At 40.9% G+C, this 114,460-nt stretch overlaps 4 protein-coding genes across 9 annotated transcripts; 3 read left to right on the top strand and 1 right to left on the bottom strand.

Annotated features, from left to right (window-relative positions):
- The first annotated feature begins 1,389 nt into the window (after positions 1-1,389).
- klhl13 (kelch-like family member 13) lies at positions 1,390-45,484 on the top strand. 3 transcript variants are annotated; one of them, XM_085173908.1, is made up of 9 exons: positions 1,390-1,518; positions 2,929-3,001; positions 23,405-23,476; positions 30,096-30,237; positions 31,743-31,875; positions 33,581-33,777; positions 34,946-35,741; positions 39,300-39,413; positions 44,350-45,484. In XM_085173908.1, exons 2-9 carry the CDS (start codon positions 2,949-2,951, stop codon positions 44,835-44,837), a joined length of 1,995 nt encoding a protein of 664 aa, XP_085030034.1. In that variant the 5' UTR covers positions 1,390-1,518; positions 2,929-2,948; the 3' UTR covers positions 44,838-45,484. The 3 variants fall into 3 exon arrangements, with proteins under 3 accessions (XP_085030034.1, XP_085030033.1, XP_085030036.1); XM_085173907.1 differs by lacking the exons at positions 1,390-1,518; positions 2,929-3,001 and adding an exon at positions 5,822-11,436; XM_085173910.1 differs by lacking the exons at positions 1,390-1,518; positions 2,929-3,001; positions 23,405-23,476 and adding an exon at positions 5,825-11,436.
- Positions 45,485-52,702: 7,218 nt separating this feature from the next.
- Positions 52,703-59,303, bottom strand: LOC146509751 (leucine-rich repeat neuronal protein 4). The gene is made up of 2 exons (XM_085173912.1): positions 59,160-59,303; positions 52,703-58,425 (listed from the first exon to the last, which is right to left on the bottom strand). The coding sequence occupies exon 2, from the start codon at positions 58,410-58,412 to the stop codon at positions 57,696-57,698; it is 717 nt and encodes a 238-aa protein (XP_085030038.1). The 5' UTR covers positions 58,413-58,425; positions 59,160-59,303; the 3' UTR covers positions 52,703-57,695.
- Positions 59,304-59,493: 190 nt separating this feature from the next.
- LOC146509750 (uncharacterized) lies at positions 59,494-72,780 on the top strand. The gene is made up of 2 exons (XM_085173911.1): positions 59,494-64,517; positions 64,604-72,780. The coding sequence occupies exons 1-2, from the start codon at positions 63,809-63,811 to the stop codon at positions 65,554-65,556; spliced, it is 1,662 nt and encodes a 553-aa protein (XP_085030037.1). The 5' UTR covers positions 59,494-63,808; the 3' UTR covers positions 65,557-72,780.
- Positions 72,781-73,314: 534 nt separating this feature from the next.
- On the top strand, positions 73,315-114,194 carry ltbp3 (latent transforming growth factor beta binding protein 3). 4 transcript variants are annotated; one of them, XM_085173895.1, is made up of 29 exons: positions 73,316-73,906; positions 89,361-89,633; positions 89,716-89,879; positions 89,970-90,075; positions 92,326-92,412; positions 93,928-94,044; positions 94,185-94,337; positions 95,997-96,095; positions 96,195-96,208; positions 96,294-96,360; positions 96,537-96,614; positions 97,514-97,642; positions 99,540-99,671; positions 99,753-99,881; positions 100,045-100,164; positions 101,494-101,616; positions 101,762-101,884; positions 102,067-102,186; positions 102,448-102,576; positions 102,811-102,981; positions 103,097-103,177; positions 103,428-103,556; positions 103,671-103,808; positions 103,897-104,037; positions 108,839-108,967; positions 112,392-112,550; positions 112,628-112,717; positions 112,847-112,975; positions 113,159-114,194. In XM_085173895.1, exons 1-29 carry the CDS (start codon positions 73,669-73,671, stop codon positions 113,308-113,310), a joined length of 3,720 nt encoding a protein of 1,239 aa, XP_085030021.1. In that variant the 5' UTR covers positions 73,316-73,668; the 3' UTR covers positions 113,311-114,194. The 4 variants fall into 4 exon arrangements, with proteins under 4 accessions (XP_085030022.1, XP_085030024.1, XP_085030021.1 ...); XM_085173896.1 differs by lacking the exon at positions 96,537-96,614 and having other exon boundaries at positions 73,315-73,906; XM_085173898.1 differs by lacking the exon at positions 97,514-97,642 and having other exon boundaries at positions 73,315-73,906.
- Positions 114,195-114,460: the final 266 nt, after the last annotated feature.

Genomic DNA, 114,460 nt, shown 5'->3' with positions numbered 1-114,460 from the left:
TCTTTAGTGTTCTGGGTGAGCAAACAAGGTTATTGTCCAAGATTTTATTGTACATGGCCCTGCTCATTGGTCCCTCAATGTGGTGAAGTCGTCCTGTACTTTTAGCAGAAAAATAACCAAAAGCACAATGTTTTCACCTCTGTGCTTGAATGTAGGAATGGCGCTCTTTTGATCATACTCAGCATTTCTCAAACAATCATTTCCCCCACTCTATACACAGTTACTGATCAGTAATTAGTGCAGGGGTATTGTTAAGTATACTAGAAAGTGTAATTAAATTGTAGTGCTTAGTAAATCCATTGAAAAACTCATTTAAGTTACACGCTCATATGTTAGCCGCTCTATGCCCCGCTCATTCTTTCTCACATGCTGCGACAGGCACAGTGAATGAGGTACAGAAAAATCACCACAGACTGAAGTGTTTTCATTTGCAATCAAAGCACTCTTTGTTCCAGATCAATGCATCAGCTGATTGATAATAAGACTACAATCTAATGGATTACTCAAGAGCATGAAAAGGTGGAGGTTGCAGAAAGGTGATTATTGGAGAATCTGAGTGCATTTTAATGAATGCATACATTATTTTTTTTACACATTTTGTCATTGTAGACTGTAGCTGTTAACTCAAATAACCACCCATTAAAACCACCCATTTAAAAGACATTTATGTCTTTTAAAATTATTTACATACTGTGAGCAAATGTGGCTATTGTTTGTCTATTTGGTCATTTTCATTGCAGAATTGATCCATCTTTTACTTTTTTCATTAGTAAAAACGAATTAAAATATTTTTTATGTATTGTTGTTATATTTTATTTAATTTTATTTAACATATTTATTTGGTTTTTTTCTAGTTAATTTTACATGGTGTAAAAAAAAGAAATTCCTGACCTTTGGGATAAATGAGGTATGTGTTGTCTTATTTATTTGTGAGAGTCCTTTTAATTTTTGCTGTTTGAGCTGGAATGTCATTGGGCAGCAGGAACACCGATCTCAAATCACTCAAAAATCAAATCACTTCCATATTTCAACAACATTAGCCTCTCACATTAGCTCATCTTGAAATTTCCACTTGATTTACCACAATATTCAAACTCCAAATTCAGACTTCTGCTTTTGTAAAAATAAATAAATAAATAAATAACCAACCTAATTATCATACTTTATGTGCGTCCCTGTCTCACTAATTTCCAACATGTGATACTTTTCATTATGAATATAGCTCACGAATGTTTTTAAATGGAAGCCTATGGTTCACCTCACAAAGTATTATCCAGTGTCCAGGTGCTTCAAGTAAAAAAAAGCTGTCTTAAAACCATTATTTAGTAACGGAAGTTTTAAGCCAATGAGAGAAGATTGCCATACTCTTCCGCCAATGGAAAGTGTGGATACTCCGGCTTTCCTAGTAAGCTACAACTGCATTGGATAAAACTAGGAAGGAGGCTTCAGGGGTATAAGTGGATTTGAGGGCTTGGAAGGAAAACAAGGACGCAAGGTAACGCTATATCGTTGTGGAAGGTATGGAATATGCTTTTTAAAACTTTGCAGAGTATAGTTAAGCTGCCTACATTAATGAATATGTTATACGTAGTATATTAAGCTCAACACATACCGGGTTGTCAGTTAGCCATAGGCATCTGTTGGTGGTGGTAGATCAACCAACCAACCAGACCAACTAATAACTAAACCAACTAACTTATATTAGGACCACAGTCCTTTGCGCCGTCACTGGTTAAGCTAATGCCGCTAAGGGAAGATTGCTTAAGAGAAACTTACGCGACAACCACAAAGTCGACTGTCGTGATTTGATGTTATTTTAAGCTAGCAAATGTTAACGATAGGGTTAGGCTAGCTAGTTAGCATTAGCCTGTTCCCACCGGAGGTGTACCGACAGTATGGAGTCAAACATGGCCAGAAAATGAGCAAAGCTCCCATTTGGTTGCCTTGTCTGTTAAGTCTGAACAGCTGTCGCAGTCCGGCTAATGGAGACAGACGTGTTTAAAGATAGGAGCCTGAAGCCTTTGCTAGGAACAAAGTCAGTCTTAGTTTCTCTCCCATACATCACGATATCAAACCTTGAGCTTTAAAAGGACTAACCTCTCCTTCTCCACACGTCTCTCCGACAGCTCGGCACTTTGTGGTGACAAACGTTCGTCCCAAATTAAACCCTGTCACTAAATTAATTCTTAAACAGAGGGAATCAAAGTGTTAGGAAAACTTCTCAAATATCAAAAACTTTTGAGCTAAGCTTTTGAAACAGTCGCGATGACAGTTTGCTCATCTTTTCTTATTTTAAAGGTGATGCTGCTGTATTTTAAACGAGCACGAAGATTGTTCTCTCAAGTAACATAGACTGGAGCTATATTTAGCATTAATTAGCCTAGTTCAGTGTAAAGCAACAAGTTGTGATGTAACTGTAACATTTTAGCAGCGGATGGGGTCAAAGAAACACCCATTCACCCCTCTGTCAATCTATTTCAGCTTTCAGCTACAAAGTAACATGCATGCACACGCACTTTGTTACTACCAATTATTTAAGATGTTAATGTAAGTTTAATATCGTCTAAGGTGAAACTATATGAAGGATTTCTGTGTGTGTGGTACACCTCAGTTGAGGAGAATAAGCATTCAGATGGTGTATTGCCATGTAACTGAATGTTTGTGTCAGCTGACATGGGGTAAAGTGGATTAAGAAAAGATCAATGCCTTGCTGGATAAGCTTTCTTATACTGGCTCGTTAAAGTGTGGAAACTTTAAAACATGATAACGTAAGTTCAGTTTAAACATGCTGTTAATACTGTCAAAACTGTCCTAAAAGTGCCGAATTAAAAATATCCTAATTAAAAAAAGTATTAGGGCATTTTCTGGAGTTCAATTGAATGTGTGCTTCTTGGAGAAGGGTTTTAACACAAATATTTTGCTTTTGAGGTGTGGTTTTTGGCGAGGGTATGGAGCACCCTATACACAGAGGGGAAACGATGCCCGTCGGACTGCACGATAGGTATGGTAATGCAGATGGCCTCATCTTGCTTTTTTTTTTTTTTATTAATATGCCTATGAATTTCATATTTTGCTCACAAAACTTACCAAAAATTAAGGAATGTTTAACATATGGTGTAAGCAATGTTTAAGATTTCCTTTTCCTTCTCTTAGAATAATATTAAATGTAACCAGCCAAAATTAGTTGTTTTTAAAAAAGTGTCTTCCAATAGAGAATTGATGGCGGGCCATTTTTAAACTGTAGGTAATGCTTGGTGTAAATTCTGGATAGGAATGGCTTCTACCTGGTGTTAATTAAGTAGTATGTATTACATGTTAAGGAATTAAAGTATTAATGCATTAGTATACATAGGCCAGGACTGAAAAATACTGCTAAAACCTTTGAGCCTCTCCAGTGACTCTAATATATTATTTTGTTCTCCAGTACTTCACCTTTTACATCTTTCCATGCCTCAGTAGCCTGTGTGTAATAGTGGCTTATTTCTCACTAAACAAACAGTATTTTCACATACTCATAGTTATTTCATACTTTCTTATATATACTCAAATTGGATTTTAATGGCATTTATAACTGGACTTGGTAATAATTGAGAACAAGCAGTTTCTTTGTTTGTTTGTTTTGTTTTGTCTTTGTATTTTGTTTTTGTTTTTTACCCCCATCAAGTTGAGTCAAATGACTCATCAAGCTGAGTCATTTGACTCAACTTGATGTGACCTAATATGAACCAACACTGGGTATAACTGTGGTGGATGGTGCCCTCTGTTTTCGGTTCCTGGCGGAACTTAAAGTTAGAGATGGGCATAACTATTTCAAAATCAATAGTGACACTCATGCATGCAGAGACCACAGAATTAGTCTTTTGTCCTCATTTTAGTTTCTTCCACTGTTGTTGGATTAAGATGGCACAATACCTACTGACTTGACTGGATTGGTGTTAAAGAGATTTATATAAGAAGTCTGAGCTTTTTGTAGATCTACAACTCTTCGTCTTTTGCCTTTGTAGCTTATAACTTTCACTGTAAGCAAAAGCGATAGATGAAGAGATAAGGAAGTCAAACTGTGCACCAAAACTGTTGGTATTTGTATTGCGGTTTCACTCACGGTTTCATAACTGTTACAGCTCTTTGATGTGGTACTAATAGAATTAAGATGTGCAAGTTTCTGTTGAGATCACTGATAGAAGACAACAATTTCATAGCAGGTATAGAAGAAGAAGGTACTTTCAGCTGGACCCTTATTTCCCGAGGGTTCACAGGGCTCGCAAAATCGCTAGCCCGACGTCCCGGGGCTAGCGATTTTTCCAGTCGGGCTACCTAAATCTATATCTGCCCTGCCCGTCGGGCTGTCATAGGAAGGAAAAATATATGTCAATGCTTTTGCATTCTTTCGGAAATGTAGCTGAGTAATTATGTCATTGGCATCGGTGAGCCACTGTCAATATGTGACATATTGAAATCGCGTTTGAATTTGCGCTTGTTTTTTGCTTTCACTTTGCAATCGCGCAAACTGTGTATAGAGAGTGACAGCACTGATTGGTGAGTGACGATAATTTGCGCACCAATTCCTCTGACATTGTCTTATCAATCGTTGGCTTACTATGCAAACATGACAAGTGAAATCTCCCGCAGCAAGCTTAAACATGTGAGAGGTTGATTGCGCAGAGAATCGCTGAGCGTTATGTGAGTGCCTGTGTAAAAGCAGCAGGATATATATTTTAGTTCTGCTGAGCCAAATAAGACAGGTCAGGGTGAAGAAGTGACAGCCAAAGAAAAGCTTACCACAAAACGGAAAAGTTATGACAAATCAGACTATAAGGCAAAAAGAAAGTGCAGCTTTATGGTTTCATGGACAAAAGAATTTCTGTGGCTGCAATATGACGAGCTATATAACCAGGGCTGCACATAAGTGGTCCGCAGGTGCGCATTCGCTGTCAAAATAAAAAACGCGCACAAGATAAGAAGTTGTAACGCGTGTTTGCGTACATAAGATTTTCTGGAGGAGGACAGACATTTGTTTAGAACTCTTAAAGATGTCGAAGAAGCTCCTTTAAGCAATTGCTTTGGTGTTCCTCCACCTCCAAAGAAATGTCTGAACCACAAAAGAAGCGCGTATTCTCGGAAAAGTGGTTGCAGGAGGTGAGCTGGCTTCAAACAAATGATGAACGCACAGAGATGTGGTGCAGAATGTGCAGTGAAAATCCCACTCTAGCGGACAAAAACAGTGCCTTTTATATGGATGCAAACGCATGTTGCAACTTCTTATCTGGTTTATTTTGACAGCGAATGCGCACATGCAGACCACTTATGTGCACCCGTGTAAATAACATACTGTTCTGCCGGGTGTGTTGTTGGTTTTCCCTCGATTTCTGAGTTGACAAGTGCCTTTGTTACTGGGACCAGTAATTTTAAGAAAGGCCCCCATTAGAACCCATGAGAAATGCAAGAAATGCATTATTGCTCAGTCTGCAATATCTTTCCCAGAACAAACACCAATTGCAAATAACATACTAAAAATAAACCTGAAAAATCTGTTTAGAACAGCGTACTATGTTGCAAAGAGTGAACTACCACTGGCAAAATTTAGCAGTCTTTGCAAACTTCAAAAAGCAAATGGCCTAGATCTTGGTTCCACTTGCCTCTTACCCGTGACTTCAGTGGAAATTTGAAATTCAGTATCTGACACAGACTGATTCATGTTCTACACAGTTCTTACAAGTTCATAGAAATGTCTGTTAAATTAGAACCAAGTATTTGAGTTCATGATTGTAATTTTTATACAATGTTGTAATTTGTGTTTCAACAATTTTTTTGATTAATGTTTTGTTTCCATTACAATATTATACTTTAATGTATAATATTGTAACGGAAACAAAACAGGAAACAAAACATCAATCAAAAAATTGCTCTCTTTTTTATTCGGGCTACTTAAATTTATTTTGGGCTACCAAAAACTGAAGAGTCTCTGGCCGAAGGGCTACCTGGGATTTTGAAATTTTGCAAGCCCTGGTTCACCACACCACATGTTTGATTTGGCACACATTTTAGGCTGGATTCTCTGCCTGATACAACCCCCACATTTTTATCTGATTCAATTCAACTCAATTTAAGTTAAATTCAATGAAATTTTATTTATATAATGCCAAATCATAACATCAGGCGCTTTATGTTGCAAGTTAAAGACCCTACAGTAATACAACCCAAGTATTATTAAGGTGGTGACCACTTTTATTGAAATTGAAAATTGATCATCTTTGGTGTCTTAGCACCAACATTACACTATCGATAAAAGTAACTTATCCAGGTAAAATAGGGAGTAATTTTAATTTCCTGAATAATGCATGCTACAAAAACAAAGTTTAAGTGAGCCAACTGAGTCATGGTAATTTCAGTTGTATCTCTAAAAAGCTTCAGAACTGGTTATTTTCCAGGTAACACAAGGCCTGGTTCACTGGTCAACCACTTTTAACAAAAAATAGTTTGATGTGTAGATAGCATCTAGAGAGAGCATCTAGTCTTTTTAATAGAGCATCTAAACCCTTTGTCTTTCCAAAACATCAATAACAATATTGATTCTCTGGAGAGGGAACATTTTCCTTTGCCTCGTTGTTTTTTATTCTAGCCTGTGGCAAACAATTTCAGATGTATTTTATTGTTCCTAAAGCCTTCGTTTAGCACTGAAGAAGCTTTGAATACTTGTTGAGCTTGTGTAAGATTTGTAAGCATGCTTATATTTGATCTTTAATTGCTTTCAAGACTGTTTAACATTGGCAGGGTCACACCTGAAAGAAAAGGGTGAAGTAGTCGTACATGCCATAAGATTGCATCTAAGCAACACAAAATTTAAATGGAACGCATAATTATAGTTCTAATCAGATATGCTTTGCTTTAATAATGGGGCGGTGATGCTGATAAGCCTATTAATTTACACAGCAGACATTTTTTCCCAGCCTTCCTCCTTGGCTTTGGCTGCAGCCTTGGTGTTACTTTTAGCTGGAATTAGATTAATTTAATTCCTCATATTTATTTGAGGTTGTTTATTTTTTGTAATCCTGCCAGTTCAGACAGCCAGTTTCTTAACCGTGACTTCTTTGATTAAAATTGAGTTAAATTTGAGTAGGTTAAACTCCCTTTGGACAGCTATGGTCTGTAAAAGGCGCTCAAAAACAGAACTGAGACTGTGTGGAGGTGGATGAGACACACCACCAAATGGATGGGCAGTTGGAGAACACAGTTGTGAGTGTAAAGTTAAGGCGGAGTGCTGACTGTCTCTCCACAGCATAAGCTATCAGTAACACATTTAGAAAAGCCTGTTTAATAAATGAAAGAAGCTTAAAAACACCATCACTTCACTTCTCCTATGGTTAATTGCTTTTGGATAATAATCAAATTGTATTTAGCATAGAAGCCTTGCTGTTCACAGTTCATTCATGTAAAATAAAATCTTTACACTGGTGTGGAATTATTGTATTGCTGCCATTTGACATGGACAGCTCTATTATGTGGGGGTTTGCAGTTGTTGGAGGAGAGTGATAGAATAGGACTGTGAATAATGGGTGTAGCACTGAGCCTTCAGGCTTTGACAGAAGCGGCACGATGACTGCTGCCCTTGGTTAAGACGCAAGGTCATTCTGCCAGTTACAGCGTAAGGTGTGATGACGGGGGTTGTAATACAGATGGCACCGCCAGTTGAAGAGAAAAAGAGAGGAGGAAAAGGGTCATGACCGTTATATGTATTTCAGAATGCAAGAGGAGAGAAGACTATTTAAAGATGTTATTGTTTGGCTAGTGCTGGGTTTGTATGTCATATGCAGGAATATCCACTACAGATGGGGGTGCTTGCACACACATGCAGAGTAGCTGAAATTTGACACAAGAACAGATTAAGTGGACAAATATTCATCTTTTCTGAGAGGGACTTTGTCACAAAATCAGCCACCAGAAAGAGTTTATGCTTGAACACTTCACATGAAGCCTTTCCTGTAATAGCTGGACAGTGCACTCTTGGCCACTTGAAACTGCAGCAGTCTGATGGTGAGTTGAGGTTAGACAAAAATAACACAGAGAAGAAAGATTTATTTTGAAATGCTGCTACTGTTGTATTTTTAAAGAAGTAGATATTACATACATGGACATATTATGTTTTTATTTTTTATTGCAATGATCCAAGAAGTCTATCTGATATAACCGATTTGCAGTTTAATTAACACACAAAAACACTGTTTTGGAATTGGCCTCTGGTTGGCTCTCGGTGCTTTTCGCAGCCTCTGGCAAATAAAAAGTTAGAAGAATCACAAAATGTAATGCTAAGTGTTTTGAATTCTCCATATTCATATATGGCAAAGGTAGCATCTTAGGTGGACGTCTCACTCAGACCTCAGATACACAGAGAGTGACTAATTATGACTTGTGTGAGTCGAATCTGTGTAGAGCCTATTTTGTAGTCCACGCACAGGGCTGGTGATGTTGCCAAAATTTATGCTTGTGCGTGTTGTGTCTCCGTTGTACTGCAGCTTCGCCTCCAAAACACTGGTTTGCAATCAAGTTTCTGTTTAAGTTGATCTAGTCCATTCAAAAAAAATCATGGCAGAAACAGGAGTTGGAAGAAATAAGAAGAAAGGATTATACTGATGAGGTCAATCACAGTCATGTAGTTACATTTCTAGGGGGAGACAAGGGTGTGCGGTTACCCAGTAACTATAGTGTAGATGGAAATACAGGTGTACATTTTCACTGTTAGTTTGCCACAAGCAGGGAACATAAGTGGCCAAGTAAATGTGGCTTTATTTATTTTATTATGTGTACCATTTAAAAAAACAAAAAACTAAAACAGGCAATAACAGTACGATAAAAAAATACATGAAACTGTTTTTTTGTTTTGTCTGAACAACAGCTGCTAAATACAAAATTTTCAGATTGCTCAGGCTCCGTAGGGGGTAAGCTTACGCCTGGAATAATTTCTAAAACAGTCGTATGATAATAATGGTAGAAAGATGAAACCCCATCTTGGCTCCAGATAATGATTTACATTCTGACTCCTGTTTGGTAAAATAGATTTTTGTCAGCAGACATCAAATCGTGGAGCCTTAACTGGCTAGATACTGAATAGAGAACAGGATGATGATCAAAGCTTCGTGGACCTAAGCCCCCTGCTGGTTTGATTATTTCCCATTTACATGTTGAGCAAACGATTTATCTTCCATGTTTTGCCACAGCAGACCTCGCAAAGGGTGTCGAATGTCCATTCTTTGTAATAAAAGCAAATTATTATTTATTTATATATATATTTTTGTAATATGTGGTAATGTAGGGCTTGTAAATGGCATGTTTATGTTGAAATACATGTACCTGTTCAGGTTAGTTCTATTGTTTTGTTTTGTGGACATAATGTGCCCATATAATGTGTGCAGATATTTAAAATATTTGTGTGTGTGTTTTCCAAATAAGAGTGACTTTTGGTCAGTTTTCCTAGTTTTCACAGCCCTTGTTGTCTGGTAGATAAATAATTGATTTGAGTTGGGGAATGTTAATCAAATTAGATATGTTCATTAAATGCTTCATTAAATGAAGTGTTAACTTTCAAGGGCAGCCCTGTTGCATATGTATAACTGTGCATAGCCTTTAGATGGATCTGCCCTTTCTGACTGTGGAAGCGGGCATAGCATAAACTGTGGTTGCATTTATCAGCCAATCTGTGGCGCTGAGGATATGTCTAGGTGTGCTGTAACTACTCTGCACTGTTTCTATGACCTTCCAGCCAAGAAAGCGTAGGTAAGACAAATGACTTACCCACGCAGCACAAGAGTTCAGAACCTGCAGTATGCACAGCCATTTCAGTTCGCAGCAGAAACCAATGTGTCAAAGCCTTTTAATCATGCCCGTGTCCAAAGCACAGTCATGGCCACAGCCACAATCACAGTGACAACTCTGTCTTCCCGTGACCACAGTCTGACTCGTACAGCCTGAGCAGCAGTTTTTAGGCTTGGTGTATCAGCTCCTCTAGTTAATTGCAGAGGTAGAAAATTATGCTATAGCTAAAAAGCTGGCTGTAGTCCGTAACGTAATATTCTATAACATCAGTGTAAATCTCAGCTGTCAATGTGTTCGATCATCTGATCTATTATTCAGATGGATTGTAAAAGGTGTTGCATGGTATCTCAAAGGTATTGTGACCTAAAGCAAAGCCTACTGGGACTCCTTACAGTCTGGCTCATAAATACTAGGACAGTAATATAATATCCTTAATTATAAATATATAAATATTTATGCATCTATATATATCTAATTGTAAATTTGGGCTGACTTTAACTTTTGGATGCAAATCCTTTGCAGTTAATGACTGTCTGAAGTCTTGAGTCAGAGCATCTTACCAAATGATGTTTCTTCCTGTGGAATGCATTGCTCTGCCTTCACTGCATCTAGCACCAGTACCTGCTTGTTTGTGGGTCTTGTTTGTGCCTTCTGTTTTATTTCTTTCAGTAAGGAAAAGGTGGGCTTAGTTGGTTTGAAGTTAAGTGATTGGCTTGTCCATTTAAGAGCATTCCACTCCTTTGCCTTAATAAGCTCTTGGGTTGCTTCCATGGTTTTAGGTCATTATCCAACTGCACCGCCAATCGCCTTCCAATCAGTTTTGTCTGGGGGATAATTTAAGAGGAAGAGAACATCAAATTACAGTTGACTCCAAATCCCTACATGCTTAGGTTTGGTAAAGTGGAACAGTTCAGGTAGTGTAGTTAAAATTTTGATCAATTTGCACTCTTTCTGTACTGTTAATTTAAAAGGCGATGGGAATATGAATATAGTGGCCCATGTCCAGTACCTAGTATATAGAACTATATAGTTTAATCAGTGACATGCCCATCTCTTGAGACTGGATCCTTTGGTTGTTGTTTTTTTGTTTATTTTTTTAAATTGACTTGTATATATATTTTTCTTAATCTACCATCCTTGTATTTGCACCGAAAGCCAAGAGCTGTAATCACAGCTCATCTAACAAGGTGGCACTGTTGCTTAGCTACTGGGCTATTCACTACCCTGAAAGAGTGATGAGAAGGCAGTGCTTCTTCCCCCTCCTACCACGAGACAACTGTGAATGCAGCAGGGCAAGTAGTCGTGGTGGATGCAATCTATTGGCTTCTCAGTGCTGCCGCTAAAGTCACAACCCCGACTGTAGCCCGCACTGCCTTTACCAGTGTATTTCTGTAGCTGCTGGTGCCGCTGCTGCTCTCCCTCCCCCTTAAATGGTGTGGGCAGAGTGGGATGGAAGACTGCATTGGAAACCTTTTCATGGAAATGGTCTTTGCTGTTGGTATTGCTGTAGCACCATTCTGGTGACAACAACATGCCGTTGAAATGGAAAAGCGGTTCTCCTGTCAGCTGGAAATTCCCAGTGCCAGTTCTTAAGACATCCAGGTCCTCACCCCTTTCGCCTGCTTACATGTGAGTAAGAGCTGAATAGCATTCAAGATATACAATTGCAGCAGCGCGTATGGAGATGCAGTTATTTGCTTCTTAGTTTCTAATATTTTATTTTATGTTATCTTTTTTTAAATGAGTGTGACACCGTTGTTTTTGTTGCAGCCCTAATTATGCGATTAAGCCTTTTAGTGTGTCAAGAGATTTCCCTTGTCCAAGATGAATTTTATGGTTCGCTGGGAGAGTGCCTTGCTCTCGGGCAAAAGGACTCATTTTGCTGCTTGTCTGGACACAGCATGCTCCACATCCCCGACTCTTGCCCTCTCCCTGTGGCTGTGTTTATTTGGGAACCGGGGACTCAGCAGCTTGGGAGGAGCCTGCCTTTGTCAGGATGTCTGGCGTGCCCTGGTTTAGAAGCTATTGTCATCTGCTACTGTTCAGGAAGGAGGAAGGGGGAAGGGTAGATCTGGAGTGGTTCACACAGTCCCTGCCATCATTTCTCTTTACATTTTTTTTTTCTACCTGTAAGTGTGTTGTTTGACTTTCTGAACGTTAACGGGGTTGGTTCACAGATGGTAAGAACAATTTTGGAAGTGACAGTTTTCAAGACAACCTTGGCTAACTGAAAAGCCTAAAGGGAATTTCAGAGGCTAACTGGGCTTACTTAGAGGGATTTCTGCAAAATTGGATTCATGCAGTTCCCAGTAATCTTGTATCTTTATAAGCTTAGGAGATTATTTTTGATGGTTTTACTCAAATATTTATTTTTGTATTAGTGCAGCACAGTAAGAGAAAGCCATGCTTTTACTTCTCTTATGTCAGGCTCCCCTTTAAATATCCTCAGTAGAACTGTTCATACTCAAAACACAGCTATGAACACTGCAAATGTACGAAATACATTTTTATTGTGTAGCATAAACCTAAACTGGATAGTATGTCCTGAATCCTGGAGAGGACTAAATTGTGAGATCTTGTATGTATAAAAGTTCACTAATGACACTATTGACTTGTTAGTTATAGATTTAATCTAGATTTCATCAGGCTAGTTAAGGTTAAACATCCTGCCCGGCAGTCACAGTTATTGGCAATTGAGCATCTCCAGCAGAGCAGTTGGGTGTTAAAGGCCTTGTCCAAGGGCATCTCAGTGATTGTAGCAACCGAGAGGAAAAGGCGCTTCCTCATTTCCTGACAGCCTGTAGATCAAACTACTGACCTTCTTGTTAATTTAATTTCTTTAAAACTGCGACACAGACCCCATAAAAGCAGTTATCGTAAATTGGCTGCAAATGGTTAATTGTAAATAAGAAGTTAAAGTTAATTAAGTGGAAAAAGTTATTAACAGAGAAGAGTGAATGAGCATTTAAACAAAAAAAAGATTTCAGTCTGCAGATATGCTGAATTTGTGCGTCACTGTTGGAAAAAGGAAAACCTGCTGTGTCAGTGCGTTAAAAGTGACTTTTCTGCATTCTGGTCGAATGCCGGTAACGCCTTTTAGCATTAATCAAGACCTTGTCAGAGATTGTAAGCATTGAAGCTTAACTATTCACATTATTTCCAAGGCTTGACATTGTGCAAATTCGAGAGGAGGATCTTCTCACCAGCACGTCAGCATGCCGTTTGGAGGAAAAGCACATCAAGTGTACTTAAGTGGCTGCAGACATCGTTTGGGTTCTGTTCATAGGAGATAATGTGGACACGCTGACAAGTGAAGCATATTCAGGCCTTGAGAATCCACCTCATCCTGCCAAGTGTGGCCCTGCCCCACCACAACACGTCTATTTTAAAAAAAGTGTAAATAGTAAGCTGTGTTTTTAGGTGCACTGATATTGGGCCCCCAATTATAGGTTACGCTATGGGCAGGGAGGAGTCACTCTTTATAGGCCCTCCCTCTGTTTGACTCCAGAGACATTTCTAATTCCATCTGCTGCAAGAGTCATCTCTGTATATGTATCCCGAGCAGAGTGGATACAGGAGAGTGAGCTTTTAGAGTATACAGTGCTCATCATGTATAAAGAAATAAGATATTTGCACAATGTGCTCACCTCTTTTGAAACCTCCCTAATCTATATATGGACCAGTGAACTGCCTGTGGTGCAGATTTCAGGCCAGAAAAGAATAGTTAAGGTTCACTGGCAGCATGGCGTGTGGACTAATCTCGAGCTCAGTGAAGAAAAAGCACTGGGTTTATCTTTCCTTCCACAAAAAGTCCTTGAAATGAATGTCATCCCTCATCTTACGGTGATTCACTAGTAAGCACTTAATATATGTGACTGCTGTCTTTTGTAATCTCCTCTCAGAGGCATCACGGTGAGCCAGCAGCCTTAACTGCACCAACACCTGTTTGATTCCTGTCAGGGACCTTTAACACGTCATTACCCTTTCTCCCTGTCCCCACATTCCCGTCACTCTTTGTCAGTATAATGCAATTAAGGAAAATGCTGGAAAGTCTGGAAAACAAATTGCTTCTTAATATTTACCCTCAAAGAGTCTGTAAGTGATCGCTGTTGCTTTTTTCCATGACAGAAATGGACCATTTTTAAAAATCCAGCACTCACAGAACACAATGTCTGTTCATTAAAAGGTTTTTTTTTATAGACAAGACGATTATTTCTATGTATATTTTTTAAAATTGTATTGCAGCTGTAGCAGTGTAAGTGGTGTGACCGCATTAGATTCCATACAGATTGAACAGCTTTACATAAAATGAAATCCCTGAGAATCTGTTTAACAGATTTTTGCAAATCAAGATGCTCCACATGTCTCGTGTGGCTCTAAAAGCCTTCTGCTGCTGCTGAAATCCCCAGTGCTACTGCTATGAAATGAATTTTGCTGTCTCTGAGGTAAATAGCCCTTTAATTATCACCATTTCTGTGAATTTTGTCCAACCTTGAGGGTTTTTTTTTCCTGTCAGTCTTTGTTTTGTTTAGTTCTGTTTTTTTAATCAAAATTTTATATTCAAATATTCTGAAAATAATCACATATTTGATTTGACAGCTGACAAACTAAATAAGAGATGTAGATTTTCATTTGCTTTGACTTTGAATTTCAGCTCCCTCTGGTCGCAGGCATTTTTTATGGTTAAAAATACATAAATCAAGAGTGGCGGTATTCTCAAGAGTTTCACCAGATATATCACACTGTGATTTATGTGTTAATTGGACTCAGTCAGGTCTGACTGAGTTTAACTTCTGTGACAGCAGAAAAGTTGAAAGTGCTGTTTTTAGCTAATGCTGAAAACCTCTTTAAAAGTGCAGCTAAATTTGGAGATCAGTGAGAAATCATTAATATACTGGCTTGGCTCATGTTCTGTCTACCCCCTCTAAACCGCGTCTTCTGCGATAATTTTTCCAGCAGGCAATTCCCTTGCTCTTATTTTGAAAGTTTAGTCATTGCTAACCAGAGATTTTGTATTTTTTGCCTTTTTTTTCCCCCACCAGCAGGCTGGCAGGTCACAGTTTGGCAGTTCTTGATATCATTCAGCTGCTGCTTGAGAGTTTCTTGTCCTGCAGTTTAAACAATTTTGGTCTGCTGCTGGTGACGGCATTAAAAAAACCCCGCAACTTAAAGCTCAGCAAGGCTGCAGAAAAGAACAAAGACTTCCTTAGCTAACTGCTGTCCAAGACTTGGCAATGGGAATCTGAACAACAAGACAAGAGACTCGCTCAAGAGGCGGTTAATTATTGCTCTGTTTATTTGTCACAAAGTGGGCCAAGTTATTTTTGCCGAGGAGCACATTTAATATTTTAGAAGTTGATAATTCTTTTAAAAAAGCACTGGTGTGCCTCCCTTCATGTCAAGCAATGCTACGGCGCACTCCCAGCTTCCTGCACAAATCGAATAGCTTGATAATAGTTTGCTTGAAAAACCTTGTAGTATTGAACCCCGTCATCACGGCATCAACATCTGCCGCTACTTTTAAACAAGGCCAGCCTTGGATCATGGCTTTGATATTCATCTGTATGCATCTACCTGCACACACAAAGAAGCTTAACGTCTGCTGTGCTGGTGGATAAATTAAGAACTTTAGAAAATTGTCTCTGAGCTTTTAATTTCCCTTCCCTTTGGAGCGGACATTAAGTTCCTGCTGACTTGTGGCCATTTTGTAGAAAAAGAAACAGCCACCCAGAGATCATTTATTTTCATTGAAAGGCCAGAGGAGAGGCACAGGCAGTTTGGCTGGCAGAGCATCAACTGAGTTCAGTCAGGTGAAACTGTCATATCTGTGCTCATCTAACACACACACATGCACACACGCATACATGCAAACACCTACTCAAAGATAAGATGAAGTTGGGTGTACTTTCACCAAACAGTTCACCTCTAAGTAGGTATCTAATCTGGCAAGAATTTAAAAAAAATGCATTGCAGTAACCAAATTGAACTCCCTTATTAGGTGGATAACATCAGATTCACAGTGCTACTGTCTGTCAGAACACAGTGCAGCGAGAGGGGGAAATCTTTTTATAATCCCAAAAATAAAACAGGGACTTGTAAAATGAAGAATAGTACAGCTTGCCTTAAAGACTGGGAAGGACGACTAGAAAAATCAGAACAGCTGTCGAGCCCAGAGAGAACATTTGGGCAAAAAAGAAAGTGTTATTTCAGGTTTAGGGACTGGATTGGAAAGCAAATCCAGCAGAGCCAACAATAGATTCCCAAAAGAAAAATCAGATTCTTGACTCTTGTCAGAGGGTCAGTCAGAGCTACCTTACTCTTTGTCACTATATTTGCACCTTTGTTTCTTTTCTTTTTCCATAAGAGCTGCAAGTTTTCTCCATTCACTCCCAGAAAAAACTCCCTCCCAAGTACATTCTGTTCTACTTGGATAGTTTTCACATTGAAAGGATGTAATTGGTTTAATGGAAGAGAGGCGATACCACATTGGGACAGTCAGGGGAATTAAAAATAGAAATAAACATTGCTGACCTATACAATTGTGGCAGGATCTACAATTAATCATGCGTCCCTTTCTAGATATTGAAAGATTAAACCCCTTTGTATGCAAAGTTATGCCTCTGCTTAATTACTGCTCTACCCAGGGCAAGTTAGTGCCCCGGGTAGAGCACTGTAGTTGTTCTTTTGACTTACATACAGCAGGCCTTGCTGGGTCATGTTACCTCTAACAACGTCCTTCGGGTTGATTTAACATTTGTTACATGCTCACAGATTGTTCCACCTATGAGCAAACACCGTGGGAAGCTTTCTTGACTTAGCGATTTGCAGTGTAGGCTGAAACTTTTTTCTTCTTTTCCTTTTTTTCCTGAAATTCAGTTAAAGTTCAGTTTCAGTTGTATTCATGGAACCTTGACCTCAAAGTGCTCTTTGATTATAAGGTGTAATTGCAGGCTCATTAAAGCATATGGAGACTGATTATTAGCTGCTATTGGGGCAATTATCTGGAGATCATGGATAGTTTGTCCTAGACAGAGAGAGCCCCAACCATCCACTTAAAATATCAGCGGGCCCAAAGCTTAATATTTTCCTTTGCATTCATTAGTTTTTCTGTTTTTAATTAAAACCAACAGGTTAATTACATACTATTTTAAATAAGGATTCCATTTGTGATTGCCAGCAATTAAAAGGATAACTGTTGAGTGTGTGACCAGTGCATTGAGTATTGATTCAGAAGGCTTCGTTTTAATTAGGGAAGTGCCAATTTTCATCTGAATCAACAGAGCAAATGCAATTTGTCTGACACATCTAGACACAGATATCTGAAAAGAACTGAGTGAGCTCTTCCTTTTCTAGGGTAACTCTTGACCAAAAACAGGGGGAAAATTGTCTGCACAATAACTTCATTAAAATCTCTGTTTTTACTGTGAACACATTTTCTTATTGCAGTCTATCCAACAGACCCGCTGTCACAGTTTGGATGCACCGAGGTCTGTTTGATGGAAAGAGATGGTATGAGAGGAGAATTTTAAAGACTGTAACACTTCCTCCTTTTCTCTTCCCCACTGTTTCTTGTTTTGCGGGTCTGTGTGTGTGTGTGGTGCAGGAAGCGAAACAAAAGCTGCACCTAGAGTTTTCAGATTAGTTGAAGAAGAAAGCGTGTTGTTGCTGAGGGAAACATAGAGATGCTGAGAAATGTGCAGCAGCTAAATTGAAGCACGCGTGTGTGCGGGGATTAAGACATTCATATGTCTAGGCTGATGCTGTAGGTTGGGTTGCATTTTCCCAGCTACAGGGCTTTTTTTTTTTTAGCTGCGACAGCACGGTGGCTTGGTGGTTAGCACTGTTGCCTCACACCAAGAAGGTTCTGAGTTGGAATTCAGTTGTCTGTCTCTCTGTGTTAGCCCTGCATCAGATTGCCGACCTGTCCGGAGTGTAATTCATGTCTCGCCCTAAGGTAGCTAGGATAGCCCCCCCCCCCCCCCCCCCCACCCCCCCATATGACCTTGATAAGGATGAGTGGGAGAGAATGGATGGATAGAGGCCAAATCTGTTGAGTCTGTAAACTTGTGGTGTTTTCCCTTGATGATGATTGATGTGATGTAGTGTTTTATGGTGGTACTGTACTCTTTATTTTTTTTCATGAATAGGAGCTGCTCAGGACATAGCATTATTGCATTGCTATTCTCAGTGATTGAGAGTGACGCTTCACTATAGGTGTCTGTTTACTAAAGACAAATGGATTTTCCTCCTGACTCCACTCACTTAGCTTCAGAGGTGCTCACCCAGTCGTCCCTGTTTTGTTTCTCTCCGTGCACTTTGTCACCTTGTCTTGTGCCTTTCTATTTTCACAAGCGCTTTGGATTCAGCTGCTAGAGAGTGTATTGTGAGGGCACCAGCCAGACTGTAGGAGTCTTGTGATCTTTTTGTTGAGTACACACACACACACAAACACTCAAAGCACAGTGGATTCAGAAGGTATGTGGGCTCCTTCACTTTGACACATTTTTATCTTGTAGATTTAATCTTGAATGGATGAAATTGCAATTTTCTGCCCATCGGTCACACAAGAATATGTAAATCTGTTAAAAATGGAAAAACCGAAGTCTTTCATTTTCATAATTATTTAGGCCTTTTTAATTTGGTACTTTTGGAAGCCCTTTTGGCAGCATTTAAAGCTTTGGGCTCTTGGGTAAGTCTCTACAAGCTTTGCAAACATGAACAATTTATCCCCTTCTTCCTTATAGATCCTCTCAAGCTCTGTCAGATTGGAAGGGCAGCATCTCTCAACTGCCATCGTCAAGTCTTTCCACAGATGATGCATGAGCCGTGTTTGCCATGGATGTGTCCTTGGAGGGAAGGAGGGGGGATATCTTTTCGGTTTCTCTTTCTCTCTCGCGCTTAATAGTAATTATTTTCTCTTGTTTTAAAATAAGAGAGCTTCATTGTTAATTACAACATTACAGATGGATCAAAGCCCCTCCTTGTACTTGTCAGGACATTACAAGTAGAGCTTCTTGCAATCTCATCCATAGGTGCCAGGATCAGCATTTCTGTACACTCTGGAGCAGGTTTTGTGTATCTATTTGACAGTTTTCACGCAGTTCCTCGGTCACTACACTCCTGCAGTATGATGCAGCCACCCCAAGCTTTAGTAGCTTGTGATGACTTCAGTTTTTCCATGAAACCCAAAGCTTTTCTCTCATGTTCTTGGAGTCCTTGAAAATGCCGTTTGACAAATTCCAATTGGGCTGTCAGATGTCTTTTTCTTTCAGTGGCTTCTGTCTAGCCACTTTACCTTAAAAGCCTGATTGATGAAGTGCCATCGACATGGCCATCCTTCCAGCAGGTATCTCTTCAGAGGACCTATGAATCTCACTCTGAGTGACCACTGAGTTAGACTGCCAACTTTATGACAAGCCGAGGTGCTCCCAAACTTCTTCAATTTCATAATTATTGAGGCTGGTGTGCTCCAAGTTTTAGAAATGGCTTTTCTAAAACTCTCTGACTGAGAGTTACTTGGACTTCATGGTGTCTTCTTTTTCACTGACAGTAAGTTTGGATTTTCAATTCAATTCAATTCAATTTTATTTATATAGCGCCAAATCACAACAAATGTCGCCTCAAGGCGCTTCATTTTGAGACCTGTGTTTCAGAAGAGATTGAAAGTATAACATTTAAGGGGAATAAGGAAGAAAAAGCTGCGTGAAATTAAATTGTTGCAATTTGTAGTAAACTGGCACGTTTCAGTAGGTCTACATTATTTACAAATCATTACATTATCCTTTATTTAACATAGTTGTTCTAAACTATTTACAGCCACTTTAGTTTGTCAGAGGTGGACTCCTGTTGGATGCACATTTTCAAGGATAATAATTAAAGCCTCAGTCACACAAGCCTGGAGACTGAACACTAACCCCCAGGTAATCTCCAGGGAAAAATGTGTTTATTCCTTGACAGGTTGGTGAGTGGTTGCTGGAGGTTGCTGGCTGTTGCTAGGTGAAATTTTTTTGCAAAAAGGGTGCTACACTCAAAACCTCTTTGTGGTTGCTTTGATCTTTTGGACAATGTTCTTGTCGTTTGTGATTTGCATAGAATGTACTATTTACTTTCTGAGTTGTAACGAAACTTGAAAATGTGTGATGCAAACCAGAAATCGAGAGTGCTCACATTCAGGGTAAAAGTTTTTTTGATCTGTGTTGTACTTGTACAATTTCAGTACTGCTGGGTGAGTAGCTTGCAAGTGTTTGCAGAAAGGTTGTTGCCTTCCACACAAACTACATCTACATGTAACTGTGGCAACCAGCTAGCTAACAAAGCAATCACAAAGAGGTTTTCGGTGGAGTATCCTCTTTGCAACCACTTTCACGCTAACATTTTCCTTCGACCACTCACAAACAGGTCTGAGAATGAACTTTTTTCATCTTTCTTTTCTTTCCCTTGTAACCTCTGTTGCCAGATGATCACTGACCAGTCATCAGGTATGTGTGACTGAGACCTAATGCAAATTGAATGCAGTTAAGTATAGTTTAAGGTGGCACAGAAAAACCTCCACTTACTTTTAAGAGGTTTCAGCTTTTACCACTGTTGTCAGTAATTAATGCATTTTAGGCGTCAGACTGATGGACAGGTTGGCATTATTTACATATCAGTATCAGATATTACCTTTTTTGTATCTCTTTGTACAAAAGAGATACAAAGTGGCTCACCCCAAAGCATGATCATTTAGATTATGATGCTGTTTATTTTCTCTCACCAATTTTATCTATGATTCTTTCTTTTTGCTTCTCCAACCTAAGAATAGAGATCTCTCCTTTTTTTCTCTTCTTTTTTTGTGAGTCTGCAAAGTGTGGGCAGGTATCACAGACACATCCCAATAAATCAAGTGCCTGCGGAATCGAAAAATCCCAAGTTCAGACTTTTCAAAAGACTTTTGATCCCTTCCCTGCTAGACGATATAGATGTTTCACAACTTCAAAACTGGACCTGCACTGGTAATTCCAGTCTCCAGTGTGAAAGCAGGGAATGAGTTCAGCATTCAATAAAAAATGAAATCAGACATGAAAAGCCGTCTGTCGGAGGCAGAGACGTGAAACAGAATGCCTTTGATTATGCTTGAACGCACCAGCCTATTTAGCTCTTTTATTTTTTCCTGTTTAGACACAATGGCTGCGCTATTTTAGTGCCCTCCACTGCCATTATGATTGGTGTCTCCGTTTTTCTCTCCATGTCCTCATAAAGACACACTCTATTCTGTGTATTAGTTATTGATGTAATCAAGTTGTGTGGCCTCCATGATTACATTTATACTGACATCAAAAATAATGTCAACAGCCAAACAAATGGGGAAATAAATGCATCTGACAATAAATCTGACACGAGCACCGAGGACTGCAATGCTAACTTAGTCTTTACCCTGGTTACTTTGCACCAGGGTCCAGGAACTGACACAAGAAAGCCTTTTCTAATGGCACGTGTAGACGCCAAGTTTTTTTTGTTAACATTTATATATATATAACATGCAATGCTGAATAAAAAGAAAAGGTGATCTGTTTTTGTTTTTATTACGTGTGAAAAGAATTTCTGGTGCATTACAAATTTAAAAGCATCTGTCTCCAGAAAATGTGATGTTGGTCCCACAAATGTCAAAGAACCTAAAACAGATGAGATTAATAAAGTTCCTATCGATGCAAGGCTAAACATGACGAGGCAGTAAAGCCATACTCATTAATCTTTTAAGACCCTTCTGCTGTCATTCCAGGAGAAAGCCAAGTTGACTTTAGCTTCCTGAACTGTCAGTGGTGTAAGGATGTGTTTAAGCTTTCCACTGACATGAAGGGACTGGATAGGCTGCCACCCTTTCCCTTATTACTTCTTTTCAACCCTTCAGCGTCCTCCTCCGGCTCACTGAAAATTAAGGCAACATTCCTGTTCATGCAAATCTCACTGATATTAAAATGGATTGTATAGCATCACATATTTTGCACTTGTCGTTGTAGTTAGAAGTACATTTTCTAGTGGTTGAGGAAAGACCTGAACAAAGGCTTTCATCTCTACCACCATTATACAGATTCTTTAACTGAATTGTTATCAATGTGCCAATGTAGTTGCTAAGGTAACTGCATTTCAAGGTACTACCTGATAGTAATTTTATTTTAGTAATTTTATTTAAACTTTGTCTATGCATAAAATCTAGGATAGATCTCTTTATTGACTTTAAAAGAGGGATTTATATCATCTGTTATCTATTACTTCACACTCAGCTTGTGAAGTGGTCAGTATTATGCATGTATTAAAATGTTTTAAAGTTAAATGAAATAAAATGGTTTTCTTAGAATATGTTAAGGCTTCTGATATAATACCAACTTCTAGGAAATAGGGGAGTTATTCTATATATGATCAAGTAACTTGTGATTTTGTTTAAGCGTATTTATTGGAGAAAATGTAAAAATTTTACCTTCATGCTATATTATGAATATTATATTTTTCATTACAGGCCCTCAAAGTACACATGTTAGTTATGCCTTATTGTGTGCTCAAATTTCAGCATTTTAAAGAACTAAGGAACATCAGTTTTGTTTCTCCATTTCATGGCTGTTAGCTACATTTGCAACCGTTTACAATATGACTAAATTATCAAATTATTTTGACACGGTATGAATCACAGCCAGAAGATAAGCAAGGCATCAAAATGCAGGTTTAAAAAAGAGAGAGACGGTAGATATGCTATAATTTGTTTTGACAGCCACCTATCCCACATGGTAATGTTACCCCTTGAAGTTTAGCCAAAGTGCACTTTTTAAATTTCTTTCACATCCATGACACCAATGTTTGGTTTTCTTACTCTTTATGCAAAACCTTAAACTGATGACGTTTTGTTTTTCAAATTGATGTATCCTGTGATATTTGTTCATAAAGTTGGTTATATGAAAAAACTTTCTGCAGTGGCTTAAAATGTGAAAAGTTTGCCCTCAATCCTGTGTACTTCAAGATTTTCATAGCAAAGGCAAGATTTTGCACGGCTTTATTTAGTACATACAAGTTATTGTACCAAAAAAAAATTAAATAAATAAAAAATCAGGCGAGAGGCACTGATTTTTAATGAAATTGGCAGTATGTGTGACAGTGTTTGATAAGCAGTTTTGTATTCATCCACCCTCAGTGTTCAAAGGTTGAATGTGCTTCATGACCTGCTGAGTATTAAACTGTGAAATGAGTTTAGCATTGAACTTGTGACAGCTTTTATTGAGCATAATCTTTCATACAAACACAACACCACAATTAATACAGTGTTATATATTGCTATGTTTTAAGAAGTTCATATATGATTGTGCAAATGTTATATACGTATATAATATAGAAGCTTAGTAGAATTTATTTGGATGTAATAGTACTTTTATTCAAGATCAGAGAAAACAATCTAACATAATATACATATTAATTTTGCGTTAGTCAGTGCTGCGTGCACTAAAGCTTTGTACCTTCAGACTGCTCAGGGATGCAGCTAGAGATTCAAGACTCTGTTCTCTGGTCTGTAAGGAAGAGCAGAACTTTTATGTGGGATGCTGTAGCTGTTGTCTTCTTTGTTTCGTTCCGGCAGCCACCAACACTCCTTTGTGGTTTGGACAACCCACTCTCTCCTCGCTGCCTGTCCGACTTACCACCTGACGGGGTAAATGTACCAGTACATTGCCTGTGCTCTGTGTCAGTGTGATTGTGACTATTGTTAAAACCATCAGTATTTCGTGGTAATGGTGTTCCTGCTAGACATGGTCCATTATCATCTCCTTGTAAAATGTACCTTATTACCAATTCCATTCTCTCATTGTCATCTAAAAGATGGTGCTGTATTTAATTCTTAATCATTCATATGTAACAGACCTGTAGTGATATAGCTAGATCTCATATTTCTAGTTTTCCTTACGTCCTGTGGTGGTAGAGGTCTCCGTGTTTTTGTGCTTATTTTGTCTGTTTATGTATCCTCATTGGTCCTCCTACCAGCTCCTCAGTTCAGCATGTGAAAGGAATAACAATTAGATTCACCCTGACCTTCTCTTAATGTTTATCCATCATATATCCCAAATGTCTTTGGCCTAATCGTTTGAGTCTTTCCAAAAAAGTCTACATAGGAATGTTAGTTTGCAGAAGTCTTTGTGGTGTTTTAAAGTGCAAAGATGTGAAGCGATGTGAGGTGATAGAAAAGCCTGCCTGATGAAGCTTTTTGTGAGTTTGAGGTCAGCTCGGCTTATCAGAGCCTAAAGTTTCTCTGTGAAGAAAAGAGGAGAAAGTTTTCCGCCCACAACTCCTAAGCTAACTTTTTTAAATTTTTTATTAGCACGAATAATGAGTCTAAAGATGAACAATAATGACTTTTAAACCAGATTAGGCAGCAAAAGCATTCAGTGACATTTTTATAGTATAGCAAGTTGAAACCCTTTTTTTTTTTTTTTTTTTTTTTTTCACGTCCAACTGATCCAAAGTAATTGTGCCTCACATCGTTAATAATTCTGCATTTCCAGCCTTGTGTGCAGTTTTCCTTCACGGCAAAAAGATTCAGCATCTATAATTGTTGGTAAAGTTAATTACTGTGCAACAGTTACTATAAAAATAATTACTGAAAGATGGCTATTTACATTTCACACTAATGTACATCAAAAACATTACAATGCCCAAGCAGACATTTAATTTCCATTCTGTGTTTGCAGACTAATGAATCTCTGCTCGCTTACATACTTTATTTGCTCACAGACTAAAGCATAACAATAGCAGCAATCAGGCCAGTAATGAGCATTTTATTTTACTTAGTTAATGGTGTAGATCTTTTTTAAGTGACCATTTGATTTGTTGGGTCTTTAGTCGTGGAGTTCAGTAATTATTATGCATTTCTGAGTTTCTTTAATATGTGCAAGGTTAACGATTTAATGATTCAACATTTACTTATTCTGAAACCTAAAGGCAAAAATGCTGTATGTGTTTAAATGGCATTTTATTTCAAATGGCGAATCTTTTTTTTTTTTTTTGTAATTGTAACTGAGGAGAGGGATTTTCCCTTTTTTATTATCATTTCAATCTTGATCTTTGTCAAAACCATCAAAACTACTGTCTTAATACAGTCTTTAACGTTGACAAAATGGTTTATGGCCAGTGAAAGTAGACCAGTTCTGTCACATTGCTTGAGGTCAGTTATTCAGGTCAAATGTGCGGTATTGCAGGTGATTCGCCAGCCTGCAGCCTGTGATGTTTTTAAAAATAAAGACACTGTTTTAAAAAACAATACATGTTGCACTTGTTAACAGTCATGTGGACTCATTCATGTGCAGTCCTATGAAAAACCAACTAAACAGTCTTTGCACAGTTCTGTAAATGCTGCATAGGGTTTGAAGTGAGACTCTGCAAGCTGATCCCTTATAGTTATGGTTCTCTCTGTTCTTGACTAATAATGGTAAGAATATAATTTTTATAGTGAAGTCCTTGCTGCACCATCCAGTTTTTAATGCAAATCTTACCTTTGCTGAGAGTTTTTTTTTTTTTTTTTTTTTTCTTCAATTTTGGGTTAACTATTGTGAAAAAGGAGACCTATTTGAGTTACACATCACAAGAAAATAGTTCTTAAAAAAAAACAAAAAACAACAACAACCAAACAAACAAAAAAAAACAAGTAGTCCCCACATAGGGACTGCTTAAGAGGGTAAGTAGCAACAAGATACTGTTAATCAAACGTACTCAATTAACGGATAATGAGCCTCTGTGAGTATCTGTTTAATAACAGAAAATTTGGCAGTTTTCTGTACAAAAGCTCAAATCTTCCCAACAAATTTACCCCAAAGTAAGACTTTGCAGAGCTCAGATTTTTGCAGAAACCCCAAGAGCTGCTTGTCTGACTCAATTAGTATGATTAGTGTTAAAGTTTGTGATGGTACAATTAGAAAAAGAATGGCAAATGGACTGGAACTTGTTTAGAGTTTTTCTGCTACAACTCTCATTCACCCAATCACCTATACATTGTTACAGTGCCTTTATCTATACCTAATCACTATTGTATCTATTTACACATGTACACTGTGATGGATGGATCAGGGGCAATTTGAGCCTCAATATCTTTCCCAAGGATACTTTGACATATAGATTGTAGGAGCAACTCTACTACCTAAACCACAAGCGCTCTGGAGCAGCGCCCTTTGTACACTGACCATTCAGCAGAAACTGGCTTCCAAAAATAGGAGGACACTAGTATTGTTTTAACATGCATGCATGTATAATCTGTACCAATATCAAAGCAAACTTTGATAGAAGCAGGTGTGAATAATTATTTCTGCCATTTAGCATTCATTACATCCTCTCTGTGAATTGCATCTGTTTTCCCCGTAGCCCACCCATCCATTTTCTTCTGCTTATCCAATTCAGGGTGACGGGGGTGGTTGGAGCCTATTATAGCTGCCATATGGTGAGCAGAGAGAGCAGGGTACAGCCTGGACAGGTCACCAGGGCTAACACAGAGACACAGACAGCCACACACACACACCTGTGGGCAATTTAGAACCACCAGTTAACCTAACCCTACTAATTGCATGTCTGTGGACTGTGGGAGGAAGCCAGAGAGAATCCATGCAGACACGGGGAGATGATACAAATAGATGGCGGATTTAAAAACCCGAGTTCTCCCCTGTTCTTTTTCTTTCCCCCCACAAAAGAGATGTCATCAAAGTGTGTTTTTCTTTTTCATGACATGTTCAGTGTCATGAAGAATTAGAATCACAGCAAAAGACCTAGCTTTAACTATCTTGTTTCTTCTAATCAGATGTACCATGTTGTGCTACCAAATCTTTATGTAACAGATGAACACACCATCACACTTGATTACTCCTATAATAGACCTGCATCAAAAGCTTTAATGGATGTACAATTTACATAAGCAATGTTCTGCCTACTTATTACTGATGTACATAATGTTAGATGAGATCAGTCTTAAAATAGATATGCATGTAATGCAGACGGAGGCAAGTGTTATATTCCCAACTTACTTTACCAGCTGGGTCTGTGTTTTCTTTATTTATGATTAAGTAAAAACCAGACATGTTGGAGATGCTGAGGAAATCTGAAGACTAGATGATTGGTTATTAGACTGAGCAGCTCACTTTGCTGTGATCAGAGTTGCTATATGAGTATTGCTGCAGACATATTTAGGAGACTCTCAATTTCAAGAGCGTTCTTTAATTATTCATTGTGGGTGTGTAGTTTTCCGTATACTTAAAAAGAATAACTGTACACCCTCCTCTGTGTGTATGTTTATCTATCTGTTATTGGGACAGACATAAACTGTTTTTCAGTTTAAGTGTGAAGCAATTTTAAAATATTACCTCCACCTAAATATGCCCCATTAACTTAATTTCATACATATGAAATAAGAGCGTGACACTCAGCGGCTCACCCAGCCTTTTTATTAACATGTAAAAGCTATGTTTTATTCAGTGATGTTGAATAACAGCCCATCAAAGCATGGGGAACATTTACTCACAAATGGGAAAACCACTCCACTACCCACAAAAAATAAATAAATAAATTTTTTAAAAATCAAGCGCTCAGCCAGACAAGAACTTCAAATTACTTCCATTAGTCTCGTATATCTGACAAGCGCTGCCTGCTCATGGGGTCTGTTTGAAGACGCAAATTCACTTCTATGCTGAGCCAGACATTTTTGTGGGGTGAAAAAAAAAAGGATTTCTAACCAGGCCAGTATTCGTCTGAAAATTAACACTGTTTGAGGCCCCAAATGCACATTAATTGCTGTTTATTTCATCTCAATATAGTGCATGGAGAATAGAAATAATATTTTAGGCCTAGTTTTCATTCTGTGTTAGAAATACAGATCTTTAATTGGCTACTGTGGACGCAGACTTGGCAAAGAAAGTTTTGTTTCTTTCCCATTAAAACAACTGCCCTTATTCAATCACATCATTGTTTTTATTGTCGGATTGTCATCATGTTCTTGCTTTTCTAGAAATGCAAGACAGGTGTTTCCGATTCTTTTGCGAACTGTTAACGCCAAGGTCAGCTGTTTTTTGTTTTGTTTTTGTTTTTGTTTTTGTGTTTGTTTTGTTTTTGGTACTTGGAGTAGAAAAGCAATCCAAATGATTTGCTTATGATATACACTATAGAGCTGTGTTGCTTGATAGCAAATGTTAGTATTGTTCTTCTTTTGATCCACAGCTCTTGTACCCAAATGAGCTTCATTCTCTAATGTCAGTTTTGTCTGAACAAAATGTACTCGTATCCCGAGAGTATCTGCCTTGGGGATCTGAGTCACACTTGCCGTCTTTCCATGTTCACCCTCTATGGAGCAGTTAGGGACTTTACACCCTATTACATCACATGTCGAGGTCGTAGTTGTATCTGAATTTTCATCCTTTTACACATTCATAGATTATAACAAAATGCTAAATTATCGTGCTCCCACGGCGCTGACTTTTTTCTCACAGACGGCTGCTGCAAGATTTCCCAGAGGACTCTTACTGTGTAGGATCCACGAAAGGATAAATGGCTCAGACATTATGCAAAACAACAACAAAAAAGCCCCAAAACTTTCATTTGCTTCAATCATCATTAGCAGTATTTTGTATCCTATCTTTTTTTTCCCTCCCTAAGCTCTGAAACCTGAGAAATAATAACTGGACATGTAATATGCTTTCACTATTAGTCACATTATTTCTATTTAATGATCTTTTTCAGTGCTGCGCAGCTCATTTAAATTCATTAGAAGCTTTCTTCTTTTCATTTCCTCGTTAAATTTCAAGAGATGATGCATTACATAGCTGCGATACCCATCAGCATCCAGCTTGAGTCAAAAAACAGCTAAAGTGTCACTAAGTCTACATCGGGCGGTATTCTTGTTTGTTTATCACTTAGCCATTGCAGTTAGCTCATTTTTTGTGCACTGCAGAAAAATCCTTCAATGTCAACTTGAAGCCAGGCGCTTCACTTTCACCTTCACACTTACTTTTTCAAATATTTTGGTGTAATAATGTGTTTTGTGACACTCCGTGGCCTCCAGAGGTTTCAGTGTTTGTAAGAAATGTGCAATACTAAAAAGCCTTGCATGAAGAAAAGAAGAGGGGAGTGGAAGGAAGGTGAGCTGCTGCTGAATGTATCGGAAGACAGGATGCAGTTGTCAGTGGTGAATCCATTTGCAAACTTTATGTCCATGTGTATTTCACTGAGATGTATATTCTTTCCATTTTAACATGTTGGAGGCTCTAGATGGAAGGTGGTAGAGGTTGTCCAGAATGAAATCTATTCATCATCCAGGGACAATGCAGGGAGCTTCTCTTCATAATTTAAACATTTACTGTGTATTGTGGGAAATGGTGTATGTCTCCATTTATATAGTGATATTATCCTGTCTGTGTCTTGTTCACAAGCACACACTGGTAGCAGGAATCTACCAGGCACAGTGCTTTCCTGACCACTGGGACCAATTAGGAGTTTAGCCTCTTGTCCAAGGTCACTTTGACAGGTGGACAGAAGGAGCTTGGGATTGAACTGTTATACCACATCCACCTAAGTGGAAATCCTCAGTTCTGGCAAAAGGGCTTGTATACTGTGGCTACAGCAAATATCCACATCACATTTCATGTAAATTCAGTTTTTGACCTCATAGTGGCATTAGGGCGGAGGTCATTTTGGCACCGTGTTGAATATTCATGCCAGATCCTGCTGATGTTAGTGCTGGTGGTGTGACACAGACATATGTGCCTATAACTTGTTCATCTATACAACTAAAGTGGATAATGAAGGCTGTGAATATGACATTGGGATTTCAAAGCTTGTTTTTTTCCACAGAATGTTTAGTGCATATCATTGCATGTTCATTTAAGTGCTAATTAACAAAAGTTAGAACGGATGCAATGTCAGCCTTGGGTATTTCACAATGTTTTACTGATATTATGGAGAAACATTTCTTGCATATTAGTATATTCTCATGGAATTCATGAGCAGCTTTTTAAGACTCAGGAGTGGCCTAGAGGTGGAGTCTGGTTGGTTAGAGCTTTGGGAAGTTCATTGTGCCTCGTTCACTTCCTTTGCCACAATTTCCCTCGCCGATTCAGTCTTGCAGTTCTACAACTTTTAGGTGACAGTCTAACAATTTAGCTACCGCCACCCAAAATGTCCTTAAGCAGTGTCACTTTGAAAATGCATCTGTCCTACTTTCCAGAAGCTAAAATTAGAGGGAAATGTGCATTTGCTACCCGTTTGAAGTAAAAAAAAAGAAAAACTTATTTCCTTTTTCCTATTAGATCCCTCGTGGAGGACGACGACGCTCACATGAAAGTTGCTCTGGGCTATGGTGATATGGGCATCTCTGCTCACCTTCAGGCATCAAAGACTGGAAACACTCGATTTTTCACAAGCAACACGCACAGCTCAGTGGTTCTTCAGGTGAGAGTGCAGACACATAGAGAAAACAAAGTGTAGAGTCAAATATCACCTTCGTCTGATAATAACATTAATGTTTGGCCTTACCATTTCTTTGGCGATCTCGTGAGTAGTTTCTATAGCTCTGCTCACAGGTGTTTGCAGATTGCAGGCCAGCAAGATGTTGAATATTTGTTTTAATTGGATTTCTTTGAAGATTAAAAACTGTTAACATTGCGGTATCACACAACATAAGGGAATTGATACCATGGATTCCTGGGCACAGTTTAATATCTCGTCTCGTGTTTCAGTAATAATCCAAAACAGTTGGGATTTGGTGTCTATGTAATTTGATGTAAGGGGTGAGCGCAACCTGATTTACTGTTGATGAAAAATATAACAAAAGCTCACTCATCTTGTACATACACCCCCCCCCCCCCCCCCAAAAAAAAAAAAAAAAAAAAAAAAGTCAGGAAACTGCATAAATGTTACAGTTGGTGGCAGCTTTGGCATATCACCGCTGATTGGTGCAAAGTGAAGATCAGCCTAAAGTTGTGCTAGTGAGTGCTGGCATCATGCTGTTTGCTGCAACAGCAATAACTGTCCTTCGTCATCGGCTCTCACTGAAAATGAATGGCCGTTGGCTGCTTTTGCAGCTCATTAATCTTTTGCTGCCACAGCACAGTAAGGGAATGCTAATGATTTTTCTAGCCTGATGTGATCGTACACCCTGATTATAGAATCTGTTAGTCTCAATTAGGTGGTGCATTTGGAAGCATCCACCAAAAAACCCGCCCACTGATTATTGCAGGGGTTGTTTTAGAGTCGGTATGTGTTATACAGGTTGTTGTTTTTTTGTTTTGTTTAATTCAATTTAGTTTTATTAAATAGCGCCAAATCACAGTAACTGTCGCCTCAAGGCGGTTTTTGGCTTGCACATTCTTAGTGCGCCCTGCCATAACCATAATCAGAAGTGGTAGTCAGCTGGTAGGTTGTGAAATCAGGCGTTGGGTGAATAAGTGCAATATCCACTTATGAATTAAAGTGTGTTCGCCCATGTTTAGTGTAGGTAGTGCCTTTTAGCTCTAACTTTGCATCGGGTTTCTATGCCAACAAGAGAAAAAAATCCCTGTAATTCTAAACATGTCACTTTGAACCAGTTGTGCATAAGAAAGCCAAGAAAATATGAAGGCAACAATCAAGTCGGTCAGCTCCAGCTCAAGACTAGAGCGCTGTCACGTATCATTTCAGGTCCATGAGCTCATGTCTGACAGGCCGTTGCTGATGGCATTTTGTTTTTATCCTCACTGAACCACACAAGTTCATTGTGTTGAGCCCTAAAGCAGTGACTGCTTTTTCCTTTTTTGGCAGCAGCCATATTTGAAAGTTTTAGTATTGGTGTTTTTCATCTGGCTTTGTCTAAGCCGAGATCTTCTTCTTGGGAGTAAAATCAGAGCTGTTCAGGTGCTCTAAGCTCAGGGTCAGCAACAACCCTCTCTCTCTTTCATGGTTTTTTTTTTCTCTTTAAGGGATTTGACCAGCTGAGGATAGAGGGATTGCTCTGTGATGTCACATTGGTGGCTGGCGACTGTGATGAAGCTTTCCCTGTGCACCGTGCAATGATGGCCTCCTCCTCCGACTATTTCAAAGCCATGTTCACAGGTTGGTCTACAAGCCCTTACTCCAGCCAAACCACGATGTAGAATTTTGTGATATTTGTGACAGTGGCACAGGCATTTAAGTACTCTATATCTCTGTATTTTCCACTAAATTGCTTTCTTTTCATGAGCATTTCTGTTTCTACACAGTGGCAGTCATGTTGCTAGAATTTTGCATTGTGAATAAATTACTCAAATTGACCTTGTGCCCTCATCCCTCGAGTACTGAGCATATATTCATATTATAAAAGCAGCTTGTTTGAGCCATTGTTATGCATTCATGTTCATGGTCATTTGTGCTCGCAATGAATATAAATGACCTACTTGCCTGTTTCATCTCCTTTGTGCACTGTATGCAGAGGCAGAAGAACCTTGAGCTCTTTTTAAGTACATAGAGAGTGTTTGTGTGGTATTTTCAGGAATAACAGACTGCAAAAAAATTTCTTCATTCACTTTCGGATAACAAAGATATCTGGGCAATTAAACTGAAAGCTTTTAATCTGACGCGGGAAAACGAGTAGCACAGATGTTGTCAGAGAACGCAACCTTACTGCACTGAATGTATCTTGTATTAAACCGTAGGTGTTTACTTTCATGACTCAAGCTTTGATGGGCAACTTGTCATCAAGTAACATCATGTTCTATATGATGAGCAGTGCACATGAATTTCTTTTTCTTTGTTTGGTCCAGATTAGCTTGTGAAATATAACGGAACAGAGGAAAATCTTTTTGTTTCGTCTTATTTCACTAATAGCTTAGGGCTGTGCGATATGACCAAGATCTCATATCCCGATATAAGAATTCTATCGTCCCGATAACGATATAAATCACACTTTTAATCAACACCTATTGTAAATTCTGTGAATCTCGAGCAGCTCGACTTGCGGGACGTGTTTCCAGCTGCGCGTCATGTAGCTGGAGTCGAGTGTTTTAACAGATGCATGAAACTATACATTTTTGGACATAAGTTTTAACAGCTGCAGTTTTCTTTGTGAGTATTTATTACACGGTGTGCTGCGGGGAAAAGCCTGTTCTAACGTTTGAGTCTAAGGTTTATTTTTTAGCACCTGGCGGCTTTTTTTAAATTCTCATCCGTAAATAATCTGCTCTTTCACGTGATTTAGTTTATTTTGAAAAAGTCTCAACAGGATCTTGAGCTTTATTGTGAAAGGTTTATGTGGAACAAAAACAAGCGGACACGCGAAGGTGTTACCGTCGCTGTCGCTAACATAAACACATAAAAACAGGCGCTAGTGTGGTTATATAAAATATAAGCGAAAGAGAGAACTTTAAGAAATTAATATAGCCACTACAGTGGCCGTCAAAAGGATGAAAAAAATATTGCCGTAAACAGTTTATTTTGCGACACCACGAAACAAACAATAGCGTAAAATGAAACGATAGACGTTTTTATATCGTCATCCGATATATATGGTTATATCGAACAGCCCTAAGTTTGCTTATTAGTGAAAAGGGAATGCTCTGAGTGTAAATGTTGAACAAAAGTGCTCCATTATGCTTACTATTCTTGGTGACATAAGTCATTTGACTGTAAAAACATTGGTATTGACATTTGCATCTACATGATGTGTGCATATATTAGCTTTTATTCTTTTGAATAAAAAAAAAACTATCTGAGTTGAACCATATAAAGATACTATATGTTCAGTACTATAGTTTCTTCTTTCCCTTACTCTCCTCTGGTGCAGGTGGAATGAAAGAACAGGATTTAATGTGTATCAAGCTGCATGGAGTAAACCGAATAGGCCTCAAGAAGATTATTGACTTTATCTACACGGCAAAGTTGTCACTCAACATGGAGAATCTGCAAGACACACTTGAGGCAGCCAGCTTCTTACAAATCCTTCCAGTGCTGGACTTTTGCAAGGTCTTTCTCATCTCTGGGGTAAGGAAATACTCACAAAAGCTGTGTTTTTACAGCTATCCTGCAGTTTTTAAGTTAGTTTATTGTCTGAATTAACAGGATATAAAATTTGAAACTTTTTTTTCATAAACATTGTGTCATTTTAAACAAATTCCATCTAATCCACAAGTACAAACTGCAATAGTTGCACACTCTTACTATTTGCACATCCTCTACAGAGAAAATAGCAAAGTACAGTATGACAAGAGGGCCACCTCAATGTCAACCACATATATTCAATTTGTGTAATGTACTTGGATATTTATGAACTTTGTAATTTAATTTAATATATTTTAGTTTAGTTACTATTCTTGGTGTCTTTGATTGACTGTGACCACATCATTTCATCAGGGATTAAAAAAGTATCTTGATTCTGAATATTTTGGATTTGAACTGGTGGGAAAGTTGTGAGAGCATGCCTGTGATCCAGGGGAAGAGCAAAAAACCAAAGACTTATTTTAAATGAAGAAAAAGTACGTTTGAAGAACAATTTTGTTTACGGGTTGTGCTTGTTGTACAGAGTCAAGAGAAATCAGCTTTTAATTATAATTTCAACTGTTACTATGTCTGCCTGCTTTCATTAGCTAAAGTTATCAAGCAGTAACTATTAGTGCTGACAGCAAAGTGTTTAAAAATGTATATGAGCAGTTATTAGTCTTTCCAGAGTGTATGTACTTGTTTTTTCTTTAATGCAGTGCAGCAATCTGTTTTTACTGATAAATTTATCAAGGTGTATTAAAGCTGGTTTTCTTGCCAACTGTCTGAAAACCCACGTTTTTAAAATTTAAAGTGATATAAAATGGACAAAAGCAGCAGAGTCAGTTGACATCTGCTGTGTGTTAAATTGCTAAAGCACTGATTCTTTGTAATGAGACTTCTTTCCCTTGAGCTGAGAATTAGTCAATATCATAGCATTTTCTTTCATTTATGTTTCATTCACTGGGACTTGAAACTAGCAAAAGGCCCGTAAATTCACAGAGCAAGGGTCTGAGGACATTTTTCCATAGATTTCTATACAACTAAAAGAATGACCAATTGTAGGCCAAGAGTTTGTTTTACTTTCCAAGGGCTGTAAGCTACATCCATCCTTTTCTTTTCACGCTTACTTGCAGCTTTCCAAGATTTTTTACTTGTTTTTTTTTTTGTCAAGGTTTCTCTGGACAACTGTGTAGAAGTGGGACGCATTGCCAACACATACAACCTCACAGAGGTGGATAAATACGTCAACAATTTCATCCTGAAGAACTTTCCCTCATTGCTGGGCACGGGGGAGTTTGTCAAGCTACCATTTGAACGCTTGGCTTTTGTACTGTCCAGTAACAGCTTAAAACACTGCACTGAGTTGGACCTGTTCAAGGCGGCTTGCCGCTGGCTACGCTTTGAAGACAGCCGTATGGACTATGCCCCAAAGCTCATGAAGAACATCCGCTTTCCTCTCATGAACCCGCAGGATCTCATCAATCACGTGCAGACTGTGGACTTTATGCGTACGGACAACACCTGTGTCAACCTTCTCCTGGAAGCTAGCAACTACCAAATGATGCCCTACATGCAGCCAGTTATGCAGTCAGAACGGACAGCCATCCGCTCAGACAGTGCCCACCTGGTCACTCTGGGTGGTGTTCTGCGCCAGCAGCTTGTTGTGAGCAAGGAGCTGCGTCTCTTTGATGAGAGGGCTCACGAATGGAAGGCGCTGGCGCCCATGGACGCACCTCGTTACCAACACGGCATTGCGGTCATCGGCAACTTTCTCTATGTTGTGGGTGGCCAAAGCAACTACGACACCAAAGGCAAAACAGCAGTGGACACGGTGTTCCGATATGACCCTCGCTACAACAAATGGATCCAGGTGGCATGCCTTAATGAGAAACGTACCTTCTTCCACCTCAGTGCACTCAAGGGACACCTCTACGCTGTCGGTGGAAGGAATGCTGCAGGGGAGCTTGGTGAGTTTATTTCCCCCACTTGTTTGTTTTTGTTTCCTTTTAAGCAACAACAGGGGCCTTTAATTAATATTGTATGAAATTTTACACTTTTAATATGAGAGAGCAGTGTGAGAAAGAATGAGCGCTTTAATAAGGCTGCAAGCATACCGACGCCAAGTAATCAAGAGCCGTGCATACACATCATTTGCTGTTTCAACACGTCGCACACATAATGTGTGTGTAATTTAATAAAATTTAGAGGATGGGCACATTATCACAAACACCCTCCCAATCGAATGTAATCCATTACAAAAGCATTTCAGCACATGCAGAATCAATTTCAGTCATCGCAGCCTCAGAGAAGTGTCATGGATTTTGATGAGGTGTTGTTTAGGGTGTCATAATATATCATGAATAAAATAAGTTTAGATTTTTTTTCTCTCTCCGTGTAATAAATTGCAGTGCAATACAACAAAGCCACAGCCTACGCTGATGCAGTCTTAACAAAGTCACAATGTTTCTATTTGTTCAGAGCTGTGGTAGGTACATAACATTCAACTGTAGGTGAAGAGATACAGCTGAAGCTGGCACACAAACTATGCCTTCAGGGAGGATTAAATAAAGAGGTGGATACATGTTGCCAGTGGCGTTTTCAGTGATTAAAAAGGGAAGAAAAAAAAAGCGGGTCATATCAGATCAACTTGTATCAGTAATCTGATGCTTTTACAAGCCTTTTGGTTCACATTTCATCCCTCTGGTGGAAAGAAAAAAGCCAACAGATGTATTTAAACATTTATATCTAGTCTTTGTAATTTGGTTGTTGATGCACCCTGCAATCTCTGCACCAACTGTAGACCACAGAGAGGTGCCACCCAGTACTTAAATTCAGCTCTGTAGCTGCAGTGGACAGAGAGAGGCTACTGTGGAAGCAGTCTGGGTTATAATTAGACCAAAAAACACAGCACCAGTTCACTGTCAGTCTACACAGCTGCCTCTTCCTTCTTTACGTTTCACTGCCCTTTAACTGCATGCGGTTAGGCCTCCATGTTTTTCTGGATGTGCCCCTTTTATTATATTTGTTTGCTCTGGGTAGATCACGAGGGTGTGGTTTTTCTGTTACGTCAGAAATGCCTAGATTTTAAACAAAAAGCTTCACGACATGGAAACGAATATTTAGAATATACTTGCAGACCTGAGTGTTGCATGGATTTTAGTTTTGTGCTGCTTTTATATTTTCAAAAGGATGTAACAAAGATGCACATACTTACTAATTTTAGTTCACCATATTGCAAACCTTTTTATAGCTCTTGCACAATAACAACTCAGTCTTTTAATATAAAAATAAGACTGCTTTAGGCACCTATATATGCTTTAATTGAAAAAGAAGCAAAATGTACAGGTCTCGCTGTATGTCACTACAAGCTGCCAGTTTTTAAAATTATTATTCTATTTTCTATTTCTATTGTTGTGGTGAAGAACTTGTAGAAAGAAAAAAAATCCATGCTAATTACAAATGTGACCTTTCCAGCTTACAGAAGAAAATCGTACTTTGAGTACATTTCAAGGTTTAAATGCAATTCATAATTTCTTTATTGAGAAGTTGCTTGTGAGGAATTCCATTTTCAGCAACATTGCCGTTTAGATACGGTCAGCACAACTGTGCTATTTCCATCTAGTTGGTGTGAGAGTTTGTATACTGCTGGAGGTCACTTTGATAATAGTTGTTGAGCAAGCAGACCTAGGTATTCACTGATTTCCTTGGTGAGACTTGTTCAGCTGGTCCAGAGATGACTCACAATCCTTGTGAGGGAACAAAAAAAACAAAAATTAACTGCCTGTAAATCTGTTAACTATCGAAGATGACCAAAAGTTTGTGAACTACATTGGATTACCAGGATTTCTAAACTAATTGATGATCCATTTACATTTGTTCTGACTCATTTATGAAGAAACACAACGTGAGTGAACTAATAACACAATGGTTTAATCAGTGCAGGCTGGAAAAGACCGGCTCCTGAGCTGAGTAACTAACAGGAGCTCCTCTATAACCCCATATTCTTCAGTGGCTTATGAGTCTTGTAAAATGAGGAGGAATTTTGAAGGACTGCTCTAAACAAAAATCTTTATCTATTTCTACAATGATATGATTGAACAAAACTCACAAGCTTATACTATTCAGACTATAAAAACTGTTGTGACACTGATTTTCTTGTGAGCTTGGGTTTATTGTCTTCTCTCATCACCGAGTGTTCTCAAAGCTTCAGGGAATGCACTGCTGCCCTGAAAATTTCTTCATTGAAATTTAGCCCTGCGACAGACTGGCGACCTGTCCAGGGGTGTACCCGCCTCTCGCCTAGAGACAGCTGGGATAGCTCCAGCCCCCCCGCCACCCTGAAAAAGGATAAGCGGAAGCAAATGGATGGATGGATGGAAATTTTGAATTCATTCTTCCCTACACTATTGTAAGGCACCCAGGCCTGAGGTAGCAAAGCATCCCTGAATAATGATACTACCTCCACTATGCCTTACAGCTTCGGTGTTAGTTTCAGGAATGAAAAGAGTTTAAGCAGGTTGTAGAGATTCTTGCAGGCGTTTTGCAGGTAACGTTGGGCTCATTTCCACCGTTTCTATAGGGATGTACTCTGTATTTAAGTGTGTTTGTGCTTAACTGTCTCAGTTGTAATTTTTGCAGGTAGCTGCTTCTGGAAAGTGGAGCAACAGTCCTGATTGTTCAGAATTTGTCCTCACTCATGTCTTTAGAAATACCTGTGTAGCCTTTCCCAGCTCAGTTTACTCCTGTAGCACTCTTCTGAGGTTCTGTGAAAGTTGATTGAAGCATGTTTATGGGGATTGGCTCATCTACAACTTACATTTCCAGACTCCATAATTGGAGCACCTCACTTCAAATACTTTCTGCAACAAGTTCAATCCAGAAATGTAGAAAACTGGATCCCAGATATAGTGAATGCAGAAATGATGAAACAGATCAGCCACTGGTGAAACCCATTTTATTTGCCAGGAAGCCTGGAGCAAGTCAACAGGGGAATTATGGGACTGTAACCCATAATAAATGGAGAAATTCTGGTAATTCTTAGTAGTTCACAAATCTTTGTCATAAATGTTAACAAGCTCTAGTGAGATGGAAACTTGTGATTCTGCATTGTTAAACTGTGGTGTTTGATGTGAAGGTAAATCATTACCCTTCTCCATCAATGGAGTGATCATACATGTTGATGGACCCTGGCTGGCTGGCTGGTTTTGGGGTTTCCACCCAGCAATTATCAGCCTGTAAGCATCTGATATGAACCCTAAGGTCCCCTTTCTGATTTCTCTGATATTTTATAGAACCATCCTCAGACACCTTAAGATGAAAGCTCGAACAATCTCACTATTTCCTGCACAGTCAGTGCATTCAGAGCTGGTGGGGATGTGTACTCTGTATTTAAATCCTTGTTTTAGCTCCCACGCTGAGACCCTCCAAGGCCTCATTTGCTGCTGTTTGTCCTCCTTAGTTGTGTCTTGACCTACTTTCTACTAATACAGTCTTTTTCTCTTTTTTTTTTCATCCGTTTCTTCAAGCTACTGTGGAGTGCTACAACCCAAGGACAAATGAATGGACATACGTTGCCAAAATGAATGAGCCACATTATGGCCACGCTGGGACGGTGTACGGTGGTTATATGTATATTTCAGGTAAGTGGCTCCAGGGAGTTTTGAGTTTATTATCGGCTTAAATAAATAGAGATGTAATGTTGCATGACTGGGTAAGAGTTGTTTTTTTTAATTGCATGTTTTAAAGTTACAATAGCAATAAATTTTATTCTCTGAATGTGTTATAGAACTGCAAGGTGGGGTCACAATAGTATCTCATTTTAGACAAACAGTACATAGAGTTCTGGAGTTATATGTGAGTCAGGATTTTTCTGACAGCCTGTTAATGCTAGGTATTTTTATCTTTCAAACTTCATATAAAGAAAGTGTCTTTCACACTTCCAGACTTTTGCAAATCTTTCCTCACACTTTATTCATCTATGCTGAGCATGCTTTTGGAGCCTGCGAGAGTTCAACACTTAGGGCAGATGGCGGACACTGAGAATTGGGCCTTCAGCCAGCCAGTACTTTCTCTTTAGGTGACACCTGGGCACTTGTTCACTTAATACGACAGAAAACAAATCCTGCAGTATGGAGATGAGCCCTAGTTTCTTAGTGTGACTAATCCAGAGCGGTGCTACAAAAGATGGGGAACGGTGGTGGTGGTGGAGGGGAATTGGGAAGGATGGAGCAAAGTAGAGGACTAGAGCCTGTGTAGGAGGTGTAACACAGAAGAGACTGTAATAATCCCTCCTGGCCATGGGTACTATGATCCATCTACAACACATGAGCAAAAAAACTGTTTTATGCAAAAATATTTCAAAAAATAGATAATGGAGGTTATATATTAAACACATATTGTACTTACAGTGCCACTTGGGAAACTTTAGCTAATGAAAATAAAATATTGAAATGCTCTCTAGCAGCAGTATTAAACCAATTTGCAGCCTGAGGTGTTGACCAGCTTGCATGCAGTTTTATTAGATCCAGCAGTGTGATCACTGTGCACACAAGCCGTGAATTCAATCCACAGACCTGCAAACGTTTGCCGGTGTTAGATGGTCCTACAGAAGACACCTCACATTCTCTATCACATTGGTTCCAGTTATCTTTCATGTTTAGCTGGAAAAAATTGCCACATTAAAAGTACATGCAGCCCCTTTGATTTGATTTTTATATCACCGAACTCTGACGTGCTGGAAAGAGGCCAAAAGCTAAGGACTACCTCCACACATGAGTACTATCAGGGTTTATATAAACAATTTTAAATTAGTTAATATTTCACATTATCAGGGAGAAGAACTGGGCATGTTTGGGATCACACAGATCACAAGATTTGGCAGACCTAATATTAGAGTGGAGCCGAGATGAAAGCCACACATTTTACTTTTTAATATAACTAAAGTGAAATGATGAATAACAAAACGGTCACGGCCTGAGCTAATCTGCTGGTAGCCAGGTGTATGAATCGTTTCGCCCCCTGGCAGTACTTTCCACTTCGTAGCGTTTATTTCCACTTTTTGATAGTCTAATGGATTATCCTTTTTGTGTGTGTGTGTGTGTGTGTGTACGTTTGTGTGTTGGTCTCATGTTTCAGAGATACAATCAATCACAGTTCAGCAGTCTTGTAAATTCTGCTATTGTAACAGCTGGCTGTGCACCTGTGACAGCTGAAAATATGTGTCAGGGAAAATGAACACTTGCGTTACACGATAAAGCTGGTCAGGCAGTTTTCTGAGTACAGCTGTGGGTTATAACACAACAGCGTGTTTTCAAGTGCCTTTAATGCCCACGGCACAGGTAAACGAGCATTACCCATTAGTGCAGTTTTGTTCCGGCGAGTCCCTGCTGTAGCGTCCGCGGTCTCAGAGGTTACAGTCGCGCTGTGCAAGGTGACCCGAGCTGGAGTGCACTTCTGTGTCTAGCTGTCACAGTACATCAGGTCACATTGTCCGGCTGCGCTGCTGCGCTGTCTGAAGGCATTCTGTCAGCTGGATGAGCCTGACGAATGCACTCAGCCCACAGACCATCACGGCTCAAGTGGTGTGACAGAGTTCAGACACAAGCACTGAAAACGGCACAGAGCAACGCTACTGCTGGTCCACATTCCTATCGAGAAATTAAGACCCTTTGGTTTTACTATTACACTTTCTCCGAGTGTTCTGATGATTTGTATGTGATTGTTGCTTCACTGACTTGGGATTTTTGAGGTTTTCACAACTCGCTAGTTGTCTGCTAATGGTGTTTTTATGTAAAGAAAAAAATGTTGATGTAAATCTCATGGTTGAGATTTTTATTTGTTTTTTTTTTTCCTCCATTAAAGATGATTATATTTGATCATTTATATTTATCGGGACATTTTATATTTTAAAAATCTAAAGTACTCTCTGCTTTAATTCATCTATGCTGAACATGCATTTAATGTCAGTGAGAGCTGACAGTAATCTCAAATGGATATGGTTCTGTAATGCAGAACTTTCTTTCTTCAGGTTACTCTGAAAAGGGAGAAGAGGGTAAAAATTGGAGCTCAAGATTTTTCATTTACTTTCATCATCCCTGTCTAGCCTCTTTATTTTAATGTCAGTGTCTATTATTTTAAATAGTCCCGCAGTAAAACTGATCAATATATGGATGTGCTTCCTTCAGATCAGGATATTTTCCAGTTTAAAAATCTGCTGGGCTGAACGTGCTTTTTGATTCTTAGCTTACATGTGTGTTTATATTTAATTTCTTTGCATTAATAGTGACATTTCTGCACTAAGCTTGTACTGGCCTGCAAAGTTGTTTGGATAAATTGAAATAGTTGAAAGCGGTCATTTGAAGGATGGTTAAGAAAGATTCCTTTTCATATTTTTTCTTATTTCTGACAGTCTGCTAGGTATTTGTATGTTTGAACTCGCTACATCATTTAAAAACACTGTCTTTCACACTTACAGATTTATGCTAATCATTCCTCACACCTTTGATTCATCTGTGCTGAACATGCATTTGAAGTCTGTTTGGGCTGAGTGCAGAGAACTGACGGTGCTCACGAATATTAGGTTTCCAAATGGTGATGTCCTGTGATGGCTCCACATTGAATCATATGAAATGTTAGTTGTATTGACATAGTTGCTGCACTCGTGATATAATGCAGGTGTTGGTTAAGACTGTTACAGCGTAGCTCCTCTGCCTTTTTTGTGTGGAGTTATGAAGTGAATTTAAAAAATAAGGGGCTTCTGGTTAAAACCTAAAGAGAAAGTGTGATGAATTTCATTGTATGACTTAAAACCCAGAAGTGATGACCCATAATGGCTCATAACTGTCTGAAATTTCAATTTGCTGCTCACCTCAAGAGTAAATAACTGTCTATTTTATCAGGAATAGTGAATAGAGGGAACAGGGGAGCCATTTAGAGCTCATATTCCTGCAGGGACTAATAGTCAGAGTGAGATGTCATACGGCTGTAAAATGAACTTGACAGTACGACTTCAAGAGGGTGATTATGCTCAATGGAGAAACGCAAGTGACTGAAAGTATTTTGCATGACACAGAGGCCATAAATGCAAACCTCTCAATTCTTCAAGTCACTCTGAAAAGTGAGAAGAAAGTAAAAACTGGTTTCATCAAGCCTGCGCTGCCTTTTGTATGTTAATGTCAGTCTACATATATTTTAAACCACTCTGCAGTAACACTAATCAATATGTGGATACATAGATCGTTACATATGGGCTCTCTAACTCATTATGGGGTATTTTTGGAATCTGCTAAGTCCACCTCCCCGTCTATTTTGCATCATTTTTGTGAGTCCCACATATGCTGGCACTGATTCAACCAGGTCACTGGTTTTACAAGGGGACTCTGCAGTTGTTTTATATCTGCATGGCTGAGCAGGGAAATGTTTTGGCGTGGTAAAATAAGGGCATATGTAGCAGACATTATGAACAATATCACAGTCTGCCCTAAGCTGCCTATGGCAGGGCAAAAGCTCCTCGGGAAGTTTGTCAGAGCTGGGATCAATTTGGCAAAATCTTGTCTGCTCTTAGTGTCTCTCTAATGGCGCTGATTAGACAGAGATACTGGAAAACTGATCAGACATTATTGTATTAGGGAAAGGCCAAAGCCATTGAACTGAATCAAAATAGCAGCACACTCCCTTGAGAGGTATTACAAGGAGGCTATTTTGACTCCAGCACTGTTCTCTTGTCAGGGTTTTAATAGCTGATTTGCTCCATGGACTACTTGGATAAGGAAAACGGATGGTAAGGCCATCTTTGAACCTGATTAGCTAAGGGGGTGCTCCATCAGAGATCTGAGTCATGGCAGCTGAATAGACGGCTTAGGCCTAAACAATAAACCGAGCGCACGATCACTGGGCAGCAAGAAAAGAGGGATACTGCCTGTATTCGGCGTGCTCTGCAAATCTTCACTGCATTTGCTCCTAGTCAATCTGCCTGGGGGGGGGAGGGGTAGGCTTGCTTCCACCCAAATGCATGCTGGGATTGTGTTCCTCTTTATTTTAAGCCTTCCCTGTAGACATGTCCTGTTTTTTTTGGTTGTGTTTTTTTTTCCCTCCTTCCCCACTTTCCCTCAGTATTGTGTGTTGCGGTGTCTACAGACTGTTTGCGTGAATGCGCGTGAATGCGCGTGCATGCGTGGACGCTTTGTAATGGTGTTCCACTTTGTACTGAGCGCTCCTCATCAGCATTATTTCATGTTGTGGAAAAGAGGCTGAAAAGCTATTGATGTCACTTCGGTTTGTGAAATCAGTGTTTAGCCTGCGAATTGGCGGGTGGGTTCGAGTGAAGGTGCGGAAAAAGGGGATCAAAGAGAAGTCAGAGGTCTTTTTTTTTTTGGGTTTTGTTTGTTTGTTTTTTAAATGTGCGGCCTTCCAGCGTCAGAGCTGGCTGATACTCCACATCGCCCAGATGAATAAAAGGTTGGCTGACTTGAGCGAACGAGTCATTAATCCGTCTGATTGACAGCTTCTCCCAGCTAATGAGCCTTGAGCCCTAATTTCCATGCTCTTGTTTCATTTTATATTTTTTTCTTGCTGCAGGTGGAATCACTCACGACACTTTTCAGAAGGAGCTGATGTGCTTTGACCCGGATGCCGATAAATGGACTCAGAAAGCGCCCATGACGACAGTTCGTGGCCTCCACTGCATGTGCACGGTGGGCGACCGTCTTTACGTGATCGGAGGCAATCATTTCAGGGGCACCAGTGACTACGACGACGTCCTCAGCTGCGAATACTACTCCCCCGCCCTCGACTTGTGGACACCTATCGCCGCCATGTTGCGAGGTCAGAGTGACGTGGGCGTGGCCGTGTTTGAGAATAAGATTTACGTGGTGGGCGGCTACTCGTGGAACAATAGGTGCATGGTGGAAATAGTACAGAAGTACGACCCCGAGAAAGACGAATGGCACAAAGTTTTCGACTTGCCCGAGTCACTGGGGGGGATCCGAGCCTGCACACTCACAGTTTTCCCCCCTGATGATATGTCGGGCTCACCCTCCAGAGAGTCGCCGCTTTCAGCACCTTGATGAGCAAAGGGGGTGAGCCCCACTTCGCTCATACCCCCGTAACCCTTCCCCACCCCCCCAACAGCCCCCCTCAACAAACACACCTTATAGACTTTGTTTGCACTTCCTTTATGGACAACATCTGTACTGCATCCCAAACTACCCCCCAAGTCCACATCCCCTAAAGCTGTGCAGAACCCCCCCCCCCCCCCCTCCCACATTTGCGTGATGAAACCTACATACCAACATGGTTTGGCAACCTAATTACATGTTAATTTTGCATACTTATATTTTGGCAGTAAAAAAACAACAACAACAAAAAAAAAACCTCCACTTGAAAAGTGACTTTGCAAATCAACTTTTCTACCTGATGTCCAGACTTTTCTTATGTCTCGTTTCTTTTGGTGTTCTACCTTGAGATGTTGACTACCACACTGACTCTCTCTTCTAGTCTATGCCAGGTTAGACGCAGGTGACACCCTCCTCAGACAGCAAACGCATAGGGACCGATGAGCTTTTGAAAGACAAGTGGTTTTTAACTCAGGGGTTGGCCCAGGCCCCATCTTCGTCTCTCTTGCAGTTTCACTTCTTTCCTGCTGTTGGTATGAAACTGTTAACAAAAATGGTGTTTTCTAAATTTAATAAACATGATTTTGAAAGTAATCAAATATTGTCCTCTTCACTGGCTACAGCTTGAAGTTGCACGTATCCAGGTCGTATTTTGATGTCTGAGTGAATCTAAAATCTCTTATACAGGATTCATGATCATTAATCAGCTGAGAGAGAGTTGGCTTCCTTTGTTGCTTTGTAAACTCGTCTGTAATGAATGAGCTGTGAATGATGCGAAGGAAAAGATCAATCAGTCTTTTTGTGGGGAGCTTTTATACTGCGGAGCTGGACTGTATGCAGTAAAGGATAACCACAGACATAGAGTGTGATTTTTCTTTTTAGAGCCACGCTGTTGAAGCACTGTCCACCCAGTGATGCAAACCACACTGCTGACAAGTGTTAACTGGAATTTGGCAATTCCACCGCTGTCACCTCTTCTCCTGCCATCATGACAGACGGTAATGTCGCCCACAATCTGCCCACCTGCTCCCGGATCATTAAAGCCTTAATAGCAGCATATGGTGTCCGAGACGTCGGCTTCAAGCTGTTACTAGGAACAAAAGGTTTGTGTAATCATCAGGTGAGTTGGCTCCAGAGCTTTAAATCCTCATTATAGTCCCATTATGTCCCTTTAATGAGATGCTGCAATGGTGCTTGAGATTTGAGATTTTAATGCCTGTTTCTGTGTTTTCCAGAGCAATAATCTACTATAGGTCTGTCCTTTAATTAGATTGTTTTAACATGTTATGAATTGATATGCGTTTATGCTTTTTTTTAATGTTTCATTTTGAGGCTCTTATGTGTTAAACGGGTCAGTCTTGTTTCATTAGCTACATTTTAGCTTGGTCGTGTTTTTTTGAGGGATATGTTAATGTCACACTTCAAAAAGCTTTTTTTTCCTAAAGAGTCTTATTATGAAGTCCTTTTTAAATGTAACAGTCTGCATCATTCATCTAGTTTTAAAAATAGGCACTTTGTAATCATTTTAATGGAAAGCCACTGAATACACAGAGGAGCAAAACATGTGATGCACACAGCTGCTAGATGAGGTTGCAGGAGTAGGACTTCAGTGCCGTTGTTGCCTGGACATTTAACTGAAAATAACCCTTACACTGGTTACCATTTACCCTGTGGATCCGCTGAATGTGAGAGAAGTAATGAGAGCAAATAGGATGGAGTGATGCTGCAAGTAGAAAGTAGTAAGATAAGATGATAACCGCTTCAGTTAGCATGCTGGGGAAAAGGGTGATTATTTAGACTGAGAGACTCTTTAAGGCTAATAACCTAATCCACCTCCTATCGTGTAAAGTTTGATTGCTAAGAAACATTTTCTGCTAATTGAATACGTCCCTGATATAACGAGTTTATGTAAGTTTGTCAGCTGAAGAATCTTTCTTTTAGTTGTTATGCTGTGGTACTTTTCTTTTTATTATGTTTGCAGTCTTAGCCAGTCGGAGGTAGGTTTGCAAATAACTCAAAGTATAAAGGCAAAGAATTTTCAAGCCATGCTGATGCTGGACTTTATTATTTGCACATTCTAGCAACTGGTAATTCACACGGTGTAAAATAATTTCTTCTGGATCATCATTATTATAGTTTTTTTTTAATTTCCCAATTAGTTTTGGTTTTTAATCAATTGTAGTTTCTTGAGTGGATCTTCCTATTTCAGTTTTGTTTGTATTGTTTGAAATGGTTTAGTTTTAGTTTCTAGTTTTTAAGCACGTTAGCAAGCTAATGTTAGCAACCTATTTAGCTCATAATCCCTCAGGGCTCAAGAAAACCTCAAAGATTTTTATAGTATAGATGTTTAACCTTATTATGATGACCGTTTTATCCAAAAATGAAATTTTCTTTCACATAGCGGCTACACACTGAAAATATGTTACTACAAAAAATAAGGCACCACTTAAATTACACATATAGGATCTCTATGAACAAAACATTCAAGTTGAAAATCTTTACTGCCTTTAAATTTGTGTAATTTGTTGAGAACAAAATTACTTAATGGTCATAATGGAAAACCAAAGTCATCAACGCTTTCATGGTTGGATTCAAAATTACACCAAAAATCAAGATCATTGATTTGTTATTGTTATTGAAATCACAGCCTGAACCAATCATAATGCCTGCATGCACTCTGACAATGTCTGGGATGAGGTTATGGATGGCATCCTGGAGGATATACTGGACAGCTTTTTGGTGCAATTTAGCAGTGTTACTACATAATGAGGTCTGGAGAACATGAGGACTAGCTGGTGGTCTCCAGGATCTGCCAAACATTCGCCCACCTAAAAACAGCCAGGATAGTGTTGGCTGGTGTGTGAACCCAGTTAGCCACCAATAATGTTTACATGCTGCTCTCATTGTGGAAAGAGGTATGCTTCATTCTGCTATTATGACCAGGTGTAGTTTAGTGAAGGAGAAAGTAGTTCCTTCCTGAAAGTGCTCTTAGTGAGGTTTGTGTTGAAAACCAGGTCCTGATGTATTATTAGCTCTTAGAGCACAACAATGCAAGCACCATTTAGTTCCACTGTATTCAGGAGAAGGCAGGATTTTCTCCAGCCAATATCACCGCTCCATGGCCTGTGCAGTGATGCAATGAGCGATGATCCACATTAAACGTGTAATTCCTCTTGAATGGGTCGCGCTATTGTGTTTTTGCAAGCCACAGTCAATATTGCATGATGCAGAGCTTTGTGTATTCTGAAGACTGAACATTTAGGTATTATTGGACAATGTGTCCTCGGTGCTAAACCAAAGAGAACTGGAGCAAAAAATTACAAGCGTTCACCCATCCTCCTCCTCCTCCTCCTCCCCTCCGCTTCACTACCTGTGTTTCTCGGTGGATTTCTTCACCACTGGAGGCATGTTCTCTTGATTCATGAAGCAGATAAAAGAGGAGCGAGTGGATTACGACCTGACTCTTGACACATGAACTCGGCACACATTTGTGGCTCCGTGTGTCTCCAGACGACTCCTCCTCCTCCTCATCTCATCCCAGTCAGAAAATGACCTAGATTCTCCAGGCTGCTGGATGTGTTTACATACACTGAGCGCTGATGACATTGTCAGTCAGAAAGCATCGCTCTCAGCTGCGAGGAGTGGGGCTCTTTTTACTGTAACCAAAGCGCCTATCCACCTCCCGTCATGATGAAATAGTGTGCAGAGCCACAGATCCCTGCTGTCCTCTGACTGCATGCATGATGGTGTTAATGGCTATTGATCCTTCTGACTGGCAGACAGCCAAGATATCTGGATGTCACGCCTGCTAGATATATTTATTTTTGCAGTGAACTGCAAGCTACCTTCTGTTATTAGACTCCACAAAGGTTTTTTTCTCTCCAAAAAAAGAGATTTACATCTCTCTTCTCTCCCTCATCATGAATATTCACAAAAGGTCAAGTCCTTGCGCTCCTCCTGAGCTCTCTATCCCCCCTGACTGTGTCCTGAATAACATGTCCCTGATTCATCTCTTGTTCCAGAGCTTGTTCCTGCCCTGGCTGTATTTTTAATATAGCAGAGGTGGGAGGGGTAGGCCTAATTGGGATTTGTTTTGTTCAACATCTGGCCATGTACCAGTCCTAGATTTCGCCTCAGTTGTATCTCACATGTAAAACATTGTATGTAGGGATCTGACTAAAAAAGCACATCGTTTCTCCCTCTGTTCGATCTTCTCTCCTTCGTCTAAAAGACAGGGCATGATGTGTCTCTCTGAACCACCTCACTGCGTTTGTATTTAAAAGTCATATTTCTGTGCTGACGTTTGTGAAGGTGCACTGGTGCTCGGGTTTCAGACTCGTCTGTGAAGACTGAGCTGTGGGAGAACATGCAAAAAGTGGACTGGAGAATTGATTGACAGGAAGCCTCTCCGAGGTGCCTCCCTGCTTTCAATCCATGCATGCTGGGGATATGCTCCAGTGCCCCCCTGACAACGGGCAGGAGAAAGTAGAGAATATTAAACTGGGAATTTTGTAGAGAACAGTGGAGTTTGCACACTCAGAGCTTTAAAGTGTAAAATTTGGCTACAAAAAAACTGTAATTAACCCTCTTTGGCATTTATCACACATTTGCCTCAGGTAAACTGCTTTAAAAGCCTCTTCCCTTTGACCAGCTGAGGAGAGCCTGGAACTAGAACAGTTCAACCGCTCTGGGAAAACTACTTGACCTCACATGGGTTAAATACAGCTCCCGGTTAGCTTCCCTCCAGGTTTTCTGCACCTGAGCTCTAAATGAAGCTTTTTGCAAGCTCAATTAAAACAAATTACTGGTCAAACATTCAAAGCATACCCGGAAATACAAAGCAATGTATCCTGACTGTAGCCAGAAACTGCGACAAGATAAGATTATTTAGGAAAGCAAGCCTTGGAAAAAAATCAGCTTGACTCATTCTAGTAATTTATTTTGACATTTGTAAAACACATGCTGTGGCATTTTGAAACATAGACACGGCAGATTTGAACCTAAAATATTTAAATTCTATAATTGTCATTTATCATGTATGCTTTGTCATATTGGGGACCTGCAGTTAGGGGTTTTTGCAACATAATTTTCATAAAAAAAGGTCCAATGCATGAAGATTTTTTTTTTTTTTTTAAAACAGGATGAAAGTTCACTAGTGGAGGAAGAAGCACTCAGATTTTAAGACCGCGTAAAGGGAAAAGTCGAGTCAAGTCACCTTTTTATAGAGCACATTTAAAAATAAGGGTTGGACAATATGTACTTTGTTGAAGCAGTGCGTGCACAAGAATTCACAGAATAGAAAGTGCAAATTTGTCTAGAGCAAAGAGGGAAATGCAAAATATAAGCCTGATGAAAAATGAGAAACGTTAGCAAGTATTACAGTCAAAGTGTATTCTGTAGTAAAATGCTTCCGCCAGGTGACTGGAGGCATTTGATTAGAGAGAGCTCGCTGAAATGTTCAAGAAAGCAGTTTGTGGTGCTTTGAGCTTTGTGGCGTGGGTGTTATCCTGCTGGAAGCAGCCATCAGGAGATGGGTGGTCATAAAGGGACGGACATGGTCTGCAACACTACTCAGATAGGCTGTGGTGCTTAAATGGTCCTCCACACTATTACACTCCCAGCAGTGTAAACTGTTGATACAAGCAGGATGCATCCATGCTTTCATGTTGTTTACACCAAATTCTGACCCTACCATGTGGCTGTAGCAGCATTCAGCAACAGCAAATCGAGGCTCATCAGACCAGGCAACATTTTTCCAGCCTTCTATTGTCCAATTTTGAGCAAATTGTTCTTGGCTGACAGGACTGACACCCAGTAAGATTGTTTTTTATTTATATATATATACATGTGTGTGTGTGTGTGTATATATATGTGTGTGTGTGTGTGTGTGTGTGTGTATATATATGTGTGTGTGTGTGTATATATATGTGTGTGTGTATGTGTATATATATGTGTGTGTGTGTATGTGTATATATATGTGTGTATGTGTATATATATATATGTGTGTGTGTGTATGTATGTATATATATATGTGTATGTGTGTGTGTGTGTGTGTGTGTGTGTATATATATGCACATGCACGCACACACACACTTGTTTGGTTTGATTTGGTTTTTGGATGACTCTCTGTAAACCCTGGAGATGTTTGCGTGGGAAAACTCCAGCAGAGCAGACAAGGACTTTCTGAAATACTCAGGCCTGCATGTCTGGCACCAACAATCATGCCACGTTCAAAGTCACTTAAATCTCTTTTCTCCTCATTCCGATGCTCGGTTTGATCTTCAGACGTGAGTGTATACAGTTGTATGCTTTTTATCGAAGTCTGGTCCAATTAAATGGTGCTCTGTGAAAAGCACAGCGATACCTTTTGAAATGTGATGTATGTCAAAACTGTGCCCTTGTACATTACTTGACTAAATATACTTCGTTTGGCAAACCGGACATGGTTATGAAGAAAAAGTGCAACTTGCGAGCACTCCTATGACCTGTGCATCGACATCCTAAGGTTACGAGACGGTGGAGTGATTTTTGTATTTGTAGCTTCCTGATGAAAAGCCTGCGAGGTCACATGAAGGGTGGAGGAGCAGAGCAGGGGTGCATGTGTGACAGTGCCGATGCCAAAGTGATTGATAACCCTCCTCGCCAAGCTGAGCGCAGACTCAAACTCGTCAGCTCCTCCTGTATAATGCCAGGTTGCCATGGTTACCCTAGCTCTTCATACAAGGAAATAAGAGGAGTGGGGCGGGGATGTGTTGGGGGGGCATTTTCTCCTCCTCCTCCACATCCTTTGACATGCTGTGGCGGAGCTTTCCTGGGGGGTTGAGAGTGGGGAGTGCTGACCTGCCTGTCAAACAGTGAATATACGAAAAAAAAATTAAAAAAAGAAAAATGGTGGGAAAGCAGCAGTGATGGAAAGCTGCCTCTTCAAACACAAACTCTTCTCCTCGAACTCCCCCTGCGATGCACAAATGTGTCTGAGCTGATTACCACTGCAAACTCATTTTCATCCCTGTTAGAACAACTAATTTCCATTTCCAGCACATTATCACTGAGTGCATGCCAGAGGTGGCTTGAATTTCTGCAGTGCTCTTTGCAATAATGACCTCTAGTGGTTTCCAGTGAAGGCAAACGAGACTCGGGCTGAACCTGTTTGGAGAGATGTCTGGATGATGCGAAGGAAGTCCCACTTGTGCTCTTGCTCTTTTTTTTTTTTTTCCATTTGCAAAAAAGGGAAATATCATCATCTATGCATTTACCCCCCCCACCCCCCCACCCCCATCATCCTGCCAGTGACATCAGGCTTACACTTGGAGACAGAAGGTAATCTTTTTATTTACAGGGTTGCTGTTGTAGCCAAGACAGACAGACACAGAAGTAAACAGGATGAGACGCCTGCAGGGGGAGATCACTTGTTACAACCACCCACATGAAACCCGCTGATTCCTTTGATGAAGGCCACCGCATGCCCCCCACCCATTTAAAAAGCTGCTTATACACTCGACTAAACTAAACCAGCTCATTTGGAAGAGGTTTTTGATTGACACCCTTTCATTTTCCCTTTTCATTTTCTTCATTGTACTCTCGTCAAAGTGCCTAAAAGACTAAAAGGGGAGGAGGACCAGTTCTGCATTTAAATCAAACCAGTATGTGTTCTGGCACCATTTCCAATAATGGGCACTGATGGATGTCTGACCTATTTTGGACATTTTATGCCCTGTAAAAGCTGACCCCAGCGGACAGAGAAAGCAGCCATTAGTGCCCCTGCTGGTGGATTACAACTACTGATATTAATAATAAAATTTATACATAAGTAGTGCTTTTTCTTTTTCTTTTTTCCCAGTACCAAATGCAAATGAATTTTTCACAAATGTTAACTGCCTGGAAGTGAATGACAATTTTGAATGGGAACCTGTATAATTTTATGGTATGAATATAGTGTTACAGCTTCCAATTATTTTCATTGCAGAAAAGCCTCTTAAAGCCTCACCTGCGTGCTGCAGCACAATCAGCAGAAAGATCAAATCATGAATTTATCAGTCCTTATTCTCTGTGGTGCCGTCGCGAGAAGCAGAGAAATTACTGAAAGAGGAATCTGTTTTTTGCGAAAGCAGCTGCCAAATAAAAGGTCAAATCCAACTGGCAGTTATCATGTTCGGCCCCCTTTGTCCTGTTTTCTGCCACATTACTGAAGGTTAAGCTCAACTGCAGCAGCTCCTGTATTTGTCGTTTTCACGTCGTCGGTTTATTTGACGTGATATTCACCCTGACAGTTTTTGCGCAGTGGTGAAAACAGCTGCTTGATGGATTGGGAAATGACATAGATGAGAGTGAAACTTGAGAAAACAGCACAAGTGATTATTCAGCTTTCATTTGACCTTTAAGGATCCTTCCTCCTCTAGTTTTGCAGGTGTTGTTTTGACTTGTGTGCTCACAGTGTTTGAGTGGAGGTGACTCGACCTCGAGGAATCTGTTTTATCTCATGTTGTTTCCAATCAGCACTGAGCCTAATGTGATGCCACTTGGTAGGCATGTTTCTAATTACAGGTATGCAACTTTGAGTCTCTGCCCATTCAGGCAGACAGGCCTCTTCTTTCTGACCATTTCTAGGCGATACATTTACTTCTCCAAGCCTAACGTCAGTTAAAAGTTAAATGAATGGTGGATCCATGCTTCCACGTTATTTATGACAAATTCTGACTCTACCATCTGAATGACGCAGCAGAAATATAAACTCATCAGAGCAGACAAGCTTTTTCCAGTCTTGATGAGCCCCTGTGAACTGTTTTTTACAGGAGTGTCACCTGGTGTGGTCTTCTGCTTACTGTAAACTGTATCAACTTTAATGTTGTGTCATGTGTTCAGAGATGCTCTCCTGCATGTCTCGGTTGTAATGACTCACTGTTGCCTTCCTATCAGCTCAGAGCAGTCTGGCCATTCTCCTCTGACCTCTGGCATCGACAACATGTTTCCCCCCAAAGAACTGCCAGTCAAGGAATGTTGTCTCCCTTTGGGATCATTCTCTGTAAACCCCAGAGATGGTTTTATGGGAAAATCCTATAGATGAGGACTTGAAATATTCAGACCAGTCTGTTTGGCCATTAACCCTCTCAGGCTCAAATTAAACTTTTTGTTGCTAATGCACAACCAAGTCCTGCAGTGGTACTTCTGAGTAAAAAAAATATGTATGTGGGGTAATCAGGTTGTTAGTTTTTAACTGTTGCAAATCGGCAACGCCTGCCTCGAGAGGGTTAATCATGAGACATTCAAAGTTAAATCACCTTTCTTCCCCATTCTGAAGCTCAGTTTGAACTTCAGCAGGATGTCTTGACCATGATTTCATTCTTAAATGCATTAAGCTGCTGTCACATTTTTGTCTGATTAGATATTTGTGTTAACAAACAGTGAAGTGGCCGGTGACTGTAAATTTTGTGTCATATCGGCACAAATCAAATGACTAAATCAAATCTGTCCCTGATGCAGAAATGGTCGTGGATACTGAATGACACTAATGGCAATCCTGGATTACGATATTGTGTCTGCTCTACTGTGAGAAGCAACGGCTTGATTCGTGAGCTATTTTGCAACTCGTCTAAACATTGCAATATCATTAGCAACATAACATAATGTCAGACTTTTGAGTAAAATCCCAAACTTCATAAACCCCGACGTAAACGTGTTAAGCATCGGTTCACAGACCAAACAAACACTCATTCTGTCTGCTGGTTACTAATGTGGTTACTAATGTGGTTACAGTAACAGAGGTGTCAGGTGGAGACAAAGCATCTTGTTGACACAGTCAGTGAAGCTGATTCACTTCTTTATATCTTACCTCTTTACCAGAAAATGACTCACCGGATCACTGAAGGAGATTTCTATGATTCAGCATGACTCTTCTAAAGTGAGTAGCATCTGTCAGCACATTCCCGTGCTCCTAACCTCACTCCAACATTTCCCTCCTGTTGCCAACAAAAAACAAAATACCAAGACACCATTGCATCTAAAAATTGAAGATTGAGAAGCAGCTCTGCAGTGCGGAAAATGCACCTCACATCTGTTTTTCTTTCAGATAATCTTCCACTTTATTCAAGTAAAATCCAAAATCTGTTTGGAGAGGCGCTGCGTCTCCCTGGGACGTGCTGTACAGAGCTTCAAAATGCGCTCTGCAAAACTCGGGAGAGTCATATATCAGGAGCCTCAAAATATTCACATTAGCAAATGATTAGCAGAGAACAGAACAGTCTGTGCATCATCTAGGTCCCAATTGAGCCTTTATGTAGTTACTTATTAAGTCATTTCCTCAGAGCTGGAGATCATAAACGTTTATTGAAAAAACAAATTTCATGTAAATGCCTGATTGTAACACTGCAGCTAAAGAATACTTTTTACAGAAAATAGCGCTGAATTGTTTTGGATCAGCTGCAGGTGTAAACGCAGGTATAAAAGCAAAATCTTGACTTTATTTTATTGTGTTTTAGTTTTTTTTCTTCTAATAGTTCACAGATTCAGCAGTTCAGATGCTCAGTATTAAAATAAATTAAAATTAAGTATTTGCTTGGAAAAAAAAAAAACTCGAATTTTCAAAGTGAAGACTTCAAACCATATAAATTCATTCTGATTGTTTAGATTTAGAATTTTGCAGATCTAATTCAAATATAATTTTTTTTATTAGTTGTTGAAACTTTAGTCGCCTTTAATACGGATGTTTTATCCTTCCATACAAGATCTTGGAAGTCTCTTGAAGAGGAAAAGACATAAAGTGTGACTTTATGTCTTTTATTGGCATTATAGATCTGTAGCCTTTTCATTTTTAACATCAAAGGACTCAGAAGCGTTTATACTTGACCACGGGGGGCTGTACACACCCTTATTTCATTTTCTTCTTCTTAGAACTTTACTGGATTCGGCGCTCGTTCACGGGCTAAATTTTGATTTCTTCAAAAATTCAAAAACATTTTCAGGGTTTGAAAAAGTAGTGTACTTTGAAATAAATCGAGCCGTTTGCATGTTGAAATAAGATACTAATGTATTTTTCATGTTCTTCTTCTGTTCTGCAGCCATCGCAGAAACGGTGTGAACTGTCTGTTATTGGTTTCAAAGTTTCTTGTGTTCTGCATTTGCTTTGAGCACAGAACGTCTCTTTCTGTTTTAAACAGGCTGCCGCCAGCTCGTGTTTTTTTGGGTTTCATCTCAAAGCGGCCCATTCATGCAGATATTTCCCTCCCAGTCTGACAGTGATGGCAATGTGTGTCATAAAAGCAAACATCTTGAGGCCATTTGAGCCACTCAAACGAGCAGTTTGTTGTGTTTCTAAATTACAGATGTTAGATGACTTCGATGCTGCGCTCTGTGGTGTAAGTTGTGCAGTCAAGTTGGAATAAGAAAGATGCCATGCCAAGGGCGGTGGAACAACTCCATGGCAGTAGCCGGAGCAAAAGGGAATTATAACATTGCTGCGAGAAACGCAGATGGAGGCCTGAACATGAGATAAACTGGGGGGGAGGATTAAAATTTTGGACTTTCTTCTCATCATGGCAGAGAAAAAAAAGCCTCAAGCTTCTCATCCGCCCGATGCTGCGTGACAGGAAGTCTCAGATGGGATGAGACAGCCCTCGCAAAATCCATATCCCTCTGAAAAAGCGATTGTGTGACAGCTGGAAAAAACATCATCGAACACTGGTGCTCGTCCAGGGCGCTGACATAACTTCCGTCAATAAGACAGATGGAAAAGCACACCCATCCTACCAAGTAAAAGATGATACAAAATGACACATTTCGACACAGCGGTGGTGACTAAGGCGACGTTTTACTTAATTTTAATAGTCAGGCTCGAGCAAAAGTGGTCAATCAAACACATTTAACGTCCAGAGGCGAAAAAAGAACACAATTGTAATAAATACAGTTTAAGTCAGTTTCCAACAATCGATCCATTCACGCTTTAATTACTTCCATTACACGAGGAGCTCTCACAGAGAGTTTCAATGAAAAGATTTCATTACAGCATGCTTTGATGTCTACAACAGTAAGTGACAGCATCTGTTTCCTTTCCTGGGGGAGCCTTCTTCAGCCCTCATAGAGCAGAGGAGGCGATACAGCCCAGAGAGATCGCCATCCCATCACAGAGCTCAACAGCAATCAAACCCTAATTATATTATATAAAAATTATAGTGCCATTTGAACCTTTGCTACCATCTCCTATGCCTTCTGCTGTACTCTTTCAAACAGAATTTGTGCCTGTTGTCATTTTACTTGTGCTTTATGCTATTAACACTTTAATACACGTCACTATTTTGTAAACACTACTCCAAGAAACCTCTAATTTGCACACAAGATTAGGAAAGATACACTTCTGTCATGTAATAAAGTCTTGGAGCACCATAGTGGCGCTTTTAAAACTTTTATCGTGTAAGCTTTAAATATTTTTACCCCACTATTAGCAGTTACACACTGTGCTGCTCGGCTAAGCAAGTTGAAAGCAGGGACCACATGCTGGGATGTTCCCTGATGTTTGTCTTCAGGGTTTCATTTCTGGGGGAAAAAATATAATTTGCAAGTAATGAATTCTGTGAGTAATTTTATGCATTTGTTGTGGATGTGGGACTTTCTTGCACCGAGGGGTTTTCAGGATGGACGAGGCATCAGGCGATGAGCATGTGAAATGAATACATCGCTGCTTCCTCTTGTTTTGAGAAAGCCTCGTGGTGCAGGAAACCTCAGATGTTATCGTGTTTTCATAGCGAACTGCAATAATGCAGAAGAGTCTCAGAGCACAGACTTCTCTCGACGAGTGTCCAGTCTTGCGGTGCTTCCTGTTCACCTCGTCTCAGCTGTGTTGTGCATGGAGATGGTGGCCTCCTGTTTCCTTTGCCTCTTGTGCCTCCACAGCAGGACGGCCAGCAAGAGGAGCAGCAGGAAGCCCAGGGCTCCCCCGATGAGCCCTGCTGTCAAAGGCAGGCTGTTATCTCTGGGATGGTACATCATACAAGATCCTTCGCTGGCTCCGGCATCATTCACGGCCACCACGCAAACTTCTGCTATGTTGCCAACTTCGCCCACTCCTCCGCTTCTCCGGTCCTCCTCAAACTTCTGCCTCTCTTGCCCTCCGACAGTCACAACATAGGCTGTGACGAATGAATAAGGTGTGCACCACTGAAGTACAACTTCGGACCCGTTCCAGGATACTGAGCTTAGTTTGGGCGCTTCTGGGGGCACATTATTTAAAGTGAACCCCGGACACAAGCAGTTAGAGGAGGCTGCAAGCTCAAAACAGGAGGTCTGGCCTTCAAGACAGGGATCATAGTCACACCGCTTAAGGGTCCTTCTACTTGGAATCAACGTCTTGGATGATCTAGTGGTTGTATCTTCATATCGATTGTAATCCTCATCGTTAACAAGAGAATCCTTGTCTGAGTGTGCGTATGGGCCGTGAATTCCCATGGGATGCATCCCTTCTGAGCTCATAGGCAGGGGGCAGTAACCTCTGATGAAAAGCAGGCATATGATCCCGAGTGGGAAAGTAAGGTCCCTCATGGCAGCCGTTGTACTGGAAAACATAAAAAAGTAGAATTCCATCAGAATTTTTTAGAATCTGTTTTTAAGCCCCTCGGGCTTCTAAGTGTGTGTACATTTAGTAAGTCAGTTGCTTTGTCTCTTGTATGAAAGAGCCAGAATGAGAATATATTTCCCCCTAATTCTGTGTCTTTTGGAGATGATCTACCTGCAGAGGCAAAGGACCGTTTCGAATGAATCGACTGACTTGAATAAAGCGATATTTTCAGGGGGAAAATGAATCGGTCAAAATCAAAACTTTTTCCCAGCCCACATAGCTTTTAAATAGGCGAAATGACAAAATGCCGACACCTAAGTAGCTGAAATTGATGCAAAGTGTTTATAAATGATGTCTAGTGTTGTATATCAAACTGCAAGTAATAGTCCTCATTTGTTAAGACTTGGAGGTTCCACACTCCACTTTAGCATTCCACTGGCCTATTGCACAAGAGGTTCAAATGCCTGCACGCCAGGAATCAGCGTAGGCTTGTCAGCTGTATGTAGTTACAGGAAAGCTGCTGCTTCTTGAGAATCCACACGAGCGTACCTGAAATATGCTGTGTGGTGAACTTGCATAGCAACCTAACAATGGGGCCATTCAAAAATTTCAGTGCGGTGAACGGAGTAGGAGCCCCCATTGAATACTAATCTACTTTATGCAAGCTGTTTTGGCAACTTGCAGCTTAACGCTACTCACTGAAACTGTGTAATAAAAAGATATCCATTTACCTGTTTCTCGGAGAAGTTTGAAAACGTTATCAGACAACCGATGTGCTTCTTTCTCCTCGCCTCTCTTCCAGTTGCTCTCTCCGGCGTGGTCTCTCCCTCTTTATATGTTTTCCTTCTGCCCAACAATCGCCTCCTCCTTTCTGTCCTCCCTTATTCCTTATGCTTTGGCTTCTGCACCAGCTCCACCTCCCTCTTTGCCAAATTGTTTAGTGATGTGTCTGTGAGTGAGCACGCCATTTAGTGGAGAAATACTATAGTCTGCTATTAGTTACATCACCACTGGTTAATTTGGTGACCACTTTTTTTTTTTTTTCTTTTCTCTCATTCTTTCACAACAAGCACATTATTCAGAGCATGTCTCATTTGTTAATGAAGGCTCGTTTCCCTTTTAGGGGAGAAGGGATTTACAGAGGACTGGAAAGCTCTAGCTTTGATTCATCTAAATGTTTTTCATCACTGGCATACACGTAGTGGCTACACGTAGACTGTGACTTCCACTGAAACAGCTCCAGAGTCAAATAGAGGAAGCTGTTTAGCAGCTGTTCACCGAATTACTAATAACGAAACAGACTGGACCTGTGCTGGGAATCATTTGTAACGTATGTACTTATTTCTCCTTGAAGAAAAAATGAAAGCATAAAATAAATTGAGTAGAAAACGTGGTGGATGTCAAAAGACAGTTGTATGAGATTATTTTTTTGTTACCTGTTAAAAACTTCACGTGGCTTTAAACCCAACTGTTCCCTCATATCTCTGCCCTGCTTTTGAGCTAAAGTCACAGAAAAACACAAAGCACACCGTCCTGTACCCGAGGGATACCTACAGCTCAGATAAAGTCTGTTGAAAACTGATGCGCTGAATGAGTCACAATCCCGCTCAAATACCCAAATACATCGTTCCTGCCGTTATTCAGCAGACACCAGATGGATGAATTAAAAGTTTTATTTCCTATATCATTATCAGGTGCGGTATAAGTGTTTGTCACTTCTCGCTTCTATCTGTGGATGTGTGAACATGTTTTTGGATACATAGGAGAGCGTGTGGGTGTGAAGGGGGCAGGTATATATATCTGCATCCAGGATGCGTCTGAGTAATGCTCTGTTTATATTGTGCAGCGTGTGTTGTTATTATATCAGAGTTCAATGCTGCGAAGCCTGCGTCAGTTTTCCTCCATACTTCATTTTACACACTGTAACAAATTTCTATGAAAATACAGGAAACTGTTCACTAATTGTATAATAAAGTACGTTAACTTTATGTTTTGGGGTTTGTTTTTTGTTTGTTTTTTTACTTTGTTGGGCCCAGAAGCTCGTTAGTGTGTAAATGTTTACGTTCAAGTAATTAATAATAATCTAAGTCTATAGTCTAAGTCATGGTTTGCATTTTGATTGCTGTGACTGTGCAGTCTGGCTTCCGGTGTTTGAGTGAGTCAAATCAGTGTTAAACAAAAAACTGACCTCTGGCTTGGACGGAGTTCATCACACCCAGACAATATTCATCTCAGGATGGTTGCACAGTCTTGACGCTGACTTTTTATTTCTGTGTAATACAAATACTGAATCATGTGACGGCATCACATCATGTGACTCAGTGTGATGGCAGCTAAAGAGCTGATAGTATTATACTGTTAAGTTATATCCTCTATAACAAAGTAAGGGGGATTTTATTCACAATAAGTCAATAAAACATTTAAGACACAAACTGTCTTTAGAATTTAATGAAAGCAGAGAGGGTGTGACGAGCAATATGACAAATGTAAAGTCGCTGAGTAAGAAACGTTTCCCCGAAGTGACACAAATCCCAGCAGATGGTAACTGTTAAATGGGTTGTTGCATAATCCTGAAATGGTCTACCCTTTTTTATTTGCCACAGATCACATCAGTTTTTCCTTTTAAAAAAACACTGCCTGCGGCTGGGGATAGGTCTGCTTTCCTCATCAGAAATGACTCTATAAGGAATTGATTATTTTTATATATGAAACTAAAGCAGCACAAACAAATACTCCACGGTCCTGTTATATCTGGAACAGATCTACACAGGAGATCTTGGTATGGTTAATAATGGTGCTCGCCTTCTTTCCACATGTGGTCACGTAAACCATTTACTGTTTTTTCCACGGCCTACAGGAAAAGAAAACGGTAAGTGGAAATTGTCCCGATAGTTCACACAATCTTTGTGAACAACCAGTATTAATATAAAAAGGAACATATGCTGAAGTCCTGAGGGTGTTCGTGTCTGAGAGGAGCTGGTCCAATTGTAAAGCAACGTCCAGGTTCTTATCTGGCTCATTCATCAGCCTGTGTCTTTAAAAAATTTTTTAGAGGGAACACACAAAAAAAAAAATCTTGATTACAGCAGATTTGTTCTGTGTGGGCCGTAACTACAATGGGTGGATTTGACATTAATTAGTGTGCATGATGGACTGCACTGACATCTGCAAAACATAAAGTTCATGGTGCTTTTGGCCAGTTTCCTCAGCTTTAGTGGACCTTTAGTGGTTCTGTGAAGCTTCGCCTGGAGCAGACTGCAGATGTTTTCGCCCACAGGGTCAACCTGACCAAGAGGTCGGTGACCTGGGCGTACTTCAGACTGTGAGCACTACTTGTATCTATTATTTTTTTCTCCTCATCAAATGGCTGCTGTACTGCCAGGAATTGTGGAGCCAATTTCACCCTGAAACATGGGATTAAGGCTGTAAATCAGGATACACTTGTCCATTACACTTTAACAAACACTTTTCGCTCTAGTTGCTCCAGAAACCACCAGGCAGACTAAAAGTTTCATTAAATGGTAAATGGCCTGTATTTGTATAGCGCTTTACTCGTCCCTAAGGACCCCAAAGCACTTTACACATCCAGTCATCCACCCATTCACACACAGGTGATGGCAAGCTACACTGTAGCCACAGCTGCCCTGGGGCGCACTGACAGAGGCTGCCGGACACTGGCGCCACCGGGCCCTCTGACCACCACCAGTGGGCAACGGGTGAAGTGTCTTGATCAAGGACACAACAACCGAGACTGTCCAAGCCGGGGCTCGAACCTTCCGAATACAAGGCGAACTCCCAACTCTTGAGCCATGATCACCCCAAACAAGAAGACTCAAACTGTCACCCTCAGTTGAAAGGAAATTTGTTCAGATGTTCCGGAAAGTCCCAGGCAGCTACCTAACTGGACAATCCAAATGCCTTCTGGTGAAAACTTTTATGGACAGAAGGCACAAAGACATTTGGCCACAATGACAGGTTGTTTGGAAGCCTAAATGTGAGCACAATGTGTAGGACTACTACTACTACCTCCACATTATTTAACTTCACTTTAAATCAGCTTGGACACAATGGGGTGTTTCAGCAGGACAATGACCCCAAACACACATTAAGAGAGGTTTTGAATGGATAAAGAAGCTAACATTGAACTTGGATGGCCTTCCCAAAGTCAGGGTTAAAAGCTAGGCTTAAAAGTCTGGACCGTACTAGGAAACCAAACCAATTTAAGTGAACTCTACCTATTTTAACAATAAGAGTCTTCAAATATACAGCCAGAATTATCCCAGAAGCTTCTTCATGGTTACTGAAATGGTTGAGGTGCAACTTGCTAAGAGATATTTAACCAAATATTAGTGAGTTGTGTGTGTGTGTGTGTATATATTCTGTATGTATACTTTTGAGGCTGTGTGGCTTAGAATACAAAATAAAATGAAACTTGTGCCACCAATACGTGTTTTTAAAAGTCATTAAAGATGCTGTACATTCTTAACCAACCTGGAAAAAGAACAGTTAAAAGTATGGGCAAAACATTGTGCCATCAGAAAAAGTTAAATTCGAATTTGAATTCCTCGGATTGAATCTAAATTGTAACTTGAATTCTTCAAATCCAGTTTCTGGTGGAACAAAGTTCTGCCCATAAAACTCTGTCAAAAGTGCTGACAAAACTTTGGCCAGTTGGATGTTTAAAAAACTAGAAGAACTTACAGTGATTTTTTTTTCTATTTCACTGAAAAAATATTTTAAAAAGTACCCCCCAAAACATGAATCTGATATTCATATTTGTAGCTGTAGTTCAGAGTAGAAGTAGAAAACGAAAGAAAAAAATGTACGAACTGGGACGTGTCTAAACTCGAATGTTTTGTGAGATTAAAGCAAGATAAGTCACTAGGTGCGCAGAACCTCCTACGAGTCACTACCCTGGGTAAAACAAGCCCCCATCTTCTGACGTCACAAACACGCGACGGGCCTGTGCTTACAGTCGCTGCAGACGGAGGCAGGAGATGGGTGAGTCGCTGTGCAGAGTGGACGTGTTTTGAACAATAACTCGTAGACTTTATTAGGACAGCTAAAGAGCGGCAGCACACCTCTCCATCAGGGTCGCAGCGTTAGCAGAGGTCCTCTGCCGTCTGGCCTTGTTACTCCTGCAGAGAGCGGGCCAGAGCCAGGCCCAGCGGAGAGTTACCTACATTGTTTTTGTCGGCAGCGCCAGTTAAACAGCTAATGAGGCGCATGTAGTCATTGACAGTCATTGCTCTCACATAGTAAAGCAACAAAACCCGCAGAGTTTCCCCTCTCTTGCTGCTCAGATTTGTGAGCTGCTTTCAGGAGCACGGCGTGTAAACGTTAGCTGACTGAATACCAGCTAGCTAACTGCATTATAATAATGACTTCCAGGAGGACGGGCTATGCTGGAAGCATGGATTCCTCCTCTCCGTCAAACAGCGGCAGCAGCTCGCTCCACAGTGGGAACCGCAAACAAAGCGCTGTTAGCATCCCCGACAGGATTGAGTCCTGTTACGATCGCAAAGCGGACAAGGGTGGATACGGAGGCTCGCAGGGCAGTGTGACTGTAACGTCGCTCAAATCGCGTCTCGCCCCGACCATCCAAACCGCCATGTCCGCAGCAGTGGACACTCTGCTCGGGGAAGTGGTGCTAGTGCTCAATGAGACTCAGCAGGAGTTGCTGCATAAGGAGCAGGAGAACGAAAGGCTCAAAGTGCGCCTGGAAGTGTCTGAGAGGGAGCTAAAGACCCTGCAGGAGTGCCTGTGCAGTGCTCAGAAGCTCATAGATCAGCTTCAGGTGTCCTACACGGGCCCTCAGTCAATCAGTCAGTCAGTGTTTGCCCCGTCGCTGTCTTCCATGGCTTCCATGACTTTGGACAGGGACCACCAGAACCCCAGAAACGTGAATGGAGCGGGTGTCGACTTGGGTCTTGGTGGCTCTGTGGATGAGTCACTTCATGGGTTTGAACCAAGAGATGAGTACAAAATGTGCCAGCTTTCAATCCAGCCAGATGGGTCTGTGACCAACCACGCTCTGGACTCCTTCACATCCAATGCATCTCATATGTGCTCCGATTCTGGCCGACCAGGTGAGTGTGGAGTGTCGAGCTTTTGCAAAGATTGATGACTGTGTTCAAACATGGTAATGATGTACATGTTTTATTTTTGTCTATAGACGAGAGGCAGTCTCAGGGACCTGGTGGAGCGTCCAGATTTGAAATTAAAGAGGAGCAGGGACCAGCTTCAGGCTCCACTCAACCCAGCAGGAAGGACGGCATAGCGACGGGGGACGGAGACCGGTCGTCACATAACGTGGGAGATCTTGGCTACGGTCAAGTTGGAGGAGAGGCAGGTTCCCAGCGATCTTTCCCTCACCCACTGCGTCACCAAAGACCCATGCGTGAATGCAGTAGTGCCTTGGGCGGACTTAATGGACAGAAACAGTTAGCTAGGACTCCTGGAGCAGGAAGAGGTGACAGCGCTTCATCGGGCGCAGCTGAGGACTCTGCAGGACCATCAGCTCCTGACACGGCGGTGGTCGAGCCCCCTGGAGATCGGCCTCACCACTGCTTGGAGTGCGGAAAGACCTTCCGTCTGATCTCCAGCTTGAAGAAGCACATCCGCATCCACACAGGCGAGAAGCCGTACCCGTGTGGAGTCTGCGGCCGTCGGTTCCGCGAGTCAGGGGCGCTTAAAACCCACCTGCGCATACACACGGGGGAGAAGCCATACTCTTGCTCAGAGTGCGGAAATTGCTTCCGCCACCTGGATGGTCTGCGTAAACATCGGCGCACCCACACGGGGGAGAAGCCCTACGTGTGTGCCATCTGCGGGAAGCGGCTCAGTCGCCTGCAGCACCTGAAACACCACCAGCTGATCCACACCGGAGAGAGGCCGTGCTGCTGCCCTTTCTGCAACCGCACTTTCAAAGAGCCTGCGGCTCTGCGGAAACACATCCGCACGCACCGCGAGGAAGGCGGTCACATGGGAATCGGCACCAATGAAGACGCCGACCCAGACGCCATGGACGACATTAATAACCTCCATCCAGCAGCTCCGTCTCCGCAGATGCGGTTTGGGGAGTGGGGAGCTGAGGAGGATGACAGCTCAGTTGTAGACTGTGTCTAGGTGGAGGTTAAAGAGGTGCCTCGCTGTTGGTGTTTTTAAAAAAGCACAGACTGATGTGTTTGTGTAGTTTGATGGACCACGAGGTCACCTTCACTCCGTGGTGTTAGGGTGATGAACCAGGCTACATATAACCAGAGCCTCGGAGCTTAGTTTGTCCAAGATATTAAAGTGTTACACTTTTAGATGTGAAGCTTAGTTTTAAATTACCACACATTCTTCAGCAACAGCTGTTCTTCCTTACAGATGTTTATGGAGCAGTGCAGGTAGTGTATAGATTCCGGGAAGTTGCTGGATTGCAAACTTTCTGGCAACAATTTGGGAAATTTATTGCAGACGTGGGCACAAGCCAAAAAATGTAAAAAAAAAAAAAAAAGTAAGGATATTTTAAAAAAACAACAACAAAAAACTTTGGAGCTGGGCATGAATTTATAAAAAACACTCACAATAATGAAGGCATCCTTACTGTTACAGAAAAAGGATTTGGTAACAGCATATTTAGTTTGTAGGTTTTTATTTTGTTTTTTCTTAATCATAATAAATTGATCAGGTTTGGGCATTTATAATCACATCTATGAAACTGACCGATGTCTAATGTGGGCGAATTTCCCTCAGCTGAAGTAGCAGATAAAGGCCTTTACACACCAAGCACATTGTGGGAAAATGTCACAAAAATCCGAATTTATTTTGGATGCAAATTTGTCGTGTAACGTCAAATCGACATCAAGAAGAAGAAACAATGATTCTGATTTTCTCCAATTCTCACAAGCTGGTTTAATCCAGGAGTTGAAGCTGTATCACGGCAGCTTTCGTACATTTAAGAACATTTAACACCTGAGCAGGCAGAGAAATCATTTCAGTGAGCAGATTGACCCGGAGCAGCGTCTAGTTGTGTGTCTGAGGTAAAATAATATTATTTTCCTGTTTCCATATAATTGTATGTTCAGCACCGGTGTGCGCTTTGAGCACACTTGTTGGAAAACGCAGTAATATGATTGGTCAGCTCTGTTTATGCACATGCGAAAAATGAGAAAAAAATCATACCTGGTTGGTTTGAACGGCTGCATTAAGAACAAGCGAGGCTGCACAAAATATTTGTGTGAATTTTACATGTTTAATGTATAAAGGCCTTAACACTCAACTTTCAAATTGCGTAAACTATGATGGCTTTATAGCCAAGGTAGTCCAAGATGGTCTCCTTTCATGGTATATTAATATCTTCCCACCTCTGCTCCTTTCATCTTTGATGCTCATGCTTTATTTAATGCCAGATTTATATGCACAAGCTGTTTCAGTGGTCACGGATCACAATCGGCCCAGTCTACCAACTTTTATCCTGATTTTTTTTATGAAGGTGCTAGGGCTCATGTTCTTGGTAACATTGTTAGTAATATACCTTCTGAGATACAGTCACCAGGAGGAGTCAGGAGGTTGAGCGGGCCATCCACTAATCAGAAAGTTGATGGTTTAATGTCCGGCTGCTCCAGTGTGCACGCCAAAGCATCCCTGGGCAAAAAAGCTCATCAGAGTTTGAATGTGAGCGAATGAAGCATCTGATTTCTTTCATCGACAACTTCAGTAAAACCCCAGGTAGATACTTTATTGCCCTCTATAGGTGGAAACGGTAACATTTTAATCTAAAATATGCTGCTTTAAAAAAAGACAACAGTATGCTTGTTTTTATTACACCACTGCTGTCACCGCTGTTTCCTTTTTATAATGAAAGGCTGTAGCAATGCCATATAAAACACTAACAGACCAAAAGCTAAAGTGTAATTTCACCTATATTTGTGTGTGTGTGTGTGTGTGTGTGAGATGAATCATGAGCCAATTTTCAGTCAGCCATCACCCTCTCTCTCTCTCTCTCTCTCTCTCTCTCTCTCTCTCAGCCAGTTCTCCTCTCTTATCTCTTCCCGTCACTGTGCAGAGCCCTCATCGGTCCACAATTGTTATGTTATCAAACAGAAGTAATCTGTGTCGAAGACATCCTGTTTTGAAGAAATCGCTCAGTGCATTTATTTGTTTATCAAATCATACAGGACTAGTTGAAGGCAATTAGCTGGCATCTTTATGCACCACATCAGGAGCTCAAACGCTCTCCTATTCTCTCTTCTCGCTAAATAACGTCTCCGCGTGGACCTCAGTTTAGCATTCCATTTTTATTTTATTCTTTTTGTTTTGTTTTTTTCACGCTGCTACTGTATGTCTGGAAAGATTCTCTTTTTCTGGACTTGTATCATTGTTACTAGGCAGTCGCTAGCAGACAGACGTTGGTGCTTGCATGTGCATATCTGTTCCTCCGCTGGCAACAATGCCTCTCAGCTGTTTGTGTATATAAGAATGTAGTTAGAGCATTTTTATTCGGTTTAGTAAGGGTTGTGCTTAAGTTGTCGTGCAACAGTTTTGTTTTTTAAAGGAAACACACATTGTGCTGAAAACAGCAGTATACTAACATACCATGTAAATGTATGTAACCCAGTTACATTTGTTCCTGATGCCACAGCGCACCAGGCGTTAACAGCAGAGCATTAATCTTCTCAGCCCTTTGAACTAAACTGTCTGGTGTTATTTAACATGTGTACTGCTATAACGACCTCCATGTAACTATTCTATGTACAAGTCATTTTAAAGTGACACTAAAAGTGTTAAATATTTGTCACTGTGTATACGAAGAAGGTAGTCTTTGCCCCAGATAAGCATATTTATTGTTTTTTGTATTACACATGGGTGGGTTTGAGGGGTGGTGGGGGGGAACCATTGCATGTAGGCTTGAACAGAAATGGCATTACTCCCTAAGAAATCAGTGTTTAAATGTGAAATGAATTACTTTTTTATGCTTATTTGTTCACCCACTTCACATTCATACTGTACATGTTACTATATTAAAGGGCCTTGTTTATAATTGGTTTTTCTCTCTGGCGTTTTGTTTTTGGGTTTTTTTAGGGGGGGAAAGGGAAAAAGTTGCTTCAAAGCCAAAACACACCCAGATAATTTATATCGTGCATAGGTAATAAATAATCTGTGAGCTCGCTCAGCCGCCTAACTGCTCACTCTGAGCCATGTAAAGCTGCCATTTCATCTTGTTTCATTTGATTGTTTTGTCGTATTATGGCAGGAAAAACCGCATTAAGCCTAGGGGGAGAGTTTCCACACTGCCTGAAACGCTGCCAGAATAGATTGTGTAGGTGGTGTGGTCACACCCAGACACAGATCCCAAATAACACTTTGCTCTCCTTGCAGTGCTGAGTAATGACATCTGTGTTCAAAAACACCAAACTGCTGTTTAAGGTATAAGTTAGCCTTTGGTACGATTACGGAAACTTAACAGGTTTGATGGACCTGAAAAAAATGAGAATGTTTTCCTCCTTAACATTGTTGGCTACACTATAAGACTTAAAGCTCTTTTCTTTTTGTAATATTTGCCATAAAACAGATCGAGGTCCCTCCTGGTTATATCCCCTCCAGAGGAGGTCACGCTCATCAAGGTTCATAGCACATAAATGTGTTGATTCGTAAGTGTAAATTGGATATGTCTTGATATTATTAGCAGTCATAGCTCCCAGAACACATTTGCATAAAATACTGCTAAAGACATGTTTGGGATTGTCAAAAATATTTGGGACGTCTCACGCAAACATTATCCATTCAAAGCTGGATAAGCCTTTAACACAGAGAAAGGATAGTTAATGCTGTGATACAGTTCCAATCAAAGAACTGTACTATCTGGTTTACACTCACCAGCTATTGTAAGTGCACCGGTTCAGCTGCTTGTTAATGCAAATGTTTAATCTGCCAATCACATGGCAGCAATTCAGTTAAATTAGACATGCAGACTTTGGTAATCTCAGTCTTTCACTGAACGTGTTCCTGTGACTGACCAGCATGTCGTGGAGTGGGTGGGAGGTATTATCCAACATTGTCTTTATCTTGGACAACATCCGCCTCTCCGACACCACCTTAAGGGAGTCCAGCTCCATCCCCACAACATTACTGGCCTTACGGATCAGTTTATTGAGTCTGTTGGCATCTTCGACCCTCAGCCTGCTCCCCCCCCCCCCCCCCCCCCCAACCCAGCATGCAATAGCATAGAGGATCGCACTGGCCACGACAGACTCGTAGAAAATCCTGAGCATTGTCCGGCAGATGTTGAAGCACCTCAGTCGCCTCAGAAAATAGAGACGACTCTGGCCCTTCCTGTAAAGTGCTGTGGTGTTTTTAGCCCAGTCCAGTTTATTGTCAATGTGTACACCGAGGTATTTATAGTCATCCACAATGTCAGCATTGACCCCCTGGATTGAAACAGGGGTCAAGTGTTTCCTGGTCTTCCTAAAGTCCACTATCAATTCCTTGGTCTTTGCCACGTTGAGCTGCAGATGATTCTGCTCACACCATGTGACAAAGGAGTCGACCACAGATAGGAAGGTAACAGCTACTTAAATAATCACTGATCACAATCAGTGTGCAGAAGAGCATCTGAATACACAACACATAAAACCTTAAAGGAGATTTGTTACAGCAGCAGCAGCAGACCACACTGGGTCAAAGAATGTGGGCTCCCCAAAACTGAATAATACAAGATTAGAAAAATGGTTACCTGGCTTGATGAGTGTTGATGGTAGGAGTTCAGCATCGATCCACCCTGCTGTGCATGAGTAGTTCAGGCTGCTGCTGGAAGTGTAATGGTGTGCGGGATATTTTTCTGGCACAATCTGGGCCTCTTATGACCAATGAGCATCATTTAAACAGCCACAGTGTACCCATCTTCTGATGGTTGTTACCAGCAGGATAACACATCATGTCACAAAGCTCAGATAATCTCAAACTGGTTACTTGAACATGACAGTGAGTTTGCTATACTCACAAAGCCTCCACAGGCACCAGATCTACACCTAACGGAGCACCTTTGGGACGTGTTGGACCAGGAGATCCACATGCCGGATGTGCAGCCCGAAAATCTGCACCAACTGTTATGCTATCATGTCAATATGGACGAAATTCTCTGAGAAATGCTTCCAGCACCTTGTTGTATCTGTTTGGTCACAAATAAATAAAATGGACAAAGAGAAATTTCAACGTGCAGTAGATAAAAAAGTTGCAGGATCACTAAACTTACTACAATCAATTGTCTGGTGGAACAATAGCCAGTGTGATGAGTTTTATGGCAAGTGGTATAAAAGCTAATCTCCCAGGACAAGTTTTCGCAGTGATTATTCCCTCAAAATGCACCATTGGGTTCAAGTTGTGCAGTTGTGGGTTTGTTTTAGACCAGTTTGGAAAAGAAACTACACATTTTAACCTTGTAAAGGATAAACAGTCATAATCACTGACCCTTCTGGGGATGAAAGCACAAAATCCAGAGTACAAATTGTGTTGATACACAGTCTAATCTGCTCCTAAGAAAAACTGTATATAGTTCATGTAGTGTAAATCTTGCTAATATGCTTCCCAGGCTTGATCCAAAAAAAAAAAGACTCTGTGCACGGCACCGAAACTAATTTGTTCTTACTGTTCTGTAGAGAAAACTCCACTTGGAGCCAATGTGCCCTTTGGACGTCTTTGTTTAAACCACTGGGCAAGTGATCCAGCAGAGGCTGCCATAGATCCATTAAGCTGTTGTCATTGCTCCTGAGTGTTCACTGAGATTCTCTCGTGGCCAAACCTGATAAAACTTCCAACGCCGCTGAGTGTAGTCTGAAGTTCCTTGTGATCGCTTTAAAAATTTGGCATTGTCTGTGGAAATGGCTCTGATTGTTTCCATAGAGAAACACGAGCTGCTGTAGAAATAAAGACGCAGTCTAATATGTTAACTATCTCACTGCACTTTGTGTGTTGATTAACTTAGAGGCCCGGGACACATTGAGCAGAAGGGTTTATTATTGTTATGGGCACTCTGCTCTAAGTAGTCTTTGCTTTAGTCGCTCACATTCTTCATCTTTTGGATGTTGCGTTGCTGCTTTTATCCAAGTAAAGGATTGAATTTCCATCTTCAGCTCTTTTTACACACAGATTGCGTAATAAGGTTGCTTATTTGTCCGTGCTGTCTGTTATTATTGTCTGCTTGTCAGAGAATATCACCAGGGTTTCAGTTTTCAGATGGGAAGTAATTATATTGTACTAACAATAAGGATGGTTCTTGTCCGACCTGCAGTGTATTTTCATTCTGTGTGTGCATGCATGTGTGCACGTGTGTGTGTCTTGGCAGTCGGTGACCTTATGATGGTGAGCAGCAGAGGCTCAGAGACATGTGAGAACGGCTCGTGAACTCTCTGTAGGCCCATGCAGTCATTTCCTCAGCGACTAAAAGTAAACACATTCACTTTTTTTTTGGAGAGGAAGTGACTCAGCTTGCTTTCTTCCCCTCTCTTTGTCTGTTTCTCACTTTCACCAATTGCTCACATGACCCCCAGACACTGACTAGCCCCCGTGCTGCACCTTCATATATATTTTTTTGTTTTACTTTTTGAAGTGTGATTAATCAGCACGCTCGTTCGTCCCAGGCGAGAGTCGCAGCTGAACTTATAATGCATTAAGTGTTCAGGCAGGTCTCAGCGCTGCAGACTGTGTGGTGTCACGTCGGCCGTCTGACTTTAATCTGTTTCAGTCGGCGTGGGCGGCTGCGAGATTGAGCGCTATTTATCTGCACACCGAGGGCAAGAATGGATAACTGGAATTTGTTGCAGTTGTTGCAAAAACCTCAGCAGCTAATAGATGCTTTTTATAACCCCAGACTGTAAAAGCATCTATTAGCTTAAAGCATTAAATGCTGAAAGTAAGAAATGTGTTTTCTGAGAAGTGTATGCTCAGTTTTGATTTGATGCCAGGTCGCATCACCTCTTCTATTAACAGCACTCTGTAAGCATTTGGAAACAGAGGAGACCCACTGCTGTCATTTTGAAAGTGAAATGTTTTACCATCATAGATAGGCCAGGACTGCAAGTAGGCCAGCATCTAGACCAGGTGTGTCAAACATATCGGCCTGCCAAAGACTGTAATTTTACACTCAGGCCCACTGGACAGAAAACGCTGGCTAATTCTGGTCCCCGGGCCTTATGTTTCAAACCTGGTGAACTCTTCTTAAAAGACAATGCTGTTGGAATACCCACACAATGGCTGTAAGCATGTATATAGCATGTATATGTCATTCAGCACCAGTGGTCCCTTGGGATACTGGCTTTTCAGCTGTACCGTGCTTCTGGACATCCTTACGGCTATTTAAATATCTGAGCTGTGAAATATAAAGAAGCTCGTCACACAATACAAGAAATATTAGACTGCCTGTAAAATCTTGAAGAAATCCACATGACTGATATTTTTTTTAGCTTCAAGTGAAAAGCTAAATATTCAAATAAAATGGCTGATGTAGTGCAGTGACACACTGCGGCGTAATGACATGTTAAGATCAGTGTATGAACACTGGCTGATATTTTACAGACATAGAGAGGAACATCGGAGAGGCCAGTGCATTTTCACGCACTAGAATCTCACGAATACGGAGTGAATTATTAGCCTGTGTCCATGTTTTGTTTTATTTTTTCTATTTGAGAGTGACACGCACAGCTGTGCAGCTGTGATTTGTCTGTGCGGGGGCAATAGAGCAGAGGAGGGCTGTTAGAGGAGAAATAACCAACAAGGAAACCACTTTCAGCTTTGCTCCTGCACCGCCTGGCTGGCCTGCCGCCAAGTTCTCCAGAGAGGGCTGGCTCACCCCTTCTCCTCCTCTCCTCCCTCTCTTCTTTCTCTTCCAAACCCACATACGCACTCCTCTCCAGCCCTCCAAAGCAACAGGCGAGAAGAAGGAAGAGCGACAAAAGCAAAAGAGCAACTCCTGCAACTTTTTTGGAACGAGCGCAACTAGGAGAAGCTTCCGAGGATGCCAAACGCGTCGGTTTTGCAGATGGATCACATGGGTACGCGAGGGAACTGATTTTATTTTTCCCAAAGAAGAAAACAGGAGGGAGGACACACGTTTTTGTTTTGTTTTTTCCACCACCGTATGAGACGTCAAAAGTTTCCCTCTGTGTTAACAAAGCAGGCGCCTTTGAGCTGGAGCTGAAACCCTCGGCTTGTGATTAAATGTCCCGGGGTCTCTGTGGAGGGCAGTGAAAGGATGCCAGGATGCCCTCTCTGATCTCCCATCTGCTTGTCATCTGGCTGAGCGTCCACAGGCTGGTGTGGTGCACGGAGCGCTCCTCCACACGCGAGCGTTTCAAGGTGGTCATCGCTCCTCTCATCTGCAAGCGGGTCTGCCTGAAGGGGCAGTGCCATAATACCTGCGAGCAGGGCAACAACACCACGCTGATCGCGGAGAACGGGCAGGGGGCCGACACGCTCACCGGACCGGGCTTCAGGGTCGGTAAGTGACGGAGGCAGTTACTTATGAGGGCTGGGGGCGATTAAATAGACCCCCTGCGATTGAGAGCCCTGTCCTGACCCCAGGCTTTTACGTTGTGGTTATCCCTGTTGTGCCAAAAAATGATTTCCGGTAATTGCAAAAAGACATGATCGCGATTATTTAAACGATTATAAATGACTCATTGGCCTTCAATCTGTCAAAAATATGCCAAACACATCTCATATCATGACTGATGTCCTGTGATTTAAAGCCAGAAGGAACATTTCTGTCACAAGACAGAAGCTGGAGGGTTTGGGGCAAAGTGACTTTTATATATTCTTTATTTATGCAGATAAAAAACAATCTTCATAAGGGATCTGGCCAACAGGACAGCAGAAAGTGTAACAAATATAACATTACAATTTTATAGGCATACGTTAAGTTTCCCCAGCATCATGTTCCCCTCCATCTGTTTACCAAAATAAGTAAAGATATTAGACATAAGAAACAAGGAGAAACCATGGAAATCACTTTTTGGCACATCGCCCCTGTAGAGAGGTGAGGGAGGCCTGTTTGTTTGCTTAAAAGCTGACTTTCTTAATAGCTTATTATACCAACGTGGAGCTCCATAAAACACCTAAAACTGGCCCAACTGTGCTTCTCTATAAGAAAAGGTTATGCCTGAAAACCTGAAACACTTTTAGCTCATTTCAAGGTTAGTTGATAGCACGAGCGCGAGTTGAAACAATAAAGTCCACCTAAAAATCAAAACCAACACCATGTCACAAAAAATGGCCCATAATCCACAAAATAACCGGTTCAAAGCAAGCATATCTGATCATCTCGAGGCCTTTTGGTTCCATACCTGCTGCTGATAGGCTCCGTGGGTTCATGTGAGGAAACTGTGCAAATAAATAGGTGGCTAAGATGAGGTGAGCTGAGGTTTACACTCCGCTGCATCTGGAAAACGTTCCTGGGTTACACTTTAATTAGTAAGGCACGGCTCATTACATGGCACATAAATGTACTCTTAAGATCTATACTTTCCCCACCTCCCTCACTCCAGTGTCTGGTTGGCATGAGTGGAGCTGTTTCTGTGCTGTATCAGATCAGCTGTGGTTGAGACTTGGAGCCTCGCAGTCTACATCAGTGTGCCGCTCCACAAATGGATTTACCCTCAGTGGCTCGGTGTACAGAGTGAGATTGAGCTAACACAGTCTGACAGTGAATTAACTCAATAACAGTAATGAAAGTGAGCTAATACACTACGCTGCACGGCACAGCTCAGTATTTATTAACATGATACGGCTTCTTTCTTCTTTTTCTTTCTTAAAACTCACATATTTCTAAAAATAGATTTGTCTTCCACTTATGTGCTCTCTCTCTCCTTTATTTTTTAACCAAACTAAGATGCAGAGCTGCTGGATGAAAAATAAACAATGCCTGTGGGGAGGGAGGAGTGGCAGCAGCAGGTTGTGGTTGTGGTGCATTTTGCATTCATCACACACAGGTTTGCACAGAGTTGCAGTTGCGTGTAGAGTCGTAGCTGGAGTCGAAGCAGGCTGGATTCAATTGAGGCCAAGTGAATGGTACTTGCACTGCTGTGACAGTATTCTTCCACTCTGACACAGTGTAGAGGCAAAGAGTTGGCTCCGGCATCAGTCTTCCCTCTTCTCCCCCCGATTTCCTTGCGGTACGTCACGTTTTATGGAGCTTCTGTGTAAAGTAATTCAAGAGAGACGCGTCGGATTCCTGGAATGCCTCATGCTGTTTCGCAGTGTGTCTGGATAACGAGATCATGTCGTCACACAGTCCCGTCTCCCGGATTTATCCGTCCGTTTATCGGAGTTTTTGCAGAGAGGGACCGAGGAGTCGACTCCAGCTTGCACAGGAGATGTGTGCTGTTCAGTGCGAGCGCTGGAATGTGGTCTGGACAAGTGGAAATTTCTCTCTCCCGTGTTAAAACGGCCACGGCTATAGCAGCAACAATATGAAGACTTTTCCATATTGGAGCAGTTGTGATGTAAGCAACGGCGAGCCTGACGCCCAGACTGAACAAAACTTTTCCACAAAAGAAAATATGATTCCTGTCAGTCTGTAGAAGTAAAGAAGAGTCTTTAAAGAGCAAACACATTCAGAACCAAGATACACTTTTAGTCATAATGTAGTTCACTGAGACTTTTTGCTTTGCTTTACTTGACATGTTCTCAAAAGTTTGTGTTTCCACGGCAAAACAGGTCATTTATTTTATATTAAACTGAAAGAGGGAAGTAAAATCCTGTTCGTTACTTCTGTTTGTTCTGTTTTAGTAGGTCAAAGAAGTTATCCAAAGTTAAATATATCAAAAGCTAAATAATACAGGTACAGTGCGTGTATTTATGGTGATCATAAAACCCTCCTCAGTTTGTTGATCTTCTGACTTTTCAGCCAGTGACAGGCACTTAAAACTAAAGCGGCTGAGCTAAAGGATGTGAAATCACTCTGCACGATTTGTATTCTTTGTACGTTATTGTACAAAACCTTTGAGCTGGCTCCCATTTCTTTATATTTTGCTTCTAAGAAACCAGACTGACATTTTTTCGAGTGGTCTCGAGCAACAGTTCACCAGGCTTTCTGAAGATCTCTCTAAGGTTTTCTTTGGACATTGGCTGCTTTTCCCAAACGTATTCAGCACAGTGCTTGTACCTGACTGTTTTTGTTTGTTTGTTAAGTCACTTCACGCTGACCTATATATCATTCAAGCATAAAACAGGCAGCTAGCTCAAGGGATGAACAAATGTTGTGTCTACACATAACAGACAACTTAGCAAAGAACCAATTTCTATCTGTACGCACTTTGTTACTAACAAAATGTCCTAAAATATCCTTTTTTTTTTTTTTTTACTAATTTCTTTAGTTGAATCTATGAAAAATGGCAAAGATAACACAGTTTAACAAATACAAAAGAGTAAATTTGCACCAACAGGGGGATTCCCAAAGATTTATTAGCTGAAAACTCACCATGGTGTGCAGCGTGTCATTAAACAAATTTGAGGAAACTGGACAAGCAGAGGACAGAAGAAGGCCTAAAGACTATCTACAGCAGGTGTACTTGATCTGAAAGTCATGTCCTTAAGAAATAAGAAGGAATCCAGCAAACACCTGACACAGGACTCATTTGATCTCTCAGCTGATCCATGTGCTGTTTGTCGAAGCCTCATCAGAAACAGTCTCAGTGGAAGGATGGCTGTTAAGAAGCCATTTTTAAGCAAGGGGAACAGAGAAAATGCTCAGATTTGCTCACACAAAAACTGGACTGAAAATTAGTGACAGCAGGTCTGATGGAGAGATGAATCCAAATTTGGAACTTTTGGTTTAAATTGCCATCAGCATGTATGGAGGAGGTCAGGAGAGAAGCAACAGTGAGTGTCTACAACCATCTGTCATGGTTTGGAGCTACATTTCTGGTAGTCATGGATTGGCTTCCCCACAGCCCAGACCTCAACATGAATGAAGCAGTGTGGGAGAGAACTGAAAAAAAAGGCAGAAAGATCCAAAACATAAAGAAATGAGGGGTGATTTAAGACTTTGGCGCAGTACTGTGACTAAAATAAAAAGGTATGGCATAGATTAGAGCAGCTTTAAACAATTACTCTGTTTTTCCAGCAATATACCACAGAAGCTTTGTTTGCGTAAAGGCCTGAGCTTCTTTATGTTTAAAAATACACTAGTTCATAAACAGCAATTATCCAAAATGTAAATCAAGTAATAAATAGAAATAATGAATCTGTTTGATCTGCGCGGGATGTCATTATGCTGTTGCAGACTGGGACAGACAGACGGAGAGCACCCAGACCACCCAGATGTTCAGACAGAGCAGATTGTCTCAGTGTGAATAACCTGGAGCACATGAATATAAATCACCTGCACAGCACGCTGCTCATTTGGACTTTCTATAAGAGAACGTTTGCACACAGGCAGACGTTACAGGACATCGTTTTATTCCTAAGTATGTCCCATTCAGGATCGGCCATCAGATTACGACATCCGATTTGTTTTGTCGATATGCTTGCGTTGATTACATGTGTCATAAATGAATCTGCATTTCACTTTACACTTTATAAAACTGATGAAAGCAAAGAATTCCTTCCAGGCATGGCAGGCAGAAAAAAGAAGTGTTTGCAGCAACATACAATTTGCCCTCCTCATGGACTCCACATGGTGCCTATGTAAGTAATCACAGGGCTCTGCAGGGGGTTAGTTGGTTATGATAGCGATAAAACTATTGCAGAATACATATTGTTTTATTTATTAAAGTTGAATTTTAGCATTCAGAGACTGGAAAATATTAAAAAGGATGAAAGAGTTGCAAACCCGTGAATGACCTTAACTTATGCTGATCACATGCTATAACCCCTTTTAAAAACGTATTTTATCCCCAACACTTTCAATCTTGGTTCAAACTGTTGGTGAGAGAGAAAAATAGACAGCAATATGATGCTATGTTTGCTGCTTTATTGCTTCTAAAAGTTTAAACATCTTGTACTTTGTCAGAATTATGTATTTCTTTCAGAATCAATGGCTACATAAAAGCAGTGCACATACTGTGGTTGCTTTGACTAAGGCGTTTAGTCCAAGTCTAAATGTTTCTCGCTGTTGCTAGCACGGAGGCATCCAATATATCTTGCCTTCCTGACAGCAGCTGCTCAGCTCCCAGACAGCTCCCTCTCTCCTCTGCATCTCCTCTTTATCAGGCCTGCTGTTGCCAGGCAGCTCCAGATTCTCATCTTTTTCTGGAATAACTAAGGGAATGCTGTGAGGGGGGGTGGGGCCTCGTTTGCACAGGAAGTGGTTCTTATCATAGCTCAGTCTGGGCTTGCGTCCCCTAAAATGGGCATCATGACAAGTGGAAATGGCTATTTGAGGATTTCCCATGTGGTTTTGTATTTAGGGTAAAGTGACAGTAGTAGCCTTGTGGTTTGTTTTGGTTTTCCCTTGGCATGGGTCAGAGGTCCATGGGAACTTGAAGATGAACACAAGTCAGTTAAATACAGCAGTCAGGGCTGGTTCTGCTTTTTCTCTCCTTCTTTCTCTTTAGGGATGCAAGTTTATTTTACCTTTCAAAGCCCTCTGCTCTTCCCCACACGCTCTTTTCTCTGTCATGCCAAACTTTGGAGAAAGCGGTCTAACACAGGCAACCAAGAAACCTGCAGCACTCCGGATTTTTTGCCACAGGCTGGACTGAGCTCAGAGGCAAAGCTGGGCACGGCTCCCGTGCTCACAAACTCACAAACACACAAACACGCATGAGCGATGGACTCTCGGGCACATTCATTCCCAGCTTAATAATCACGAAAGCTTCTTACCTTTGGCTGCTGTTTACAGGCTGGCCATTGACCCCGTTGCCAAGGCTGAGTTTTAATGTAAATAGGTGTAACCTCCGTGTGTCCATTTAAATAATGCTTGTAATTATTTGGGAGGTTTTGTGTTCTCGTTAACCTTTTCTTTTTTTGCCTTAGTTTCCACTGTGGGCTCTCCTCATAAAAGTGGATCCAACTGGTAAAGCTGTGAAAATGCTTTATCGTTTAAAAGATAAACACACCCAGTTTTAGTCACTTTGTTTTGATTCAGTGCAGCTTCCCCTCAGTGAAGCGTGGCCTTTTAAAAAGGTTAACTCCACAGTCAGTTTTTCCTTTTTTTTAAAATTTTACTTTAGTCAAGCTTGCACCACAACACTCACTCAGAGCCAACATCCACATGATCTTAAGCCGGAGTTCCCCATCCAATCAGACTCTAAATAGCCTGCATTTATGTAGCGCTTTTCTAGTCTTACAGGCCGCTCCGAGCGCTTTAATCCTACTTTTCAGCGCGAAGAAAAAGAGAGGAAAAAAAAGCATCTCATTAAATGAACTTTGTGGAAACAAAGCAGCAATTAGAGGTGCTCTCTTTTAAATCGTCTCAGGGCAACGGCGTGTATATTTTTTGCATGTGACTGTGTCCGGGAGCGGTGTGCTGAATGAACCGAGCTCAAACAAACAACCCTCTTTGCCATCTTTAACACTCTCCTCCCATTTGTGTAGTGAGAGGGGGGAATGGAGCAGTTATTTAAAGCTACTGAGAGGAATGCTGGGGACTGCACCCACACCGAGCAGAGACCCTGTAGCTGTAGCGATTAGGAAGGGTAAACAGAATAACATGGCCTCCGCCAGCACTGCCTCCTGCCCTGGCCTGAGACAGAGCGCCCTGCAGACATTACCTGCCACGCACTCCAGTGCTGAGTATCTCACAGCACAGGTATCTGACATAATCTCAGCAGAGCACAGTCAGCACTCTTACCTGCCTGCCCTGCAGTCCTTATAGCCGGGGCTTTTAGATAGTCATTAGATGACATCATCTGCACCGGTGCCAAGATTCTATCTGACTCTCTTGCTCTCTTTCCACAAAACGTATGTGCCAGAGGGGCATGATGGGGTAACGCTGGATTTGTGCCCGCTAAAAAGCTGTGCAGTGTGGTTGCATATTTCCATGACATGTGAAAACCACATTGTGCAAGGCACGGTTTGATTTAGATCTGGATAATTGCGGCCCTCCTTATACTCAGACTGATCCCCCTTAATGACGGCTGCTTCTGTTTCTCGGGAGCAGTCGTCGTTGTCATCATCCCGTCTCTGTAATGTTAACAAACTGTTGTTTTAGCCTTTGTGTGTGTGTGTGTGTGTGAGAGAGAGAGAGAGGTAATGAAAGCCTTCAGTGACAGTGCTGGACTCTGGCAAAGGGCAGCACTGTTGTTTGGATAGCTGAAAGTGAGGCCGTCCAGAGTTTCTGGGGGTTGATGGAGGAGCGGGAGCTCTACAGGGGGAGAGTAGGAGGAGAAGGAGGAGGAGGAATGTGTACGCAGGTTTGTGTTTTCATAAGGCGGTGATTATGTCATTTACTCCCAGTGTCTGGCTCAGCTGCGGGAGTCTGACCCACTTCATGCGTCGTCCCTTGCTTGGCGTGGTATGTGGTCTCACAGTGCCAGTTGACGGTGGGTGTATTTGGGGACGTGGTTTGATGGTAAAGGGAAGCACGTCATATGATGATAGCCATTCTCTTCTTCTCGTTTTAAACACCGGCTCTTGTGGCAACTGTTTATGGGAGCCGGTGTTGTTTAGTCACAGTTCTCTCAGGTCAACGAGAAGAAAAAAATATAACCAGAAATAATCCTGGAGGCACTTTTTAAAAGATGAAAACAGGGTCACGGGGTTAAATCTAGTTTTCCACTCGCAGGCATTAAGCTAGGTTGAGCTTCACCACTTTCATATTCCATAGAAGAATGAGACCACAGAGGCCATGAAAAACAAAGAAGCAGTGTTTATGTTTCACTGTGAACACTAAAGCTGACCTATAGTACCAAATATTCAGACTTCCTGCTGTAATCTTTGTAGCTGCTCTCAGCTCCTATATTCTGGATCAGGTTCGGCGTTGAACGTGGATGGATGGATTTAAAAGACTGCCCAATCAAGTCTGACAAATTATGTTTTTTAGTGGGTTTGCAGTTAGTTTACTTAGAACCTGATTTAGTGGCAGTACCCTCAAGCACCCGGCTGTGTTTGTGGAAACTAAACAACTGCATCTGAAGCCAAGCCAAGCAACAGCCAATTAAGAGAAAGCTGACCTGAAAGAAGGGTGGCCTTAAGGCACCTTTTAAGGCTTAAATGGCTTGTGTTGGACCGTGGGTGAACTGAGAGGCTGCATTAAGGCACAGTATAAGAAAAATAAGCAGCTGTGACTCATACTGACCCACTCTACTGTAGTAGAGTCCAGGACTATGAATATGGAGCGATAAATGAGGAAAAGGTCCACTTTAATAAACCACCAAGTGGAATTTTCATAAAATCTTGATGAGAATTACTCACTATGTGGAAGAAAACATCCATCCATCAATTAAAAAAAACATGTTGGAGTACATTTTTAGATATTTCTACACTCAGTTTGATGTAATCATTACTTCCACTGAAGATAAACACCAACTACCAACTGTGTCATGCTTCACAATTACTCAGTAATAATTTGAAAGCTCCACCAGTCTAAAAACAACTCCTGGTGGTGTCGCACTCTGTATTCCTGCAGCTGTACGGGCAAATAAGATCCGGGCATGTCGACCAAAAACCCATCCAGGGACTGAATCACAGTGAAAGTGACTCAGCGGGAGTCATCACCAACTTTCAGACGGATTAGCTTGCTAAGTTTGGCCAGAGGACTGTAGTGAGAGACGGAGACAGATCGGGCCATTGTATCATCTGTATAGCTCAAGATTACGTGGGGTAGCTTTCAGTTCAGTGAGTTGCAGTCTGTAGGACTGTAATTTGTTGTTTTTGTGCTGGGAGGGTGCGGCTGCGGCTGAAAGGACGCCGTGGAGGGAGGGGGCTGATGATGCGTCATCTCCAGACAGACAGAAGTGAGTGGGTGGGTTTTTCACAGGGTACTCAAAGGGCAACTCTTTCTTTCTCTCTTTCTTTGTTTCTTTCTTTAACATCATTAAACTTTTCAGATCTTTCAATCTGATCGAGTCTTCCTGGGCTTTCTTTGGACATTATTTATGTCTTTCTCGTTACACTGGGCTTGCTTACGTAGGAGCTGAGGAATGTACCAATCTATTTTTTTTTCTTAAAGAAATAAGTGTCTGGGAATCGCAATAATCCCCTTCTTTTTTAGTCTGTGGATTTTACATCTCTCTCGTGTGGCTTTATTCCCTCACTTTAACATGTACTCGATATACATATATAACAAATACACTGTTTGTTCCCTCTCATTTGTCCATCACTTGAAGTGCTGATGATAAGAGCTTGAAGACAAGGAGTCTCCCTCCTGTCTCTTTGTGCTGTTCGTGTCTTTCTTCTGAAGTCAGCGGTGGGTGGGAAAATTATAAGCTTCCTGACTCTTGGAACGTACGGGGAAGCTGGCATTCAAAATTAAATTAGGTCTTGAAAGCATAACAGCAAAGCACAAGGTCAACTTCAAATGCTTTCTTAGCTCCACTAAGCTCCAACCACATTTTGGAAAGATAGATCAAAAATATGAAATGGCAGTGTGGTGTGTCTACATGATCTGAAGTGAATGAAGTTATCTATTAAAAACCTTATGTGGATCGATTTGGCATGGATTAGCAGTGAGTAATGTTGAAATCATGGACTGTTCTCTACTTCTTCAGTTGTTTTTTTTAACATGTGGAAAATATTGTTCATAATAGAGTAGTTGCTTCAGATGCACATGTTCCACATCCCGCCACTGACACAGCCAGCCCTGTTCATGCCTCACATTCATCTAGACCACCAAATAACTCTTAAGCACGTTTGATTTTTAATAACACACCACCTCTCGGTTCAGGAATGTGTTAGATCTGTAAAGACAAAGGTGTGGTGGAAAACAGAGGGCGTCTGTCTCCGAGAGGCTAAGCTAGCTGACAGACGGAGTCGCTGAGCGATTTTGGATCATAAATTCTGCCAATGAACTCCGAGGTGATGATTTAAAGGGAAAGTCCGCCAGAGAGTAAAACCCTTTGTTATGATCTCAGCTTTTAAAGGTTGTGCCCATTTCAGCTTGTAATGTGGTGCAGTCGCTCCACCGCAGCAGCATTCTGAGGAGGCGATACACCCTTGACTTAATAGCACTCTCACACAAACAAACACACCCACTTACAAACAAAATCTGCAGGAAACATTAGTCTATGCATGGCTCGAACTTAAAGGAGGAAGATGTGAAGCGGAGGTTTGTGTGTCAGGATAATAAAGGCACGAAGTGCAGGTGTAATATCACCTGCCGTCGGAGCTTTAACTTGATACGTAACTCTTGTGACCCTGGAAACCTTCCTCACCCCTGAATCTGAGCAGAAAGTAGCGCTCATATTTTCACGTCTGTCATATCATGAATAAACACGAATAAACACGTCACCCGGTGCCAATGGAAGCCAGGCATGCGCATGCATCACACTGACTCCACTGTTTTAGAGATGATGTTATATGCTTAAGGCCATGAGCTATTCAAAACCTCCATAGTTCCTCCTTCCTGAACACAGACTCAGTCATCCAGAGAATGCTGTTGCAGAATGCACTTTGTGCTCAGCCCTCTTTGCTCCCGTATACAGTCTTCATGTTCCGATAGATTTGACATCATAGGCCTAAATGGTCCACTGAGTGATAAAGCCTCCTCCTGCATAGTTTTTATTTTTAACACTTGGCTGGTTGTTATGGAGGCATTTTTGTTTACCATGGAAAGGATCCCGCGATCATCTACCAGACTTCAATAAGTCCTGAAACAGTTGCATCTTGGCTGCTTGTGTCGTCTTGCCACCCAGCAGACATCATGGCAGTATCTCTGGGCAGTTATAGCCAGTTACGAACACCTAAAAAACCCAAATTTATATGTTTATTTCTGCTGTTAAGTTAGGCAGTTTAAGACTATAACATGGGAGCTCAGGGGCTGACCAAGTTTTAAAGCCTGTCTGAAATGGCCTCTTTGAGGATCATCAGATTTCTGCTCTTTCACTTTGGCTTAATTTGAAATTTCCAGATGTGGCAGGTTGTTTTTTTTCTGTTAACTCGGACATTTCTGTTTAAAGCGCCATGAAATGCTTTTTGTAAATAAATATATAGGGGTTTTTTTTGACATTACACAACAAAACGCTCACAGCAGCATGTAACACATAGAGAAGAACATCTTAATAGTTGTCAAGAAGCCCAAAAAGGAAGGAATAAGGTCATCTGCAATATCACAGCTGATGATATTTCCTACATCTATCCGGTCGTTAAGTGATGACGTGACAAATCCTACTTCCGGGCCTAAAGTAGTCTGCGTTTAATATGGCTTTTGTGTTGTTAACATGTTTAATGTTTTGTATTTTCTTCTATTTAATCTCAAAAAGCTCCTGAAGCAGTCAGTGATCACTGTTGACCTCCCTCGGCTTTTATTACCACTAATCATTTATTTAAGCTCAGTTTTTAAAACCTTAGGATGTAACTACAGCCCAGCCCATGCAGCAGTATATGAATGACTAACCTCGTATTGTGGATGGATTATCTCAATTGTTCTCCTGGCTGAAGTTTGGTCCTTTTACAGCATCCTGCCATGCGATTACATTTGTTCCTGACCACCGAGAACACTCATGTTAACTTTTATAGAGTGGAAAAAAAGTTAGCTTGTTTATATTATGCTAACATAGCTGTGTTGCTAGCGGTCACGTAGCACATCATTATATACCAGCTAGCCAAACTTCAGTAACCTTACAAACGTCACTACTGTTTAGATTTCTGTCTTCATTTATGTTGGAAGTGAGCTGTACGTTTTAATTTGTTTCCAAAACCCACGCAGTCAGGACATGCTATATTGTATTTAGATAGAAGCTAGCGAGCTAACTTCCTGCTAACTTCTAACTCCGTTAAATGTCATAAATTCCGTTTTCATGGATGCCTGGATGCTAAACTCAATTGTTACACCTGGTAGAGCAGAACGCTGATCATTTTATTAAAGATGAAAGACTTTAGACAGTTTTTCAACTCTCTGTAATGCCATAGTGGTCGTTTGATATATGGACCTGCAGTGGAGTTTAGGCCCAGACACGGCTAGTGACGTCAGACTTAACGACCGGATGGTCTCTCTTGCTGTTTAGGTGTGTCCGGATTTGATTTTAAAATGAAATTCTCTTCTTCTTTTTTAAACTACAGTTTAATTAGAGCTGCAGGCTCATTTGCTCGTAGTCAGGAGTATACTTTACAACCTTTCAAGGGTGGAGTTTGTTCATTTAAACAGCCAGAAGACACAAACAACAGAGCGAGTTTTCCCTCCAAAAACTGGATTATCTGTCATAACAAATCAACGTAGAATTGTCATCTCTGTATGCTGTGAATGACCCTTTTTGGCGTTTTTGACTGTTTTTCTGTTTAAAATAGATAAACCAGTGTGTTTCACAACTCAGTGTAAAAATAGACCGGTCACAGAAACAACAGATGTGATATATATAATCATGCACCAAGCAGATGATGTGTGTTATCCACAGAGTATTGTTTGTGTAATCAGCATTGTCGCATGTAGCATGGCGCAGCGTCAGGCTAAAAACATCAAGAGGTTTTATTCACAGGACTCTACGGTCTGGTGTCCAAGAAATTCAGGTATGAAAAATGTTCTCTCTTCTCTTTTTTGAGGAGCTGGATCAGGTCTCATTCAGACACATCCCCAGCTCAAGTCCAGACTGTCTACAGTTAGTCGTTTCCACAGCCTCTGTGCGTTTAGATTGTGTAATCTAATGTAAGATTCGGGGAAAAAAGTCCTCTGGCTCTTTTTCTGTGTCTGCAATCTCAATTTTCAAGGCCCTCATTTTCCCAGTTTCCTCTCATTCGAAATCCAGTTCTGAGATGAAATGTGAACCTTGGAAACTGGAGCTCTTATGTCAGAGTTAAGTAGTCTTCAGTCTGTGCCTGAGCCTTTCCACCTGATTCTGCATGTTGCTGCCTGCACCCAGTCCTAGTGGTTAAAGTCCTCTGTCACAAAGTGTTATAGGCAGACTTCCTCTGAAGTGTCCATGTTGCTTCAGAGTGAAAATATTTTATGCCACTTGTTGGGTGTTTCATTGAGGTTCTTTCATTTTTCTGCCAGACTTTCACCATATGAGGATGTCCCTGCTGTGCTTAAAGTGATCTAGTCCCCTAATTACCCCACAGCCCAGACTCCTCGGCAGTCCGCAACTAATTACTTCCACGTGTGCGAACCTGGCTCAGCAACAGTGAGAGGCCTCCTCTCCTCTCCTCTCCTCTCCTCTTCAAAGTTAATGTTGTAGCGATACAGGAGTGGTAAGCTCTATAGTGAATGTTTGTTTGGTGAAAAATGGATTTGAAGTTTTGAGTGATTAAGCAGAACTCATGTAGAAGAGATGGTGGACTCTATATTTAGGCAGAAGTCTGAAGCGGTGGTGAGGAGGAGGAAGACAACAGTGAGTGCATTTAACAAAGAGGCTGTAATTCAACTTCAAGTGACACGAAAAGAGACAAAGGAGAAAAACACGGCAGCAAAATAACCGAGGGGAAACCGTTCTGACAAAGGGAGTTGCATTAATAGGAGAAAAGTTTTGGATCTTGGTAATCGAAGGGAGGGTGTGAGGAAGTGAGAACAATGGAGCTGAAAAATGAAACAAAAACATTGTGTGAACACCACAAGTGAGCACCCTGTCATTTGAAGTCTAGTTTCTTTCTTGCTTGTTAGAAAATAACAGTTGCTTTCATCCAGTCATTTTTTTTCTTGACTAATTGGTTGGTTTATAACCTAAAAAGGGGCCTTAAATGCAGTTGGATTCTGTTGTTCAAACAGACCTCTAGCTTTTTTAAAAATTAATGAATTGGTCAACATTTTGGAAAGCACACACATTCCTTTGGCAGAAACTTTGATGACAGCTAATAATACTTGTATTTTTCTCTTACATAAAAGACACATTAAAGACACAAGCACAGCATCATTAAAGCTCTTAACCTGATGAGTAGTGTCCACAGCTGCTTTTTAACCACAAACCTCTTGGTTTGGTTGCTGCCAGCTGCCTGATTTACTATCAAAATGTGGGAATTTATTAACCGACTGACTCCTTTTTTAAGCTCAGACACAGTATTTCTCTTACTGAAAAAAAAATTCTTATGTAATACAAGATGGAAAGCTTAGACTGTCTTAAAGATGAACATCTTTATGCGGCACTGTGAAAAAAAATGGTGCACTTTATCAAACCGCTGAGCCCTGCCTTGAAGAAACACGCCTTTACTTTTTTTAAACTCATTGTTAGATTACTGTGTGAGCATCATCATTCAGATGTTTCACTCTAACAGTCACATTGTTATGCACCCTATATACACCTTTTCTGGATGTGTTTAGTGATAATGTGTCATTTTCCCAAAGCATCTGTTTCATGTCAATCATACCACCATGACATCATCACGCAGCTGCGGCTGCACACCTGTGATGTGAATCCCCTATTCCATCACATGAGATGATGCTGATGACTGCTGAAGTACGTTTGAGTACAGTGAACTTATTGTCATGTTGCAAGAAACCAGTTTGAGATGTTTTTAACTTTGTGGCATGGGGCGGTATCCTGCCTACGCTGTTGACACAGGACAGGATGGTTCCATGTTTTCATGTTGAGACTCATTGGACCAGGCAACATCTGCTTCAGTGTCTCGTGACACATTGTGCATTCAGAGATGCTCCTCTGCATACCTTGATTGTAACAAGTGGCTGCTAACCTTACTGCTGCCTTCCTATCGACTTGAAGCAGTCATTCTCCCTTGACCTCTTACATCAACAAGGCATTTTCTGCCACAAACTGGATATTTTCTTTTTTTGGCTCATTGTCTGTAAACACTAGACAATAGACAATAAACACTAGACACTAGACACTAGAGATGGCTGTGGAGTAAAATTTCAGCAGGTCAGCAGTTTCTAAAGCACTCAGCCCGTCCAGCACCAAAAACCGCGGCAGTTTCAAACAATCTTTCTTTTCCTATTTTGATGCACAGTTTGAACAAAATGTATTGATTTGGTTCCATGTGATTGGCTGATAAGATTAAACAAGTTGCACTAATGAGCAGTCGAACTGCTGTGCCTAATGAAGTGGCCAGTGAGTATTTTTTGTTGTGTGATGTAATTGCAGCACATTTAATAATAACTGTCTTGATTTGCTCTTAAGTATACGTGTGGCTCATGATGTTAATTCATAATTGCAGTGCATGTGTTTGGAAGTCTTATTGATGCTCAGGTATCACAAACATTTGGGATGTTACAAAGACCTAACATGGATCGAAGCACAATAACGAGATGGCCTTCATGACTAAGCTTTCACTCCCACTTCACGAGCTTGTTTGGGTTTTATCTTTCTCTGTGGATTCATCACTGCTTGCTGTTTTCTTACAGTCCTGCTCTCTCTCTCTCTCTCTTATCTCTTTCCTGCGATTGTTCTTATTGTGGGAATTTCAACAACTTTGCACTTAAATAAACACAGCGGGGAACCTAATAAACCTGCAGCGAGTACTGTATATGCCTTTGAGGCCAGCCGCTTTCCCACGAACTTCAAGATCTTTCCCATATGCCACAGTGAAGCCATTATACAGATCAATGACTTTACCTGCTTTCTTGCTCAGGCCGACTGGCTTCAGGGACTCATTCATTTTTTTTATGGTGGCACGGTTCAAAGTGAAGATTTTACGCTGCCCTGCTTATGCTGCAAACCCGTTGGCCTGTCTTCCATACTTATGCTGTACATTACTGAATCATAAGGCTGTTCACATCACTCTATGAAAGATCATATAAAAGTCTGCCTCTGACTCAGGGGATCCTAAATCAGCACTTTCAGTCTGACAAAACTCGTGAATACATATTGATGGATTTCAAAGTATGAAATACTTGTATTTTAGTGAATCAATGAATACATGCTTTATCAACTTATATTTCTAAGACTGCGCCTGTTGCCTTTTCCTCTCTGCAGTTGTGTGTCCCTTGACGTGTTTGAATGGAGGAGTATGCAGCTCGAGGAAGCACTGCCTGTGCCCTCCTGGCTTCACCGGTCGACTCTGCCAGTTTCCTCTTCAGCAAGCCCAGGCAGCGCGAGGCAACGAGCAGCCTGTGTACCCCGTAGCTTTAAAGCCAGACGGCCAGAAATTTGTGGAGTCGAGCATAAGCCGCAGCCAGTTCACACACACGTCATCAATGTCAATCTTCAACGTCCCCTTATCACAGCCGGGGCATCACTCCTCAGAAGGTACCTATCGTCTGCCTCAGCACTTCTCACATTGTAATATCTCTTCTTCCATTTCCTTTCATATCTGATTTTTCTCTTCCAGTGCAGTTTAATGTACGTGTTCACCACACGCCAGACACCTCCGTAATCATTCACTCACTCGACTCAACGGATATCAAACCTCCTCACAAGACTGGGACACGCCAGGTCCTGGTGAGGCGCAAACCAAAGGGACGCTGCTTTCAAGAGACCACGCCCAAACAAGCCGTGAGTTCAGTTGTAAGAAGTTTTGAACTTGAAATATAGATGCGTTCCTTGTTTTGCCATTGTTAATATTTCTCAATATTGGTCTTTTAGTGCAACAGCACCCCGCTTCCTGTTCTGACCAATCAGGAGGATTGCTGTGGGAGTGTGGGGAATTCATGGGGACAAAACAAATGTTATCAGTGCCCCAAATTACCAAGTGAGTACCTCAAGAAATGTCCTTTTTTACCATCTTTGTAAATGTCACACATCTAGGGTTTATATCTTTCATCTTTATCTACAGTATTAAGATTTTTTTTTTGTTTTTAAATCAACATCTTGTGTGTTCCCGGGAATAAAATTACTGTTTATTGAGCCAAAAATGTGAAGCATTCCCACCAATTTATACCTTCCACCTTCTGAAATTATGGCCCTGGATTAAAACAATCACTTTGTACCTCTATTAAAAAAACGAGTGTCTGAACGTCTACATGAAAGTTAGCGGTAAGGTGGGGGAAACGGAAGAAATTATGAGAATTACACACAGACAGCGAGACAGAAAAAGAGAATGTGGAAAATAACCCTCTAGTTAAGCATGTTCCTATGGGCCTGCCCAGTTCAGCGCTGTCATCGCGCTGCAGAAGATCAAATTTCATGAAAATCTTGGCTACTCGTGCTTTTTCCACTCTGCTATTATTCCCTCTTTCAGTTCTGGCTTCAGACAATGTGGCCTTTGACAAAACCTGATCCTGGTTAGTCTTTTAAAAGCTGTTTTTGCAAAAAAGTGCTATCTGTTTTGTTACACCTGGTTGTATTTTTAATCTTTTTTTTTTCTTTTTCAATGAGATGATAAAGGTAAGCTGCGGCGTTGCCTCTGTTTCCATTGTGATTTCACAATGTGCAGTGTTTCCACGGCTCTGTCATAAAACTGCTTTGCATGTTTTTACTCCCTGATGGAAAGTTGAACAGTAAGAAGGAGGAGGAGAATACCGTGGTTTATTATTTCAGGTCTCATGAAAGAAAATTTAAGGCAGTTCTCTTGCAGGCTACCACCCCAAGATTTCAAACAACTATGATTAGAAAAGAAAACAAAAAGAAAGGGAAGGTTTGTCCAGACCTAAAAATGGAACTTAAACTAAAAAGTATTAAAGGAACATTGATTTGTATAACCACACAATTAGACAAATACACAAAAAATGAGAAGTAGCAATTACTTAGACATAAACGTGCAGATGAAAACTTTTTTTGTCCCTACAACCTGAACCAATCGCAGCAGATGGTTTCTTCCTGTTAAAAGGGAGTTTTTCCATTCCACTGTCACCAAGTGCTTGCTCTTGATGACAGTTGCTTGTTTGGGTAGTTGTCTGTATTATTGTAGGCTCCCTACCTACAACATAAAACTCCTTGATGCAACTGTTGTTGACATTTATTACTATATAAATTAAACTGAATTGAACTGAATTGCAGGTAATAGTTTTTAACCATCCCCTTCAGTCTGGAGTCTATCTCAGCTGTCATTGGGTGAGAGGTGTGGTACCCTCCAGATAGGTGGTCCGTCAAAAGGGGTTAACACAAAAAGACAGACACTCATTCATGCACTCATTCACGCCTATGGGTGATTTAGAAACACCACTTTCACAGTACAAACTCATGTTTTTGGACTGCCGTGTCTTTGGACTGTGGGAGACCTGCAGAGAGCCTCCACAGACACTGGGAGACAGCCCTGTCACTTAGCTCGCAGTAAAAATGTGCTTTCCCCCAATTACTGACGTTTAAAACTAGGACTTCTGTGTTTTTTCCTATCAAGAATTAAACTCCCACACCTCTACAATAAATACAAAACTATTCTCACTTTTCTCACGCTTTGCTTGAAGGCTTTGATTGTGTGACAGTTGTTCAAAAAGTCATGGAAGCGGTTTTGTTTAGAAAAGAGTTTAGGAGGGACGTGAAAAATTGTTGCATGAACAGATAACGGGGACCACTACATTAAAAAGAAAGCTCTCATTTCCACCTGCAGTAAACTATAGGTAGTGTTGTGACTTTAGTGTAGGAACTTCCTCCTGTTCTACCTGCTTGTGTGGAAAGCTGGAGGTGTGTAGAACAGCAGCCAGATCTCTGGGCAGAACAGAACAGGCATTACAAAGGATACAGTATTGATTGTCAGACACAGCATGAAAGGAGAGGCAGGGGTGGAGCTGGGTTGCAAAACAGTTTGCAGATCTGTAGCAACAGTAGGGAGACACTAAAGCCTTATATAAGATTTACTGATGAGATTTAGACGAGAATACCTGAGGTACAGGTGATGTGGGAGTTTCACAGCTGCTTGATTAGTTGTAAAGGGCTGTTGTAGTATTTGAAGTATACAAAATTGCAACTGCAGTGCATTTACCTTACATTTTGTATAATTTGATGTCAAACTCTCTGCTTTTCATATACCTTTACCTGTGTGCTCTGCTGTGTCTTTCCTCAGATGCATCAGTCAAACAGAACATTGTGGAAGACTATGGCTCTACTTGTCCCCAAGGCTATAAAAGATTCAACAGCACTCACTGTAAAGGTAAACTAGAGCCGTGAAAAGTATTTTCCCCCTTCCTGAATTCTTACTTTAAACAATAAGTGTTAATATTCGACAAAGATAACCTGAGTAAATAGAAAATGCAGTTTTTAAAATATGACCTTATTTAAGTTATCCAAACCCTTTGTGAAAAAGTAATTCCCCTCAGTAATGAGGGGCTTTGGGACTCTAATGAACCACGGTGAGAGCCATTATCCGTAAATGGAGAAATCTTGGTACAGTAGTGAAGCTTCCCAGCAGTGGCCAGCTGACCAAAATGACTCCAAGAGCGCAGCGACGACTCATCCAAGAGGATCTTCGGGCATCACTTTCCATCTGTCAAGGTCAGAGTTCATGTTTCAACAATAAGAAAGAGACTGGACAAAAAAGGCAGCCGTGTGAGAGTCCAAGGAGAAAACCACTGCTGACCACAAAGAGCACAAAGGCCCATCTCAAATTTGGGTCACTCCATGTCAAACCAGCCATTTATTTAGAACATTTCTTGCTTGAGCGTCATCTCCAATTTGCGTAAACATTTTATGGCCCACAGTTTGATCACACACAGTTTCATGTAATAAGGTCAGTGAATTTTTTCCTATATATATTAAATTTTTTCAGGGTAATTTTGCTCTCTTTTTTCATTTGCAAAGTGTTCCATTGACCCACTCTCAAACCATTTGTTCACACATTAAAATCTGAGCCAATATTTGAACATGAATATTTCAAAAACAATTAAAGATAAATTGACCCTGATCTTTCTTACTGTCAAAATGAGTCTGAATCTGTAATCTGGGGCAGAGACATAATGTAGAACAAAATTCTGGAGTTTCTTCTCGTTGTCCAATTTGCATAAAACGTGTTATAGTTGTAAGAGGCAAAGTCTGATTAAAAAACAAACGCAACATTTCATGAAAAGAACATCATACCATCAAACAGTCAGAGCAGTGTGAGGGAACCATGAATTCTGCTTTCTCCCAGAAAACCCTGAATGAGAACGTCTGACCCTCAGTTTGTGTCTTGAAGCACAAACGCACTTAGGTTAGCAGGAGAACAACGATCTGAAACAAACCAGCAAGTCCACCGTAAAGGTTTTGGACCCGCCTAATCAAAGTTCGATTGAGATGCATGACTTCAACCTGGCCGTTCGGGCCTTCAGTGTGGCCCGTGAAAGACTCTTTGCCAGTCATCACAAACACCTGACTGCAGCTCTTGCTGTTCTTTAGGGGTCAATTACTTTTTCACACAGATCCAAGTAGGTAACATAATTTAAAAACTACATTTTGGGTTTACTCAGGTTGTCCTTGTTTAATATTAAAATTTGTTCAATGAGCTGAAACATTTACGTAAATGTGCAAAAACAAATTTAAAACTCAGGAAGGGGCCAAATACTTTTTTTTACAGTATCCAGGAGTAGCTTATAACAAGGAAAAGAACAGTTTAAAGCCACGTTTAGGAGTTGTTTCTGCCATTTTAATTTTAATCTTATCTTTTCTTCCACCTGACCCTCTGACCCTGAAGATATCAACGAGTGCTCCATGCAGGGCGTCTGTCAGGACGGAGACTGTTTGAACACACTGGGCAGCTTCAAGTGTTCATGCAAATCTGGTTTTGTCTTGGAGAGAAATCGATGTGTTGGTGAATATAAACCCTCTCTGGCTTTCTTCTCTTCTCTGCTTTTTATTGCACAACCACAAAGCACAAGACATGAAACAATCGTTCCAAACGTGTAATGCACTGTCGGGATAGATTGCCACAACACTTTTCTCCTGTGTTAGAGTATCCATCTCTGGGTCAGTGCTTCCGGATAGCATCCAACGACAGGAGCTGCAATTACCCGCTGCCGACCCCCCACACCCAGGTGGTATGCTGCTGCACAGTGGGCAAAGCCTGGGGCCGAAACTGTGAAAGATGTCCGGAGGAGGGCACAGGTGAGTCAGTTTACGAGTTTTACTTCCTGCCACGTCGCACGTCGTGTTCGTTTTTGTCACGGGGACATCAGTCCACTCGCTGCACACCAGCATAGTCTAGAAACAAAGTTACTTATTTATGATCAACAGAGAATTCCTCTTTAAATAAATAATCATTATTTTCATTTAGCTAGATATATTGTAGAGATTTTTCCAGGTCATTATGCAGCTCAGCTCTTCATTCTTGATGACATGAAAGTTTGAAATAGAAATAATAATAACAAAAGAAAGCGCTCGAGCCTTTTGTTGCCCATGCTTGAAGATACAGTTTGCTGCTGTGTTTGATAATTAGTTAAAATAAATCGTTACAGCTTCTCAGATGTAAACAGTTTCTGATCTCCTCAGTCTGATGGGATGAATCGAATAAGAAAAAAAAGCAGGAGATTTTGAACTGTTAGGCCATTAAGTGAACTAAGTAGAATATACTTAATTTTCTTTTCATAATTTAATTTAAAAAGATAAACATTCATACATTGCTCAAAACAAATTAAAGTCAAACTATGAAAACATATAAGAGCTCAGTGGGGAAATGCTGGATATCTATACTGATATGGACCGGGCAATGTGTTAGGAATGAAAGGATGCCACATCATTTGATGATGAAATAAAAATGATTGGCCTGCAAAAGGCTGAATTCAAAGATCCCTGAAAAAAGGTGAAAAATTATGCAGTAGGCTGATCCGGTAGGCTCTGCTGAGATTTCACTGCAGCAGCTCAGAATGGTAGTTTGTATGGCCCCCATGTGCTGACATGCCTGACAACATCTGGGCATGCTCCTAATGGGTGGACAGACGGTGTCCCGGTGGAATCGCTGCTAGATCTGGATCAGGTCATCACTGAGCTCTTGGACAGTACAAAGTGTTGGTGCCAGATAAACTGAAATAGAGTTGTTTTATTGGATTTAGGTGAGGCGAGTGTTGGGGCCTTGTGATTAGCATCTAATGATTCATCCTCCAGGAACTGCCTGTGTACTCCACATGAGGAGTATTGGGTCTGAAAATGGGTCCAAGGATGTCATCCTGATGCCTAATGGCAGTCAGGCCTGTGGATTTGTGTGTGTCCCTCTGTGTCAATAGGACTTCACCATGCCAGGCAGGGAGCACAAGGCCCAATAAAGCACATCAGGCCATAAGGCCACCCTCATGAAGTCTGTTTCTGAGACATTCACACCAGTGACCTGCTGGAGGTCATTTTGTGACCTTAGCAGTACTCATCCTGTCCCTCCTTCCACTAAGCACTCGATACCGGTCCTGCTGATGGGGAAAATGTCAGCGTTTTGGGGGTTGTCTCATTGTTGCCCTTTGAGTGCACCTGGTATTAATTTCATTACCACCATTCACCCCCTCTGTTACTCAACTGACCTGATCAATTATTTTTAAGCAGTGTAGTTTCTTTCTCTCTTAAAGTTACAAAACCTGCATTTTGGGATTTCCATATGCTTTTTAAACAATTTCTCTTTGCAGGGTTGGAGTCCAAAATGCAGTTTTTTGGTTGTACTTAAACATAGCAACGGAGCGATTCTCCAAACTTACTATTAGTTGGCTGAACCTATTTTACAGGGTGTGAGAATTAAAGCAACATTTAAGTCCTCTCCTCTTTTTTCCTCCCGACGGCATTCAGTGGCCTTCAAAAAACTCTGCCCTGCTGGGAAAGGCTACTTTTTGCAAAACATAAGAGAGACGGTGCAAATCACCGTCCCCAGCGACCATGAAAACCAAGGTAAGTGCACAAAGAATCTCTTTGCAATTTTTAGAAAAATCTTTATATGAATCATGTGAATTGAGAGCTTAAATTTCCCTTTATTGCCGTTTCTTTCAGAGCACACCAAGAGGGTAAGATATAGTTTCTACATTTTAATACAGCAATAAAAAGCAATCGCTGTTGCCGTTTAAAAATCAGATCGTCTCTTCCAATCAGATTCATGCAGAGACAACGACCACTGCGCACCAGGTCCCCACCAGCACCACCCGTCCTCGTGTGCCTGGTAAGCGCACCTCGAGGGTCGCCTGCATGAGTCCTACGTGTGAAAATTCATTCACTAAATGCACACTGCAGGGAACATCTGTAGACATTGTAGACTGAATGCTGTGAATGATCAAACATCAGGACTTGAACATGTCATACATCCTCCTGAAGTCTGCCCACTTCATTTCTCCACAGTTATTAAACCCACCCCGCCGACAATCATCCGAATGACCCCCGGCAATGACCCCTTCGAAACACAAACAAAAGTCTTCCGTGAGTCTCAAACACAAGCCGCCAAACCAGCTTAAAAAAATTTATTTCTATTAATCTCTTAAAGGGTTCTGAATATAAATGCTGGCTCATGTTTCATGCACCACAAAGATAGAAAAATCCAGCTCCCCACATTCCCCAGTAAGAGAAGATCCCCTGATGAGCGCTTGTTTCTCACAAATGACATGTTGACTTTCTCCGTGTGGTGAACAGCATTTGTCATGTGATGCACTCCATTTTTTAAAATTATTTTTTTATTGTGCGTTGTTTTAGCACTCCACTTTAAAGGCTAAAACAATCCAACAAAAAGGGGGAGGGGGAATAAGTCAAGTAAGCCAATCTGATCTGACGCATGCTTTGCTTTAGTGATTACCTGATGCTTTGGGGCACCGTGCATGTCACATGCATTCAACCATGAAGCATGAACCAGCCTCAAGGCCATTTTTACAGTCTCTCGGTTCTATGGAGGTGAAGTGTGCTGGTATTTAAGAGCAGGTTAGCAGGTTAGGGTAAGAGACACGCTCCATTTCCATGAAATGAAAATGAAAAAAAATGTGCCGAATGATAGCAGGAATCCAAAGCACTCACAGGGCTCAGCTTTTGTGCTTCTGCTGCTTTCATCTGGTCTGTCTTCTGTGCAGATGTGTGACTTTTTTTAGAGTCTTCCTTGAGTGTAATTTCTCTTTCATGGCAGCTTCAGTCGGTCTTTTTCTATTCAGCTTTGTCACTGGCTTTAATTTGGAAAAAAGTCTGACGCATTTCAGTGTCTGCTAGAATGCAAACAAAGCCAGTGACAGAAAAATGTAGGCACGGCATGGACATTTTCAGCTTTCTGCATCTATGTAACCATATATATGCATGTATATATATATATGACGTCGTTCTTTGTTTCCTCCTTGAAGCACCGACAGATGAATGCAGGCTGAGCAGAAACATTTGTGGTCATGGAGAATGTGAGAACAGCCTGACCGGGCACATCTGTCACTGCCATCCTGGCTACCATTTCAACCCGCAGAGGAACATCTGTGAGGGTAAGAGACAATGGTAGAGACAGGAGGTGCCAGCAGAGAGTAGTTTCTCAAATATGAGTGTGTAAAATTTTTTTTCAAGCAATATTTCTCATATAGCAATGGAAAGGCACAGCTTTTAGAGAATAAAAACTATTATGTTAAATATTATGTCAAAAAAAACAACAACGGCAACAAAAATCTCTTTTTGAGAAACATTACAGTGGCTGCAAGAGCTCAACACATTGCAACTTACAAAATACCTGCAAATAGATTAAACACAAAATACACTGAGCATCTTCATCAGTATGACAACATACGACTAAATACAGAAATACTCTCCAAACCAGATGTCAAAGGTTTCCAGGTGACACAAAGATGTGTTAAAGTCTGCTTGTCATTAATGTTTTGTGACTTTTGACATTATTAAAGTCATCAGCAGTGTTAGAATTTCAGCTAAAATGGAACCAACTTCATTTTCAAATGAACTTATTTGTGCCCTGGAAACATTTCTGCTATTTGAGGCGTATTTCACTGATTGCATGTGTTTTCCTGACGTGCAGTGCCTTGAGCTGTTTCAGGTGTAAAGATAGACACATAACAGGAATATTTTGCATGTTATTTCCTGTTATAGCAGAAATAGCAGCTGTATTGAATTGTATTTGAACTCAAATTTCATGGTGCAGGCCTATTCACACTGAACAGCTACTTTTACACCTGTAACTATTAGCTCCCATGATGGTAATAGTCTGTCATGTATCTTTTTGCTGGGTGCAGCTATTTTCTGTACTTTTCAGCAAGTCTCACGTGCGTCTCCTTGGCGCTCTCAGCCCATTCTTCTTTAGCAAATCTTTAGATTTGATCCTCCAGATTTGATGGTCTCCTTTAGTTCACCCCACAGATTCTCAATGGGATTCAAGTCAGGGCTTTGACAGGCCAGTAGGCAATGTTCACTTTGGTCTTCTGGAGGGAGGGGGTAGTTAATAAGGGGTCACATATGTTGTTGTTTTGTTGGACCACCAAAGCGAAGACACAGCTCGAGGTTGTCTTTAAAAATTTCTTATTTCGTGATTCTTTCCACCTCAACAAGATTCCCAGTTCCAGACACACTAAAGCATCCCCACATCATAATACTCCCACCACTATGTTACACTGTATGGACGGTGCTTCCAGTATGGATAATCTTTCTCCAGGTTGTCCTTAGCATACTTCAGTCTGGCTTGAAGGTGTCTCTTCTGCAGAAGTGGAGTTTTTCTTGCTCTGATGCCTCATAGTCCGTTCCTCCCCACAGTTCTGGTTTCTGATTTGGCTGAGTCATTCACGTGTCTTTGAAATCTTTCACTTCCTACCTCACACAGTACCTGTCACGCTTGTTCGGTACTGTGTGTCTCTCTTTGACTTTATAGATGATGCTTCTCAACCCAGTTCTTGACATTTGATAACTTTACATATACATCTCCTGCTTTGTGAGCATTAACAAATTCTTTTTCCTTCAGTCCAAACTGATTTCTTTGGTTTTTGTCACAATGGTTTCTTCAGTTAAAATCAATTTTAACTTTCTTTATTAAAAAGATAAAGCTTATCATTGCAATAAAAGGTTCAGCTATATTATTGACCCTGGTAATTTATTTTTTCTGAAATAATTCTAATATTGTGTGCAAATAGAAATAATTTATGCTATGTTAAGGAAACGGGTATGTTTATAATTTCTATGATGAAAAACTCATATTTTTAGCAACTATGCTTTTAATTTCCTGATTTTTTTAAACTGAGTAAAAGCCACTTGATCTCACCAAACGACCAACATTCATTCGTCGTGAAAAACTCCAGCCATCTGTCCCTTAAGCTTTATGAGCCTTTGCTGTCTGTCTGTATTAAATACTGCTTTCACTTGACTCATTCTCTCACTCCTGTTGTCTAGATGATAACGAATGTGAGTCAGAGCCGTGCGGCCATGGCAGAGGCTATTGCGTCAACACAGAGGGAGCATACAAATGCTTCTGTCGCCCAGGCTACAAACACATGGTGCAGCATGGTAGACTTAAGTGTGTAGGTAAGTTAAGCTGAGCCTTTCCAATGTTAAAATGATTTTTTCCTATATCCCTGCACCGACTCTGACCTTTCTGTGTTGCAGATGTGGATGAGTGCTTTAACCAGGACATCTGTGGTATCGGGGGTCGTTGTGTGAACCTACCAGGCTCTTATAAATGTGAATGTCACAGCGGTTTTAGGAGCAAGTCACACCGTAGTCCAGCCTGTGAAGGTACAAAAACACAGGTTATTGTGACACTGTGCATACTAGAGCACAGGCCTCCCACTGACACAGCACCTACTATGTGTGTTGCTACAATATGCATTCATCCATGCTCTACTTGTTAATATGTGCACAGCTAGACGGTGTGTAAGCTTCTCCACATCTTTTTCAGACATAAATGAGTGTTTGAATCCCGACACTTGCCCCAATGAACAATGTGAGAACACGCCAGGCTCCTACGAGTGTGTCCCCTGCTTGCCTGGTCATGAAGCCCGTGCTGGCATCTGCTATGGTAAGTGCAGCTCTGCCATACAGCAAAACTGATCACTAGTGGCCTTTTATCATCACACTAAAACTTTAAGAAAACCAAAACCTGCTGAGATTGAGACACAAAAAAAAGCGTGACATTCATTTGCCGCCTTGTAATTTATGGAATAAATCAAGGTCAAGGTTTGGAGTGTGCACAGTAAGGACCTAAATGCAGGATGCAAGAGCAGAGTTTAAAAACAAAAAGCAAGACATTTATTTGGCTTTATTTTCCTCCCTGTGTCTGCGTCGGTGCTCCTACAGTCCAAGCATATGCACTTAGATTAAATGATAACTCGAAATTGGCTGTAACTGTGAATTTAAACGTGAATGTCTCTCTCTCTCTGGTGACCTGTCTTATGACAGCTGAGTTGTGCTCAAGAACAAAATAATTGGATCGAAACAGTATGACATGACTGGGAGCAAAAGTGGACTGAGGCAGTAAATACACAACAACACACAGAAGGCAATTAGGGGAAGTAACAGCACCTGGGAAACTAATCAAAGACACAGGAAGTAGAACTAAGAACAAGGCACAAGAGACTCACAAAATAAGACAAGAAGTCATACAACAGGATTCGGCAGTGAGGCAGACAGGATTAGGACCCAAATGCAGGGCCTGGAAACCAGGAATGAGCTCAAAAGCACAGCTTTATTGCTGGAAGTCCACAGGAAAACAAATCCAAAAACAGCTACTGGGCAGGAACTTGATTCTTGAAGTAAAACACAGGAGATACAGGGCAAAGGAACACACTACCACGAGGGAATACACAACAAAGAATAAATACACACGAGATAAAGAGGGGTGAGGAAACAGGTGGGACTAATCACCGAGGACGAGCTGAGGGAAGTAGAACTAACCACAAAACACAGGAGACAAGAGATTGTCAAAATAAAACGGGAAATAAATAACACTGAGACACAGACTCAAACATCCAAACTTGACATGGAAACAGGGCTGACTTCCCAAAGGAGAGCTAAAAGCCAAAACACAGAGAGGCTAGGAGAGAATGGACAGGAAAGGTCACTAGCAGCGTAGGAAACAAAGCTCTGAAGCACTAGGAAATGATATCATAGTCAAAGGACTAAATATAGAACTTGAACATAAATCACATGTCAAATCCCCCAAAATAACTGGCAAATACTTCCAGTAGCAGGAATTTGTAGTAGAGTGACAGGAACGGTTATCAAGTCTTGTCAAACCCAAACATCAAGATAATACGAAGGTAAACTCAGCAAGAATCCAAAGAAGAAACAGCGATCTGTGGCTACTGCATCACACTAAGTTGTTTGGATCTCTCCCACATTTCACCAGATATTAATGAGTGTCAGAAGCCTGGCATCTGCCCTAACGGTCACTGTGAGAACCTGGCTGGTACCTACCGCTGCCTGTGCAACGAGGGCTTCCTCCCATCTGTAGACAGCAAATCTTGCACTGGTAAGTAATGCTTTTGTCACCTGGAACAAGCCTGTCTTAAAACTGAGCAACCTCATCCCCACAAGCGCATTTTAACGAGGAGTTGTCAATAAAAGAAGGTGTGTTTGCACCAGCTGGGTTCACTGAAATGATTTCTCCCACGCAGACATCGATGAGTGTGCGGACATTCGGCTGTGCGCTAACGGCCACTGCATCAATACTGACGGCTCCTTCAAATGCCATTGCTACCCAGGATACCAGCGCACACAAGAGGGCAGCCACTGTGAAGGCATGAAACCATACACTCAGATAGCGCTGACAGTGAAATGCAATCTTTTAACCACCTGCTTTTATTAAGAGCACATAAAAAAAAGTTCAGTGAAGCCTTGACCAGTTCGAGGAAAGAACAGAGCTCCAGCTTCCCATCACATGCTTCACATTCTGGCGCTGTATTTGTTTCCTTCCCGTCAGATATCAACGAGTGTAAAAATCCATCAAGCTGTCATGGGGGCCGCTGTATCAACAAGATGGGTACATACCACTGCGAGTGCCAGCAGGGGTACAAACTGGTTGGAGGCAGGGAATGCCAAGGTCAGTCAGTCACGTCATGTGTGTAATAAATGATAATGTTGTGGATTGGATTGAACGCCACGTTTTGCCTTTTAATTAAAATTCTGAAAGGTCGTCATTTTTGTGAATCATTTTATGAAGCTGACGACTGTCAGCTGTTGGTGCGTGTCGTCATGTGGTAAATGTTTGAAAATGCACAAACAGCACACTTTTTTCTTACTCACAACTCAGGTGTTGTATGAATTCCCATATTTAGAGCAGCCCGTCTGATTTCTCTTTCAGACATTGATGAATGTGCCTTGGACAGAAGTCTCTGCCAGCCCCACGGCTTTTGTGGGAACAAACCGGGCTCGTACGAGTGTGTCTGCAATCACGGTTACATCCTCTCAGAGGATAGACACTACTGTGAGCGTAAGTCTGCTCTGATTTCCTCAGAAGACATAAATCATCATATTCTGTATATGTATGAGCTGTTAAGGTCAAAAAGAAAGGGTATCTGGGCTTTGCATTATAGTAGGGTCTAACTTGAGGTGATTTGTGGTGATTTGGTGCTATATAAATAAAGTTGAACTGAGTTAAACCCAAGGCCGTTTGTAGCCCAGTGAAGTTGCTGGAAATCCACACTAAACGCTCCTCATGCTGCAGCTGTTCGAGTGGTGATGGATGAGAAGAAAGAGTGCTACCTGAACCTTGATGACACCGTTTTCTGCGATAGCGTCCTGGCCACCAATGTCACCAAGCAGGAGTGCTGCTGCTCCATCGGAGTGGGATGGGGAGATCACTGTGAGATCTATCCCTGTCCTGTCTCCCATTCAGGTAAATGTGAACCTTACCATGTACACAAAAAGCAAGTCAACTTATATTTGTGTTCAGTAAATACGTGGAAATTACATCATGTACTGTGAATTCAACTTTTACTTCTTCAACCCAGCCGAGTTCCACGACCTTTGTCCAAATGGGCAGGGTCTCTACTATGAAGAGAGGCTCCAGTACAACCTCCCAGCCTACCAGGGTAGGTATTGTGTAAAGTCAGAGCCAAGATCACATACTGCACACCAGAATTACACAGTGCTTAATCCATTCTGTGATGTTAAAACAATCTGAGCTCCACTTTAATCAGCTGCAGAGCCTTTCTTTCATCCGTGTCCAAAGAAGCTGACAGTTTCTAATGTTTGCTGTTAGTCACAGTTGTCAGTTAATCCCTCTGAGAATCAGCTGTGAATCTGCCGCTCAGGAAGCAATCTTTTTCTCCTTGTCCACAGATATTGACGAGTGTTCCTTGTTTGCTGAAGAAATCTGTAAGAAAGGTCGCTGTGAGAACACGCTTCCAGGCTACGAGTGCTACTGTCAACAGGGCTTCTACTACGATAGCAACCTCCTTGAGTGCATTGGTAAATCCCTCACATAAAAATATGTATTAAAGGTTCATTTTGAAAAATCATAACAGAAATTTTTAGGTTCTTTCTAAAAGATGTTTGATGGATTCTTTTCTTGTTCTTCCCCAGATGTGAACGAATGTCACGATGAGTCTATGTGTACTAATGGCCGGTGCATCAACACTGAAGGGTCCTTCTACTGCAACTGCAATCAACCCTGGGTCCCAGACTCCAACAGGAAAAAGTGCGTAATGGTAACAGTAGCAGGTTAGTATCTTCGCCCCGCTTAAACTGCATTTATTAGGATACTATAGGAATAATCCTGAACACTGTTTGTTTCGGGGTTTTTGCGCAGATGTGAATGAGTGTGAGAACCCAGAAAACTGTAAAAATGGCCGCTGTGTGGACACCCCAGGCTCCTATTACTGCATCTGCTCTCCACCCTGGACCCTGGCCACTGACCGCAACAGCTGTGTGACTCCTGAGGAGCAGGCTGGTGAGTGCAGACTCCCTGCAGTGGGAGAGACCAGTGATCAGTGTTATATGTTACGTAAATGTTTTATGTAAGACAAAATATTTCTGTGCCTGCTTAAAATGAATAACGTCTGTGAGCCATTTTAGGCTGGTTACTGCAGCTGCACTGCATCATGCACATATCAAATCCCACTCTCTCCTCACATCATATATCAATAATACACTCTGAAAGCCTTTGGGGGGTTATATTTACGCTTCACCCCCCAATTTTTGTATATTATATTTGTAGGGAGTGATGGTCTTGGAGCCTAGGTGCAAAACTAATATATTCTGCTGCTGCTGTAATAAATGTGTCATTTCAAACACACAATACTGTGCAAAAGTCTTGACTCACGCTTCCTTTCTTTATGCTTTGTTTGCAAGGAGTCAGACCTTTCTCGTAGTGATCTTGAGCAGTAGTTTTCCATACTTTTAGGAGGTTTTTCTTGGCTAATCAGCTGCTTTTTCACTTATTTTCAATCCAGTCCTTGCACCTGTCCATTTTCAGAGAAGTGTTTCTTTTATTTGTTAGGCCATTAAACACTGATCAAGCATAAAAAGGCACCCAACTCAAGGGATCTGCCACTGTTGTGTTTACAGAACCAATTTTAAATTTACTTTATTACCAGGAACCTGTATTTTTGCACCAGCCAGATGATCCTTAAAGATGTCCTTAAAATATCTGAAGAAACTTGACAAGTTTTTCTGTCTCATCTATAGCAGATGAATGTTATCTGAACCTCACGTCTTTAATAAATTGGGGGGGGGGGGGGGGGGGGGGGGATCCAACAAAGACTTGGCACAGTGATGCATATGGCTCATCTGAGTGAAGCCTAATCAGAATCAGTCTCAGTTCTATCAAGAAGCCAGTCTGATTGACTAATAAATCCAAATTTGAAAATTATGATTCAAATCATCATCACTGTGTTCGCTGGAGGTAAGGAGGGAGGTATCACAGAAGAAATGACAAGAAAGCTCTTCTAAGAGGGTTCAGGCTATACTGAAGAATAAAGGTCGTCCAACTCTACAGTTATGTTAACACACGCTTCAATAATTAGCTACAACCATTTCCCATTTTTCTAGAAAAATATATAATGTTATGAGACTCAAGACTTTTGCACAATACTGTAAGTTGTCTGACTGTGTTTTGTTTTTTTACGTGTAGCAATGGTGATATAATGAGAGTGATGTTTTATCAAGTCAACAGAGCTAAAGCATATAAAGATTAAAACCTTGTGCTTGTGCTGTCCACGTAAATCAGTTGTGAATTTCACAACAACCTGTGAAGTTGTGCTTGTGGTGGAAAAATGTTATATTTAGACTGTAGACAACTGTCTCAGTCCAGTGCTGTAACAGACAGAGTTGTTAAAAATAGCCCCCTTTTCCTCTACAAGTATTAGGTTTGGCTTTAATAATGCTTACATGTTCTCTAATCTAGATAACTCCAGTCAGCGGTTGTCTTTGTGATGTCCAGTGTGATTGCTGCTTGGATCTGTGGCTCATCAGTGTCAAACATTGAACAAATATTACATTTGTTAAGGAGAAATCTGCAAGTTGATGAGATTTTTGAAGTAGTCGCTTTGTTTTTTATACTGGAAAAAAGCAGGTTTTGAGTTCCTGGTGTTACACAACGCTCGAAAAGAATGACTTATCATGTAGCTGTTTCATAAATCTTGAAGTTAATGTTGTGGATGGAAAAAATAACTGGGCTTTCATCTGGTCATCACTCAGTGCTGAGCTGCATCAGCTACCAGATAGGCCTAGCTGTCCCATGAAGTGTAAGTTTGCTAATATCATGTGGTGGAAAAATCTGTGTTATACAGGAAAATTGCTTTTTTTTCCCCATTATGACCAAAGGCTGAGGACTTGCAGTTAGAATTACAATTGCAAACCAAATGCAGTAAAAAAGTTGTATTGAAATTCAGAAGTGAAGAAGGACTTTAGGGGGGCAGTACGATGGACATACTGCCAGAATTCCTGTGTAAATGTGGTCAGTCTTTTAAAGTGGGCTTTCAACACCATGTGTATCCTTGTTTTGTCTGTTATACTATATTTATGCACACAACCAAACAGTGGGTTTGGAGTGCGTCTCATGTTGCAGCAATGACGCACCATTGCAGATGTGCAGATGAAGTTCACAGACGCACTTTGCTGCTGAATAAGGTACAGTTGGGACATAGATGGTTGCCTCAAATTTGAGATCGGTTCTGTCCCACAGAATGGAGGATTACACCTTACAGGTGACATGGGAAGCAATAGCTCATAGTGGAGGAGTTCAGGTAACACAGGATCATATTAAGAATCTTGGCACTGACCTGTGGTTTGGGACATCGGCTCCAATAAAGCTGACCAGCTCTCATGTTAGCAACAAAAGTAAAATGCTACATGCACATGAATTGTCAATTTAAGTCCCACCAGTGGTCATAAACCTCAAGCAGGATACAAGCAGTCAAAATCCCTAAAATTAAAAGAACTCTACCAAGACCAATCCATTGCATCATGTCATCAAAACAAGGCTCTAGCAGCTCCTGGAAAGTCCACCTCAGTTTTTTGTGGCTGACATGCTAGAGTTGCAAAAATAGAGAAAGCTTCTTAGATAACAGGACCCAGAGTCATGAGAGTACGAAGTATAAATGGTTTGGGTCTGCCTGTTACCACTACAACCACGACATAAATAAATTACTCAGGAACAGGTGGATGGATACTGATGAGTTTAAAATAAACTTACTTTGACATATGCTCTTGTCATAAAATGTTAATTTTGGAAAGCATAAGGCCTGTGTAAAATAGTTTGTAACTGTATGCTTTTCACAAAATCCTTGGTACTTCTGTACTGAAAATAGAAATCAAGAGTATGAAACTGAAAACTGTGAAAATCCACTGTGATTAGGTCTCTATTTTATGCATGACATCTAAGTATTTGGTAAAACCCTATTATGTAGGTTCTAGTCTACAGTAGTCCCACCATATTTTGTTAAATTCAAGCTTTGAGGAAAAGAACAGAGATTTAAAGTAATAATAAACAGAACTCCAATCCAGGTAAATGGCCTACAGTGGGGAAAATAATTATTATAAGTTTCCTTACTTAGAAAGAAATGAACAGTCTCTAATTTTTGTGGTGCACACAGATTGCAATCAGTCAATCAATTACAGATACTCCTGATCTCAACTCGTTATGTGTATAAAACACACGTGTCCACAAAATCAGTTTCTTCCAATCAAACCTCTCCACCACTATGGGTAAGACAAAAGAGCTGTCAAAGGACATCAGGGACGGAACGGACGACAAGACCATCAGTAAGAAGCTTGGTGTGAAGCTGCCAGCTCTTAGTGTTATTATTCAGAAATGGAATAAATCTAAAATGACCATCAGTCAGCCTCGGTCTGGAGCTCCGTAAAAGATCTTGCTTCATACGGTGAGGATGATGAGGAGAAAGGTGGTGAATCAGCCCAAAACTACACGGGAGGAGCTGGTTATTTATCTGAAGGCAGTTGGGAACACAGTTACCAAAAACACCATTGGCAACACAGTGTGCTTTAATGGACTGAAATCTAGCAGCGCCCAAAAGGCCCCTCTGCTCAAGAAGCCACATAAACAAGCTGTTTGCCAGTGAACAGCTTAAATGATTCAGAGAAGCCTTGGGAGAGTGCTGTGGTCAGATAGTGATAGAAAAGAAGTGCTGATTATGACCCAGATAGAAGCATTCTCACACTCAAGCATGGAGTTGGAAACATTATGCCTTGGGCTGTTTTTCTGTTAAGGATCCAGGACGATTTTACTACGTCGAGAGGCCGTATAAATTAAAATCTTGGACAAGCACCTCCTTCCCTCAGCCAGAAGACTGAAGATGGGTCACGGATGGGTCTTCCAGCAAAACAGCAACCAAAGCATACCACCAAAACAGCAAAGGATTGGCTAAAGAAGAAGCATATGGAGTGGCCTAGCTAGTCTCCAGATGTCAATCTTATAGAAACTCATTGCTGGGAGTTGAAGCTTTGAAGCTAAGTGACAGCCAAGAAACCTGAAGGATTCAGAAAGTTTCTGTAAAGTGAAGCAGGCCAAAATCCCTCCTGAGATGTGTGCAGACCTGGTGACCAACTACAAGAAACTTGACAACAGTGCTACTCCTTCAAGAACTAAGTCATGTTTTGCTTGAGGAACAAATACCTATTTCACTCAATGATCCGTTTATAACTTTTATGTAATGTGTTTTTTCTAGCTTTTTGGTTGATATTCCGTCTCTCTCTATTGAAATGAAACTACCAATAAAATTAGACACTGTTCATTTATTAAGTGAGCAAACAAATACAGCAGGTGATCAAAGAACTAGTTCAGCCACTGTGCATAACAGTACATTCTTACTTATAAAGTGTCTTTAAATTTATTGGCAGACTGAAATGTAGCTGGAACCGAGCCTCCTATTTGAAACTTTCTGATACATCAGAGGAGTTCAAGGTGTTGTACTGTGCATGGCTAAATTTTATCACAAAAACCCTCATGTTTAGTATTTATGATAAAAATGTAAATAGGTAGCTAACATAACATACAGAGTAACTAAGACATAAACCTTACCCTTACAAAAAGAGCTCACATCAGCCTTAACAAAAAGCAAAATCTGCAGGAAATGTATTTTTCACATCTTCTAGGAAATAAGTGGAAAAAATACTAGTTGCCAGACTGAATTATTCTGAATATCGTAATGTGTTTTTTTTTCTTTTGGAATTAATAGCCGGCCCCAAGCAGATGTTCCTACTGTAACCAGTGTCTGTGGTGCCCTTTGCAGATGTGAATGAGTGCCAGGACCCCTCGTACTGTAAGAACGGGAGGTGTGAGAACACGCCCGGCTCCTTTCACTGCTTTTGTGACCCTCCCCTCACCTTCAGTGCAGCGCTGAAACAGTGCGTCTATGACGGTGGGTACAAAGCAGCGTCAGCTCACCTGAACCTGACCACTCAAAATGAGCTTTGGCTTACCTCGTCATCTGCCGCTTATGTAATTCCCTACTGTAATTCCTCCAATTTGTGTCCCATCTGGCCTTTACTGGCTGTATCTGGCATTTTACCCAATTTATAGAGAAAAAAGTTTCCTGTTCTTTGTGTAGTTATGAAAAATATGGTGAATATACTTATTTAGGCACACAAAAAATGCCAGAGTGTGTGACAGTAACCATATAATTTGCGCAACTCCGCCTGCATTTTTAAATGAAAAAACAAAACAAAACAAAGAAACATGTGCATCCTTTTTGTTTTGGGTTTTTTAAATTGTGGATGAAAATTGCATTTATTAGGTTACAGAATTAGTCAGCATCTGAAAGCTTCTCATTTGCTGGAGAAAGGCCTGCACGATACACGATTCACAGCATTTGTTTTCAATGCCAATGGAGTCATTTAATATTTGCAATTAACACCGCTGCACTTTTTAAGTGTGACAAACATTATAAGTAAACATTATAATACTTTATTTCCAATAATGTAGAGGCTGAGAACAAACAGTTCCAAAAGCAAACGATCTGTAACTATTCGTTTTTTGCCTAATGAAGCTAAACTTCAGCCGTTTTCTTTTTTGTCTGGCAAACAACAAGAGTGTTGTTTCCTATTAAACACAGTGCATGAGAGGCTGACAACCCACTCTCAATAATTCTGCAGAACTATAATATATTTTAGCCTTTGAGTTTACTTTGTCATCTCATCGTATTAGTGTCTTACACTTGTACGTCCATCATTTGTCACTACAAACAGAGACACTGCAGGAATTGTTATTTGTCAGCCTGTCAGTATCCTGCACATATGAATAACTTAGTAAAAGCAACAATTGTTGGTGTTTTTATGGTTTTGGTAACTCAATGCTTATCACGTATCCCTAGATACAAGACGTTATGAATAATTGAACAGAATAACTGAATCTGTTTGAAGTATATAGCGTGATCAGGTCTCCATCCTCCAAATGTAGTTTGAGACGTACACTACAGTCATACGAAAAGACTCTTTGCAGTCCAGTGAAAAACTAAGTACACCCTTCCACATGTATTAAGAGGGTAAGTAGCAGCCAAATGCTTCTAAATAAATCCACTTGATTAACTGATCATCAGCAAATGTGAGCACCTCTATTAAAGAAGAGGTTTTGGATGTTTGCTGGCCAGAAGGATTCAGGTCTTCGTTAACATAATGCCACAATCTTCCCAGGAGTGGACATCTTAGCAAATTCATCGCAATGTCAGACAGCCCAGAGAAAATACAAGAAGTCAAGAGCTTCAACTCAGACAACATGCTCAGTTACCATGGTAATGTAAAATCAATGACAAGCACAATCAGAGAAAGAATAAACAAGCAAGATTTAGATTTAGTTTAGATTTGCAAACTTGCATTTTAAAAACCACAAGACGACTGGAACTGTGAGCAGAATGCACAGCACCATGTTTGATTAAAATGAAACACAGCATATGCACGAACACTTCAAATCAAGCATCAAGCAAGGGGTGGAGGGGTGATGATTTGGGCTTGTTTTGCCGACACAGGGCCTGCACCTTCACTCATTAAGTTGGCTGTGAAATCATTCCAGAGTATTTTAGAGTCAAACGTGAGGCAATCTCTAAATCTTGGTTGAATCTGGGTCACGTAGGGGAAAATGATAAAAACTACACAAGCAATTTTTTTTTATAAAGAGAAAAGAATCAAGGAGTTGCAGTGGCCCCATCCAGACCTCAGCCTGATTTAAATGCTGTAGCGGTACGTTAAGAGAGTTGTGCATAAACAAATGCTTACACATTTCAGTTAATTAAAGCAATGTCATAAAGAAGAGTGGGCTGAAAGCTGTTTTACAAGTTTGAATCGTGGGGTGTATTTAGTTTTTCACAGGACTCCATGCAGTCTTATTTTCATTTGACTGAGTATGGGCAATTGTATTTGGCCACACCTCTTACTTCTCTTAAGAGAGATGCAGTCTGCTTTTATAAACAAAACAAAGGGTTTCCCTAAATATCGCCCTGAATTTAAGCATTGTACTACAAGGATGCCACTGTGATGACACAAAAAGTCCCTTTTACATGATCCCATGATCAACAGTAGTGATTATGTATTATTATGAAGTGAAAGAGTTTAGGAACCAAAAGCAACTCAGCCACAAAGTGGCAGACCATGTAAAGTCAAAGCGGTGTGGCCGAGTGCTGAGGCACATTGTGTGTAAATGTCACCAACACCCTGCTGACCGAATAACTGCAGAGTTCCTAACCTCCTCCGCCTTAACAACAGCACAAAAACTGTGTGCTGGGAGCTTCATGGCCCGGGTTTTCATGGCTGAGCAGCTCCTGTAGGTTTAGGCTACGTTCACACTGCAGGCGAAAGCGCATCAAATCCGACTTTTTTGACCCTATGTGACCCATATCCAATCATGCTATGACAGTATGAACAGCACAAATCTGATATTTTCAAATCCGATCTGGGTCACTTTCGTATGTGGTACTGAATCCGATACATATCTGATGTTTTAGAAAGCGACTGCTGTTTGAATAGTTAAATTAAAGCATTAAATCCACCAACTATCAGCGCCAGAGAAGCGCCCGATAAGACAACGTGAACGCTTCCTGGCCATCCCGTGTAGATGTCAGTGAAACTGTTGGGAAGACAACGTTGGAGAAACGTGAACATTTCATTTGTACTGTATAATCTGCAGATTCTGACAGAAATCTGCGACTATCCTTTGAAGCACCACTCCTCTTAAACAGCAATAAGGATCATTATTAGGCCATATGTAAATAACAAAATAACCTTATAACTTAAAGCAAAATTGGGAAACGTAAAGTCCGACACAAGTCTTTATATTAACAGCCATCAGTCAAACAATACTGTTTGGTTTGAGTCTAAACAGAGCGCGTTGTGTGTGACGTCTTCTTTTGCGCATGCGGGCCGCTTTGAGGGTTCACACTAGAACGCGTTTGCTGTCACATTTTATTTGTAGTGTGAACAAGCAGACAAAAAAAATCGGAATCGAGCATTAAGACCTGCAGTGTGAACGTAGCCTAAGTGTGTGGGTGGCCCGATACTTTTGTCCATATGGTGTAGATGGATATACATGTCTGAATGGGCGCATGATGCTTGTTACTTCCAGATATTACAAGCTTGTAAAAAAAATAGTAAAGTATTTGTGTGCTTACTTTGTAGTACAAATAAAAATGTACATTTACTGTTTTTAGGTGTAATTTGCAATGTGAACCAATCTGACTTTTTTCAAATATTGCATATTAAGATTAGTATTTTTTACCTTCTCTTATTAAATACACTTGAACACTGAGATCAGTTAAAATTTCATGACTTGTTTTTTATCCTTTTTTCCATCTCTAGATCGGACTGCAGCTCACAAGGATGTGTGCTTCACGCGAATTGAGGAGGGCTGGATCTGCAGCGAGCCCCAGAACCGGGTGGTGACGTATTCAGAGTGCTGCTGTCACTTCGGCCGTGGCTGGGGGCCCGAGTGTAACAGCTGCCCTCCCAGAAACTCAGGTGAGCTACTGAAAACTTGCCAGACCTCTTTAGCACTTAATCCATTTATTAACAAGAATTTTATCTGTTTTATCCAGCAATGTTCAGCCATCTGTGTGGGATGCATCTTGAGACGGAGTCAGACGGGGAACAGGATTTGCAGGCAGCTTTTCCCAACTACAACCCGGGTAACACTCAATGACAGTTTTTCTTAAAAATCAGTGATAGCTGAAACATTCCTGCCCTCAGACAAGGCTTATTTATTTACCTCTTTCTGCCCCCATTTTCTCTTTTCCCCTGGTTCGTTTTGTGAAAAGGTGACAGTTCAGAAGAAGATTCCGACGAATGCAGCTGCGGACATGGCCGCTGTGTCCGTTCCTACCTGGGCACTATGTGTGAATGTAACCCAGGCTTTAGGCTAGACTACTCGCGTGCTCGCTGTATAGGTCTGTCCTACATATACACAACAAAAATGCAAATACACATATTCTTTTAGAGTCCCAGATTCTCTTATTAGTGTATGTACAGCAGCCAATGTGCAGATTATAACTTTGTTCTGTCAACTAATGTTTGGGTTTCTGTTTTATGGCTCATTGTCACTAATGAATACTTGTTTTTCTTTGTTCCAGACATTGACGAGTGTGCAGAACCAGATGTCCGTGTTAGTCCGTGCAAGAACGCTCGCTGTGTGAACACTTCTGGCTCGTACAAGTGCTTGTGCAAGCAAGGCTTTGTGCACACGCGTAGGCCAAACGTGTGCATCCGTCGCAGAACTCGGTAACCTCTGTGCGTTGCTCTGCGTGCCACTACGTCTCTCCCCATCCACGCGGCGTGCACAAACAAACCAGCACGTGCAGCTCTTACACTCCTCTCTCATGGTACATACATGGGACTGTGTGAACGCAGTAAACATACAAACATGTTGTCATCGGGAGCCACGTCATAACAATATAAAATGTACAAAACATATCACTGTCAGCCCCTTTTTCATTGGCCAGTCCACATTTTAAAAAATCTGCAACACAGATAAGGAATATGTTTGTTTATTTGTGCGCTAAAAGTATTTTGTAATTATTTTTTTATTTTGAACTGTTTTTGTAGTTTAAATTGTGCATTTTGTGATTTTTGTCATTGACCTCCCAGTTGCTTTTATCTTCTTTTGAATTTTTGATTCAAACAATGAGGAAATGAGTTTCAAACATTTCTATGGTATTATAATTGTCTTTAACCTATTCAGTAGTTGTATATTGTAGGAATGCCTTGTGGTATTCCCATTTACATTCCCAGTTGCATCCACATTCTTTCATGTTTAAGTCATCTGAATTTTATTTCCTTGCCACACGTTGTTGACATTGTTTTTTTTTGTACAGTTTGTTTCGTGGATTGGTCCCTGTCCTCCCCTTCTTTATTTGTTTATGTAAAATATGAGAAACCTGAGGTTTTTGTATAATTTGACATGTGCACCTAAGTGGACTTAAGCTTGATAAAAACATTTCACGCACTTAGCAATAAATATAGTGGAAATATTTGCGAAATATAGCTTATTCTGAAAAAGAAATCAAGCAAGTTTAACACCTATTGCCATTAAACACTGCATTAAAGTATTTAGAAAGCCAAAGATGCTGTTGTGATAAGAAGAATTTGATTAAAAAAATGACAACCTTTCATGCATTTGTTTTTCTTCTGTTTGAGGGAAATATGTTTTTTTCCACACATATGAAGATATGTGGAAAATAGCAATGCTTTAAGTTCAGACAGACACATTCAGGCAGGGAGGCACAAAGTTCTCCCACAGTCATGTTCCGAAATATGCCGGACCGGACTGTGGATGATTCAGTGTTGCCTTTCAAGCACGCCTAGAAAGCAAATAAACCCGGTGCATGGCAGAGTCTCCCAAGATCTTCCATTAGATTTATGTTCATGTGCTTTTT

The sequence above is a fragment of the Neolamprologus multifasciatus genome, chromosome 10 (genome assembly GCF_963576455.1).
Source record: "Neolamprologus multifasciatus chromosome 10, fNeoMul1.2, whole genome shotgun sequence".
Classification (NCBI taxonomy): Eukaryota; Metazoa; Chordata; class Actinopteri; order Cichliformes; family Cichlidae; genus Neolamprologus; species Neolamprologus multifasciatus.
Note: the sequence above shows the minus strand (reverse complement) of the source record. Positions and strands in the feature narration are given on the sequence as shown.

Coding starts and splice junctions, on each gene's coding strand:
- klhl13 (XM_085173907.1), top strand. CDS start 11,339: ATGCCGTTGAAATGGAAAAGCGGTTCTCCTGTCAGCTGGAAATTCCCA. Junction 11,437..23,404: donor CCCCTTTCGCCTGCTTACAT/GTGAGTAAGAGC, acceptor TCGTTCCGGCAG/CCACCAACACTCCTTTGTGG. Junction 35,742..39,299: donor GAATGCTGCAGGGGAGCTTG/GTGAGTTTATTT, acceptor CGTTTCTTCAAG/CTACTGTGGAGTGCTACAAC.
- LOC146509751 (XM_085173912.1), bottom strand. CDS start 58,412: ATGAGGGACCTTACTTTCCCACTCGGGATCATATGCCTGCTTTTCATC.
- LOC146509750 (XM_085173911.1), top strand. CDS start 63,809: ATGACTTCCAGGAGGACGGGCTATGCTGGAAGCATGGATTCCTCCTCT. Junction 64,518..64,603: donor CTCCGATTCTGGCCGACCAG/GTGAGTGTGGAG, acceptor TTTTGTCTATAG/ACGAGAGGCAGTCTCAGGGA.
- ltbp3 (XM_085173895.1), top strand. CDS start 73,669: ATGCCCTCTCTGATCTCCCATCTGCTTGTCATCTGGCTGAGCGTCCAC. Junction 101,617..101,761: donor AGACAGCAAATCTTGCACTG/GTAAGTAATGCT, acceptor TCTCCCACGCAG/ACATCGATGAGTGTGCGGAC. Junction 104,038..108,838: donor GACTCCTGAGGAGCAGGCTG/GTGAGTGCAGAC, acceptor TGCCCTTTGCAG/ATGTGAATGAGTGCCAGGAC.